The 134,749-nt window shown below is 39.1% G+C and overlaps 1 protein-coding gene across 1 annotated transcript; it reads right to left on the bottom strand.

The window, feature by feature from the left end:
• Window positions 30,518–123,453, bottom strand: MUSK (muscle associated receptor tyrosine kinase). Its single transcript, XM_018052584.1, has 15 exons — window positions 123,274–123,453; window positions 110,128–110,254; window positions 105,593–105,744; window positions 100,566–100,693; window positions 98,986–99,127; window positions 80,334–80,363; window positions 70,106–70,230; window positions 64,005–64,164; window positions 53,657–53,663; window positions 45,889–46,152; window positions 40,806–40,981; window positions 35,358–35,559; window positions 34,660–34,851; window positions 33,097–33,245; window positions 30,518–31,821 (listed from the first exon to the last, which is right to left on the bottom strand). Exons 1-15 carry the CDS (start codon window positions 123,350–123,352, stop codon window positions 31,139–31,141), a joined length of 2,616 nt encoding a protein of 871 aa, XP_017908073.1. The 5' UTR covers window positions 123,353–123,453; the 3' UTR covers window positions 30,518–31,138.

Here is a 134,749-nt window from a genome sequence, read left to right as displayed (position 1 = left end):
AGTGAAGTTGCTCAGTTATGTCCGACTCTTCAGTGACCCCATGGACTGCAGCCCACCAGGCTCCTCTGCCCATGGGATTTTTCCAGGCAAGAGTACTGGAGTGGGGTGCCATTGCCTTCTCCCAAAATGTGTGTACCAGAGGCTAACTCAGTTGTTAAAATATTGAAATACAGTAACACACCCCCCACCCTTATCCAAAAAGGATATATTCCAGGACCCCCAGTGGCTCCCTGAAACTGTGATAGTACAAAACCCTACATCTGCTTTATTTTTTCTGTACACACACACACACCCCTATGATAAAATTTAAATTTAAAAATTAGGCACAGTAAGAGATTAACAACAATAATAAAATAGAACAAATATAACAATATACTGTGATAAAAGTTACGTGAGTACTATCCCAGCATCAAAGTCTTTTCCAGTGAGTCAACTCTTCTCATGAGGTGGCCAAAGTACTGGAGCTTCAGCTTTAGCATCATTCCTTCCAAAGAAATCCCAGGGCTGATCTCCTTCAGAATGGACTGGGTGGATCTCCTTGCAGTCCAAGGGAGTCTCAAGAGTCTTCTCCAATACCACAGTTCAAAAGCATCAATTCTTTGGCACTCAGCCTTCTTCACAGTCCAACTCTCACACCCATACATGACCACAGGAAAAACCATAGCCTTGACTAGACGGACCTTAGTCGGCAAAGTAATGTCTCTGCTTTTGAATATGCTATCTAGGTTGGTTATAACTTTTCTTCCAAGGAGTAAGTGTCTTTTAATTTCATGGCTGCAGTCACCATCTGCAGTGATTTTGGAGCCCCCCCCAAAAAAAGTCTGACACTGTTTCCAATGTTTCCCCATCTATTTGCCAGGAAGTGATGGGACCAGATGCCATGATCTTCGTTTTCTGAATGTGGAGCTTTAAGCCAACTTTTTCACTCTCATCTTTCACTTTCATCAAGAGGCTTTTTAGTTCCTCTTCACTTTCTGCCATAAGGGTGGTGTCATCTGCATATCTGAGGTTATTGATATTTCTCCCAGCAATCTTGATTCCAGCCTGTGTTTCTTCCAGTCCAGCGTTTCTCATGATGTACTCTGCATATAAGTTAAATAAGTATGGTGACAAAAGACAGGCTTGACATACTCCTTTTCCTATTTGAAATCACCCTGTTGTTCCATGTCCAGTTCTAACTGTTGCTTCCTGACCTGCATACAGATTTCTCAAAAGGCAGGTCAGGTGGTCTGGTATTCCCATCTCTTTCAGAATTTTCCACAATTTATTGTGATCCACACAGTCAAAAGCTTTGGCATAGTCAATAAAGCAGAAATAGATGTTTTTCTGGAACTCTCTTGCTTTTTCGATGATCCAGCGGATGTTGGCAATTTGATCTCTGGTTCCTCTGCCTTTTCTAAAACCAGCTTGAAGTTGATAACTTTTATATATATACTTGATTAAGCATTTTACAGCTTCTCTTTGGCATATTTGACTTGCCAGCATCATTACTTTTGCACTATGGGGTCACAGTTAAGTAAAATCAGAGTTACTTGAACACAAACTCTGCCAAGACATTCTATCTGATAACCAAGGCAGTGAATAGGCGGGATTCACTGGACAAAAGGATGAATCATGTTTTGGGTGGGACAGAGCAGAGTGATGTGAGATTTCATGATGTGAGATTTCATCACTCAGAACATCTTGAAATTTGAAAGTCATGAATTATTTCTGAAATTTTCCATTTAATAATTTAAGACTGCAATGATGGGGTAACTAAAATTAAGGAAAGTGAACCACAGGTAGGGAGTGGCTACTGTACTTGAGGAATTCTCTGGATCTTCCTGAGATCAACTAAGTAAAGTGTCATTCGTCTAGGAAGAGGGTGGCCTCCAGGTATGCTGTGGATGGTGATCTCCCTAATTTGTCTAATATGGCCCGTATCAGTTGGGAAATATTTTGACTATCACTGCTAATAACCAGTCTTCTTTTCAGTTTTTATTTCTGCCAACTCATTCACTCATTTTAAAATTCATTTAGTTAAGAAATCCTTACTGATAACCTGCTAAATGCAAGACACTGCTGTGGATACTAGAGAAACGCTAGTGAGGAAGATGGACAAGGTCCTTGATCTGATGGCATTTTCATTCAAGTAGAACAGTCAACATGAACACAAAGATATAGACAAGGTCATTTAGTATGATGGGTCCTCTTTGAATAGTACCTTTAGTGATGTGTAAAATTTCCCAGGAGGATATCCATCAGGTGGAGTTGTCAGGAAAAGCCTTCCTAAGGAGGAGTATTAGCTGAGACTTGAATGGGCAATTCTTCAAATGTCGGCTGAGCCTGATAGTATGACCAAGAGTTGGCAGGCTACCAGCATGAAGCCCTGCCCATGCAGCTCTCTCATACACCCAGAAGCCTAACTTACACATTTCTATGCCAATGGTATAAATGGAAGAAAGGGAATACATGTCTCTCAAGATTCTTCCTATGTCGCTTGCTAGCATCCTTGGCTAAGGGAATGCCCCTGGACAAACCCAGAGACAAACAGGGAAAGTCATCATGATATTAAATAAGTGAGAGATGAAGAAATGAGATGATTAATTCATAAACTGGTTCATTAATTCAATTATTCAACCATATATTTTTTTCTGTTAACTTTTCTCTTTTAGCTAAAATATTTTTAAAACCCCATTATTTTTCTCTCCTTTTCTATAGCAACTGTTCTTATAGTTGTTAGTTTTCATTCCAATTCCAAAGAAGGGTAATACCAAAGAATGGTCAAACTACTGCACAATTAAACTCATTTCACATGCTAGTAAGGTAATGCTCAAACTCCTTCAAGCTAGGCTTCAACAGTACATGAACCAAGAAATTCCTGATGTACAAGCTGCATTTAGAAAAGGCAGAAGAAAACCAGAGATCAAATTGCCAACATCCATTGGATCATAGAAAAAAGCAAGAGAGTTCCAGAAAAACTCCTACTTTTTCATTGACTATGCTAAAGCCTTTGACTCTGTGGATCAGAACAAACTGTGGAAAATTCTTAAAGAGATGGGAATACCAGACCACCTTACCTGCCTCCTGTGAAACCTGTGTGCCGGTCAAGAAGCAACAGTTAGAAGCGGACATGGAACAATGGACTGGTTCCAAACTGGGAAGGAGTACATCAAGACTGTATATTGTCACCCTGCTTATTTAGCTTATATATACAGGATACATTACCTGAAATGCAGATCTGGGTGAAGCACAAGCTGGAATCAAGATTCTTAAGAGAAATATCAGTAACCTCAGATATGCAGATGACACCACCCTAATGGCAGAAAGCAAAGAGGAACTGAAGAACCTCTTGATGAAGGTGAGAGTGAGTGAGTGAGTGAGTGAAAGTCACTCAGTCGTGTCTGACTCTTTGTGACCCCATGGACTATACAAATCCATGGGATTCTCTAGGCCAGAATACTGGAGTGGATAGCCTTTTCCTTCTGCAGGGGATCTTCCCAACCCAGGGATCAAACCCAGGTCTCCCTCATTGCAGGTGGATTCTTTACCAACTGAGCCACAAGGGAAGCCCAAAGGTGAGAGAAGAGAGTGAAAAAGGTGGCTTAAGTCTCAATATTCAAAAGACTAAGATCATGACATCCAATCCTATCACTTCATGGCAAATAGAGGGGTAACAGTGGAAACAGTGACAGGCTTTATTTTCTTGGGCTCCAAAACCCCTGCAGATGGTAACTGAAGCCATGAAATTAAGAGACACTTGCTCCTTGTAAGAAAGGCTATGACAAACCTAGACAGCATATTAAAAAGCAGAGACATTACTTTGCTGATAAAACTCCATATAGTCAAAGCTATGGTATTTCCAGTAGTTATGTACAGATGTGAGAGTTAGACTATAAAGAAGGCTGAGTCCTGAAGAACTGATGCTTTTCAACTGTGATGTTGGAGAAGATTCTTGAGAGTCCCTTGGACTGCAAGGAGAACAAACCAGTCAACCCTAAAGGAAATCAACCTTAAATATTCACTGGAAGGACTGATGCTGAAGGTGAAGCTCCAGTACTTTGGCCACCTGATTTGAAGAGCCACCTCATTGGAAAAGACCCTGATGCTGGGAAAGACTGAGGATAGGAGGAGAAGGGGATGACAGAGGATGAGATGAGTGGATGGCATCATCGACTCAATAGCTATGAGTCTGAGCAAACTCCAGGATATAGTGGAGTACAGGGAAGCCTGGTGTGCTGCAGTCCATGGGATTGAAAAGAGCTGGACATGACAGAGGGACTGAAAAACAACACCTCAGTATCATCTCAAACTTTTAGCAGAAAACAAATTACAGTGTATTTTTTCTTAGATTTTTCTCAATTATGTGAAAAATGACTTCTTCCTCAAGGGTCATTATTATATTTTGGTAATTTGCTCATCTTCAGTTCAGTTCAGTTGCTCAGTTGTGTCTGACTCTTTGCAACCCTATGGACTGCAGCACGCCGGGCTTCCCTGTCCATCACCAACTCCTGGAGCTTACTCAGACTCATGTCCATCAAGTTAGTGATGCCATCCAACCATCTCATCCTCTGTTGTCCCCTTCTCCAGCCTTTAATCTTTCCCAGCATCAGGATCTTTTCCAATGATTTGGCTCTTCATATCTGGTGACCAAGCTATTGGAGTTTCAAATTCAGCATTGGTCTTTCCAATGAATATTCAGGACTGATTTCCTTTAGGATGGACTGGTTGGATTTCCTTGCTGTCCAAGGGACTCCCAAGAGTCTTCTCCAGCAAAACAGTTCAAAAGCATCAGTTCTTTGGTGCTCAGCTTTCTTTATAGTCCAACTCTAACATCCATACATGACTACTGGAAAAGCCATAGCTTTGACTAGATGGACCTTTGTCAACAAAGTAACGTCTCTGCTTTTTAATATGCTGTCTGCTGCTACAGCTAAGTCGCTTCAGTTGTGTCGGACTCTGTGTGACCCCATAGATGGCAGCCCATCAGGCTCCCCCATCCCTGGGATTCTCCAGGCAAGAACACTGGACTGGGTTGCCATTTCCTTCTCCAATGCATGAGAGTGGAAAGTGAAAGTGAAGTCGCTCAGTCATGTCCAACTCTTTGCGACCCCATGGACTGCAGCCCACCAGGCTCCTCTGTCCATGGGATTTTTCCAGGTGAGAGTACTGGAGTGGGGTGTCATTGCCTTCTCCAAATATGCTGTCTAGGTTGGTCATAGCTTTTCTTCCAAGGAGTAAGCATCTTTTTACATGGCTGCAGTCACCATCTGCAGTGATTTTGGAGCCCCCCCCCCAAATAAAATCTGTCACTGTTTCCATGTTTCCCCTTCCATTTGCCATGAAGTGATGGGACTGGATGCCATGATCTTAGTTTTTTGAGTGTGGAGATGGTGAGACACATCCATGTGTTTCCTCTTCCCATTTTGAACTGGAAGATCATGGAAACCTTGAAAAGCCCACGATAAACCCCTTCCAAATAAAGATTACCAAACATTAAAATTTCAAGTTGAGGAATATAAGTAAATCAATTAATTCATCCTTCAGTATCCATGGCTCCAGGACCTCCACAGACACCAAAATCTGAGGATACTCAAGTCCCTTATGTAAAATGGCTGGTCCAGTCAGCCCTGTGTATCCATGGATACAAAACCCACAGATATGGAGGGCTGACTGTATTAACATTGTCCATTTTCTACTACTTATAGCAACTTATTCAATTTCTCCTTTACAACATCAACAAAAATGATATTAATTTTAAAGACTTCTTTTCCAAAGGCACGTACTTATCAAATTCACTCCCTGTTGCCTTTTGGTGCTAACTATTTCAAGACCAAATGGCCCCTAGTAATTGCAGGTTTAATTTAACTTTAACGGAATAGTCTTTCCCTTACTCTTCCATAGCCCTTAGCAGCATCTTTAATCTAGCTGGGAAAGATTCATTTAGACATGAATGAGGATTGTTTTGAAATCTCTCTGCTGAAGAAAAAAGAAAACCTCAGGTAAAGTAGACCCTTCAGTCCTCCCACCCCCCTCCCACGTGCCCCCAGCAAAGATATTTCCTGCAGATAAACTTTTCTCCAGCCAAGGCTTCTGCCCAAGAGATTCCAGGCTCACAAGTGCTTCAGGCAAACTACCCATCTTGCAGGGCTGGTCCGCAGCCAGGGCCTGTCCAGCAATACAAAGCTCTGGTTTAGTTGTGTCCATCTTGGAGGTTTAAGGTTTAGGGAGGGTGAACAATTCTTTCATCCCTTTGCCTTAGTTTTGATAGGAGGCTTCTCACTGTGCCCTGGCTTGAAATAAAATGAAAAGAAACTCTTGATTATATATACACAATGTCATTGTCAATGGTTCTAAACACATGCAAAATAGCATGCCTGTTTTTTCCAGAACTTTGGAAAACTTATTGCTGGCTGGAATTTTGTTTGACCATCGAATCATGAAAGGCATATAATCATAATTCCTAGAATGTAAACAAAACATGTTTGGGCTTGTTTTGGAATCTGTTAATTTCAATGAACCAGTCCGTGCTGATGGAGGAAAAGAACATATATTAAAACAGTTAGGCCTTCCATTAACATTGTCATTGTAATACCCTGTGGACAATCTTGTACTACGAATTTCTCCCAACATTGTTCATTTGTACTATTTCTAATTTAACTACTTTATTCAGTTGAAATTTTTTTCCCTTTGATTTACAATTGGTATGAGGTAGAGTGTTTCTGATGGGGCCGAATGGCTTGGACCATCTTCTCTGGTTTTATACGATAATATATAACCAGTTGGCATAACTCAGTGGTCACTAGTCCAGGGGACAAGCTTTCTTTGGGGACCAGCAAGGATCCAGGAGCACAGCATGCAACCTTGGACCCCCTTTGCTTGCTTTCATGAGGTCAGCAAATCTCTTTGCCATTTGCTTGAATACCATCCTGAAGAGGGAGGGAGGTTGGGTAAAGTCATCTGACGGTGATGTCAAAAGACGGCCTCTGTGCGCTGGTGCTAAATTGAATTCTGGGTACAGAATTTGGGGAGAAGTAGAAAAGAATAGCTTTATTGTTTTGCCAGGCAAAGGGGTCTGATGCCCTCAAAATTGTGTGTCCCAACCTGGGGGGGAATTGGTGAGGAGTTTTAGAGTGATAGTTCAAGGGCAGGGATGCTTATAAGGATCAGGATGTGTGCAGGGCCTGCATTCCTTTAATCTGGTCTCAGGGGGCTCCTGATGAGTTTCTGTGGTTCTTGAGGTCATCAAACTGTGAACTTCTCTCTGGAATGAGAAATGCTTGATCAGGTGTTGCTACTGCTAAGTCACTTCAGTCGTGTCCGACTCTGTGCGACCCCATAGACGGCAGCCCACCAGGCTCCCCCATCCCTGGGATGCTCCAGGCAAGAACACTGGAGTGGGTTGCCATTTCCTTCTCCAATGCATGAACGTGAAAAGTGAAAGGGAAGTCGCTCAGTTGTATCTGACTCTTAGCGACCCCATGGACTGCAGCCCACCAGGCTCCTTCGTTCACAGGATTTTCCAGGCAAGAGTACTGGAGTGGGGTGCCATTGATCTTCCATTTGTTGGGAGTTTTAGTTCTTCAGAGGAGTTCACAGATACGGTTATGTGTGTCCTAGAGGTTGAACCAGGACCCTGCCCCAAGGCTGCACTAGCGTTTCTTTTTTTTTTATGCTTATTATTTTTTTTGCTTTATTTTTGGCGGGGCTGGGTCTTCATTGCGCATGGGCTTCTCTCTAGTTGTGGCAAGTGGGAGCTATTCTTTCATTGTAGTGCATGAGCTTCTCACTGCAGCGGCTCCTCTTGCTGTGGGGCCCAGGCTCCAGAGCTGTGGTGCTCGGGTTTAGTCGCCCTGCGGCCTGTGGGATCTCCCCAGATCAGGGATCAAACCTGTGTCTTCTGCACTGGCAGACAGTTTCTTTACCACTGAACCTCCAGGGAAGCCCTGCACTATTGTTTTGTTTTGTTTTAATCTAATAAAAATATTTTATTTATTATTTTAATTTCGGAGAATAATTGGCACAGGGAACACAATATTCTGGGATACGCTTTTTTTCTATATGTATGTGTATAACTGAATCACTTTGCTGTATCCCTGAAGCTACCACAACATTGTAAATCAGCTGTGCACTGTTTCTTCAAAAAAAAATTAATTTATTTTAGCTGGAGGCTAATTACTTTACAATATTGTGAGTTTTGCTATACATTGACGTGAATCAGCTATGGGCGCACGTGTGCACCCCCTTCCTGAACTCCTCTCCCACCTCCCTCCCCATCACATCCCTCTGTGTTGTCTCAGAACACAGGCTTTGAGTGCCCTGCTTCATGCATCAAACTTGCCCAGGTCCCCTCCTCCCTTGTCTCTGCATCCCCTCCATTCCTGATTAGCAACTAATTAGACTCTGCTCTTTAGACCTCTGGGAAGGTCCTGGAAGCTGAAGCTTATTCCCTACAATAAGAAATGGGGGACACAGAAAGGCTTCCATGCCCAGGAGCCATGTAGGCTCCTGCTTGGTTTCACAAACTAAAGAATTTCATATGAGGTGCCTACATTCCTAAAGGGCTATCTAAATAATGTTATTTCACCAGGTGTACTATGGTAAACTAAACCATAGGTTTCCCGTCTATGCAGCTGGTGGGAATACTCGAGAAAGTAACAAAGAATCTATATTTTATCTATTTTCTCTGCACCATGGTGTAAACAAATCTGCTATTCTGATTGTGTATTTATTAACCTATTTCTCCAGCTTGGGAAGCAAATATATTCCCATTTCTTATTTTTCCAATTATTAATTCAAACCCCCATAGATTCTTCCTCTTGAGTTCTCTCCCCTTAGATCCTCAATGGTCAAGGACCCTAAGCAGAAGGGGCCAGCTCTGTCTTAACGTCCCAGAGGAGGCAGGGAACTGGGGGGATGGACTGGTCCATCAGTGCTGCTGCAGGTGCTGCTGTTGGAGATGTGGCCTGCATGTCCACTGGTGCAGAGGTGTCTCTGCTGGTCCAAACACGACTCTGTGCTTGGGCAAGTGTTTGAATTAGCAAACCTTTATGTGTGTCACTGATACAGAACTGCTTCCTTCTTCAGCCTCATGCTGTACAGAACCAGCCTCCCCTACCAAATTTCATAGCTCTATGAGGAGGTCTGATACCATCCCCAACTTCCCTTCCCTCCTGGTGGGGGTGGCGGTGACTCTATTATTCTTTCCTGATGGCAGAACTTGGTCAGATCATTACAATCCATCCCAAACAAGTTCTCCTAACTTTGAATGTCAGGCGTAAGGAGTTGAGTATCTTCCAGGACACCCCTGGCTTCCACACAATTAGTTCATCTTGCCTGTGGGGTGTGTTAAGGTTGTTGTTCCGTTGCTAAGTCGCATCCAACTCTTTCTCATTCCATGGACTGCAACACGCCAGGCCTCCCCTGTCCTTCAGTATCTCCCAGAGTTTGCTCAGATTCATGTCCATTGAGTTGGTGATGCTATCTAACCATATCTTCTTGGAAAAGCAAATTCAAAAGACAAAAATTTCTCTTTGCCCTTCAAATGTGAAATCAATGACCTCACTCTCTATTTGTTTAACTAAGAAGGACCCCTCAAATAATATCTCATGTTTCTGCTGTTTGAAATCTATCCCAAGAATATAGGCACATATATTCAATACAATAAATTTTTATAGTGTTGTCTAAAATAATGTAAATATGTAATAAGTCAAATATCCTACATGATTGTTGAGGTACTACTTTACATTTTCTTTTTGCTGCTAGAAAACTTAAAGATATTTGAGATGGCTTTTCCCTCTAAAATTTGTTCCTAGTCTAAAAACCATCATTTCCTTTGCCACAGATATTTTCTCAGTGCCTAAAGCCTGAGCTGCTTGTACAGTCTTTCTTCTTAGCCCTTGAGAAAGCCTAAAATAATTGGAGAGATTAGGTGTAAGAAATCAACAACATAAAGGACAAGACTCTCCAAGGCTGAGAAGGGGACCAAAGTCTTTGGTTTCTAATTGTGATGGAGACCCACTCTCTAGATGTCCTGGTGAGACAGCAAGACCCCTAGGGCGAATAGTTGCTTAGAGCAACTAAGAACATTGAGCTGGAGGCACAGAGTTCCTGGAATGATTCTATGATGATTGGAATAGATATAATTAATACATGCTAATAATGCTAATTATAGTATTATGTATTAATGCCGTTACGCACATGGCACACAATTAGAATTCTGGAACTCTTTGGAACTCCCTTCTAGAATGTGATAGTATGGGAAGAACTGAACTCTGAACCATCATCTCTTTTTCTTTCCCATCCTGGAGTCTGCCCAGCACATGATGTATCTCATGCACACATCAGTGTTAATATTTTCAGAGGAGCTGCCCCTTGGCACATATACCAGAACTGTCCAGTTTGGATTAGAGGAACTGAGAAAATGGGTTGTGCCAGCTCTGAAATTCTAGGGTGTCTGATACCTGGAACATGGTTTAAAAGGAGGGAAATTTGACTCTAGTGAGGCATGTCTCCTTGGCAACTCAGACTCCTTACCCCACGAGAAAGGTCATGTCCAGAGAAGGACCAGAGTGGGGCCCAAGTCAGGGCCCCCTCTAGTCCAAGAAAAAATTGGTGCTGATCATGTTGAGTGAGACTGGCTGGTGCCATTTGATAGATTACATTGTTTAGTGCCAAGCTTGGAATTTTCCTTGCTGAGCAAGTTCTTTTGTGGTATTTGCGAAATATTGTCAAATCTGTTCTGAGAGCTTTCCCAAGTGTGAGTGAAGCTGTGAAATCCTTGACAACAGGAAGAGTTATAGTTTACTAAACTTGAACTGGGATACTTCCCCTTTTGTATTTCCAGCACGTAGAGGCGTAGACTCCAGACATTATATATATCAGAGCTACAGAAAAATTTCTCAATTTCTTCTTAAAATGCTGACAACACAGTTTGCATCCAGGACAGAAATTGGGGACATGTGATGATTTGTAAATAATGAGGAAGGTAGAAGATTCTCTCACTACTTCTTCTCATTTCTCTTTCCTTGTCTCTTATTGGCAATTGTGATAATTTGAGGACTCCAAAAGCCTGGGGGAATGTACCCTTCCATGACTAGGAATCAGTGGAAGCGTTCTTGTAGGAAAGAAGTCCAATGAATGGGCTAAATATATGCTATTAGTATTGCATAGAGAAAATGTGCAGTAGGCAGTTTCTATCTCATTCATTTGGTAGCCAGCTAAGGTTGAATTTGGAACATTCATTCTTTCTCCTCAAGTTCAGCTGGTGCTTCAGCAAGAAGGGAGGGCTGGATCCTGAACCATCTTAAAAGATAGATTGTGTTACCAGGATTTATGTCACACCCACTAGCAGTATGAGGGGAAGTGTTCAACATAAAAGGTTAATGTGTCATGATACTTAAACAAGATTGCATCCGCCACTTCCCAGTGTGCCCAGGGGCAGCTTCTAGCCCAACGCTGATCAAAGCACAGGTTTAAGAGTACATTACCTTTATCACTGGGTAGGCCAACCTCTTGGGCTTCCCTGATAGCTCAGTTGCTAAAAAAATCTGCCTACAATGCAGGAGACCCCGGTTCAATTCCTGAGTCGGGAAGATCTGCTGGAGAAGGGATAGGCTACACACTCCAGCATTCCTGGGCTTCCCTTGTGGCTCAGCTGGTAAAGAATCTGCCTGCAATGTGGGAGACCTGGGTTCCGTCCCTGGGTTGGGAAGATCCCCTGGAGAAGGGAAAGGCTACCCACACCAGTATTCTGGCCTGGAGAATTCAGTCCATGGGGTCACAAAGAGTTGGACACGACTGAGCAACTTTCACTCACTTCACAGGACAACCTCTGGGATATATTTCATGCTCCACAGCTCCCAGTGAGGTCAAGCTGAGTCACACTTTAGCTGAAACCACCCCATTTGCCCAGTTCCTTTGCTGCCCAATTCTGCTTCCTTCCCTCCCTAAGGACTCCCTCCCTGCCCCCCACCCTGGCCCAAACATTTCCTTAAAAAATCAGTGGCATGGGAATCCTCATTGTCGGTGTGACTATTATGGAACCTGACCTAAAACAGTGGCCTAGAAGTGGTACAAGGAAGCATCTCTAGGGATGGGAATCTAGAGTTGCACCACTTGCTAATGGTGTTGAGATCTCCATCACTTGGGGTAGGTGTTCTATACACCAGGGGGGCTCCAGTCTCTGGGATTTACTGTCTGATAACCTGAGGTGGAGCTGATGTAATAATAATAAAGTGCACAATAAATCTAATGCACTTGAATCATCCTGAAACCATCCTCTGCCACCCAGTCCATGGAAAAAAGGTTGGGGACCACTGGTACAAACAGCCCTTGGAATGCTATTATATATATAGTTAATACATTTATAATATATATATAATTAGTACATTTATAATATATATAGTTAATATATTTATAATATATATGTATAGTTAATATATTTTAATACATATATATAGTTAATACATTTATTTGTGATGTATGCACAAATTCTCTACCTTCATTGTGCTTACAGCTATTTAAAATGATCACCTTTATGTCTTTCTTTTCACATTTACTGTTTTCCATTACGATGGAAACTACCACCTCCGAGACCTTGCCCATTTATTTGTTTCCCCAGCATCTACAACAGTGCCTAGCATTTAGTAGCCAATCAGTGACTCTTAGTCATATGAATGAAATAACAAATTAGTGGGTGGGTTGAAGGAGGAAGGAATGGCTGGAGATTTGTTATTAGGTGTGGTGGTCAAAATATTTACTTATAGGGCCCAGGTACTGACAATAGAAAGATCACCATTCATACCGCCTGAATTACCCCCTTTGCAAGGTGATAACACTTTAGTTAGTAGATCTAGGGAAATAGCCACAAGGGGTTAGCCAAGGAGAATGCTTCCCATGTCTACTCCCTCCTTCTTTTATTTCCTATGTTCTGTTATCTGTCAGCGTGACTCCATCTGCTTTCTGTCTTCCAGAAATGTATCAAAATCTATAGTCCACTGAGACCCCAGGCGGTGAGGCAAAGACATGTGTTCCATCTCCCATCTTGAGCAGGAAGCCCATGCAAACATTGAAAATCCCACAATAACTGCACTTCATATAATTATTAATATGCTAGGGCTTCAGTCTGCCATTTTGTTTGTTACTTTCTGTTCTATTTTTTCTTTCTCTTTTCTTTTCTCACTTCCTGTGGGTTACTTGAACCATTTTTAGAATTCCATTTTGATTTACCAGCAGTGTTTTTAAGTATATCACTTCATATAATTTGGTTAGTGGTTGCTCCAGATATTCCATTATATGTTTGTATGTAACCTGTCACAGTCTATTGGGGTTGACATTCTACCAGTTCAAATGAAGCATAGAAACTTTGCCTCCCTTCACATTCTTCTAACCTCCCCAGTTTATAGTTTACTTGCCTTAAATGCTTCCTCTGCACACATTTAGTATCCAGTGGGGATAAAAGTCTTAGTTCCTGACTTGAGCCAGATTTTTCCAATGCTACTTCTGCAGGGTTTGAGCCCCTCATTATGGATGGGTGAGAGTGGAAATATAGGCCCCATTTCAGCCTTTGCTGGCCTGGATAGGAAAGGACTATATTTTTTCTGTGGTATAGAGGAAGACTACCGCAATTATTGTTTCGAAGTTCTCTGTCTTAGCCTGCCCTTTTTCCTGGCTATAGAGAGCAGGCTTTAGTTAGGGCCTTTAGGGGTGTATGTGCATTGGTGCTTCTGGGTTTCCAGCTTCTTCAGCTCCAAATCTGAGATATTTGAAGCCAGATGAAAATCTAGGAGACTCACCACTGTGTCATTCCTTCTTCTGAACTGATCTGCCTACTTTTCTCCACTTTTCATAGTCTTACCTTTGTTTCCCATGTGACGTTCAAGGTTTTTAGTTGTATGTAGTGAGTGGAATAGGGAAAAGCATACTTCCTCCATTTTTCCAGAAATGAAAGCCTGCTGTATAGATGTTTATAACCTCTAGATGCTGATTCATGTGAATATATTATTATTAAAAATAATCCAATAAAAATAATGATGCAATAGAAACAGTTAAAAGTAGCTTGGCTCTTTAGATAAGACATGTAATGAATGAAAATCGTTTATCCTATCCCAGAGGAAAATGATATGAAATTAATACAATGAGAGTAAAGATAATGAATATAAAGTTACGCATTCTAACAGATTCCAGAAAACCTAGAACAGATGAAAGACAATCAGTTGGAAAGAAAAAGAAGTGCATACTTGACAATTTACAAAATGACCAAAAAAACAGTTGATAAGAATACATGAAAAAAATTTGCAGTGTCTCTAGGAATTAAATAAATAATGTTAAAGCAAGGAAATAAAGTTTTTCCCTTATCAAAATGGATAAAAGGTACCCTGTATAAGAAGGTATTACTTACATGTGTTGCTATTGGTTATGTGAATTGTTGCAAGATTTCTGGACTCAGGGGTGGATTGGCAGGTGGACTCTTTACCACTGAACCACCAGGGAAACCGTTGTATTCTTTGGAAACAGTAAAAAGAGATGTAAAAAGGTATGTGCAGTGATTTAGCTATACTTCATGCTGCTGCTGCTGCTGCTGCTGCTGCTGCTAAGTCGCTTCAGTCGTGTCCGACTCTTTGCGACCCCATAGACGGCAGCCCACCAGGCTCCCCCGTCCCTGGGATTCTCCAGCCAAGAACACTGGAGTGGGTTGCCATTTCCTTCTCCAACGCATGAAAATGAAAAGCGAAAGTGAAGTCACTCAGTCGTGTCCGACGCTTTATTTCATGGAAGCTATACATTTACCTATGATTCATGGCAGCTTCCTATGTAATAGTAAATACAAGACACATATTAGCAAATTCTTGGTAGGATTTCCTACGTATCAGGCACTTTTCTAAGCGTTGTCCATTTTTAACCTATTTAATTCTTCAGCAAGCTATGAACTAGATCTTACTTTATCAATGAGGAAAGTTGAGGCATAGAAGGATGAAGTTAGTTGCTGGGATTTGAGTCAGTGCCTGAGTCTGTCTTTTGCTGCCATGTCTACTGTCTGCCTAGATAACACTTGTGAGTGTGTTCAGTCGCTCAGTCATGCCAGACTCTTTGGGACCCCATGAACTGCAGCCAGCCAGGCTCCTCTGTCCAACGAATTTTCCAGGCAGGAATACGGGAGTGGCCATTTCCTACGCTAGGGCATCTTCCCGACCCAGAGATCGAACCTGGGTCTCTTGTGTCTCCTGCATTGGCGGGCAGATTCTTTGCCACTGTGGGCTACCTGGGAAGCCCAGATAACACAACATGTATATAATGGTTTATTATACAACCATTAAAATAATGTTCATATTTAAAATATAAAAATATTTTCCCAATTTGTCATAAAATGGCAAAACTGGCAGGCTACTACAGAATACAAGGCAATCTTCAGGAAAAAAAAAGTCTACATGGATTTTTAAAATGAAGAATCTAAGTGTAAAAGATTCATGTCAAAGGGTTAATCATTTTAACTTTCGAGCTGTGATATATTAGAGTCATTTTATTGATTGTGCTGTAGATATAATGATGTACCTAGTCATGATAAGTTCTGGGCAAGTGCTAGCTAAATTCACATGTACTGCAACGAGAAAGGAGGCTTTTCAGAAGAAAAACTGAAGTCTCTCCAAGGTTTTGAGAAAATTGGCTGAGTAGAGGCATGCTTCCTTCCAAAACTGTCTTGTGTTTGAGAATCGAAAACGATGATTTCATCAAGCTTTGGAAAACTGATCTCATAACTGGACACTGAATTTTTCAGCCATAGAGACTGAGGTAAAGGAGTTTTTCCTAAAAAAAATTAGAGGCTTCTTATTAAAACTTAAAAATTATAGTTTCTCAGGCATTTCTTGGTCTTTTTTTTTTTACCATCTTAAACATTGAACTTACCTGTGGATCTTTGCTTACTCAATGTCACCCCTCGGCAGACCTTTCTTCTTCAGTTATTTTATCCCTCATTGCCTGTCACTGCTGAGCTGAGCTGGCAACTGGACGGAGAAGGCAATGGCAACCCACTCCAGTACTCTTGCCGGGAAGGTCGCATGGATGGAGGAGCCTGGTAGCCTGCAGTCCACGGGATCGCTAGGAGTTGGACACAACTTCACTTTCACTTTCATGCATTGGAGAAGGAAATGGAAACCCACCCCAGTATTCTTGCCTGGAGAATCCCAGGGACGGGAGAGCCGGGTGGGCTGCCGTCTGAGGCTGTACAGAGTCGGACACGACTGAAGCGACTTAGCAGTAGTAGCAGTAGCAGCTGAGAGTTTGGGGGATAGACTGAAAGCACAGTGATTCTGACTTCAGGGTACCATAGCAAAGTGACATGAGCAGAATACTGTGGACAGAGTGATCCTGACATCTTTCTTCTCTCCTGAGGAAGGCGACTTAAATGAGTGAAGATAAAATGAATGAGACGTGGCACTCCATAGACTTTCTTCGGTCAGTCAGTTCAGTTGCTCAGTCATGTCCAACTCTTTCTGGCTCCATGGACAGAAGAAAACCAGGCTTCCTTGTCCATCACCAACTCCTGGAGCTTGCTCAAACTCATGTCCATTGAGTCAGTGATGCCATCCAACCCTCTCATCTTTTGTCATCCCCTTCTCCTGCCCTCAATCTTTCCCAGCATCAGGGTCTTTTCACTGAGTCAGTTCTTCACATCAGGTGGCCAAAGTATTGGAGTTTCAGTTCAACATCAGTCCTTCCAATGAATATTCAAGACTGTTTTCCATCAGGATGGACTGGTTGGATCTCCTTGCAGTCCAAGAGACTCTCAAGAGAGTTCTCCAACACCACAGTTCAAAAGCACCAATTCTTCAGTGTTCAGCTTTCATTATGGTCCAGCTCTCACATCCATACATGGCTACTGGAAAAACCATAGCTTTGGCTAGATGGATTTTTGTTAACAAAGTAATATCTCTGCTTTTTAATATGCTGTCTAAGTTGTCTAAGCTTCTCTTCCTTAAAGCTGGACTTCCTTTTTAGTCTTTAAGCTAGACTTCTTTAAGATCCTTAAATATTGGATTGGCCTAAAAGTTCATTCATTTTTTCCATGAGATGTTATGGAAAAATCTGAATGAACTTTTGGGCCAACCCGGTATAATACATACCAATATTTTAAAAAACCAAAATAGCAAAAGCAGAGTTGGCTCTAAATCATATGTTTGGTTCATCCTTGAGTAAAACATCAAAAGAAATAATAACGAGCATCATACAAACCACTTGGGCACTAACATGGCTAAAAAAGAAATGCAGAAAGCAGTGTCATGCCTACACTTCTAATTTTAATCACAGCTCTAAATAGTTAAGAGCACACCCAGAAAATAACTGTGTGTTTCAGCCTGGAGTGTTTTGTGGTTAGCATCTCTCTGACATAACTTCAGGCAGTGCAGGTGGCTCCCCTTAAGGGCACTGCTCTAAATGTGGAATATACTTTCCAGAGCCTGTGGTTTGAAAGGGGGGGAGCAGCGGCTACTTGCATAATTACAGGTATGAGGATGAAGTGTATAAGAAAAAGTATCTCTTTTGGATTGCTTAGAAGTTTTAATTAAGAAGGACCCCATAAGGAAGACATGTAAAGGCTGAGAAGTCATCGTTATTTCTCTCTACTTTAATTTTGTTTTATATTCAGATAACATAATATTTTAGAAGGCAAGGCAGACATCTAGACACACATCTTTGTAAGAAATGCACTGGCAAAGACTTTAAAAATGTAAAAATTTTTAAACTTTATTATTTAAAAAAATTTTTTTATTGAAGTATAGTTGACTTACGATGTTGTGTTAGTTTCAGGTGTACAGCAAAGTGATTCAGTTACACACGCACATCTATTCTTTCTCAGATCATTTCCCTTATATGTTATTACAAAATGTTGGGCATATATCCCTGTGCTCAAAAGCAGGTCCTTGTGGTTATCTGTTTTACATGTGCCTATGTTAATCTCAAACTACTAGTTTATCCTTCCCTACCTTTCCCCTTCGGAAACCGTAAGTTTGTTTTCTGTCTGTGCGTCTATTTCTGTTTTGTAAATAAGTTCATATGTATCATTCTTTTTAGATTCCACATATAAGTGATATTATGTATTTGTCTTTCTCTGACGTACTTCACTTGATATCATACGCTCTAGGTCCATCTCTGTTGGTGCAAATGGCATTCACTCTTTTCTTTATGGCTGAATGGCAAAGACTTCATTAAAAAGCAGACCCTCTGAGCCTATGAGTCTTTCCTGCTGATGTAGATTTCAACCATATCTCAATGCTGTGATGACTCTCGTGACTGAAAGTCACTAACTGAGTGGCGCCATTGTTTCTGTGCTGATCAGGACCCAAGTAAAAGTTTATGTGTGCATATATCTTGATATCTGTGCCACTTAAACTTGGTGTCTGTGCTACTCAAATAGATCTAAAACAAGTAAAAGAGTGATGACCTGAAATACATTTGCTGTGAAGATTTGAATCCACAAGGAAGGGCAAATTGTCCCCACAATAAGGAAGATTTTGCTTAAGTGGTGAAATGAGCACAGCATCAAGTTCTTCCCTCCCTAGTTCTCCTAGCATGACAAATAGACCATGTTTTTAAAAAAATGCAAGCATGCACATCAGCACTGCAAATCAGGAATGAGAAACCGCTCCCTGCAAAAAAAAAAAAAAAAAGAAAGAAAAACTGGTAAATTTCTAAAGCTGCAGTAGAAATGGGAGAGGGTATTGGAAGATACTGAAATGCTTCCTTGAGAATAAAGTACCAAGTCTGCTGCAGTGCCTGGACACGAAGTGTGCTCTCATTTAGGAGAGGCTCTGAGACTCCTTGATATGAGAGGAAACACCAAGCTGTGAGGCACTTTTCACATTTGATTGTAGATCACACACAGAAACAGGCCAGAGAGCCAGGCTCTGGGGGGTGAATTTGAAGCTCTCATCTATAATAGTTTGTTAGAAGCATGAGTATGAAACTGGGGAGAGGGGTTTGAGCTAACGCTAAAATATTTGGCACATGGGTGGTATTTATAGCCATGAATGAGACGACTGGATGTGATCATTAAGGGAGACAATACATAAAAGAGAGATCCACCCCAAGGACTGAACTATGGCATGGTCCAATCTTAAGAGGCTGAGAGAAGGAGGGGACACAGAATCGATGAAGATTGAGAAGGCGTGAGCAGGTCATTCCTAAACTGCAACTATTCCAGAGAGGCTTCTTGATCAAAATGGTAGGCTGACTGAACTCCCTCTTTTTCTTTCCTTTCACTGATGTGAAAGTAACTGTGTGTGAATGAGAGTAAATCTATAAACATGCCCAAACCAATCTAAGTCCCATCATGTTGACAAATATTTGGACAGCAGAGGGTATCTAATGTTCTTATTCATGAATAACACAGGAAACCATCAACTGCAGCCTGCAGCACACAGGGGCCAGCTGTTAGGGAAGATGAGGAGTGACCTCACATGAATAATGACTCTAGGCTCCAAGTCAGCAGATGCAGTGGGCAGGGATGTGCTCTGGGTTGTCAATCCGAGTGATCACCTCGAGGCTTGGATATAGAATAGGTGGATGGAGAGGCTTCTCTACCAGCTGGAGCCGCAAGAAATTGCTCTCTGAATAGACTGGAAAATTTGCCTGAGAAGGGCACTTGTGTGTTGAATCTAGATACAGAGGCAGAGTAGAATACAAGGAAATCTTAGACTCTCATCAGTTCAGTTTAGTTCAGTCACTCAGTCGTGTCTGACTCCTTGTGAACCCCATGAATCGCAGCACGACAGGCCTCCCTGTCCATCACCAACTCCCGGAGTTCACTCAGACTCATGTCCATCGAGTCGGTGATGTCATCCAGCCATCTCATCCTCTGTCGTCCCCTTCTCCTCTTGCCCCTAATCCCTTCCAGCATCAGGGTCTTTTCCAGTGAGTCAACTCTTCGCATGAGGTGGCCAAAGTATTGGAGTTTCAGCTTCAGCATCAGTTCCTCCAATGAGCACCCAGGACTGATCTCCTTCAGAATGGACTGGTTGGATCTCCTTGCAGTCCAAGGGACTCTCAAGAGTCTTCTCCAACACCACAGTTCAAAAGCTTCAATTCTTTGGCACTCAGCCTTCTTCACAGTCCAACTCTCGCATCCATACATGACCACAGGAAAAACCATAGCCTTGACTAGATTCTCATAGGGGATGAAAAAGTGAAGGAATAATGGCCCTCTCCAGAAATGAAATACACTTAAGTACTGTATCCTCAGAGTAGAGGTTTTTTTTTTTTTAATTTTTAATCACTTTGGGGATTGTGGAAGTTCTAACTCAGCTTGCCTATGCCCTCCTCGTGAACCACATTCGCAGAGCCCACAGGGAGCCATCCTGTTAAAGAGAGGCCATGCTGTGTAAACATTCCAATGAAATTGCAGAGGAACTATACTCCTGCCACCAATATGAGTCCAAACAATCTTCATTTGCAATGGTGTATGTTAAATTAACCATCACCATACTTTCATGGAAAATAAAAATGTGAGAAGGAAGGAGAAGAAAGAGAAAGACAAAAATAATTTAAAGAACAGAAGAGAACATAAAATATTGTGATATTTTAAATTATATTTCATCCATGAAATAGAAGAGATAAAGTGTTAATGGATATTAAAATATTTTATTAATTACCACTATTTGTGTGGCAATGTTTAAGCATTACATAATCACACTGTTGTAGGTGTTTTGTTTTTTTTCCCTATGCTTAGAATCAACCTACAGTCAATACTCAAATCTTTATTCATTGCAGAAAAAAGTACAAACATTAAAGATCCTGACAGCATAGAAAGAGCTGGACAGCCTAGAAACACATGATAGAACATGGAGGAGAGGGAAAACGTGGTAGAAGGAAGTGTGGAAGCTTTGATTGTATCTTCCATAGTCCAGAGTCAATGGGTAAGCTTTGTTTAAGTGTATTTTTAAAATACTTATTTTATTGACGTATAGTTGATTTACAACATGTTAATTTCTGCTGTGCAGCAAAGTGATTCAATTATACACATACACAGTCTCTTTCATATCTTTACGGTTTATCACAGGATATTGAATATAGGCTCCCTGCGCTATCCTGTAGGACCTTGTGATCTTCCCAGTCTCTATAGAGCAATTTGCATCTGCCAATTCCAAACTCCCAGTCCAACCTCCTTACCCCCTTTCTGGCAACCATAAGTCTGTTCTCTATCTCTATGAATCAATTTCTGTTTTGTAGATATGTGCATTCATGTCCCATTTTAGATTTCACGTAAAAGTGATATAGGGTATTTTTCTCTGACTTACATCACTTAGTATGATAATCTCTAGGTGTATCCATGTTGCTTCCATGGCATTATTTTATATCCATTTTATATAAATATATATACACATACACACACATATATAAAGAAGCTATGGTGTGTGTACACACACACACACACACACACACACACACACACCATATCTTCTCTCTCCATGTGTCTGTTGATGGACATTTTGGTTGTTTCCATGTCTTGCTTTTGCAAATAGTGCAACAGTGAACATAGGCGTGCATGTGTCTTCACTTTATAGTTTCTCCAAATACATGCTCAGGAGTAAGATTGCACAATCATATAGCAACTCTCTTTTCAGTTTTTAAAGAACCTCCATATGTTTTCCATTATGATTGCACCAATTTACATTCCCATCAACAATGTGAGAGGGTTCCTTTTCTCCACATTCTCCCAAACATTTGTTAACTGTAGACTTTTTAATGATTGCCATTCTGACGGATGTGAGTGGTGCTTCATTGTACTTTTGATTTGCATTTCTCTGATAATTAGCGATGTCGGACATCTTTTCATGTGCCTGTTGGCCATCTGTATGTCTTCTTTGGCAAAATATCTATTTAGGTGTTTTGCCCATTTTTTTGATTTTCCTTTTTATTGAGTTGTGTGAGCTGTGTACATAGTTCTGAAATTAAGCCATTGTCAGTTATATAATTTGCAAATGTTTTCTCCCAGTCAGTAAGTTGTTGCTTTGTTTTGTTTACGGTTTCCTTTGCTGTACAAAAGATTGTAAGTTCAATTAGGTCCTGTTTATTTATTTTTGATTTCATGTCTACTGTCTTGGGGAACTGATGTTTAAGTGTATTTTTTAAAGTTATCATGATAAATAATTTAATTAGAAGCTAAGTAACAATTTAGAAAATTGAGAGGTGTCTTAATAAAAGTGCTCTAACCTGCTCATTTTTCGTGAAGGGAAGTATTACATACCTTTTTTAACTGATGAATTCAGAAAGAGATTTAAGCTTATTTGTTAGAATTGCTGTGGTCATTGTCAGCAGAACCGAAACTAGAAAGGGGTAAAGTAGTTTTTACTTAAGCTGGAACTAGAGATTTGGAAGAGGTGACTTATTTATTTGTATACTTCTTGGGGGGGTTTAAAAGACCCTGTGTATGTATTGCTTTTATTAATAAGTAATAGTTATTTTTAATAAACTTACAAAGATCTAGAAGAAGAAACTCCTAAGTTTTGGAAACTATCATAATCAATGAAACTAAGCCATGATGTGTGGGGCCACCCAAGACGGACGGGTCATGGTGGAGAATTCTGACAGAGCGTGGTCCACTGGAGAAGGGAATAGAAAACCACTTCAGTATTCTTGCCCTGAGAACCCCATGAACAGTATGAAAAGGCAAAAAGATAGGACACTGAAAGATGAACTCCCCAGGTCAGTAGGTGCCCAGTTTGCTACTGGAGATCAGTGGAGAAATATCTCCAGAAAGAATGGAGGGATGGAGCCAAAGCAAAAACAACACTCAGTTGTGGATGTGACTGGTGATAGAAGCAAGGTTCGATGCTGTACAGAGCAATATTGCATAGGAACCTGGAATGTTAGGTTCATATCAAGGCAAATTGGAAGTGGTCAAACAGGTCAAACCGCAAGAGTGAACATCAATATTCTAGGAATCAACAAACTAAAATGGACTGGAGTGGGTGAATTTAACTCAGCAGGCCATTACATCTACTACTGTGGACAGGAATCTCTTAGAAGAAATGGACTAGCCATCATAGTCAACAAAAGAGCCGAAATGCAGTACTTGGATGCAATCTCAAAAACAACAGAATGATCTCTGTTCATTTCCAAGGCAAACCATTCAATATCATGGTATTCCAGTCTATGCCCCGAACAGTAACGGTGAAGAAGCTGAAGTTGAACGGTTCTATGAAGATCTACAAGACCTTTTAGAACTAACACCAAAAAAAGATGTCCTTTTCATTATAGGGGACTGGAAAGCAAAAGTAGGAAGTCAAGAAACACCTAGGGAAACAGGCTAATTTGGGCTTGGAATACGGAATGAAGCAGGGCAAAGTTTTGCCAAGAGAATGCACTGGTCATAGCAAACACCCTCTTTCAACAACACAAGAGAAGACTCTACACATGGACGTCACCAAATGGCCAACATCAAAATCAGATTGATTATATTCTTTGCAGCCAAAGATGGAGAAGCTCTATACAGTCAGCAAAAACAAAACCGTTAGCTGACTGTGGCTAACATCATGAAGTCCTTGTCACCAAATACAGACTTAATAGAAGAAAGTGGGGAAAACCACTAGACCATTCAGGTATAACCTAAATCAAATCTCTTCTGATTATACAGTAGAAGTGAGAAATAGATTTAAGGGACTAGATCTAATAGACAGAGTGCCTGATGAACTATGGGCAGAGGTTTGTGACATTGTATAGGAGGCAGGGATCAAGACCATCCCCAAGTAAAAGAAATGCAAAAAAGCAAAATGGCTGTTGGAGGAGGCTTACAAATAGCTGTAAAAGAAGAGAAGCAAAAAGCAAAGGAGAAAAGGAAAGATATACCCATTTGAATGCAGAGTTCCAAAGAATACCAAGGAGAGATAAGAAAGTCTTTCTCAATGATCACTGCAAAGAAATAGAGGAAAACAATAGAATGGGAAAGACTAGAGATCTCTTCAAGAAAATTAGAGATACCAAGGGAACATTTCATGCAAAGATGGGCTCGGGACCTGACAGAAGCAGAAGATATTAAGAAAAGGTGGCAAGAATATACAGAAGAACTGTGCAAAAAAGATCTTCACGACCAAGATAATCATGATGGTATGATCACTCATCTAGAGCCAGACATCCTGGAATGTGAAGTCAAGTGGGCCTTAGGAAGCATCACTATGAACAAAGCTAGAGGTGATGGAATTCCAGTAGAGCTGTTTCAAATCCTGAAAGATGATGGTGTGAAAATGCTGCACTCAATAATGCCAGAAAATTTGGAAAACTCAGCAGTGGCCACAGGACTGGAAAAGGTCAGTTTTCATTCCAATCCCAAAGAAAGGCAATGCCAAAGAATGTTCAAACTACCACACAGTTGCACTCATCTCACATGCTAGCAAAGTAATGCTCAAAATTCTCCAAGCCAGGCTTCAGCAATACATGAACTGTGAACTTCCAGATGTTCAATCTGGTTTTAGAAAAGGCAGAGGAACCAGAGATCAAATTGCCAACATCCGCTGGATCATCGAAAAAGCAAGAGAGTTCCAGAGAAACATCTATTTCTGCTTTATTGACTATGCCAAAGCTTTTGACTGTGTGGATCACAATAAACTGTGGAAAATTCTGAAAGAGATGGGAATATCAGACCACCTGACTTACCTCTTGAGAAATCTGTATGCAGGTCAGGAAGCAACAATCATAACTGGACATGGAACAACAGACTGGTTCCAAATAGGAAAAGGAGTACGTCAAGGCTGTATATTGTCACCCTGCTTATTTAACTTATATGCAGAGTACATCATGAGAAATGCTGGGCCGGATGAAGCACAAGCTGGAATCAAGATTACTGGGAGAAATATCAATACCCTCAGATACACAGATGACACCACCCTCACGGCTGAAGGTGAAGAAGAACTAAAGAGCCTCTTGATGAAAGTGAAAGAGGAGAGTGAAAAAGTTGGCTTAAAGCTCCACATTCAGAAAACAAAGATCATGGCATCCGGTCCCATGACTTCATGGCAAATAGATGGGGAAACAGTGGAAACAATGTCAGACTTTATTTTTTGGGGCTCCAAAATCACTGCAGATGGTGACTGCAGCCATGAAATTAAAAAATGCTTGCTACTTGGAAGAAAAGTTATGACCAACCTAGACAGGATATTAAAAAGCAGAGACATTACTTTGCCAACAAAGGTCCATCTATTCAAAGCTATGGTTTTTCCAGTAGTCATGCATGGATGTGAGAGTTGGACTATAAAGAAAGCTGAGCGCCGAAGAATGGATTCTTTAGAACTGAGTTGTTGGAGAAGAGTCTTGAGAGTCCCTTGGACAGCAAGGAGATCCAACCAGTCCATCCTAAAGGAGATCAGTCCTGGGTGTTCATTGGAAGGATTGATGTTGAGGCTGAAACTCCAATACTTTGGCCACCTGATGCGAAGAGCTGACTCATTTGAAAAGACCCTGATGGCTGGGAAAGATTGAGGGCAGGAGGAGATGGGGATGACAGATGATGAGATAGTTGGATGGCATCACTGACTCAGTGGACATGGGTTTGGATAAACTCCAGGAGTTGGTGATGGACAGGGAGGCCTGGCGTGCTGTGCTTCACAGGGTTGCAAAGAGTCAGGCATGACGAGTGACTGAACTGAACTAAACTGAACTGATAATACTTTTACCAAGCTCTAACAGAGAAAAAAATGATAAACTTTTAATTCCATGAATTTATAAATATTGATGCAAGTAAATGTTAATAAATCAGATTTGGTAGTAAATCAAAAGACTGATATGACACCCAAAGAGAGTTTATTCCCAGAACATAACAATATTTCAACATTAGAAAATCAATTCTTACATTTCTACATAGTAACTGATTAAGGAAAAAGCCACAGTCATCTCAATAGACTGAAAATTCAACATTCCTTCCTGATTAATAAAATCTTTTACTATCTTAAAAGACAAACAGAAGTGTCCATTTTTAACATGATAAAGGTGGTTGAAACATGTATGACAAAATTTAATTCCTTAATATATACAATGTTTTTATAAAGTAGCAGGAAAGAAATCTACCCGATAGAAAAATAACAGTAGGAGGCAAATCACAGAGTAAATCAAATATCCTCAAAACACTGAAAAAATATTCAATCTTATCTTATTTAAAGAAATGTAAGCATAAGCTACAAAAAATAAAAAAGAACACCTTCAACTATTATACCAGAAATTATTAAAATGCTCATGCTCAGTATTGTTGAAATTGAAAGAAAAAGACTCTGTTATCTAGCTGGAAGATTGTATATTGATAATTCAAGAAGGTAGTTGGTCAGTGTACTAAAAGCTTTGAAAGTATATCCTTTGATCTAGAAATTCTATTTGTAGGAGTTATATATAAAGAAATCACTTGAGCTGGATGCTCACAAAATTTAACTATAGGATTATAAAAATACTGTATTTTATAATGAAAAACAGAAACGAACCAAATGTCCAGTCTTGGAATAATAGTTAAGTAAGTTGTAACTTCATATAACAGAATATTATTTCATCACTAGAAATGATGTGATACATGAATATTTGTTGATATTGAAGATGTTTGATACACTCTGGTAAAAACAAAGCTTTAACCAATACAACAGTCTGATCTTGTTTTCATTTAAAATGGTTATCTGTCTATATCTCTCTCATCTACTCATCTACCTTCTTACCTATATGAAAAAGACTGGAACAATATTTATCATGAGTTAATGTTAGTTACCACTAGTGGTGTTTTTTCATTTTCTTTATTTGTATATTATTGCTTTTTTTTTTCAAAAAAATAAATATGCTTTTTCAATAATAAAGCAAATGCTATTTTAAAATAAAAGTTATATACATATTTTTCTGTTTTGTGCAAAGTATAACAAAGGTTTACTATTTATTAAATAAAAATAAATATTTGGGATCGCATGTACGCCCGTGGTGGATTCATGTCAATGTATGGCAAAACCAATACAGTATTATAAAGTAAAATAAACTAAAAATAAAAAGTTTAAAAAAAAGTAAATAAAATGACTTAAAATCAATCAGAAAATGAACTATGCCATAGAAGAATGACTGACTTATAGATGATTCCCAAAATAAGAGCTATAAAATGACCTAGAAACAAGGAAAGTGCAATCTCATTAGTAATTTAAAAATAAAAATGAGATCATCTTTATTTATAATCAAGTAGACAAAAGCCTTCTAAAATACAGAGAATTAATTCTCTGTGTATGACAGCATATGTTTAGGGCTATGACATCCCCTGTACAATGCAGAGATGGGAACAGTGTTTCTAGAGAATATGACAACACATAGCAAAAGCCTTAATTTTGCGCATGCCATTTGGCTTGGATATTCTCTTTCTCAGAATTTCTGTAAGCAAATAATTATGGCATGTGCAGATGAGGGTGACCAATGCAGTATTGTTTGTAATAGTGAAAACTGGAAAAAACTCTAATGTTTTCAGTTCAAAAACCCAAATGTTTTAAAAACAGGAAAATAGCTAAGTTATGGTACATCCAAAGAAAGGAATATTATTCAGAAATTAAATTGTACTCTTAGAAACACAGTGAATGACATAGAACAGGTTTATAATATCCTGCAGACTGAAAGGAGGGCCCCTTTCCTGCTCAATTGTGATACCAGCAAATGCATTCTTTTGGCGCTACGCGCAGTCCCCAGAACTCGTCACATTTAATATTCTGCCACTTAATATCACTTGCAGGTGCTTTACTGATGCTGGTCCTGTCTGTTGATGACAACAGCCCTGTAAATGTCTCTCCTGATCTCTCTTTTTTAAATTTATACACTGATTTTACAATGGAAAAAGAAATCTGTATTTACAAAAGAAAACAATACTGGTAAATACTGGGCCCTTGTCCCTGAGATACAGAACCTTGGGACAAGCACCAAGGAAATAAGACAGTGATCTTGACATAGTCTAAAAATGCATTTAGAGGTCACAAAATATGCACATTCCATCAGTTGGATTTTTTTAAATAAAAGTAACAATGCTAAAATATACATTTTGTTATTCAGTGAAAAGAATGGGGTAGAAAATCGGTAGTAGAAGGGATATCCTGTATGCTTTGAAACCAGATGCAAATTATAAGTCACCTCCACAGAGCTGAGTTTCAGTTGTTTCCTCTGGAATCATTAGAAGCACCTTGGTTGTGGTGACTGAGAATTCAACCTCTTGTCACAACCTAGGCTCCGCTGCTCTGTGTGATCAGGCCAGTTACACAACCTCTCTGTGCCTGTGTCCTCACCTAAAAAAGGGCATAATGATACTACAGCATCACAGGGATGTTGTGTTTTAAGTTAATACATTTACTTTAATTGAAATAAATACATATATTTAGAGGCCTTAGAATATATGTGATAAGTACTCAAGAAATGCTAGCTGATAGTATTACTACAATTATTATCATGAGGTTTCTTATTGCTATTTTAGTTTTCAGTTCCTTTAAATATTTAATAAAATTGGATGGGTTCTATTATAGTTACTTGCTTGTCCACTTATTCATTCACTATATCTACCGATATATATATGATTATTTTTGCTTTGAGATCTTGTACACCAGCGGCTAAAGGGCACACAGACAGAGAATCTGTGGGGCTGTAGAAGGCATGAGGAAGAGATGGGAAAGTAAGGGCGGTTACCCTGCAGTAGGGTGGGAAGCAAAGCAAACTCAGTGGCAGACAACAGAACAGGCCGGTGGAAACCCAGCTCTGAAGCACAACACGACCTCGGCTGCACCAGCCCCATGAGGTCCTCCAAGTAACTCTCATTACCCTGACTCTGCTTTCCTTTTGTTTTAAATTTATTTTTATTTCTTTCATTTGGCTGTGCCATGTCTCAGCTGCAGCAAGTGGGCCTTTTAGTTGTGGCATGTGGGATCCAGTTCCCTGACCAGGGATTGAACCCGGGGCCGCTGCGATTGGGAGCTCAGAGTCTTAGCCACTGGACCAGCAGGGAAGTCCCCCTGCTTTTCAATAGAGTAGCTTTTCTGATTGGCCTGACTTCATGGCTTTTCTTTTGTAATAAACTCTGTCAGCTGAGGAAAAAGATGTCTTTGAAGTTTTCAGAGCCTATATGTCACACATGTCACGCCATGGATGTCTGTAGGAAAGTTCCAGACTTGATGGTGGTCCACTCCAAGTTTTCTGCTTTGCTGGCCTCTTGGCCTTCTGTCTTACACTCATATTGCAACCTCATTCCTCATCTAGCTCCTTGGATGACTGTCTCAAATCACGACTTGAATCGAAGGCACTTCTCAAGGTCTCAGTCCTAACTCCTGGCTTCCTTATTTGTAAATCAGAATTGTGAGTCATTGTATTGTGAGTCAGTTTGTATGGTCATAGCCCAGGGAATCTTATCTGGCCTGAAATGGGAGAAAGATGAGAGAAGAGATAGCAATAGAGTTTGAACAGTGGGTGGTCGCTTCGAAGGGGAGGTGGTGTGTGCAGGAGGGCTTTAGAAAGTAAAACTGATAGAATTTTCTTTGGTGAAAGAGAGGGGAAAACTGAGTTTCTGTCTTGGTTGCCTGCGGTGACTATGAACAAGGCATTGCAGATTTTCTAGCAAAGATGACAAAGTTGTTTGTAGGTGCAATTGGAGATATCAGGTAGAGCCCTCTGGAGGACAGCCGGAGAATCTACTTTCAAGAATTCAGACCATTTCTCCGCTGTCCTTACTACCATTTAGGTTGAATGAAAGTAAACTGGCCATAGAGTAGACTGCTATTTTCTCTTTCCCGTTTATTTGCTTTTCAGGAGAATCTGTGTTATATAGTATAAGGAAGAAACTCATATCATCCATGTGGCCTCAGATAAAGATATATTGTATGGACTCCAGTGGGAAATCTTGTGCACCAAGAATCTGAGTTTCAGAGAGTTTTGTTTTGTCTTGCTTTTTTCTTTTTAAGAATCATAAGATGTACCAAGACAAGTGAATAGTCAATGCAGAAAGTTGGTGAATAGCCATATGTTAATCCTGCTACCTATCAAATTGGTTTCTAGAAGGGAAAAAAAAAATGTCAGGATGAACTAAATCAGTTTGAAATAACTCAGTCACAAGACCATCTTGTGAATTCCCATGTTATAAACTGTGCAATAGTCTGTGGCAATAAAATTAATGAGTTACAACTTTGAAATGGGTAATTTCAAAAGCAGGTACAGAAGAAAATAGTAATAGTAATATACTTTGCAAAAGGTATATATGTAACAGTCCACAGTGTTACTTAGAAAGTTACTATTTCTGCCAAGGTTTTTGTTGTATAGGTGAAATAAGAGGAAAAAATAGCCAAATAACCAAAAACAAAGCAAGTCCTAAACAAAGAAAGATGAGACAAAGAAAAAGGTACCAATAAAATTTTCAAAAAAAAAAGGTAAATAGACACAAAAGACATTTTCAGAAAAAAAAAAAAACCTGTAAGAATAAAGCAAGCAGATTAAATTCATGACACATGTGCACAAAGGAAAACTTCTAAAGAAGAAACAAAGAAAAAGAGAACTAAAAATCACAATAAGAATATAACCTTGCTGATTATCACTTTATTCCTTGGAAACCCTCTATCAATAAAGTAAACCACAACTTTGTCGAATACAAACAAATATAAAAGTGTGTATTAAACTCAAGAAAGAAATTGAATAAAAAACCAACACCCATCTTTGGGTGAGGGGACAATGAATGCTTTTTCCTTCTTTGGAGTTTTCTGTGCTTGAACTAAATTTCTTACAGGAAGATACACTACTTTCCTAATGGACAGGAATGAACTCTATTAAAAATGAAGCTCTCAACCGCAGTTCATATTAAAATTTAATACAGCAGAGGCTTATTCTGCTGCCAGCTAATTCAGGAACTGAACAGGGTGGCATTCTTTCCGGTACAATATGTAACACAAGCTTTCCCCGTGAGGAAGAGTAGTTACCTCCGGTTATCTGGCACGTTTTCTCGCCTGCCTTTCCCTTCACCCAGTTTCTACCCAATCCAGGAGTTCTTCCCAGTCTTTTTTTTTTTTTTTTTCTGAGAAATAAGCAGCATGGTACCCATGTCTGCCACTATTCTTTGCTATTTGGGTCTCCTGGGGGCTTGGGCGTTGCACTACTCTGGGTCCCAGGGTCTGAGAAGAGACTGGAGAGTTCTCTTCGCCCATCGTGGACCTCAGACACCCCCACTGCCCTCCGCCCGCTCACACATGCGTTCCAGGATTCGGTGGATGCTGCTGAAACTGGGTCTATCTGCAGGCACCTTGCTCCAACACAGACGCATGAGATTGTACAGTTCCAGGGGGCAGTTCTCCGGGCAGGAGAGGATGTTACCATCCCGCACGTAGTAGATGACCTCCTCGTGGGCCATCCCGTAGTAGGGCTGCAGGCCGTAGGAGAAGATCTCCCAAAGGACCACCCCATAGGCCCACACGTCAGACTCCGTGGTGTAGCGGTTGTAGAAGATGGACTCGGGGGGCATCCAACGGATGGGGATGGCGTCGTTTTCATTGGCTTTGTAGTAGTCCGCCGAGTAGATGTTTCTAGAGAGGCCGAAGTCGGCGATTTTCACCACCATGTTCTCACCCACCAGGCAGTTCCTGGTGGCCAAATCGCGGTGGACGAACTTGCGCTCGGAGAGGTAGGCCATGCCCGCGGCCACCTGCCTGGCGATGCACAGCTGCTCCGCGCAGGAGAGGGCCGGGGGGCCGGGGCTGGAGGCCTGTGACCCGGGGGACAGGTCGCTGGGACTGAGGCCGCGTCCGGGGTGTGGGGCCATGCTGCGGAGGAACTCATTGAGGTCCCCGTAGGCCATGTATTCAAAGAGCAAGCACATGGGCTTCCCCACCGCGCACACTCCTGCAACCAAAATAGGCCCCTTGTTAGAGGTTGCGTTTCTTAAGTACACATTGGAAAACATTGTCCAAAAGCAAATGACCAGATCAGAAGTGGGGCCTTGGTTTTCTATTGACAGCATCATAGTCGAACCCTGACCCCCTTTCTTTGTATAAACATCTACTTCTCTTTTAAGATTCAGTTGATTTATCCCTCCTCTGAGGGGGCCTCTGTGCCTGACCTTTCCTGGATCAGATTTTCCTTCCATTATTATTTATGCTTAGTCCTGCATCCTACTTACCAGCCTGTTATAATTATCCATTCAGCTGAGGTTTTTTTCCCCCAACATTTTATCCCTTTAAAAATAGAGATTATGTCTTAAGTCTTCTTTCAATTCCACACACCTACCACGTTTCTGGCGAGCAAGTATTCCATAAATATTAAGCAAATGAATTTATGAATAGATGTTTTCTTTGAGTATGTAATACAATTGCTCTGTTTTTCTGCTTCCTTTCTGAAGGAGGATGATAAGGAAACTATTTTGTGAAATTTGAAAAAAGGGGAAAAAACAGTCAAAGATCTCAGATGAAATGTTCAGGTTACCGCAGTTAAACATTTAGGTAAATTTACAAACATTTATTTTCCAGAAAGAAGAAAATGTTAATATAAATAGAACCTTAGATTTAGTACCAAAAAGTTCAGTTCAGTTCAGTTGCTCAGTCGTGTCCGACTCTTTGCGTACCAGAAAGGCATTTGTACCAGAAAGGCATTTGTTAATTCTAAAATCTTTCTGTATTTGAGAGGGAAACTGGACAACTTGAAATATTAGGTCAGATGGTCACAATTTCACACCAGCATACAAATAGATTATTAACTCCATGATTTTTTCAGGCAAAAATTAGAAGTGTCTGTTCAAAAAGGAAAGGAAATGAGAATACTGTTATCTTGGCTTGCTTCTTTTGGGGTTAGCTTTTAATTCTAGGGACTTTAGCAATTGGTATATTTATATGAACTATATAAAATAAATGAACAATTAAAATATAAAATTGGTAAAAGAAAGTTAATGAAGTGACAAAACACTCCTCAGAAAATTTTTAAAACTCTAATCTTTTGAACTTAGGTGATTTAAGGAAATATTCTACTCCCTGGTACAGAAAATATTCTATAGGGAGGAACAGAGACATCTCTCTGATCAAGGAATGAAAGAAAAAACAGAAGTGAAGTTTAAAGGAGAAAAAACTTGCAAGTCTCTATTTTCTGATGCATACATTTCTCCACTTGTACCTAAGAGTTCCATACCTAAGAGTTTCACAATATTAGGATTATCAAATTCTGCCATGAGGGCTGCCTCCCTCTGAAAATCTGCTTGCATATCTGCTGAGGCTTCTTCTTTGAGCATCTTCACTGCCACCATTGTGAAAGGTTCGTAGGGAAGTAAGCCTGGAGCCCTGAGAAATACATTTATTGAGCAAGAAATCAAAGATCAGGAGTATTCCACATAGTCACATGATAACTACCCATGTTTGTACACATCTCCCCCACTCATGCAGCCTTTCCCAAAGCCATGGAACCAAAGAAAGATGACAACGGCAGGTCACACTTAAAACTTGATTCCAATTAAAAATCACTAGTGTTATTTTCAACACAGATTAAGGTTGAAGATGCATTATTTATAAATAACAGGAAATCAGAAGTGCCCAGATGATGATTACCGTTGTAATCCCTTAATCTCTGTCTAGAATCTAAATTCCTAGAAGGCAGGAACCGTGACTTTTTCATCTTTATATTTAAAGGCCTAAAAGTGTCCCTTTCAACTTTTTGCATTCATGCTAAGTAGTTTCAGTTGTGTCCAACTTTTTGTGACCCAATGGGCTGTAGCCCTCCAGGCTCCTCTGTCCATGGGATTCTTCAGGCAAGAACACTGGAGTGGGTTGCCATGCCCTCCTCCAGGGGATCTTCCTGACCCAAGGATTGAACCGGCGTCTCTTTCATCTCCTGCATTGGCAGGCAGGTTCTTTATCACTACTACCACCTGGGGAGCCCTTCATTTTTTTTTTTTTTTTTTGGGTTCCCAATAAATATTTGCATGAGATTTTCATTAATCATGTAACCTCCATACTAGGGCCACTATATGTAGAGATAATGCTGTGTCCTGCCCAAGAGCAACAGGCCAAAGTGACAATCGGTGATTAAAACCAAGTCTACATTCTGTGGCCAAGCTGTGTGTCTGTGGAGCTACATGAAGAGAAGTTATGTTATTCCAGCTCATACAAAGACATTAACTGGGCTAGCATTGGCCCTAATACATACTCCTTTCTTGAGCACATTGTTATCTTCCATTTTTACATTACTTTTTTCCCTTTTCTGTCTTGCCATTCTGTGAACATCTATTTAATATCTACGCATGTCAGGCTCTGAGTTCTTAAACTGAAACATTAGTTCAAAGAAAATTTTAAATGAAGACTGTAGCAATTTAAAATGGGAGATTTTAGAAATAATACTAAAAGCAATGCAAGAAATTGATTTAAAATGTCTGACAAAATTCTCTTCTGAAAAATATTCAATTTTGCAAATTGCTTATCATCAGAACACTTTATAAAGATTCTCTCCATAAATACAACCCTATTTTCCAGCAAAGAGGGAAAATTATCAAGACTCAAACTACAGTACCCAAAACAATAAGGTGAATGATGTGAAGATTTAGCTAATTTGATAATAAATATTATGCATAATTACATAGACATCAAGTTTATGGCCTGGTAACTATTCAGTATATGTGCTGCCGAAGCGAGCACACTGGTTAACTATTCAGACACAAGGTGTTTTAGTGGATAGATTTTTTTTTAAAGTGAGCAACTTTACCTTGCTTGAAAGACCCTTCCAAATGCTCCCTCTCCGATATCTCTCACATATTCAATGTTATTCCTGGGATACTCCAGACTGAGCAATTTGGGATTCAAAAGGAGTGGCATCCTCTGGTACATGGGGTTGGGGTGAAGTCTGTCTAGCAAGAGCTCAGAAGGAAGAGTAGTGAGGGTTACTGCTGCCGATTCTCTGCAGGTAAGACAGATAAGATCAATAATGAGCTGAGGACCAGGTGAGAGCTTTGTACCCAGGTTCAACAGAGACATAGGAGTTTAGGAGGAAACATAAGAAATTATGCTAAGTTTATGAAAGATCCTTCTGTTTTAGAGCAACAAAGAATTTTGGATTGGAGTCTAAAGACAGTTTTTTTTTCTTTAGGAATTTTGTCACCATCCAATCTGGTAGTGGCAGTGGGGCTGAGGGAGCTAATGGGGAGCAGGAACAACCATAGTCTTCCAAATTGTGGTTTAGATTCTATCTTCTGCAAGAAACTAATCTTAGGACAAGGAATCCTATGCAAAAAGTCATTGACATTTTTAAAGATTGTGATGGGGGTGCTTAACTTTAAAACAAGGCAATGGGTGTCATAAAGAGACTGTATATATCCTTCCTCCCATCTCTAGCTTCCTCCCATCTCCAGTGAAATAAATAAAAATTTTAAAGTGTTAAGTGATTAGCTTAAACTAGAAACTCACCTTTTCTTATTTTTCCATTGTTTTCGTCTTCGGCAGCAATAAAGAGTAGTTATGGTAAGAAGCACAAATATGGCAAAGCTGGACATGATGGAGATGATTACAGTCATAGAGTACGTAGGTGAGACAGAGAAGGAGGGCGAGGAGGAGGAAGGCGCATTTGGAATGTCCACACTTGGCTTTGAGGACGTCATTGGCGGGAATGCTGTAAGTCAACAACAGTGTTTTCATTCATTCTTAAACTTTTAAGAAGCAACTTTTGTATTCAAGTGATCAGTAAACTAAATTTAAGACCATGTATTTATGTATCAGGTTCTCCCTTGTTTTATATCTATAAAGTGCAATTTGTAAGAATCCAGTGAGGTCCAGTTGTAAGTAAATCCTGCTTATGTGTGTTAGCCACTCAGTCGTGGCCAACTCTTTGTGACCCTTCAGACTGTAGCCCACCTGACTCTTCTGTCCTTGGGATTCTCCAGGCAAGAATACTGGAGTGGGTTGCCATTACCTTCTCCAAGGGATCTCCTCAACCTAGGGATCAAACCTGGGTCTCCTGCTTTGCAGGCAGATTTTTTTACTGTCTGAGTTATCCAGCTTATAGACTCTTAGAATTTTAAAGATGAGACACAGAAAGAACATGTTTTTTTCCAAGACAAATGCAGATCCTGAGCTAGTGTTCTTTACACACATCATATTGTTTAAGACCTGACAACAATCATGGAAATTGTTATTAAATAAAATATTTTTATGAAATTAAAGTTAGAATTGTCTGAAGCTGAGCTTTTATACATGTGTATTGTTGATTTACAAAAACAAATGGAAGAATGTGGAAAATGGAAATAGTAGGACACACTGAGAAAGCTGGTTCATCTAACAATCAAACTCATTTCAAACCCCTTTTAAAAAGGTCAGTGCAATATACAAATAAGGTAAAATCTGTATTACTGCTGGAAACCAAAACTATGTGTGTTAGTCACTCAGTCGTGTCCAACTCTTTGTGACCCTATGGACTGTACCCAACCCCCTTCCCCTCCCCCCCCCCCACCCAGTCTCCTCTGTCCATGGAATTCTCCAGGCAAGAACACTGGAGTGGGTTGCTATTCCCCTTCTCCAGTGAATCTTCCCCACCTAGGGATTGAACCTGGGTCTCCTGATCATTGCAGGCAAATTCTTTACCATCTGAGCCACTGGGAAAACCCCTGATGTCATACTAAATCTCACTAAATCTCTTTTCTATCTGAGCCACCAGGGAAACCAAAAGATGTCATACTAAATCTCTCTGTTCATGGGGTGCAAAGTCCATTGTATATCTATTAAAACCACACTATCATTAAATGGATTACACTATCATATAAATGGATTTAAAATTATATTTTAAAATTATATTTTAAATCTGTTTATTTGATTGAGTAAAGACAACATGGATAGAAAATATTTTAATAATTAAAAAGAATGTCTTAATAGTAAAGAATGAACTTTGTATCCTAAAAAGAGAGATAAACTTTATTTTTAAATATTTGTGGGATACCAATAGACATAATCTTTTTTGTCAGGTTATAATTACTAAGATTATGAATCTAAGTAAATTTCAAAAGAAGAAATTATGCAGATCTATTCTTTGATCAAAATGCAATCAATAGTAGATTAAATAAAATCCAATAGGACATTTAAAAAAAGAAAAAAATTGATAACCTTTTAATCAAAGAGTAGAAATTAGCCATAGTTACAGATTACAAAATAACTTCCTAGTAGTGTTTATGAGATTTGGCCAAAGATGTGCTCAGTGATAAACTTATAGCATTATCTCCTTCCATTAGATTAAAAGAATGAAAGTGAATGAGCTGAACATCTAATTCAAGACATTGGAAAAGAAACAAAATCGACAGAAAGCAAAGAAAAAGAGGTGATAAAGTAACAGCCATGTACAAGCAGAAATTAATAAGTTAGAATACACAACAGAAATGATAGACTTAAAAATAGGTCAATAGTCTTATAAATATTTATAAAGTAGTCCAATCAGTGGCATTTTAATTTTAAAAGAAAAAGAAAGGCACAAACATACAAAATTAGGAATGATAAAGTCATTTTAACAATAGATTCAAAGATCAATAAATATGAAGTAATATATAACTATGGAGTTACATTTTTAAAATCTTGAGGGAAATGATAGGAACATATTAATTCCCAAATTGAAGAATGAAAAAATCTGAAAATAGTCATAAATTTAAGTCATTATAGTATTATGATTACATTCTCTCAGTCTTAGAAGGGATACAGTTTTATAATATATTCCAGTAAGAGAAAAACCTTTCAGGTTGTTTCAGAAAGTTATAATACTAATATCACAACCTGACAATGTTAGCACTGGAGAAAAGTGCAGACATAGATTATAGAACATAGATTTAAAAGATCCTAAATGAAATATTAACAATTAACTGCAATATAGTAAAACACACACACACAATGATTTCATAGAAGGAGCTATATTAATATAACACATCACAAAGTCAAAGGAAAAATTTTATTGCTGTCAGTGCTTGAAGCCATTTGAAATAGGATACTTGTAAAAGCAGAGATGATAAGGGATGCCCATGTATGACTTTTTAGTCTAGTTGTGGACACAGTGATTTTTCCCTGAGCACCAACAGCCAAGTAAGTGGGTTTTAAAGCTTATGGAGACCGAGTTCGGTCACCCCTGTGACTCCAGCAGGCACCTAGAACTAGAGGAAACTCAGCACAGCAATAAAATAAAATAAATAAAGTATCTGTGCAGGACCAATGATAGCATTTCTCATCAAGCGTCACAGCAGTGATGGAAATTACAAGACTTCCCAGGTTCCTCTGTGATGGTTTGAAAGCTGCTCTGACTTTCTTTGGACTGAGACATTCAAAGATTTAAAAAATCAATCCAAGATGAGTGGGAGTGAAGTGTGAGTGAAAGTCGCTCAGTCGTGTCTGACTCTTTGCAACCCCATGGACTATACAGTCCATGGAATTCTCCAGGCCAAAATACTGGAGTGGGTAGCCTTTCCTCCTCCAGGAGATCTTCCCAACCCAGGGATCGAACCCAGGTCTCCCACACTGCAGGCACATTCTTTGCCAGCTGAGCCACCAGATGAGTGGGAAGGGGGATTTAAATTGGAGAGTGAACCTTTCTGCTAATAAAAAAGCAGAAACAATCATTGAGAGAGGGGACTATTATTGTTTCTGCATTTCACCAGAGCCATTCATACTGTATTTAACATGTGAAGGAATGTAATGAAATTTATGAAATTGGTGGTGTAACCTTATTAGTATATAAAAGGGTAATTTTTTATCAGTACTATCAGAAAATGGAATTAATTACATAGTGAGAATAAGCCATGATGATTTAGTAAGATTTATTTTCAAGATGAAAAATTGGCATAGGTTCAACAAGAATTTTATGCATTTAATTGTTTATGGGTTTAATTGTTTCTTCTTTCAGGAGAGTTTTACTTTCTCAGTTCTTGTTTATTGTTTCTGATCGATTTGCCCTCATCTTCCCTAGAGCAATATCAATTATCTCGTTGGGTCCACCTTATCAATTTGAGTCTCCAGGTTCTTTCCTTTTAATCTTTTTCTTCTCTCATCAATTTTCTCTCTTTATCCTTTGCCTTTGAACATCAGAGGAGTCTTATTCACTCATTCATCCACATATTAAAGGACTTATTAAATGAATATTGATTGTTAAGTGTCAAGGACACTGTGGTGGACATGACCACTCTCTATGTTAAAAGTACTTAGCTGGGAAGCAATTAGAAAACAGATAATTACAATAAAATATAAAGAGTATTACAAGAGTGGTGAGTACAAGGATGCTTGTGAGAATCCAGGGGTAGCCCAAGTCCAGGTTTCGGCATTCTGGCTAGGTTTTCTAGAGTAACTTTTAAGTTAAATATTACGAGTGAGTAGGTGTAACTGGTCAAAGGTATATGTGTGGGTGTGACCGTGGGGAAGTGGGTAGGGGGAGTCAGGAGAGATAGTATTGCACAAAAAAGGAATAGCATGTGCCAGAGCCGGAATCTAGCAGTCCCCCTGCTTTTCTAAAAGGGTACCTACAAGTTTCATTGTTGAGTTGGGGAAGGTCTATAGATACGACTGCAGAATTCTTTCCTAGAGATTTTGAGATGACTCCTTTAAAACCATTTGATTTGACCCTGTAAACTATATACTGAAAACTAGCTGTTTTTAAAAAAAACACCTATCTTCCAAAAGAAGGACCAGTTGTCACAAAGAAAGAGCATGAATTGGCTCGATGAAGAGAGACTGTACTTTAAGAGAAACTGTACTTCTGTCCTAGACATCGTGAAATATGGATGTAAATACATGTGCGCAAATCCACTTATATACATATAAGGTTTCAAGGGCACAAAACACTTTTTTCCTCTATAAAAAATTATGCGATATAAAAATCATGAATGTGAAATCAAAGGGTGATCATTTAAATTGGCTTATTTTATGGCCATAGAAGGGACAACGCTGCTCAATAACTTTGGGATGGAAATAGGATTTATACCATTCACTAAATATGGTGCTCTTCATGGCCTAATTAGGAGCTATAAACTGGGATCTCCAATGATCTGCCTTCATGTTCTACCCTGGATGAGTATAGTGAAAAGCCTTTAAGAGAGAGACTGTGCTTTGTCCTAGACATCATGGAATATGGGTGTAAATATGCATGCATGAATCCAGTTACATACACATAAGGTTCAAGGGCACAAACAAAAATACTTACTTGTTAGGTTTTCTTTTTTATAATCTGAAGGGGAAAGGATAAAAATTTGTTTTAGGAACATCCCGATAGCTCCTATGTTCTGTGAGAGAGTGCTAAGAAATACAAGTTCCCTTTCAGCTTTTTAATATACAACGGGAAAACATTTTTTGCATTCAAATGTGAAAGGATTGCGTCTTTGGAATGAATCCAGCTGTTAGGGCTAACCACACAGTTCCTTACAAATGAAGTTCATTAAAGCAACATGCAGCCATTCAGCTTTGTTTCGTGAGATCAGCATTTTCAAACATGTGGCTTATTTTTGCATGCTGAAAAATCTGCTTCCTTGGCCAAGAAAGAGGACTTTATTTCTTTATTCCACTTCTCTGACAAAATATGAGATGTTTCTTAGCCATTGCTCTGCACATTCCAAAAAATGTTACAAGCTGTCATCAGATCTGCTCATGAAGTAAGGTAAGATCTTCAACAGCTCTGAACAGTACTCTTTAATTTCTTTTAGAACAAATGGAATAAATCCTTATGCTGGTAACTGGTGCCATTAGGATAGCAGTAGGATTCTGTTATTAGGTATGGAAAGAAGGCAGAACTCAAAAAAAAATTTAGAAATGCCTAGAAATGATAGGAGATTTAAATTCACACCTTAGTTTCCTCAAAATAGTAAATTTCTCTGAACCTCCAACATCTCAAGAGAACTCTGTTACCTAAGTATGGCAGTCTGGTACAGGCCATTGGGTCCCAGTGCATGCTGGGGAGTTTGTTGCAGTCTGGCATGGAGAACAGAAGCATCCCGGATCTGTAGAGTCCCCTGTGGGTCTTTTCTTCCACCACCAGCCATTCTTTTGCACAGAAGAGCTCCTTTACTGCCAAGCAGTATTCTCTAAAATGATTTAAGGAGAACAAAATTTAATGAATCATAGCACGCTGAAGCCAAATTGGAGCCTAAATCCTGTATTTTCAAAGCATCATTGTAGTACACTGTCTGTTCTTGCAAAAGTGTCCTTGTATAGATCCTTTTGTAAATAACATGAGACTTAATGAAATATATAGTATATTATCCTGTGAGATGAAATACTATCTTGTTTATAAAACATCACTAATGCTACTGGAGGAAAGAACTTTCAAGTTCAAAAGGTAAAAAGATTAGAAATCCCCGGTATGCTTTCTCTCAACTTCATATTAAAATCACTACAAAAGTTCAGAAACAAGTTATACAGAATTTTAAAAGCACACACACTAAAGTCATGGATCATTGTCAAGCAGTCTCCAGCCCAAGAGATTTTTCTATAATCTCAGGGCTGATGGGCAGGGCTTGAGGAACACAGTCAGTGTCTCTGTGTGCTTTGTTCTTTAAAACAGAGCAGCATCACCTTCCTGGTTAGTTATAGAAGAGCTTGGGGGTCCATGCCCTGCCCTAGCCTGGAGAAGCTGAGGTCCTGCCCCATTGCCGTCTGTGCTTCCATCTGAGAGAGCTAGAGTGACGTCCGTGTGCAAGTGAAGCTGTAACTGTCATCTCTGTGTTTTGCTATGAGTGGACACTCTGAAGAAGGAAATGACTCCCCAGTATTCTTGCCTGGAGAATTATATGGACAGAGGAGCCTGGTGGGCTGCAGTCCATGGGATCTCAGAGACGACTAGGAGACTAACACGCACACATGAGTGAAGAGGCTGCAGAAAGACTAGGTAAACTAGTTGGATTATATAGAATCTTGTGGATTAATATTTGTTCAAGTTTATCTTATAGAAAATAAGATAGACTATACAGGAGCAACCAGGTTAGTTCCAAATTAAGATATTTGGGCTGCATAAGAAGAGGATATTAAAGATAAAAGAAATTAAGGACAATAGCAGTGTTACTCATTCAATATTTGAAGTATAGAGTAGGAGTGTGTGTCCATACATGTGTATGTGTACCTACATACACGTATGTGTTTTTTAACACTCAGGCCTACACTCGCACTTTTCCAGGCAACCACTTACCAATATGGACCGAATGAACATATGTAAAATGACTGGGCTGTGTATACAGATGTGATGGGATACAGTGAGGGTCATGAGTATAGCAATGAGATGTAGATTCTTAGTATGTCTGCAAGGGAAGGGGAAGCAATGGGGCTTTCAGTCTCCTGAGAAGCTGAAGAACTGTAGAAACCTTGCTTGGCTTGCTTCTAACTATGCTTGGTTCCATCCTTGAGTCACGTAAGTGCATCTTTTTGTGTTCAGATGTTATGATTAAACTGTGCAAAAGCAACATGGGACATATGAGAAAACTAGCCCCACATTATGTAGAGAAAGCAAATACCTGGGGAAGTTATTTTTTATTTTAAGTTAAAAACACACTAGAGAATTAAAAAAAATTTTTTTTGTTTTCATTGACATGAAGGCTTCCACTGAAGCATGGCCTTTACAGAAGAGTTTTTCACAGGGGAAAAAAATCAAAATGAAGAGGAAAGTAGACTGAAAACTGGGTTAAGTTAAACATGGCGGTGACTGAAGAAAATAAAGACTACAAAAAAGTGACAACTTTGTTTCACTGAAACGTGAAATCTCCATTGGAAAAGAAATGGCTTGGCAAGATATTGAACAAATGATAGAGGAAAACTTTAGAAATTCTAACTGAATGCAGAAAAAAAGAATGAAAGATAAAAATGGTGGGGAAAGCGATAAGGAGAGCGAGAGTCAAGCACGAAATTCAAAGTACGAATTGACAATGTATCCCAACAAGAAACTAGAGCACATAAAAAAGAAAAATGTTCAGAGATACACTATAAGAAAACATTCTTAAAAAGGATATAAATCTGATGAGGAAAATATATTAACCGTTATTTTTATATTACTTGTAGGAAAGAAATCTACTCCCAGGTGAGTTTTACAAGTATTTTGAATCTCAAGAATTAAAGAAATAATCTTGCTACTATCTGGCAAGAGAAAAATATTCCCCACAAAGGAACAAAATTCAGGATTGCCTTATATCGTCTTCACTATAGCACAGCCCCCACAACTGGTCAGTATGCATGAATGTTAAGGGAAACTGAAGGTAGCACAGACTTAAGTACCAGTCAAACACACAGTATGTAAGATTATAAAAAATAATTTTTCACGTGTAATGTGTAACACCTCTATTCTAGCTGAACAAGAGGTGAATCAAAGTTGAGAACTTAACAACAACAGGATTTTTCTATGGAACAAATGACTGAGATCAGGGATAAATAACACAGAGAACTCTTCAGGCACTTGCTGTATACATGACTATGCAATTATGTAAAAGCTAAGAATATCCCCAAAATGCAAATACAACATAATTGACTAACACTAACCTGGTTTATAATTCCACAAAAAGTTTCAAAAAGCAAGTACGGAGGATTCAGTACCGTTGCCCTAACTAATTAGGACTACCCATGGCATTCCGTTTTCAGGTTTACCTTTGGCACTTCCTAAATATAACTTCTGGCACTTCTGGTGCACTTCTCCCCTTTCCTGTGACGCTTAATACCTTCTAAGGTAATATATACATTGTTTATTTATCACATATCTTGCTCTCTGACTTCTGCTGCTGCAATAGACAGCCCATGGACAAATGCCCTAGAATAGTGCTTAGAGCCCAGTAGGAGCTCAATAAATGTTTACTGAATAAATGAAATTCCTTATCATCCATTGAAAGAGGCTCAAATGATCAAGTTATTGTTTATGATTAGAAAACCATGATGAATAGTATGTGTTTAAAAGTCTTACACATAAGTAGTAGTAAAATGTAATGTGGTTGGAGACTTCTGAACCACCTTGAAATATCAAGGCAAACAGAAACTATTATAAAAGATATAATTCAAGTGCAAGGAGACAAAATGAGAATATCTGAAGAGCAAACTTACTAGTTTTCTACAGCGAGCCCAATTTTAATCCTAATGTTGTTGGTACAAAAAGCAGAAGTTACCGGACTGCAGGAAATTTTTCTTAGAATTAAACAGTTATTGTGGAAGGGTTTATTGCATTGAATCAAACAGGCAAAACTCATTTAACAGCAGAAAGGATCGGACAACTTAATTACTCATGACACTAACACCTATATAATCTATATGAATTTTGTACCTTAAAAGCAGACACCAAGCCTCTTTAAATGTCTAATTTTTAAACAATTATTGATTATATTTGAGAGAAAAAACAATAACGTGAAAATTTCTAGACTTATTTTTTGACCCCAATATTAATAAATTGTTTATAAGGATTAAAAAATTGAAACAAGTTTCAGATTTAAAATACTTGTTTAAATAGCAACTGGAATTAGGAAAAAACATTTAATGGCTCACAGATTTAAGAGATAATTACGCTATTCTAATAAATTTGACATCTCAATGAAAGAGATTTTTTTTCTGAAAAAGAACAAATTTTTTTTTTCTAAAAAAAATGTAAGTTATATTCAATCCTGAGAAAGGACATCTGTGGCCTAAGCATGTAAACTGGTCTAGGGCGTAAATGTTGAAAAGTTACTCAATAAGTTTATTTTGTTCTAGCGTACGAAGGACACTTCAATTTAATTCTGGTTGTTCCCCAAGAGATATCTAGATGTCATATCTGATGAAAACATACTCTTAACTGAAGAAATAACAAATTGTATTAGTCTTAAAATGTCTCCAAACCTTCAAAATCTGCAGTAAGTTGAAGAAGGAGCACTGTGTTTTAATAACCTCTCCATAGTCCTTGTATGCTAAATAGAGTACTTAAAAACTATTGCAGTATTTAGATAGTTCCTGGTTTCATTGAAACAGATGGAAATGTTCTACGTTGATAGTCTTCCTGTTTCCTTGACAAGTAAACAGCATCTATCCAGTTTCTAATATATGCCATCGATGCAGTTTATCTTTTATTCTTGTCAACTCTATCTTGCAAATGAGGAAACTGAATTTAGCCCAGCTGATATACATCTAGAAAATAGTACAAACACTGTTTGAACTTTGTTCTAGTTAGCTCAAAATTCATATCGATTCCTATCTTTGCTATATAAAATGTAAATAGAGGCAAAGATAGTTCTGTTGAATTTGAATTTATAAATTTCAGTGCTTAAAGGGTATGGGGGATTTAAAGAAATAAAATACTTATAACTACTTCCACCCCTCCCATGAGACAAGAGTGTCAGTACTTAGATTAGAATATTAGGTGGAATGTATCTTGATATTCTGAAATGCTCACCAAGATCTCATGTTTATTGACAAATAATGTTGAAACACTTTATAGTCTTTATTTTCTCTATCTTGGTTTACCAATGAAATCCATGTTAGTTTGGGATTTTGGTTTTTACTCCCTAGAACGTAGGGATAGCTATGAATATGAAAATGATGTAAACAATAACAAATATCATAGAATATTATACCTTTTATGATATTTTCTAGCTCAGTGTTAAAGCATTAGTTGCTCAGTTGTGTCCATCTCTTTGTGACCCCATGGACTGTAGCCCGCCAAGCTCCTATGTCCATGGAATTCTCCAGGCAAGAATACTGGAGTGGGTTGCCATTCCCTTCTCCAGGGGATCTTCCTGATCCAGCGATCAAATCCAGGTCTCCTGCATTGCAGGTGGATTCTTTACCATCTGAGTCACCAGGGAAGTCCCATGTATAATAATGTATCATCCATCAGGGATTTACAGGGTAAGAATTTTGTCCAATTAATTACCTTGTAGTCTGGACAAACGCCAGTTTTTGCCTTTACTCCTGTACATTACAACTTCCTCTTTTGAAAACTTTCCCTGTTTGCAGACAAACAGAATTTCCCCATTCATTTATTTGTTAATTTTACCTGCAAATGGGTATAGGAGTAGGTACCACTCCAGGGTTGCATTCTTGGAAGATGTGGTTACACAGCAAAGCTTCAGCAGCTGGCCGGCAGAATGGGCTCACTGCTTTCAGTTCATTCCAGGCAGTATGAACCAGTAGTTCTTGGGCCTCCTCAGGGTCTGCGTAGGAGTTGTTGAAGAAAACAAGAGCGTCTTTTGCCAGGACAGCATTGCACACCTCCCCTCTGTACTGGGCGCAGTAGCCTTTGTTATCTTTCTGTGGCTTGCTGAAAGAAGCAGTGAACAACATTCTGGATCACATGCTGTTTCTGAGCATTTAATCTGCCTTTTTGTTTATTTTCCATTTCCACATCTGCATCACAGAAATAGAAGATGTACTGGCAAATTTGTTGAAATGTTCCATCTGAATATTGTCATTTCCAGCAGCAATTATATTACCTCTGGCTACTCCAGAGGTTATGATGAAGATCCAAATTGATAACCATGTGGAAAGCTTTGGAAACTCTCAAGGCCAGAATGTGTGGGAGTATTTTTTATTATTTCCATCATAAATAAAATATGACTCCACATTTCTTACAAATAAGCTGACGTAGCAACAAATACATCTACAAAACACATCCATCATGATGATTAATAAGTGACTGTGTGTAGTAATTGGTCTGATCCCAAAACTTGCAGCTTTATGAACATGAGAAGTGAAGAGTGAAAGTCACTTAGTTGTGTCTGACTCTTTGTGGCCCCATGGACTGTACCCTGCCACACTCCTCTGTCCATGGGATTCTCCAGGCAAGAATACTGGAGAAGGTTGTCATTCCCTTCTCCAGGGGATCTTCCCAACCCAGGGTATGAACCCAGATCTCCTGCATTGCAGGCAGACTCTACCAACTGAGCCTCAAGGGAAGCAAAGCGATAGTTGCTCAGTCATGTCTGACTCTTTGTGACCCCCTGGACTCTAGTCCTCCAGGCTCCTCTGTCCATTGAATTCTCCCTTAGTTTATTTAAATGTTATGATAGGTAAGCATTTTAATTTTGTGGCACACATCTTCAATATTCAGATCCTACCACCCACACATCTTCCAAACATTCCATTAAAGAATAAGAAGAAAGACACACAGGGAGGAGAAAGCACTGGACTCTCAGATAAGAGTCTCTATGACTCTCAGAGGAGCTAAGTAGCATCTTCAATTTTGCCATTTTCTCACCAAATGTCTTAGGGAAAGTCATCTGGTCACTTAAGATGCCATATTCTGTAAAGTGATGTAAATAATTATCCTGGACCCAGGTTATTATGTATTTATTCATGGGTAATAAAAGTACTGGCATAAAAATAAGATTAAAAACTTATCTGTTATAATGATTGAAGAGGACACTAAGGAAAATGAAAATACTGCTGATGCTTTCTCCACATATCTACTCTTCCCTTAATGCAGTGCTGAGAATTATAGCTCCTATACACCCTTATGGAGGACAGTGAAGAGGAACTAAAAAGCCTCTTGATGAAAGTGAAAGAGGAGAGTGAAAAATTTGGCTTAAAAGTCAACATTCAGAAAACAAAGATCTTGGCATCCGATCCCATCACTTCATGGAAAATAGATGGGGAAACAGTAGAAACAGTGTCAGACTTTATTTTTTGGGCTCCAAAATCACTGCAGATGGTGACTGCAGCCATGAAATTAAAAGATGCTTACTCCTTGGAAGAAAAATTATGACCAACCTAGATAGCATATTCAAAAGCAGAGACATTACTTTGCCAACAAAGGTCCGTCTAGTCAAGGCTATGGTTTTTCCAGTGGTCATGTATGCATGTGAGAGTTGGACTGCGAAGAAAGCTGAGTGCCGAAGAATTAATGCTTTTGAACTGTGGTGTTGGAGAAGACTCTTGAGAGTCCCTTGGACTGCAAGGAGATCCAACCAGTCCATTCTGAAGGAGATCAGCCCTGGGATTTCTTTGGAAGGAATGATGCTGAAGCTGAAACTCCAGTAGTTTGGCCACTTCATGCGAAGAGTTGACTCATTGGAAAAGACTCTGATGGTGGGAGGGATTGAGGGCAGGAGGAGAAGGGGATGACAGAGGATGAGATGGCTGGATGGCATCACGGACTCGATGGACATGAGTCTGCGTGAACTCTGGGAGTTGGTGATGGACAGGGAGGCCTGGCGTGCTGCGATTCATGGGGTCGCAAAGAGTCAGACACGGCTGAGCGACTGAACTGAACTGAACTGATACTCACTTGACAAATATTTATTGAGCACTTATTACGTGCAGGCACTGTAATGGTCTCAACATGTCTTTATGCCTTCCATCAGATGTGTTGTTAACAGTGATGCGAATTCAAGTTGCTTTCTCATTTAGATTTGTACATCTGTTGGAATTTAGCATTTCATTATCTTTATATAAAGGATTTCAAGAAAAGAAAATTAAACAACTGGAATTTATTTAATTGAAGCGTTTTAACTGCTAACAGATCTCATCTGAATTTGAAAAATTGATTTGAAATTATCATCGATTTGTCTTTGAAGCAAATCTATTAAATGAGATACAACTCATTCAGGTAAAGCAATGAACTTCCATGAAATATTATATTTTAAAATAATGTTTTCTAATATAGAATCATTTTCTAATTCATATTAGCATTTTACTAATTAGTTAACATGAATTTTATTGTATTACTTGTAGTTTATTGGGGGTTTTAAAAATGAAGGTTTTGAATAAGGGAACACAAAACTCCCAAGAAAACCTGGGCCCTATAAGGTTGAGAAAACACCAGAAATAGCTCATGACTCAACTTCTGAGAAACCCAAGGTAAGGATTTCCTAAGGAAACCTAAGAAAGTTCAAGAGAAGTAAGCATACTGTGCTTTAAGAAACTGAATAATAATACCTAATAACTGGGAGTAACTCAAACTGTTTTACAAAATGTCATACATATTAATAATCCTTCCTTAAAAAGAGAGGAAGGGTGACTATTTTCACTTAAAAAAAATGTATCATGTAAAAGTTAAATATTTATTTCTCCTGGTCTGTCTGAGTTGAGAATTAATCATCTGTGTTTCATTGTCATATGATAACTATTGAATAACACTTCTTTATTTTTCCATTAATATTTTTAAATGAAAAGTTCATGATTTTGTTCTTTAATTACATAAGCAAAACCATTTTTTTGAAAAAAACATTGGAAACTAAGAAAAATTACACAAAGGAAAAGTTAATGAAAGTAGCCTTAGAGATAAGGGTTATTAATAATGAATTAACCAATTCTTTTCTCTGAATTTCTGCTGCTTTTCTTTTAAAAAGCCCTAGAAAAATCTTTAGAACAACCTCAGTGTGAATTAATAGCACTGAGTCCTCATTGATTTTTGAGCACTAGCTACAAAATGCAAAAGGAAAAAAGAAAAGAAAAAGCAGAATAGGCATTTAATAGAAGGGAGAAGATCTTGGTTTTAATTTTGGTTTGTCTTCATACCAGCTTGACGATAACCAGCTTGTGAAAACCGTTTGCATCCTGGGAAAAACCATACAAAGTGTGTGTTCTTGCTAATTTTCTGTGTCTTGCTGATGTTTTGTGAGCATTAAAGACAGCTTTCATAGATTATCGTTGCTTTATTAGCCCACAAGACAAGGGATATTTAGCATCAAGTATATGTGTGTGTGTGTGTGTGTGTGTGTGTGTATGTATACTATGTAATATATCTCCCTTATTTTGGCAACTTATAAACCTCAAATTTTATGTGATGATCAAATTTCTGAGGGCAGATATGGAAGCCAATTGGACCATTGTTTTCCCCTCAACCTCCTAACCTTATCACTTAAAAATTTCTTTTAAGGAGCTCACAGCAAAACCTAGGAAAAAGATGAATGCAAAAAATTTCCATTGGTGCCTTCTGCCTTTTGCAAGTGATGAGTCCCCTTTCTGTCCAGCTGAAGTCATGTTTGTCCACATGTAGCTCTTGAGACTGCAGATGGAGCGACAGCAGAGGCAGCTGGTCCTGTTGCCCATTCAGCAATGGGACAGAGGTTGCAGGGATCTGTTCACAGAGTGCTGGTCATTTCGGAATAATCTGCCAAACTTCCTCCAAAACTTCTAGTTAATATGGCACTTGCAGTCAGTCCCTCTCTCGCCTCCTGACAAACTAAACCTGACTGACCTCTCTTTCTGTATAGTTTCTTTTTTGGAGTCAGCAACTGATGTTTGATCCCAGCCTTTCTAGTTTCTCTTGTAACAGGCACCTCTCCTTGAGCAAATGAAATATTTGAAGGATTCTTACTGCATTTTTGCTTTTATTTTCTCTCTGCTTTAGCATGTGTGACTCCCTTTCAGTAGAATACAGTTGACCCTTGAGCAATACAGGTTTGAATTACTTGGATCCACTTATACACAGTTCTTTTCAATAAATACTACAGTCCTATATCATCCCGTGCGTGGTTAGTTGAATCCAAGGATGCAAAATGTGGATATGGAGGAACCACATAGACATAGGGTAGGCTATAAGATACTGATTGGTACCCCTAACCACTGACTTATTCAAGGGTCCACTGTTTTAAAATGTGATGTTCCAGTTTCTATGAGAGAGACATCTGCTCCCATTGAATACATTATCCAATGGCACATTCAGATGACCAGCCGTGCCATGGTTGGTGGGGACAACCCCACTACCTCGGTGGAAATGCCGCACCTTCTTTTCCTGCCGTCCCATGTGAGAACTGTACCTCTCCTTCGATGGTGACACATCTTTGTTATATAGCAACTGCCCAGCCTCTCATTGTATTTATGCAATGGTCAAGGCTCTGCATCACCCTCAGTCTCCAAAGCAAACTGGCATTGTTTTTATCCTTTCATGTCTAATGCCTTTGTGTATGATTGTGTGGCTCAGAGGTAAAGAATCTGCCTGCAATGCAGGAGGTGCAGGAGACGCAAATTGGGTCCCTGGGTCAGGAAGATCCCTTGGAAGAGGGCATGACAACCCACTCCAGTATTCCTCCATGGATTGAGGAGCCTGGCATGCTACAGTCCATAGCGTGGTGAAGAGCTGGACACTTAGCACACATGCACGCACATTCTCTAAGATAGGGGTCAGCAAATAGAACCCACAGGACAAACTTGGCGCTCTGCCCCTTTTTATATCACCTGTGCGTTAAAAATGGTATTTATATTTTTGAATGGTCGAAGAAATCAAAAGAAGTGAAAATTATATGAAATTCAAATTTCAGTATCCAGAAGTTATGTTTTATTGGAACACAGCCCAGTTCATCCATTTCCAATTGTCTTTGGTTGCTTTTGTGCTGCCATAGCAGAGCTGAGTAGTTGCAACAGTAACTGTATGGCCCACAAATCCCTATACTTCCTGTCTTGTCCTTTGCAGAAAACCAAAGTTCCTTGTGTTATCACAAGTGAAAAATGGTATGGGAGTTTCTTTAGTTAGCATTTATTTGACTATAATCAGTTAAAAATTTTCATTTGCATTTAGTTCTATGTGAATGATTTCTGTCCTTGAGCGCGTAGGGTTTGTGCATGCTTCCATTATTATGTGGTTCTGTAATTTGTATAGGTGTGTGTGTGTATGTGTGCATGCGTGCTTAATCACTCAGTCATGTCCAACTCTTTGCAAAGTTCCTTGATTGTAGCCCACCTGGGTCTTCTGTCCATGTGATTTTCTGGGCTAGAGTACTGGAGTGGGTTGCCATTTGCTTCCCCAGAGGATCTTCCAGACCCAGTGTGTGTATGTATATGTCTCCTAGTAAAATGTCAATTCCTTGGGTGCAAAGAATACATAAAATTTCTTTTGTTTCTCCACTTTCCAATATAGCGCCAGAATTAGAGTTAGTGTTTTGTTTTGGTTTTAACAGCGTAATCGTATTTCTTTATATTTGGCTGCATCAGGTGTTCTTTGTGGCGTGCGGGATCTCCATTGCATCATGTGCAATCTTTCACCGCAGTGCATGAAACTCTCTAGTTGTGTCACGTGGGTTCCAGAGCACATGGGCTCAGTAGTTGCAGCATGTGGGTTGAATTGCTCTGTGGCACGTAGGATCTTAGTTCTCCATCCAGAAATCAAACCTGCGTCCCCTGCATTGCAAGGTGGTTTTTTAACCACTGGACCCCCAGGGAAGTTTCTTAGAGTGAGTGGCTTAAAGATGCATAGAGAAGACAGGCGTGCTAAAGGGATGAATGAATGAAAGATGCCATCTCTTCTACCGGTGACCTGCATTTCAATTTACATTTTTCCATGTATATGCCACATATCTCTTCAGTAACTATTCAGCTTCTCTATTGTATCCTTCAGGTCAGTATGCTGTCTCTTAGAACTGTGATAGCCACCTAATTCTCAAATAGGTGAAGCCACCTAATTCTCAAATACCTGATAATTTTACTTATCAGGTAAATAAATACATCAAAGCTATATGAATTGGAAGAAAGATTGAGAACACACTAAATTTTCTTAGGCTATGAATTATTATTTATGCTATGAATGATTTCATTCCATGGAATTACAATCAATGGCTTGAGTTGTAGGTCCTGTCTAATGTGTTAAATGGGTTAGCATTATAGTTATGAATCTGTGTTTTTGACTCTGACTATCTACTTTGGCCACCTCATGTGAAGAGTTGACTCAGTGGAAAAGACTCTGGTGCTTGGAGGGATTGAGGGCAGGAGGAGAAGGGGACGACCGAGGACGAGATGGCTGGATGACATCACGAACTCAATGAACGTGAGTCTGAGTGAACTCTGGGAGTAGGTGATGGACAGGGAGGCCTGGCGTGCCGCGATTCATGGGGTCGCAAAGAGTAGGACACGACTGAGCGACTGAACTGATCTGAGCTCAGATTGAGGTTTTGTAGTTAACTATGTGGTCTGGACAGCTCTTTGTGCCTCAGGTGCCTCATATAAAGAAAGAGGATGGTAGTTCTTGTCCCATAAAGTTGCTGAAATATGAATATGAGAAAAGTGGTGTTTAAAATGTCTGCAGAACTTAACTATTATTATTATTTTAATTAACCATTTTGATGGGGGCTTCCAGGTTGCACGATGGTAAAGAATCCACCTGCCAATGCAGGAGACTCAAGAGACACAGGTTCCATCCCTGGACTGGGAAGATCCACTGAGGTAGGAGATGGCAATTTGCTCCAGTATTCTTTCCTGAAAAATTCCATGGACAGAGGAGCCTTGTGGGCTACCATCCATGGAGTAGAGTACAAGCCGAAGAGTAGGACATCACTGAGCAATTGAGTACACACTACCATTCTGAATCTTGATTTCATCATTTGTAAAATTAGGTTTAAATAGATACCACACATCATAGAATTTTTATGAAAGTCAATTTATGCAAATAAAACATTGTAAATTTCAGAATGTTATAAGGTGTTACTTTCTTATATGCAGGATAAAGCTATGAGGGAGCATTTGGGAGTCAATGCTGTTTCTCTTTTCCAAGCCTATCATTTACTTGATGTATGAGTCACTTATAGTCTCCAATTCCAAGTAACTCTCTTAATTTCTTTTCCATACAGTAAGGATAATAATAGTACCTATTTCATAGGGATGTCCCAAGGATAAATTTTTTTTAATGTATGTAGAACTCTTAGCATAGTGCCTGATACGTAGTAAGTACTCAATAGATAGTACCTATCGTCATCATCACCTTTTTGTGAAAGTATTTAAAGGATTAGAAATTAGAGAGTTTCTGAAAGATTATAGTGCTCAACAAATAATAGATAATAAATGGCATGTCAAACAAAGCAAAACAAAACATTGGTGTAATAACAATACCTTACCTCCATTCTAGTACCAGGAAAGGAAGTTTCCACAGGAAAGCAAAGTAAAGGAGAAAAGAAACAAAGGTTAGTACATTTTCATCTCAAGGCTTGTAAGAGATAATTTTGATACCTCTAAGTTTCTGAAAAGTTTTCTGCATCTGCAGGAGGCCAGATCCTATATTAACAGGCATATTTGGAGAAGGAAAGTAAGAAAATGTTAAATGTCTCTAGGAACTGAATTCTTTTTAAGATGAGTCAACCATGGCATCATTAGCCTAGGCAGCATCATAGTCCAATTTTCCCTCTGTTTGCCACCCAGGGACTTTTCAACAAGAAAGCAAGGAGTGGAGGGCTGAACAGGAAAAGGAAAGAGGGGATGGGTGGTGGAGCCATTATTTTCACAGACCCACTGGCCTCACGTGGTCATACAGGGTCTCACACTCAGAAGGGCTCCATGCTTAGTTTAGTGTTCTGCTGTGATCATCTTGAAACACTTAATAATTTTCTAACAAGGGGCCCCACATTTTCTGGGTAGAACAGATGGAAGAAACATGAGGAAATTCTTAAAGAGAAAATGGTATATAATTCAGAACGGGTAAAGACAGAATCTAATAGCAGCTGGACAAGGAAACTTGCTGAAACATGAAAAGACCAAGGTTCTGAATATGAAAAAGCCCTCAATTTAAGAAGAGAGGATTCTGTACCATGAAGATGAACCAACACCAAAGGGAACCCAGCCATGGAAGCTGGGAAGAGATATCAAACTTACATAGGCTTCTGTTTCAATGGCAAGTGAGAGGACAAAAAAATCAAAGTTGTTTAAAGATGCTCAGTCTTTTCAAGAATATTAAGAGAATCAAAGGATGATTCACAAGACCTCCATGTGTTTTATACAGAGATTTCTCCAGTCACATTTTCTTTGGTCAGGGGTGGGGGGAATGGGGAGCAGGAAAGGGCTTCAAGAACCTTGCAATTATAAGCAAGTGCTTTTATCTCAAAACTAGTTATTTTTAAGATTCTAAAAATTTCCAACAGTCATCAATATTTGTAGTATCCTTTCAATTATCTGGAAAAGCCAATAAAACTTTGGCTCTCTTCTCAGACATACAGCCAATCTAATATGAAAAAGCTGCGTGATTATAAAAAGAATGCTTACCTCTTGGTACTAGCTGTGGGACAGCTGGTAGCAATTTAGTGCAGCTACTGGCTGTTATTCATTTATTCTTTTCTCTTTTATTAAAAACCAAAGCAAACACCTTTAATCAGTTGGAAACCAGATGAAACCACCATGAAATGCTGAGGGATGGGGTCTGTTTTGTTGATAAGATCACTCTCTGCCTATGGTGGGTGGAGCACTGGGTGGGAGAGGAAGTTGTGTGCTCCTGCTACGTTAGCCCAGGTCTCACAATTGTGGAGAACATTGCAAGGGACCCAACAGTGTGACTATGAGACGTGACAGAGAATGTGAAACATGGTGGTGTATTCAATTAGCTATGGTTATTATGAAACAGAGTCCAAAGTTATATTTTCTCTGTAATAATGTGAAACATCAGCTCAAAAAATAGAAAATAAAAATATGAAATGAATGGATAAAAATGTCATATATATATATACATACATACATACATACATACATACATGTATAATGGAATAATACTCAGCCATAAAAAAGACTGTAACAATGCCATTTTGCAGCAACATGGATGAACCTAGAGATTATTATATTAACTGAATTAAGTCAGATAAAGACAAATATCATATGATACTTATATGTGGAATATAAACTCTGATACAAATGAACTTATTTACAGAACAGAAATAGAATCTTTTGCACGTGGTTACCTTGTTTCCCAATACCATTCATGGAAAAGACTATCTTTTCCCCATTGTATATTCTTGGGTTTTTTGTCATAAATTAATGGACAAATATATGTGCCAACTCACATATATGTGTGAGTTTATTTCTGGGATCTTGATTCATTTCCATTTGTCTAGGTGTCTGTTTTTATGCCAGTTCTATACTGTTCTGGTTACTATAGTTTTGTAATATAGTTTGAAACCAGGAAGTGTGTTGCCTTCCGTTTGTTCTTCTTTCTTACAATTACTTAACTATTGGGGATCTTTTTTGATTCCATACAATTTTAGAATTGTTTGTTCTATTTTTGTGAAAAATGTCATAGGAATTTTAATAGGAGTATATGAAATCTGAGTGAACTCTGGGAGTTGGTGATGGACAGGGAGGCCTGGCGTGCTTCGATTCATGGGGTTGCAAAGAGTCGGATACGACTGAGCGACTGAACTGAACTGAATTGATATGAAATCCACAGATAGCTTTGGGTGGTGTAGACCTTTTAACAATATTAATTCTTCTGATCTATGGACACAGGATGTTATGTTAAGTCACTTTAGTTGTGTCCAACTCTTTACGACCCCATGGACTATAACTTGTCAGGCTCCTTTGTCCTTGGGATTCTCCAGGCAAGAATACTGGAGTGAGTTGCCATTTTCCTCCTCAAGGGGAATACAGGATATCTTCGATTTATTTGTATATTTAATTTCTGTCATCAGTGCCTTGTAATTTTCAGTGTACAGATCTTTCTCTTCCTAAGTTAAACTTATTACTAAGTACTTTTTTTTTGTTGTTTTGGTGCTATTGTAAATGGGATACTTTTCTTTATTTCTTCTTCAGATATTAGTGTATAAAAAAACAACTGATTTCCATATGTTGATTTTATATGTAGAACTTACTTAATTCATTGATTAGTTCTAACAGATTTTGGTGGAGTTTTTAGGATTTTCTATATATAAGACTGGGTCCTCTGCAAACAGGGACAATTTTACTTCTTCCCTTCCAATTTGGATGCCTTTTATTTCTTTTAATTGCCTGATTGCTTGGGCTAGGACTTCCAGTACGATGCTGAATACAAATGGTGAGAATGGGCACTCCTGTCATGTTCCTGATCTTAGAGGAAAAGTGTGTAATATTTTGCTATTGAGTATGATATTGGCTGTGGGTTTGTTATATATGGCACTTACTGGGTTGGAGTGCATTCCTTATATCCGATTTGCTGAGAGTTCTTATTTTTAATGTATGTTGAATTTTGTTAAAAGCTTTTTCTGCATCTACTGAGAGGATCATATTTTTATCCTTAAAAGTATGGATATATGTACATATATATGTACATACATATATATATATATAATGGAATAATAGCCATAAAAAAGACTGAAATAGTGCCATTTTGAAGCAACATGGATGAACCTAGAGATTATCACACTAACTGAATTAAGTCAGATAAGGGCAAATATTAACTGATTTGTGTATGTTGAACCATTCTTGCATCCCAGAGATAAATCCCACTTGATCATGAAGCATGATTCTGTTAATGTGCTGTTGAATTTGGTTTGCTAGGATTTTATTGAGAATTTTTGCAACTGTATCCATCAGGGATATTGATCTTTGGTTTTCTTGTATTGCCCTTCTCTGGCATTGGTATCAGGGTAATAAAGACTGCTGTTAAGGCTTCTTTAAATGTTTGATAGAATTAATACCTGTGTCTATTTTGATGGCCTTTGGCTCTTCCAGGACTATGCTCATTACAGGGATCATGGGCTGTCTTGCTGGTCTCTGTCACAGGGCTGAGGGTTCTGAGGACAAAGCGCAGACATCTTGCCAATAACATGGCATCCTGGTGAGTTTAAATGGCAACTTGAGCCTTTTGAGGTTGTGACTGAAGGGGAAATGGAACTTCCTGGTTCATAGGGAGAGGATCCAAAAGTTCTTCTGGCTCCTTTTGATGACTAGCAGCAAATGTAAATGAGTCAGAAAAAGTATATCAAGTTTCCCAAATAATGCATATGAATCTGGGCATATGCATGGAAGAGTTGGGGGACAATGAAGGATGATCTTTATTTTTATTATTGTTGTTTTCTTTCAAACACTAGAAATATCATTAGACATAATCCTGAGCCCTAGAACAGATTTTTCCATTTCCAGTTTTCCTGCTGGGATAAGTAAATAAACAGATGGAGTAAAAGCTTCAAAGTGAAACCTAGAGAATGTGACAAAAAGTACCGTTGACTGCAAAACACCAGGGGAGGATGGGGTGGCTGAAAAGGGAGAAAGGAGAGTTTGCGGTAAGGAAGCATTGCCAGAGTGTCAAGGGGAAGCATCAGGCTCTGGACCTCAGAGGCTAATGGAGAAAAGAAAGAAAGAAAGTGAAGTCACTCAGTCGTGTCCGACTCTTTGAGACCCCATAGACTGTAGCCTACCAGGGTTCTCTGTCCATGGGATTTTCCAGGCAAGAATACTAGATGGGTTGCATTTTCCTTCTCCAAGGGATCTTCCCAACCCAGGGATTGAACCCGGGCCTCCCTCACTGAGGGCAACGCTTTACCATCTGAGCCACCAGGGAAGCACTAATGAGGCTAATGGAGAGAGATGCCAAAAACAGAAACGGAGAAAGCAGAAGTCATGACTGAGCCCTGAGAGATCTGGGAAGCATAAGACCATGCTTTGACGTAATTCTGAATTAATGTGGTTCCGTGCATCCCTTTTACACCACAGTGGCTTACTTTCCTGGAATATTGGTTCCCTATTGCCTGAAATAGGAAGCACCCTACAGTTGAGCTGTAGTTTCCTAAATAATGACAAGGGGACACTTATGAGGCATCTAGCAACTTTGACTGAAAAGAACAGGTTCAGTTCAGTTCAGTTGTTCAGTCATGTCTGACTCTTTGCAACCCCATGGATGGACTGCAGCATGCCAGGCCTCATTGTCCATCACCACATCTCAGAGTTTACCAAACTCATGTCCACTGAGTCAGTGATGCCATCCCACCATCTCATCCTCTGTCATCCCCTTATTCTCCTGCCCTCAATCTTTCCCAGCATCAGGGTCCTTTCAAATGAGCTCTTCACATCAGGTGGCCAAAGTATTGGAATTTCAGCTTCAACATCAGTCCTTCCAATGAACATTCAAGACTGATCTACTTTAGGATGGACTGGTTGGATCTCCTTGCAGTCCAAGGGACTCTCAAGAGTCTTCTCCAACACCACACTTCAAAAGCATCAATTCTTTGGTGCTCAGCTTTCTTTATAGTCCAACTCTCACATCCATACATGACCACTGGAAAAACCATAGTCTCGACTAGATGGGCTTTTGTTGGCAAAGTAATGTCTCTGCTTTTGAATATACTATCTAGGTTGGTCATAACTTTTCTTCCAAGAAGTAAGCGTCTTTTAATTTCATGGCTGCAATCACCATCTGCAGTGATTTTGGAGCCTGGAAAAATAAAGTCTGACATTATTTCCACTGTTTCCCCATCTATTTGCCATGAAGTGATGGGACCGGATGCCATGATCTTAGCTTTCTGAATGTGGAGCTTTAAGCCAACTTTTCACTCTTCTCTTTCACTTTCATCAAGAGGCTCTTTAGTTCTTCTTTACTTTCTGCCATAAGGGTGGTGTCATCTGCATATCTGAGGGTATTGATATTTCTCCCAGCAATCTTGATTCCAGCTTGTGCTTCATCCAGTCCAGCGTTTCTCATGATGTACTTTGCATAGAAGTTAAATAAGCAGAGTGACAATATACATCCTTGACATACTCCTTTTTCTGTTTGGAACCAGTCTGTTGTTCCATGCCCAGTTCAAACTGTTACTTCCTGACCTGCATACAGATTTCTCAAGAGGCAGGTCAGGTGGTCTGGTATTCCCATCTCTTTCAGAATTTTCCACAGTTTATTGTGGTCCACACAGTCAAAGGCTTTGGCATAGTCAATAAAGCAGAAATAGATGTTTTTCTGGAACTTTCTTGCTTTTTTGATGATCCAGCAGATGTTGGCAATTTGATCTCTGGTTCCCCTGTCTTTTCTAAAACCAGCTTGAACATCTGGAATTTCACGGTTCATGTATTGTTGAATCTTAGCTTGGAGAATTTTGAGCATTACTTTACTAGTGTGTGAGAGGAGTGCAATTGTGCGGTAGTTTGAGCATTCTTTGGCATTGCCTTTCTTTGGGATTGGAATGAAAACTGACCTTTTCCAGTCCTGTGGCCACTGCTGAGTTTTCCAAATTCGCTGACATATTGAGTGCAGCACTTTCACAGCATCATCTTTCAGGGTTTGAAATAGCTCCACTGGAATTCCATGACCTCCACTAGCTTTGTTCGTAGTGATGCTTTCTAAGGCCCACTTGACTTCACATTCCAGGATGTCTGGCTCTAGGTGAGTGATCACACCATCATGATTATCTGGGTCGTGAAGATCTTTTTTGTACAGTTCTGTGTATTCTTGCCACCTCTTCTTAATATCTTCTGCTTCTGTTAGGTCCATACCATTTCTGTCCTTTATTGAGCCCATCTTTGCATGAAATGTTCCCTTGGTATCTCTAATTTTCTTGAAGAGATCTGTAGTCTTTCCCATTCTGTTGTTTTCCTCTATTTCTTTGCACTGATCACTGAGGAAGGCTTTCTTATCTCTTCTTGCTATTCTTTGGAACTCTGCATTCAGATACTTGTATCTTTCGTTTTGTCCTTGGCTTTTCCCCTCTCTTCTTTTCACAGCTATTTGTAAGGCCTCCTTGGACAGCCATTTTGCTTTTTTGCATTTCTTTTCCATGGGGATGGTCTTGATCCCTGTCTCCTGTACAATGTCACGAACCTCAGTCCATAGTTCATCAGGCACTCTATCTATCAGATCTAGGCCCTTAAATCTATTTCTCACTTCCACTGTATAATCATAAGGGATTTGATTTAGGTCATACCTGAAATGGTCTAGTGGTTTTCCCTACTTTCTTCAATTTAAGTCTGAGTTTGGCAATAAGGAGTTCTTGATCTGAGCCATAGTCAGCTCCCAGTCTTGTTTTTGCTGACTGTATAGAGCTTCTCCATCTTTGGCTGTGAATAATATAATCAATCTGATTTTGGTGTTGACCATGTGGTGATGTCCTATGAACAGGTTAAGGAGAGAAAAATGACAGGCTTCTCATGGGGTTCAGATGTCCTATTCCATCGCATTCATGAGATACCCTTTTTAAATGTGCATGAGGAAATTTTAGGAAAAGTAGAGGAGCTTGAAGTCTCATAGTAAGTGTGATGCAACAGGAAAAACAGATCGGGGATGAACGAATGGGTCTTGTGGCTTTTTATGAATTAGCTGTGTAAGGGAGTGTTATTCAAAAACGGTACCTCATACTTTCCAAACCCATTGACTAAAGTCAAATCATTGCTGGTTTCATTCTACATGACATTGCAGAAGGGGGAAATAGGTGAATTAAGGTACACATTTTATAGGTTCCTCTCTCTGGACCAAAATTCTAGAAGACAGATATATTGATAAATTACCCAAAGATAAAGCAGGGGTTTTTCCTACTTAGCTGGGACTCCAGAAACAGAGAATCTTATAAGGGCCCTTTAACCTGACATGAGATCAGCCACATTAATGCAGAAATGGTAGTATGACACAGTTGGGTAGACAGCAGGACTGAGTTAGTGGTCTACTCTTCTTTGGATTTTTTTATAACATGAAAGTGATTCAGAAGTTGGTACAGGCCCCAAGAAGGATAAGGAAGGAGCTGACTTGGAGTTTAGCATGTATGGCATTGCAGAGACAGCCAAGGTGACCAAGGGGCAAAGGTGGCATAATAGACTCTAGAGAGGGAATTGATGAAGGATTTGACCAAGATGTAGAGGATTGTACTGCTACAGGAAGAGCCTGAGTGGGGCTGAGCCAGACAGGGAGGTCCTCTGGGTTCCCACCAAGCCAAGAGATGAGCTCACTAGTTCTACAGCTGTAGACTTTACCAAAGACTAGGGTGGTCCAGAGGACACCACTGCATAAATCCAAGACTCCTTCTCTCTTTCCATGTAAGGAAGAGATAAAAGTAGGAAGAGGAAGAGACGTGGCGGGGAATTGATCTTTGAATGCCTGAATAATGACCAGAAATGAAATTAGCATCTTCATATCAGCAACACTTATTTTCTCCTCTAACCAGTGGATGTGTAGGTTAAGCTAGATTAGATCAGTTTATTTTCTTGGATTTGAGTATTCATATGTAATTATTTCTCCCTCTCTCTGCACATACACATATTATCAACATATGGATATAGTTATATAAATATATATTTACTAAACACTGGCTCCTGATCAATTATCAAACAAAACATAAGATAGTGAGACTAGAATCATTCCAAGTAATTTGAAGGCATCAAAAATGTAATCATTTAATTATCTCTTGAACCTTCTCATGTTCTTTTGTTTTATCTGTTATTGTTTGTCCTAGACATTTTCCTGAAAATCTCAGACACATCTAAACTCCTTGTACCACATTCAGACACTTTTAAACCTTATCTTTTCTCTCCTGACCTGCCATCTACCTAATAGGTTGCATGCATCTCTCCTCTTCTCTGTTTACTAATTGTTGCTGTTGTCCAGAATTTCATAACTTTTCCAGACTCCTGGAATAACCTAACCATGCCATGCCCCCTCATCTTTTGACACCTGACATCTGTTGATTTGATAAAGAATATATCTGACTGTATTCACTTGTCTCCTCTAAAAAAATTAAATGACTTCCCATTGATTAAAGAGTCCAGTCAGCCTACTCAGGCGTTTCATAATCCAGCTAGATCTCACATTTCAAACCTTTCTTCCTCTCCTCCACCTCATCTCAGTCTCCATCATGACTTGCTATTTTTTGGACTCACTTCAACCTTGTCATCTCTAACTCAAATGGTACCTCTTTTCGAAGGATTCCCTTAAACTCTCTTTTTTCCTGCTGTTGTGCTTTGCGCTTCTGCCTAGAGAATAGTCTGTGCCGTGATGTCTGTGACTGATAGTCTTCCTTTTTAGATTGAGAGTCCCTGGAAGACTTGGACTCCACTGTTGATGATCCCATTCATGAATTAAGTCGCATCCTTTACCTAATGCAATGGACTGAGCCTAGTGTATTTAATAAATGCACATAAGAGTGCTTCATAGACAACAAGTGGTATGTGAAGAGTAATCAGTTTATTATTATTTATTAAAGTGAGTTGAATTTACTTTTAAGAATCTCACCCTTCTCTGGGAATATGACTTCCCATCAGTGGAAATTCTTGAATAATTGATGTGATATCTCAAGATACAGATATATTCTTGGAGGAGAAGGTGGAAGGAATCTGGTTTTGAAATCTCTTTCCTTCATGGGTATGCCTCAGAGGGCCAGCCTTGTCCAATGCTCCCTATGTATTTCTCTGTGTCCTTATTCACCTCATGCTGAAAATCACAAGCATTACTAGAAATTCCTTCATCAGGGAAGATCAAAGAAGTGGCACTGTAATAAGAAATATCAGGCTCTGGGAAACTGGCTCTGGATACAGGTTCTACCAGTGCTTACCTTACATGTGAGGCCAAGCATCTCTCCGCTGACCCTTGGACGGTAGGCATGCTATGAATATTATCATGCCTGGCATTTCCTGATACAGGGATTATTTCCATCTCTAGGAATTCCACAGATGTTCTCAGAAGCCTTTGGGACATGTAAGTTTTAAAAATAAACCTTTATAACTCAACACAAATATTCTAGAAATCCATGTGTCAGCCCTTTTCCTTGAAAATATCTGTGGATCCTGCTATCACTTGCATGAAACAAGAAGGGGAAAAGCCACAAGGTAGATAATATATTTATAAGTAAAAATGCCCTAAAATATAGCCAATGGGAAATTGGCACAAGCATGTTAAATATCTGCCAACTTACTCTTTGAGAGCCTTGGAAAGCTTGATTAACCCCCAGAAAGAAAGAGGAGGAAGAGAAAAAAGAGGAGGGGAAGGAAAGAGAAAGGGAGGGAAGGAAGAAGGAAGAATGCAGGGAAGGAAAGAAGTAGGGAAGGAGGGAGAGAGGGAAGAATAAAAAAAGAAAGGGAAGAAAAGAACATGAAAGAGAAAGATATGGAAAGAAATGAACTCCTGGAAGCTGTTTCATATCACTTAGGCAGGCATTTAAGAATTTGATTTTTGAAGCAATGAATTTCCCAAAATCAATTATTTTGGTCAACCTTTGGAGTTGTCCCTATGGAGGAAGAAATATCCCAAATGGGCCTGGAGTAAGAAATTAAAAAAAAAAAAAAAAAAGATGTTCCCTAGTGAAGGATGTTGTGGAATAGTACCAACTCTCTTCTCCTCAGTCAGTCAGTTCAGTCGCTCAGTCATGTCCAACTCTTGGCGACCCCATGGACTGCAGCACTCTAGGCTTCCCTATCCATCACCAACTCCCAGAGCTTGCTCAAACTCATGTCCATTGAGTCAGAGATGCCATCAAACCATCTCATCCTCTGTTGTCCCCTTGTCCTCTCCTGAAAGAGTGCAGTTGCAAACAGCCATCCTACCTGCTATACTGATGGTGGCTGCAGCCTTTGCAGTACTGAATTTCTCTCCGTGCTTGTTAGTAGCTATGCACGTGTAGAGTCCTGGCTTGGTGATAAACAGCTGCAGTCTTGAGTCAATTACTCGGTCTTTCACACTTTCTTGAATAGACCCAGAAGAAACCTGGTGGAGTCAGGGGGAAAAAGAAGATAGAATTAGGTCAATAATTTCTAATATGCTATATAAAGTAGACTGGAAAGAAAAAGGATTAGGATCAAAAGGCCTGTGGTAGATTGCGAAAATTGCCAACAACTTTTGTCTCCCAACGCCCATGACCTTACAATGTGACTTTGTTCCTCTTCCTTTCCGAGGTTGCTTCTTTCTTCATGCTTTGAGTCTTGATTGGCTTGTGACAATCAAGCCAATCTGTGTCTTTTCAAAAGACACAGAGACTTGCAAAGTTCTTGCACACTGTGGCTTGCTTTCTTGTTTCTCTTAGAACCTGTGACCTCCTGTGAACAAGCCAGAGTGGGCCTGATAGAGGATGAGGCACTTATGGCCCAGTTATCCTCACTGATCCACCTGGCAGCCAATAATAACCCCCAGATATATGAGTAAGGCCATTCTAAACCCACTAGCTCCTAGTCAACCTGCCAATCACAAGATCAGGCAGTCCTAGCCCAAATCAGCAAAACCACCCAGTCGAGCCACGGACTCGTGAGCATTAATAAATGGCTCTTGTTTTAAGTGATCAGGCTCTAGGACATCTGTGGTGTGACAGTAGATAACACAAGCTAGAAAAAAGATACCCTGTGTGTATCTTCCAAGATACGTCTCTATGTCTTAAAGTTAGAGACAGTCAATTACGAGAGGTAATAGAGTTTTGGACTCATTTTCATAATTCTTTTCCAGGTTCCCCCCTAAATGCACAATAAATAGTGGATGGTTAACAAGAAAAAAAAAAAAAAGGTTGTGAAGTCAGTCCTGTTTCTGCATCATGTCCCATATCAGAAAATCAAATATCCTTGAAGAGCCAGGCTACCAATGCCGTATTATAGCATATTTGACAGGTTAATGTACCCAAGTGCTCTTTAGTCATCAGCATGCCAGCTCTGAGAAAGACAGCTCCCAGTACATCCTTTTGGGTTGCAGAGTTCCAATTTACATGCTAGTTTGTCTGACCCCCAAAGTCTGTGCTTTTAATCTTTATGTTTTCCTGCCTTGCCTAGTCCTAAAACTGAATAGTCATTAGAAAAGAAGAGTAGTAACAACAAAACCTCAAATCAATCATGAACAAAATAAACGTCTGACTTAAATGTCATTGTTAAGGTGGTGACATTTCTTAAACTGGTGATTCTTTCTTCACTGCTTTGTTAAGCACTCTACCATTTTTTCCTTTTTTTTTTTTTCCATTATCGTTGCTTATCTGAGGGGGAAATTGCTAATTTGAGAGAAGTGTTATGGACTGACAATCAGGAATCAGCTAATGGTTTACCTTGAGCAGGAGTAGAAGTGCCTTGGTGACCTTGAAAAAGATCTTTCTGTCTAGTAGTAGAGGATGAAACTAGGAGTAAGAAACTTGGAGCCAAGATATTTTACTGTTTCACCTGAGCGAGGATTCACATTTAGATCAGCAAGGGGGAGGGAAGCCCCGAGGTAAGACCAGTTTCCCATGCTTCGGCTGCCAGGTAGCTGGGTCGCCCCAGAAGCAAGCACTCTCTGTCGCAATTAGGCAGTAAAAGTTTGTCCAGTTAGCTCCTGTCTTTTTATTCTTTATCTTGCACTATGAGTCTCCGTTCTTTTAGAAACACTGGTTTATGTGAGCATCAGTTTACCTTAACTGGGGAAACTTCCCAGGTCAGATCAAGTATTGTGGCATTTTCCCCAGATAAGCAGCCTGGACTCTATGAGAAATTGACAAGGCAGAGAAAAAAAAATCTTTGAGAGGCACACATGCAGCTGGGAATTCAAACCGAATGCATTATTATTATATTTATCAGAGGTGCAAGTTCCTATGGATTTGAGTGTCCCAGTTAGATGGAAAGGACTGAACAATTTGAAACACAATTTGAAAAAATTATTGGGGTATAGTTGATTTACAACGTTGTGTTAGTTTCAGGTGTACAGGAAAGTGATTCTGTTATACATATTCATAGATCCATTTTTTTTTCCAGATTCTTTCCCATAAAGGTTATTACAGAATATTGAGTAGAGTTCCCTGGGCTCTATAGTAGATCTTTGTTGGCGAAATAAAATTGTGGACTCTCCACAGGTTTTAATACAAAGCAACAGTGAGAAAAAAGCTAAAGAGCACAAACCTCTGTCAGTTAGTATGTTTTATGCTTTGAGGATATTTTGTTTACAAATATAATCCCTTCCCAGTTTATACATGTGAAATCTGTAGAACAGTTACCTTTCTCCTTTGCAAGTTTGCTGCTTCTTTTAAGAAGTAGATCTGTACTGCCGACGCCTAGGAGACAACTCAGAAATGAGTAATCCCCTAAATGCTGACTAAACTTGCACTATTTTCATGTTCACACCTAAGAAAGTCACTCCTCAAGGTCACTGAAAACATTCTTGGGAGGAAAGAGAAATGAGTTTTAAGTCACCTGACCCCCATCCTCCTGGACATCATCCAGGTGCTGACATAGTCCAGCGGGTAGACCATCAAGTCCCAAGGCTCACTGCCTGGTGATGATGTGGTTCCTAAGTGCTTTTCCTCCTGTTTCCAGAGGCCTGGCTTGATTCAGTTTGTGACTCATGCACAGCAGGCCTTGTTAGTCATCATTTGAATTTGTTTTTCTTTCCTCATGGAGCAATCTGACCAACAGTTTAGTATTTTTGATGACCTAAAATTCAGAACACCCCTTTGCCCTGCGTTTTGATTATTTGGCCTTTCAGATTTAAAAGCTCAAAAGAATGAGTTCAGATTATGCCTGGGAGCTTTAAGCAAGGTATGCTGAGGCAAATTGGAGGACTTCATTGAGGTGACTTTATTTGGTATTACAATAAATATGTTTTTCCCCCAAGTCACCCAGGCATACTGACCTGAAAGCGCTGGATAAACAGTTCTCTGTTGTATGTGTAGGGGTGAGACTATGACCTCAGATGAGGCCATCAAACAGGAACTCTATTAAAGAGGCATATTAGTTCACACCTGATAAAATGTATGTAAAAGCCTTCTGAAGGAGACAACATAGGTGGAATACTTTTTACATATCATTAGTAGTGCTGTTTGGAGAGAATTTGTCCCCAGTTATGGATCCTATAACTTTACCATAATTTGACCTCTGAATGGTATTCTGGCTTCTATGACCTTGTCATGCAGCAAATAATCCCAGTTGGCTAGGACTATCTCAGGGAACTTTAGGATGTGACCTAGCGTGGTCCATGTCTAGGGAGTTGTAATAATGTCTGTTTATGCATCATAGAAAAAGGAACAGGTTGACTGAGAAAATTTCCCATTCTGTTTCTAATCAACATCGCCATGAATATTGACCTCTTTCAATCTGGCTGCTGAGATATTCCACATAATATATTCCACTTGATATATGTAATTATCTTGGGTTTACACAGTAAGAGAAGATGTTTCCATGGCTCATGTCCTTTAAACCAAAAAAACTGCCTCTTAAAAATATGTATAAAATATAAGTGAATGAATTTAAGGAAATTCAAAAACCAGAATCTTCAATACAGATTTGGCTGTTCATTTTGAAAACTCTTCTAATAAATTAAAATGATTGAACTTTTAACATGTTTTAGGAGTTATAAATATATCTTTTGGACAAAGCAAGAGAGATGTGCAAATTTTTTATTTGAATGCCAAAATAATAGAGTTGGATTTAACTTCAAGTAAATCTGGTTATCAAAATATGAGGATATTTTCTTTTAGAAAAGTAATCTCTGCTGTAGCCATACCAAAGTATTATTTCCAACGTTGTAAAACAAAAGGGATATTACTGCTCACTCTGAGTTCATCTAAGACTACAAATTTTCATGAAAAATGAATGATATCTCCATAGGAAGAAAGCAAAAGAATTTTTTACCACTTTGGGGCAATTTCCTTGCCTTTCTCTTGTTCTTTGGCTGTAAGCATTCAGGGTTTTAGTTTACTGGCATGTTCATGTATGGGGATGAAGGCACATTCACATCTTTTAAAGTACTTATTGTACTTTAGTACTTTAGTGTGTTAGTGAAGTTAGTTCACTGCCTTATAGTCAGTTAAAGGGCACAGTTCAAATCCTGTCTTATTCTGTGCCAAATTGCTCCTGGCTCTGCATTTGTCTTAATCCTGCCCACCCAAAATGATCCCAGGTCTGTGGACTCTCCCCTGTTCTCAATAGACTTCTCTGGTTGGCTACTTGTCTGACATTAAATGCCTAAAATTGCCTCCATTTCCTGTGATTTGCATCAACACAGGGCAGTCATCTCAGTTTCTAGTTGGACTTGGATAGTAGCACCAAGAACAAAACTTGGCTGTAAGAGCAAACCCTCTCTGACCATGAGAACTGCAGATGTCCTTTTGCTTTCTTTCTGGAAGAAGGTCACTGTTCATTTATTTTATTCCTTAGAATCTCCGGCAAAGAATCTATTTTGCTTTCTGTGTTTTTGTGAATCACATCTTGAAAGATGAAGTTGGAGTCTCAGTAAGACCAAAACTAACTCAAACCATCTGGCTTTTAAAAATTACTCCTCAACTCCAACAGAGAATAATCATATATCTTCCAGTTCTAAACTCATGCAAGCCTTTTAAAGAGTGTCTTAGTAAAGTCGTAGCGTCAGTTCCCAAGTGTTCTTAGGGCATCTCTTTATACTACTTTGAAAGGCTTAAGACAGCTCCTATAGCTTCATGGAAAAGCCACAAAATGTACTGTCAAATAAGATTTGATTTGTAAATGATACCTGAAGTTTAATTAGAGAGCTAAAGAAGAACAAGATTACAAGTTACTTTAACAAGTTTAAGCCAATCAAAGATTGGTAGTAGCCCTTGGTCCCTAGCAGAAACAAACAAAAACTCTCTGGAGAAAAGAACCTTTATCTAGACCTCAAATTAACCTCTGACATTTTTTTATTTTCTCAAAACAATGAACAGGTAGTCAAAGATAACTAGGCACACAAGGAAACGAAACACAATGAAAGAAAGTCAGCAGTAAAACAGACAACAGAAACAGACCTACAGAGGCATTCCATTCCACCCAAATACAGTCAAATGTATCCATGACCTAAGTAAGCCTGTAGGATCACTACCCACACTGACCTACTTGCTGTTCCTCTGACATACCAGGTGTACCCTTATCTCAGACACTTTGCCTGGTTGTAATCCCCCTGTTATGTACATAGCCTCCTCCTTCAGCTCTTTGCTTAAATATCTTCATCTTAATAAGGCTTCTCTGACCACTTTATTGAAAACAGAATCTTCCTCCTGAGGTTGTAATTTCTCACTTTCCTGCTTAATTTTTCTCCGTGACATTGGACACTATTCACACAGAGTATAGATTCTACTGTGTGCTTATTTTATTGTTTGTTTTTTTTTCCCATGTTAGTGTAAGAAACTTGAGGATAGGAAACTTTACTTGTTCTGGGTGAGCCTGTATGTACAATGTCTAGAATAATGCCTGATGCCCAGGAGATACTCAATATTTGTATAATGAGTAAATGAATGCTTTTATGGAAAGTGCTTAGAACAGGGCCTAGTCATAGCAATCACATACTATATATTAGCTACTATTACCAGTATTAGAAATGAAAATAAAATGTTGCACTGACAGACATGTATTCTAATTGTGGATTGCTTTTCATCAAATTAGGCTCCAGCAGTGGACTAATCCTTCAGCTGATTATTTTTGTGTGGGAAGGAATTATTACCACTTCCCTTTTACACAAAAGTGTAAAGAATAAATTTGGTTTTATACTATTCCCTATGATATAAGGAAAGAAGTAAACCTATGAGGTTCAGTTTCTAGGCAGTGACTTCTAGAATGAAAATATTGGAAGATTTTGAAAAATGGAGATGCAGGTGAGACCAATGACAGAGATCATGGTAACTCTACAAATATGTGCTCTGCCCTCAAATTCACCACCAGTGGGTCTTCCCCAGACAAGTCCCCGTACAGATGGCACTCACAGAATTTCCATTTTCAATCCAGGTGATGGTGGGGACAGGGATGCCTGTGGCTGTACAGCGGAGGGTCACAAAGGAGCCAAACGTGACATTGTGGGATTCAGGAGCCCGCAGGATTCTGGCAAAAACTGTTAGGAAAAGAGAAGCGGTGAGCGACTCTCCCACTGGGAATGGTCAAGCTGGGGTAGTCTTAAAGAAATGCAAATCAGATCATGATCTCCTGTGAAGGATCCTCCACATTCCTTCTATCTTAAGGATAATACCAAATGCTGTGCCCTGGCTTCTCAGCCATTTATGCTGTGACCCTATGCTTCTCACCACTCCAGGATACACCAAGCTTGTTCCCAACTTAGATGATGCCCATGCCATCCCTCAGCCTAGAGCATCTTGTGGTAGTTTTCTTATATCGTCTAAGTCTCCATTTAAGTGATACTTTCAGAGAAAGGCCCTCCTTGACTGCCCAATGTAAAGTCTAACCTTTCTCCCATTCACTTTTCCATCATCCTGTTTCATTGTCTTTATAGACCTTACCACGATCTGAAGTTATTTATTCTTATCTATTGTCTGTCTCCCTGCAGTAGATTGTGAGTCATCAGCAACCAAAAACCTTGCCTGTTTTGTTCAGTACCTAGGAGAGTGCCTACCAAAGTAATAATATTTAGTTGAATTAATGCTTTACATCTTCAACTACATCATGGTAGAATGACAGATAAAATCTGTTAAACTTTTACGAGAGTGAGATGAGCATGCAGGGTCAAAGAGAAAAGGAATATTTTAGACAAAGATGCTCAGGATAATGAGTAATTTTATTCTTTTCTAAGGCTGAATGCCCACTTACTAGATAAGAGGAAGTTCTTTAGATGTGAAAAGAAATTTTACCTTTGATTAAAGAGTGGAAATGAGGTTCAGAATGTACAATAAATTGAAGGATACTTAGAATCACAGAATCACTAATCTTAAGAGAGACTTCAGAAATCAGCTAATTTCTGCTCTTATTAAATAGATGTAGAAATAAAATCCCAGTTAATTTGTTTCCCCAAAGTAATAAAACTAATGGGTAAGAAACCTGAACTCAAGTCTTCTGACTTCAAATCCAGTGTTCTCTAGATCATTATGTAATCTTTTTAATTACCCGTTGATTGCAAGTATAAGTTTTTTTTGCTCTGGCCTTTTGTTTTCTAGGACTTAAGTACAAAACATAATATTAGACTATGAAATTCCCATTAATACAATACTTTGATGCTTAGTTCTTCTAAACTTATAGAATTTGTGGATTTTGGATTCTAAAGGAAGGTACAGAAGAGACAGTAAATACTAAACAGAAGATGTACAGGACAAAGAAAGGTCAAATTCAACTGTATTAAAAGTTGGTCTGATTTTTTAATAGCTCTTTAGAAGGGTTGCATAATTCAAAGAGATACAGGAGGACATAATTTGTTTGACAATTGTATGCTTTTTGCAGGTTCTGATTTCAGATTTGCCTGCTCAGGTTAACTCGCTTTCCTATCTTTTGATATGGAGGACTCTACGAGATGAAATCTAAAAGAGCATGCTAGAAATACAAACATTGAACCCAAAAAGCCAGGAGAAAGAGAAAGCAAGGAAGGCGCCAACCTCATCGCAAAAGTGCCAACTTTGGCACCTTCCATTCGCAGGTGCCAACTTCAATCAAAAAATAAAAAAGAGTGGATTTACTGTTTAAAATGAAGCTGAATCTTTCCCTTGTGCCCCATGTAAAAATGAAATTGAACCTGATTTTAAGTACAGGAGTCTAATTACCAATATACAAAAGAATAGAGCGTTGAGGAACATGTCATACAACATTATGAGAGGACTTCCCTGGTGGTTCAGTGGTTAGGACTTGGTATTCCCAATACAGGGGGCACAGATTCCATCCCTGCTGGTCGAGGAGGATCCTGCAAATCACATGCCATGTGACACAACCATAAATAAATAAAGTAAATAGAAAGAGTATTTAGTTCTCTTAAAAAAGCCATGATGAAGATACAATTCAATCATATCCCAAATATGGACAGTTGAACAGGGCAAGATATTCTGTTTCCCCCCAAAACAAATAACATTGGAGAGGAAAAAAAAGAAAATGAGGGGACTATTATAGATTGAGAAAGATTTAAGAGGCATAGCCCTGAGTGTAATGTGTGGATTCTTGTTTGGATTCTTATTCAACAGATCAGATATAAAAAGACATTTTAGAGACAACTAGATAGAAATTGCGCAATCCCGGTAGTAAATGGTATTAAGAAATGTGTGCTAACTGGGGATGGATGGTAATGTGACTGTGTTAAAAGTCCTTAAAGTACATGTGTGCTGATTGAATTTATATCTGAGATTTGCTTTAAAGCAAACCAGCAGCCGTAAAATGGTACTTGGTTAGATAAAATGCTAGACTATTGATCACTGTTGCTGTTGGATAATGGTACTGTGAGAGTTTACTGTATTACTGTGTCTACTTTTTTTACAAGATTAAAAAGATTTTAACATTAAAATTTTTTTAAGCTGCAGTGGAGCCTACCCCACAGCTCCAGAGAAACATGTCAGGGGACACATACTTCTTCTGCCACTGAAATAGTTAAGTTACTAGAAAACCTAAAACCTGAAGAAGGGTAGGGTTCTGAGGAGAAACACTGGACACAGATCTCAGTCCTGAGAGTTCAGAAGTAACTGCAACAGTTTTTCTCTTTTAATTGGAGGATAATTGCTTTACAGTGTTGTGGTGCTCTCTGCCGCACATCAACACGAATCAGTTAAAATTTTTTATATATATATACCCCTCCCTCCTGGGGCTTCCCAAGTGGCTCAGTGGTAAAGAATCCACTTGCCAATGCAGGAGCCACAGTGAGTTCAATCCCTGAATCAGGAAGATTCCCTGGAGGAGGACATGGCAACCCATTCCAGTATTCTTGCCTGGAAAATTCCATGGACAGAGGAGCTTCACTTCACTTCAGTTCAGTCGCTCAGTCGTGTCCGACTCTGCAACCCCATGAATCACAGCACGCCAGGCCTCCCTGTCCATCACCAGCTCCTGGTGTTCACTCAAACTCATGTGCATCGAGTCAATGATGCCATCCTGCCATCTCATCCTCTGTTGTCCCCTTCTCCTCCTGCCCCCAATCCCTCCCAGCATCAGGGTCTTTTCCCATGAGTCAACTCTTCACATGAGGTGGCCAAAGTACTGGGGTTTGAGCTTTAGCATCATTCCTTCCAAAGAAATCCCAGGGCTGATCTCCTTCAGAATGGACTGGGTGGATCTCCTTGCAGTCCAAGGGACTCTCAAGAGTCTTCTCCAACACCACAGTTCAAACGCATCAATTCTTCTGGACTCAGCTTTCTTCACAGTCCAACTCTCACATCCATACATGACCCCTGGAAAAACTATAGCCTTGACTAGACAGACCTTTGTTGGCAAAGTAATGTCTCTGCTCTTTAATATGCTATCTAGGTTGGTCAGAGCTTTCCTTCCAAGGAGTAAGCGTCTTTTAATTTCATGGCTGCAATCACCATCTGCAGTGATTTTGGAGCCCCCAAAAATAAAGTCTGACACTGTTTCCACTGTTTCCCCATCTATTTCCCATGAAGTGATGGGACTGGATGCCATAATCTTACTTTTCTGAATGTTGAGCTTTAAGCTAGCTTTTGCACTCTCCTCTTTCACTTTCATCAAGAGGCTTTTGAGTTCCTCTTCACTTTCTGCCATAAGGGTGGTGTCATCTACATATCTGAGGTTGTTGATTCCCAGCAATCTTGATTGCAGCTTGGGCTTCTTCCAGCTCAGTGTTTCTCATGATGTACTCTGCATATAAGTTAAATAAGCAGGGTGACAATATACAGCCTTGACGGACTCCTTTTCCTATTTGGAACCAGTCTGTTGTTTCATGTCCAGTTCTCACTGTTGCTTCCTGACCTGCATATAGGTTTCTCAAGAGGCAGGTCAGAGGAGCTTGGCAGACTATAACCCATGGGGTCACAAAGAGTCAGGCAAGACTGAGTGACTGAGCACACACATGGCCCCCGCCCTCTTGAGTCTTCCTTCCCCGCTGTACCACCCCTCTCAGTTGTCACAGAGCACAGGGCTGGGCTTCCTGTGTTGTGCAGCAGCTTCCTGCTTGCCATCTGTTTTACATGTGATCATGTATGTACGTCAGCGCTACTTTCTCAATCTGTCTTAGCCTCCCCTTCCCCTGCTGTATCCACTAGCCCATTCTCTGTATCTGAGTCTCCATCTCTTTTCTATAAATAGGTTCATTGGTACTATTTTTCTAGATTCCATATATATGAGTTAATATATGATATTTATTTTTCTCTGTCTAACTTACTTCACTCTGTATAACAGGGTCTCGTTTCATCTACCTCACTACAACTGACTCAAATGTGTTTCTTTTTATGGCTGAGTAATATCCAACCAATCCATTCTGAAGGAGATTAGCCCTGGGATTTGTTTGGAAGGAATGATGCTAAAGCTGAAACTCCAGTACTTTGGCCACCTCATGAGAAGAGTTGACTCATTGGAAAAGACTTTGATGCAGAGAGGGATTGAGGGCAGGAGGAGAAGGGGACGACAGAGGATGAGATGGCTGGATGGCATCACTGACTTGATGGATGTGAATCTGAGTGAACTCTGGGAGTTGGTGATGGACAGGGAGGCCTGGCGTGCTACGATTCATGGGGTCTCAAAGAGATGGACACGACTGAGCGACTGAACTGACTGAACTGAATATTCTGGGGTGTGTGTGTGTGTGTGTGTGTGTGTGTGTGTGTGTGTGTGTGTGTGTACAACTTCTTTATTCATCTGTTGATGGGCACCTAGCTTGCTTACATGCCCTGGCTATTGTAAATAGTGCTGCAGTGAACACTGGAGTACTTGTATCTTTTTGAATTGTGGTTTTCTCAGGATATAGGCCCAATAACCACACCAGTTTTAGATCAGAGCTCTGTGGCAGATGATTACAAGTTAAAACAAAATGTAGGCTTGAATTTTTTTTTTTACTGGGTTTCCCTTGTAGCTCAGTTGGTAAAGAATCTGCCTGCGGTGCAGGAGACCCAGGTTCGATTCCTGGGTTGGGAAGATCCCCTGGAGAAGGAAATGGCAACCCACTCCAGTATCCTTGCCTGGAAAATCTCATGGACAGAGGGCTGCAGTCCATGGGGTCGCAAAAAGTCGGGCACGACTTAGCGACTAACTCTAAGGCTTGAAATTTTTTTTTTTTTTTTTTTTAACTAGCAGGCAGTATTTACAACCTGAAAAATTCCATAGCAAGAAAAATAGCAGTCATCATGGTGGTCAGTGGGGTTAGTTTCAAGAGCGAGTCACCTGTATATTCTCCCAGGGCCCCATGCTTAGAGGGCCCCATGCTTGGCTTATTTTTCTTCTGCCTATGTCTTTAAAAATTGTAAGTGATTTTTGAATGAAGGGCCCTGTATTGCCGTTTGCAACCAGTCCACAAATTATGGAGCCAGTTCTGAGAGCCTGGTAGTCAGGGCTAAAAATGCTTGCTTAAAATCGGGAGTGAAGGCTGCGCTTCTGCTGGAACTCCAGAAAAACAAGGCTCTAAGGTGAAATGGGAAATTAAAATTGTAAATATGCTAGATCAGTTTATAGGAAGTGTCAATCAAGACTAGATGACAGAGGCTATACTCACGAGAAGGTCCAAATATCTCAAGAGCACAAGCCACCTGGGAGGCAGTGTACATTGCCTTAAGAGTGACAAAAGCAGTACTCCATCTGACCACCTGGTTGAGATTTCTCCCAACTTGGTCCTAATTCACAGGCTGTGGACCCCTGGCAACTAATACAGAGTGACGGGCATCTGAACAAGAGTCCACCCAGGGATTCTCTTCCTTTCTGATGTTTTCACAAAGATAATAAAGACTTAGATTGCACAGCATAATTGAGTCCACATTTATCATTTGGCTGAAATAGCTCTTGTAGAGCTTAGGGCTATACTTGTGTGTCCAGAATTTTGTGAGGGTGAGACTACTGTGATGATCATTTTATAGGTCCCATTGTCTCTGAGAATCTGGAAAGAAAAAAGGCAGGATCCTTGAGAGGTTAAGAGTAGGATTATTTCAATTCCATGAATTCTGGAAAAGTGTGGCCAGCAGCTCTAAAGATGACACTAGTCAGTGTACCCTTGAACCTGAGTGAGAAGCTTCTGGCTGAAGATGAGAAGCGTAAGAAACTGGAAAAGTATGAAATTTAGATTTTTTTCTGCTTTAATTTTCAAAGGCAATCATTTTCATGTGGGACTTTAAGTTCTTCCTGGAAATTTAGTAATAAGGGAAGGTTTATTTATTTATTTATTTTGTAATTTATGGCTTTTGCTTTTATTTTTGGCTGGCATTACATTATTTGGAATATCATTCAGGCTCATTGCAAAACCTCTGATGACCTATATTGCACAACACAGCTAAGAATTATGTGAGATGGTAAGTGAAACAGTCCATTATCATTCTAGAGGTCAACATAGCCTTGGAGTTCATTTAATTATTGTGCTGCCTTGCCCCATATCAGAAACTTCTGGTCCAGTGAGGCACAGGAGGGTACAGAAAAGATCACTGCTGGCACTGCACGTGGCTTCATGAATGTAGGGTTGTGTTGACAAGCTGTTGGTCTCCTTCTCCAGAGACAGATAAACCCTTGGTTGACCATGGGTTTCATTGTTGAGCCTTGTGGGATAAGAGGAGGGGAAAAGGCCAGGAAGTAAAGGAAAGCTGGTCTCTCCTGTACTCCCACCTTCTTGCCAAAAGATAAAACAGAGTGAAAGTGAAGTCGCTCAGTCATGTCCAACTCTTTGCGACCCTATGGACTGTAGCCTACAAGGCTCCTCCATGCATGGGATTTTCCAAGCAAGAATGCTGGAGTGGGTTGCCATTTCCTTCTCCAAGGGATCTTCCCAACCCTGAGATCCAACCCCGGTCTCCCGCATTTCAGTGAGACGCTTTACCATCTGAGCTACCAAGGAAGCCCATGGCAGTCGCTCAGTCGTGTCCGACTCTTTGAGACCCCATGGACTATGGAATTCTCCAGGCCAGAATACTGGAGTGGGTAACCTTTTTCTTCTCCAGGGGATCTTCCTAACCCAGGGATTGAACCCAGGTCTCCCGCATTGCACGTGGATTCTTTACCAGCTGAGCCACGAGGGAAACCCAAGAATACTGGAGCAGGTAGCCTGTCCCTTCTCCAGCGAATCTTCCCAACCTAGGGGTTGAACCAGGGTCTTCTGTATGGCAGGCGGATTCTTTACCAACTGAGCTATCAGGGAAGCCCATATAAAACAGAAACTTGCCTCTTTTTTCAGTATTGAAGGATAGCTGTCACTTTTCTTCCAAGTTTCCCTCTCTCAAAGAAGATGGCAAACAGCTTTTGGGTTTTGACCCAACTGTCTTCTTCTCATAATGTTTTCTTGGCCCATCACCCTTACACCACATCATAATTTGTTTTGTTTTTTACAGTTTTTTTTTTTTTAGTTTAAAAAACTTTTTTTTAATTGATTGATGATTGGTTTACAATATTGCTTTGATTTCTGTCATATATCAACATGAGCTAACCATGGGTTTACATATATCCCCTCCCTCTTGAGTCTCCCTCCCACCTCCTGCCCATTCCCATCCCTCTAGGTTATTACAGAGCCCCAGTTTGAGTTCCCTGAGACATATAACACATTCCCCCAAGCTGTCTCTTTACATATGTTAATGTATATGGGTCCATGCTACTCTCTCCATTTATCTCACCCTCTCCCTCTTCTCCCCAACCCTTGTCCATAAGTCTGTTCTCTGTGTCTGCATCTCAATTGCATAATTTCTGTTTTGGCTGTCTCTTCTCGCGGAATGTAAGCATCAGAAGAGCGGAGCTTGCTTTATTCATTAACACAGGCTGATTGATAGTTAGATATTTGATTGACTGATTCACTGAGCAATCGATCCTGAACCCTGTATGGTACATGGCAAGCACTCAATAGATATTTGTTGCATGAATGAATAAATGAGTGATTCCTCTGATTAGTGATATTGGAAAAAAGGACTTGTCTACGTGATGAATATCTCCATCCTTTTTGGGCCATCTTTCTCCCAGCTATCCAGTGAACAAGAAGGGTATGGGGTTAATGTCCCATAGATAAGTTCCCCAGGTCGGGTTTCTCCATCCTACAACTCCAGGTAAAATGTGGAGGCTGTGGGGAGGAATCGGAAGTTACATGAATCTAATTTTTGGATGAAAGGAGAGAAAGCTTTCTTTTTCAACCTAGCTTTATCAGCAATAAAGCTGATATTTTTATACCCATCAGTATTTGTTACCAGTTCCAAGCAGAAAAGGTAATGGGACAGGGAAAGAAATTTCACCACATTTATCAAATATAAAAAACAAAAAGCCAGTTGCCATTAAAAATAAGTGTCAAACTGCTCCATGGATAACAATACACCTGTAATAATAAAGTTAAACACAGTTCAATAATAAACTCCCATTGCTTCAGCAGTAACCACAAACTGAAAATTCATTTTAAATCATCCATTTTAAAAGTAATGTGATAGGTTTCATATCAAATAAATGTTCCCTGAATATCCCTATTTCACCTTTTCTTTGCATGAAAGACAATATAAAAGTGCTTTGTTACATAAACAAGCTGTTTAGTAGAAAGGGCATGGAATTACTTGGTCGTCTGAAAAATGTTGATAATTGTTTTGATATGGATTTTTAAAGAAAAAATTATTCAACTCTTCTTTCTAATGATAGTCTTATTGTCATCCTCCCATTCACTGTGAGCTCTTTCCCATTTGCTTTCCTGTGGGCAAGCATATTACTGTTCATCCGCAACATGTAAAATAGACATGGCAATCTATTTATCCTTGGGTTTTCTTTCATGGTGTCTAGTCCTGAGTTTTGGGCTTTATATTCTCTGGGATAAGTTTACTTTAATAACTTCAGGTTGAGAATCCTGTATTCAAAATGGGACTTAAGCAGCCAATGATTCCAAGTCCTTTATAACATAACCATATTGTATTCTTATTTCCTTTATCTCTGTCTCTTCTTTTCCTCCCTCCCTCTACCCTGCTCCCTCTTTCTTGTTCCATTTTTCAAAATACTTTCAGCTATATAATAAATTTTGTCATTGGTTGTCATTTTAAGGGGTAATCTGAATTTGTAATAAGGAGATGGAACATTATTCACTCTGAAATTTCACTGGTGGTGTAATGGAAAGCCTAACAGGCAGGGGACCCAAATTAAATCTTGAAATTAATAAGCAGTTTGGCTTGAAATGAATTGCCTCTCTTTTCTTGGAAAGGGAATAGGACCAGAAGAATATTTAAGGCCCTTGTAAATTGTATTTCTGAGCAATTACTTCAAAGGATGTAATGAGCTTGCATGGATTTGCATTTTTTTCCCATTCCTTTCTTTCTTTCTTATTTTCTAGCCTCTCTTAAAGAGATCTTTTGTTACTTGATTCAAACCAGCACTGAGAAGAGTAAATTGAAAACAAACAAAAACTGGAACTAAAAATAAACAAAAAATCCCTCAGAATCATACAGATGCAGGTGAAATGATTTTATCTAGATTTAGTTATAAGCAGCATGATGTTTAAATAGGAAAACATCTCAGATACCTTATTTGAAATACTTAGATAAGAAGGGGCTGTTTCAAAGAATACCAGCCTAGGGTTTGTTCCTAAAGCCAAACTGTATTATATGAGAACTTGTGAATTTCATCCAAAATACACAAAAGTTAGAACAGTTTGATTGATTTGGTTTGGTTTGGAGCAGTTATGTAATACTTGTCCTCTTGAAGTAATAACAATAAAAATCTCAGCTGGCACCTTGACATTTTTACAAGTCTCCAAAGACCGTAACACCCTCACCTCCTGGCCCCCCACCCCCAAGGCTTTTGGTCAGAGGAACTTTCCATTCTAGTCTGTGTGACATTTATATTCTCAGGCTGATTTATGTCATTTCATTTTGTTTGCATTTTCAGAGTCTAGGATACAGAGTTTATTTCTATTCATTCAAGGTTTTCTTAATACACGTAAATCCTCAATAACTATATTATATATAAAGCAGCCCATCTCATAACACTGTTAAATGCTGAATTAATATTCCCCATACATTGTTTGTTATTTCCTAATAAAATCATGGCACTCAGAGTTGTTTGTAAGGTCAGAGAAATAAACAGTTGAATAGAACCATACGTTTATAAAAGAAGCAGTGCAGAAAGAAAAAAAAATACCTTTAGTATCTTGCTCAGGTTCACTCTCTTCTGTTATTAGGAACAAGACAGACAAACACACAAACAAAAACAACACATCATGAAAAGGAAAATCTTTGAGCACAGAAATGTTACTGTGCAAGATGAATTAGGACCTGCTTGTTTCTTATTTCAATAAGAAACAAATGCAATCAAGGGAAACCACTGACCTTTTAAAAGCGAGCTATCAAATGACATAAACTTTCAAACTATTGCTTTTAGTCGGGCAGCACCACACAGAAAATGAACTACAGCATACCCAGCAACATAGCTCATTCATGCATTTTAATTTCATCGTTGACAACTGCCCTTTCTTTCAAGGCAACAAACTGCCTACTATTCTGATAATAGTAGTGCTGATTGTGTTTCTCCCTGTTAGTATGGCTTCTCCTCTTATGAGGCCCTGCTGTGAAGGCAGTGATGTTGAATCTGGGATCTCAGCTATCATTTCTATGGCAATAGACTCCTGTTGTGGTAAACAGAGGATTAGGGGGTTTCTGCAGAACAGAGCCTACAACCAAGAGAGATTCCTCTGTATTGATTCCCAGAGGCTGCCCAGAGAGCAGAGAGGAGCTCATCATTATCTTGCAGGGAAAAAGAACAGTAAAGCAAGCTACAAAGAAAAATATAAAAGTGTCTAAATTGGGTGTATGGAACTGAGAATTTTTCAATTTTTAAAAATCCTAGAAAAGAGACATCCACTAAATTAATTGTTCCAAAATGTTTAATATAACCGAATCAGAGACTGATCCCACATGAAGTTTTATCTTTCTATTGTGAAAATGTATTTTGTGTCAATTTAGACCTTTTCTTTTAAAAAATTGATGTGTAGTTAGAATAGACCTTTCTTTGATTTAGTGATAAGCCAAGTGCAATATTTGTTTATAGTATAAAATAGCTATGCTCTTGTTAATCTACTTTTAGAAATAAGAATACATTGGTATAGTTCCTTACAGATTATGGGTATTTTCACACACATTGTACATTATCTCATTTAACACCAGCCGTTTCCCTGTGATGATACATACCTGATATTATTCAGCCCATTTTTCAGACAAGGAATTGGAAACACACAGATTTGCTGCAGATGCAGAGCCAGAAATGCCTCTCCAGCTTTCAGACACAAAGTTTTCTGTTCTACCTAGCATCACAGTGAGAAAGCCTCATTTTTATATTTAATGCCCAATACTCTAAAATTTAGGAGAACTTATTTATAACTTCCCAGTTAGATTGTACTCTTTCTGTCAAGTCCATGACATGTTCTCATTTTATTTTAGTTTTTAAATATCAAGGTCATATTGGATAAAAATGAGATTTTTCCGTACTAAAAACTGGTCCATCTGGACACTAGAAAACTGCAGAGAATCCCTGCTTGGAACAAAGACCTTAATCAGAAGAAATAAGTGAAGGTCCATAGTTAGACCAAATTGGGCCTGAAAAATTATACCTGAATGTCTTTGGGCTGAGCGTGTCTTTAGAGTTCCTTATCACAATTGTACTTATTTCCAAGCCTGCGGGGCGTAGGGGTGGGGGGCGGGGAACAACTATTTTTTTGGAACCAGCAAAATAACTATGGGTGCCTGAGCTGGGCATGGGACTTCGATGGCAATGTCAAAAATCTGTGTTATTTGGCTGCTGTGTCTCCAAAATTCTGCTCCACTGAAGTTGAAGGGCCTCAGTAGTTTTGAGAACCTTATTTACTCATCTCGTATACTACTCTTTTTAGGGTTCTAGAGGAATTGCAGGTAAATCCTCAGCCTCCTTGTAATTTTACACTAACGGTCTTTTACTGGACTGGACTATATTTTGAAGTAGACTCTGCGGGCAATGCTGATTTTTCCTTTGCTGCTTTTCACTTTGTTGTTGTTATTGTTATTGTTATTATGACTCATTTTGCTTGATTTGTTTGGAATTGGAAGCAGTCAAACGAATGCACCCATTTCCTCCACTGCAGATATATAGAACCAATTCAGGGGATCAAAGAAGCTCTAAGATTTGCCATTTTCCTAAAAGGAAGTCTGGAAGTCCCACCAGAAATTAAACTTTCGTATATCGACTCTCAAAATTTCTCTTTACACACAAAATTCAAATACGTATCTCATGTGTTGTTGTTCTGGTCGTGTCCGACTCTTTTGTGACCCCATGGACTGTAGCCTGCCAGGCTCCTCTGTCCATGGCATTTCCGAGGCAAGAATATTGGAGTAAGTTGCCATTTCCTTCTCCAGGGGTTCTTCCCAACCCAGGGATAGAATCTGTGTCCCCTGCACTGCGGGCAGATTCTTTATGTATTATATATGCTATGTATTAATATATACACATATGTACACACATTCACACACATGCATAAACAGTTGAGGTTACTTTAAGTTAGAGAAATTGCATGCTATTCAAGTTTGCATACAGTCACACAGTGTATGAGATTATTTGTTATTTCGAGGTCAAACTGTAGTCCTGGTTTTGCTGTGTATACTGCTTGCCTACCCTACCGCCATCCCTCTTGACTTCTGAACCGACTGTTTGACCTCTTATCAATTTTACATATATTCTGTTTCATGGTCTTTATGTCTACTTAATTGATAAACTCTCTTTTAATCACTTAATGTGTAATGCATCGGTCTTGTCTTCCAATGTGATTTGTAATCTTTGTGGGGTGGAGGAGGGAGCAACAGAGCATGCTTTATTTTTGTTGTATCATTTCCCCCCCTAAAGTCTAGCATAGCCTCTTGTGGAAATACTTTGAAAAAAGTGTTGGATAGTCATTCATTTTCCTTCTCTGCTTCCTTGGGATTGTTCAGTAGAACATATAGAATGGAGACTCTGAGATTTCTCATATTGGAATAATCTGAGATATAATCAACATCCAAGTTAAACAGTATATCCATCATTTTCTTGAATAGTTTGATTTATGGAGAACTTAGTTCCAACCCATTTTAAACAGCTGTGTTTAAAAAACAGGTACATGTATATATCCTGAATCAAACCAAAATCAGTCTCCTTATAATTACTACCCACAAGACCCAGTTCCTACTTCTACCTACTGGGCAGAAATGAAAATAAAATCCATCACATGTTTTCATTTTTCCAACATGCTAACCCCAGTTTACCATCCTGACTTCTCAATTTTGAACTGCTTAGCTTCCCTTCTTTTCTTAAGTTATCCTCTTATCCGTGGTACCTGAAACTAAAACTAACACACCTAGAGTCTCACAAATTCAGTGAATAGTTAGACTCTTTCTAAATACTCTGCCTCTATGAATACAAATTTGCACAAGTTTTTGTTTGCATTTCATATAATGATGCAGTTAGGTCATTGATTCCACTAAAAGTCATGAGTATCCAATACTCATTTTTATATTTGCTCTTATTAAAGTCTGTCTCCTCAGTTTTGACTGTATATCTGTGTGACTATGACTTGATTCTAAAGAGGTAAATAAGTTTTTCCTACTCAATTTATTGTATTAGTTGATGGAGAAGAAAGCTGGAGGACGGGGGTGGAATGTCTTGGTATATGGGAGGAGGGAAAGCCATCAAAATTCTCTAGTGGAGATAAAAGGAATACATTTAGTAAATTAATACAGGTTGCGTAGATCTTACAGAAAGAAAGAAATGAAACCAGAAGAGAAACAGGCGCACGTGTGAGATGATTTCCATCCTTCCGACTGCAAGAATGAGGAAAGTCAAGGAATAACAGGAATTTGGCCACCTAGACTTGAAGTCTCAATGGAGGGTGAAATAGTACATTATTTGCTTTTTGTAGCATGACATTTATAATTTTCTTCTTGGGCAATATCCTAAGAAAATCTCTGACCATCTGGTACTATAAGAATACCGTTCTAGGACTTTTTCTAAGAACATAATCAGAAATTGGGAAATCAAAATAATATCTCCTTTCCGTTGTGTACAGTACCCCTTATGGGAAACCAGGCGGGAGGCTCTGAGTTTGGGTCCTCCCTCTACTGCTTACTAGCTGTTCGATCTGTGCGACGCTGGACTTCAGTGTCTTCTTGCAGAAAATGCAGAACCTGTTAACCCCTAACTTGTAGGATTATGGAGAAGATTAAGTAAAATGATCTGTCCAAGGAAGTGAATATAGCAACTGACACATAGCTAGAAAGTATTGAAGGCTGACTTTGAAGCCATCTCCTCTTGCTCTTCCTCCCTCCCTCTTTCCCTCCCTCCTTCCCTCCCTTCCTTCCTGTTTCTATCTCTATGGTGTCTTCCTGACTGACGACAGCTGTTCTTCCAACTGACTTCAAAGGTAGAAGGCTATTTCATCTTATTTTAAATTTCGGTCTTCCTTAGCAGGCAGCGTCCCATATATTGTAGGTATTAAAAGCATGAACTTAAATCCTTTCCTCAATTGTCTGAGAAGAATCACTCTAGAAAGAGAAATTCATTCTTCAGATCCTATTTTAAAACATAGATGCTAATCAATATTAGACTATTTGAATCTATTCTTAAATAGGTTAGATGTCTCATCTAGCATCGTATTTTCAGAATTATGGAGTCGGAGATGCCTGTTAGTAGAGAGCCACCACAGAGAACAAGAAAGATCATTTTAACTTTTAATTTTTTTACTTAAAGAAAAGTGGCTCAAGGGTGGTTGAAAAGTAATCATAGTGAGACTCTGGGGTACTTTGTTTCTGAACAGATTCTTCTTTTGTCTTCCAATCATTAAAAGAAAGTTTGACGATAGTAATGATAAACCTAAGTAAATACCTGATTTTCCTTTCCTGACTTCTTGATGGCTAAAGCAAAGAAACTTGATCCTGGTGTGCTGCCACTGTTTACATGTCTGTCCCCTTTGAAGCTGAGTAATGCATAAAGAGGTCTATCCACTGTGGCTCCATCTCTGAAGGAATTAGAGCACAAGCTCCTTTAAAAAAACATCCACAGTACCCTCACAAACAGTGACTCCCACCTCTAATCAGGCTGGCCTGCCTCTGTGACATTCCTATTCTCTAAAGTGGCTTGGGTCGGGAACATTTCTGTGGCCTTTGAGATAATAACATTTTCTTAGCTTGTAAATATGGATGGTGAATAATGACTGTGAGTAAGACGTGTTTACCAAGGAAATCAGGCAAGAGCCACACAAAGTCCACTTGTTTTGATTTCAGTCCTAGATGTAACGAGAGCAGCTATTAGGACTAGTTTTGTTAAAATGGTCCTGAAAAAGGTATTACAAGGTTAACCGTAAGCCAAGAAAAAAGTTGAATCTCGGCTCTGATTCCCTTTTTTCATTCTTAAAATAATTATTTTTTGGTTTTAATGGGAGGAGATGCTAAACTGCTTAATGATGAGGACAGAAGCCTTTTTGAGTTTACCCTTTCCAAATGTTTTTATTTGGGAATAAATTTAGAGTTACAGAAGAGTTGTAAAGGAAGTGAAAGAAAGTCCCCAGGTACTCTTCAGGCAGTTTCCTCAACTGTTAACATCTTACACAGTGTGTGCACACTCAGTTGTGTCTGACTCTTCGCGACCCCGTGGACTGTAGCCCACCAGGCTTTTCTGTCCATGAAATTTTCCAGGCAAGAATTCTGGAGTGGAGTGCCATTTCCTACTCTAGAGGATCTTTCCAACCGGGGGAGTGAACCCATATCTCTTGTATCTCCTGTACTGGCAGGCAGGTTCTTTGCCACTGGCACCACCTGGGAAGCCCCATTAACATCTTACGTAACCACAGTGTATGTATCAAAATCTTAGTTTACTTTTAAATAACACTTTGACCTAATATTATGAAAAGGAAGATACCTGAACTCTGACAGCAGGCACAGAAGCTGAAGTTTAATAAGAACCAGAATTTTCAAAACATTTATTTATTTATTAGCTAGCCAGAAATTTTAAATGGGAAAAGAAACAGTAGTTATAACCTTAATCTTAAGTGACACCATAATATCCCGGTTGTCTCAAGTGGCTCGGTTTGGGAACATTTTGGTAGGCTTTGAAATGGAATTCTGGAAACCCCAATAGGGCCATAGGACCATCCAAACTGTAAGTTCCCACACCAATGAGATGGTAGATATGGAACCATTTTAAAATTATGTCCAACAAAAGATGAAAGAGTATCAACTCAAATAGCTTGTGAGTCAAACTGTAGCTCGTTCTGGTTTTCATAGCACCGCTGGTAGGTACCAACCAAACTCTCTAGACCACCTTCGACTTCCTAGTTCGGAGTCGGTGTCAGCCTGTGCTTGCATGATAAATCTGCATTTTTTCCTCTCTCACTGACACATGGTATGTAGCATGAGCTGCTGTTCATCAATCAAAGATGGACCTCACCTCTCAAAGCTTTCCCTGACTTCTCACTGTCTCTGCTGTCCTATGTGTATATCTTGCCCAAACTTCTATTGTTGCAAGTATATTGAACTCTAATTATTGTAAGTCTTTGCTTGCATGCCTAGCTTTCTCACTAAATTTGGACACTTTTCAAGAAGTGAACCTTGTCTTATTTATCTCTGTATCCTTGGGCTGTGTGTTTAGTCGCTCAGTTGTGTCTGACTCTTTGTGACCCCATGGACTGTAGCCTGCCAGGCTTCTCTGTCCATGAGGATTCTCCAGACAAGTATACTGGAGTGGGTTGCCATGCCCTCCTCCAGAGGATCTTCCCAACCCAGGGATCGAACCCAGGTTTCATGAAGTGTGGTTCATAGACTACCTATGTGAGGATCATCTGGGAGGTTATTAAAAGGCCTTAAGAGAGACCCATCAGGTCTGAATCTCTGGGGAATGCAACCTAGAGCTGTGTCTTTTAATAAAATCTGTGGTTGCTTCTCATGTGCACTGATGCTTGAAAACCACTACCTTCAAGAGTTCCGTCAGTCCATCAACTTAGTTATTTCCATCTCTTTCCATAGAGGTTTTTGAAGTGAGCATAATCGATGATGTGACAGTACCTTAAATAACAACACGTTTGTCTCAAGAAGAGGAGACCTCTTGTTGGTTTAGTGGAACAAATATTATGACAAAGCTTCAAACTGTATTCTGAAAAACATGCAAGGTGGGGCAAAAAATAAAGTATACAGTTCTCACCACAGGAAGGAGAGCAAAATGCCAGTTTCTCAAGAGAGACCATTTATTTTCTCCCCAGGTAGAAAAAATTTTTAAAGCAGTTTCTCACTTAAGATGTTTTTCAGAGCAGTTAGTGACAGAATGATCAATATTTTCAAGAAGGTTTTTGGCAAACAGCTATTTCTATAGTGAGCAAAATATGATGTAAGCTTGGGATATTGCACTGAGCCTGCCTTGACTTTCATGTTGTTACACTATTTGGTAAGGGACATGCTGATTCTATATAGCCTCTTTCCAGTTTGCTGGTAAAGGCATATCTTCATATGGCACCTTAGATAAGCATCCTTATGTCATTTGTCACAATAGGGCTAAACCAAAGTTATTAATCTCTAACAAGTATCAAGAATGCAGGGACAAAGCATTGCTGATTGAGAGGAGATTTATATTCTTTGGAAGCAAGAGAAGCAGTTGGTAATGTTGACATTCTATTTGTGAAACTTGAGAAGACTAACCAGCAATATTTTCTGGATAGAAGTCATCCAGCTTCATAACAATGTAAACAACAGACAACAATACCAATAGCAGTCAGTATTTATCAAAGAGCTGGTAGACACATACAGTATCTACATGGTATCCCAGCTCCTTTTAAGAACCCTACACTCCAAGTCATATTGCACCCATTTCACAAAGAGGAAATAGACTCAAAGAGGTGACATAAATTACCCAGCCTCACATAACTAGTAAGTGGCAGTCAGAATTAACACTCTGGTCTATCTGATGCTAAAGCATGTCAATGCTCCAGAATTCTCATCTATGTAACATAAACATAGAGAAAGAAAAGACTCAAGAGTGGGGTTATGAAAGATGTCCTGGTTTAGGGTGTAAGCCATCCTTGTTCTTGGCTAACTTGGGTAAAGTAATAAAGTAAGCATTTTTCTGGTCTCAAGTTTCATTAACTGAAAATTAAGGGATTGAGCTATGACTTCTAGGGCCCCTTTCAGGTTTTAAAGTGTTTGGTTACTCTTCTAATGAAACCAAAGTTAATAAAACATCAACTCTATTTTAAGTAAAAATTTAGTTTTTGCAATTGAACTTGATTGCTTCTGCCTCAAAGATGAAGATGGCGTGTGAAATAAAGAGCTGTCAATGTCTTCCCAAGTGTCTAAGTCATTGCTTTTGTTGTGCCAAAGTTTCATTAGTCCTAGAACTACATTGATGACTATTATTTGAGTGATTACTCTGTGCCAACCACTCTTGTGAGAGCTTTAAATGTAGTATTTGAGTTTATCCTTTTGCAACTTACGAGATAGGACATAGTGTTCACCTTATTTTACGGGTAGGGTACCTGAGGCACTGTGAAAGGAAGTAACCTACCTGAAGTTACACAAGGGTAAATGCTGGAGCCAGGATATGAACTTAAGCAGCTGCTCTAGACTCGAGTCCAGACAGTTTTCTACAACCTAGAGCCCATGTTATTAGCCAGTATACTAAGCTCCTTAACTTTTCAATTTCATTTCAGACAATATACTGTCAACATTATATCAATTCTATCATCTTAAACAACTGAAGAAAAATCTTTGAAGCACATTTCTTCAGAGCAATTGAAGAGAATCTAACTGTTCTTTACCTTGAAGTATTATATGTTCAGTGCATAATAATACAACTTTTTTATCCTTAGAGAACATTACTGACAACTCTTCAAATAAAGGACCATGTTACCATTGTTTGTTGAAAGCACTACGGAACTTTTCAGATGAGAATACAGCATAATCTCCCCTAAAGTGGGAATCAGTGGGTCAAACCCTCTTCTGAGAGCATGCACCACATTAATCATGCAGATTTAATTTTCCCTATGATAGCCCCGAGGAATATCAAAGGTTTATGCCTCTTTCTTTTCTTTGGTTTTTAAATACACAGTGTAATCATGACAGCAAATCAAGCCTGTTAGTGGCATCAAACAGATAGAACTGATGCCGGGAACAGGGCCACTGCAAATTTTATTAAAACTGCAATCATTGAGAGCACAACACACATTGGGGGTTTAGATACCTCTCTCTGTGGCGTTTGTCATATTAAGAGCTGCAGCATAAACAAAGGAAAAAGGCAATCAAATGTGTGTAAACATTACATGTTCACTTCCACTTTTCTAGATGCAGTAAGGAAATCTGATCTCTGGCAAAGAAGATGGACAGAAGTCTAACATTTCTGAAAACAGTTCTGATCTTTTAGATCTCTTGACATTTGCCTTGGGGTCATCCTATGTACATATGTATTTGTTTGGTCTTTTAGAATTCTACTTATTTTAGGTACTGTGTATGTCTGCAAAAAATCAACAACAGAAGCTTCCCACAGAGCAAGTTATTCCTAAGGATATACGGTGAAGCTTTTCAGACTGCAGAGAAAGGGACAGACAGCAGCAATAAGGCACCCTGACCAGTGTTGGGAACTCTTGCATGGGAGCCAATTAAATTTGCCAGGTGGCTCACCTTTCCTCCTTACTCCCCAAAATGCCTCTCCCAGGTGTGGAGACATGGGTCTATTTTTGAGGCCTCCTGCAAACAAGGAGTTGTTTAAACATTAGAGGAGCCTACAATAACCCTAGACCTAGATGGGTTCTGTTCTCTTCTAGATCTGCTCCGGGCCCTCATCCGCAGCTTTGTACTGGTGCCGAGTACCCTCTTCCCACTGGTGGTCACTGACTGAAAACCCTTGGTTTTAGCCTCTCTCCTGCCCAATCTTTTCCTTAATGGCTTAAAGCTCCAAGGGAAAATGAAGTAGTAATAGAAAATGCCATCACCAGGGAGCCCAATCCATTCCAATATCCATCTATTTTAACTGGGATCTCAAATCTTTTACACTTAACCAGTTTCTACACACAAAGTTTGATTTGTCTGAATGTTATATTCACAGAATGCATAAGATCAGTGCTCATCTCCAAATAAGTAAATCATTTCATAATAATTAAATTGAAGGATATAAAGGAAGTCTAAGGGAAATATGTAAGAATGTAAGGGGAATATAAGAAAATTAGCTATTTGTAATTTTTAAAATAGATCATTCCTAATGATTAAAAAAATCTCAAGACAATAATCAATCTGTCTATAAAAAGACTAATTACATTATCATCTTAAACGTATTTAATTTCTGTGATGTTTATGAAACACATTTTTTAAAGGAAGAATATCCCTCAGGTCAAAATCAGGAAACTAAAATAAGACTGGTGCTTCAGAGGTCATTCATAGCCTCCCTTGATGGCAGCCTCTCCTTGATAACTCCAGCTCTATCACTCAAATCATCATACTTCAAGGTGGCATCGCTCTGCCACTAAGTACTCGGGAGTACTGAGTGCTCTGGAGTACTCGGGAGTACTGAGTATTTGGGAGTACTCAGGGGAAAACTGTTTTAGTTAAAGACATGTAGGAGAAATGATATGAATCATTCTTTGGATGCTCACATGCCTAAGACAGAACATGAAGTAGGTTGGAAAGGGAGACAAGGCTGTCTCTTGACTTAGAAGGTAATTATTTCTACAGGGCCCTGAGAAGTTACCTTGTCCATTTTCAATCAAACAAAACTAATGCAGTAAGAATCCTTGTTCAGAGGTGGCAAGTGGGGGATGAGGCTACATGGAATTATGCTGCTGAAAAAGATATTTTTACCTCTGTGAGGAACTAATTAAAAGTTGTGATCTCAACAGAAGCAATATTTGAAGTTAAATATGAGGAAATCTTTCTGGGAAATATGATTGATTTATCTTTGTTCTATAATTGTATATGCATTCTCATATTTGGAGACAGCTAAGAGGAACCTTTTTAGCTAAAGGGCAGAAGCCACAAATGAAGTAGGATTGCCTCTAAGCTGGGTGAGACAAATCTCAATTCCTGATATATTGAAATGCATGATAAAGAAACAAGAAATTAGCCAATGCTTGTTGTAAAAAACCAATGACTGGGAATTCACTCCAGATATGGTAAAAAAAATTTAAAATGAGCACTTAGAAAATGGAACTTTCTATGAAACATGATATGTTTCATATTTCTCTGGCCCTCATCTATCCTGCCATGAGGCCTGTCCTAAAGCCCGTTGTCACAGAGGTACCTGAGAGAGGGGTTAACGTTTCCAGTGGAAGAGCCTCCCGAGTTGTGAGGTTGACATCTCTTTTCTGCCTTCCAGGTGAATATGGGATCTGGGAAACCAAAGACTTCCCTACCAAGGGCAAGTCAACATACCTATATAGTTCTCACCCAAGAGTACTTCACTTTTCTATGGAAACTTACCTTTACTTTACCTATGAATCAATAACACCTAACCAAGTGTAGAGGATGTTCACTGAGAAATCAGAACCCAAATGGAATTTTAGTTGGGATCCTCCAAGCCACTATAGAATCATAAACTTTAGGTTTCTGCTCATAAGTAAGACAGTAGAGTCAAACAAGAAGAGAATTCGCTGCAGCTGCCACTCTCTGAAACTTTTCCCTTCCCATTCCATCTAATTGACTCCCTTACTTTCTCAACTTACTGTCTTTATGGATTAATTCCTCCCGTGAGGAAATGGCAGTTTCCATGGTCTGTTTATTATGACCCCACCCTGAACAGTCTTTGGTTCAATACCCCAGTGTAGTGAATATATAATCAGTTGCCTTTGACAAAACTTTTTCCATCCCTGAATTTGTTCTAAAGCAGAATGGAGCAACAGAACTACAAAAATAGTATATCAAACCAATGAACAGAAAGGTTGATGTCACTTGATTAAAATAGTATATTTGGAAGAAGTAATTTTTTCCAAAGCATAAGTACAAGCTTTCATTCTTTCTAATTATAAAGGTCTCTGTATAAAAGTTCAGAAAGTCTAAAGCTATAGAAAGTGTATGATGGAAGGTAACCACCCCTCATGTAATTCTGTACAGAGATGATGACAGTTAACAATCTGCTACTTCTAGTCCAATGTATGAAAGTGAAAGTCGCTCAGTAGTGTCTGAATCTTTGTAACCCCAGGGAGTGTACAGTCCATGGAATTCTTCAGGCCAGAATACTGGAGTGGGTAGCCATTCCCTTCTCCAGGGATTCTTCCCAACCCTGGGATCGAACTCGGGTTTCCCACATTGCAAGCAGATTCTTTACCAGCTGACCACCAGGGAAGCCGAACGTATAATATATAACATACTGTTCTTTGACTTACTTTTTTAACTTATGAGCACATTAATATTTCTAATGGGTTAATATTTCTAAAGAAATAAGATAGTGCCTTGTATATGGTTGCAAAGAGTCGGACAAGACTGAGCAACTTTCATTCTCTTTTTCACTGTACACAGTAAGCACTATATAAGTATTAATTGTTATAAAGATAGCCGATAATTATATCATGCTTTCTGTGTGCCAGTAATAATTCATGTAGTCACTACAACAACATAAGAGGTAGGTGCTATTTTTACCCCTGTTTTAGAGTGAGGAAACTGAAATTCAGAGAAAGGAAACATACCCAAATTACATATATGGTGGATAGTTATAGAAGTTACTACTATAGATTGATCTCATCCTTTTTAATGGTCCACACGAATTTCATCACATAATGTCAGCCTCTTATTGATGCAAATTTAAATTATATTTTAAAATATGCTATTATAAACAACTTTGTGATAAACTTACTTTGGGTAGTAGTTTGTAGTTTGTTGCTCAGTCGTGTCCGACTCTTTGCGACCCCATGGACTGTAGCCTACCAGGCTCCTCCCTCCATGGGATTTTCCAGGCAAGAGTACTGGAGTGGGTTGCCATTTCCTTCTCCAGGGGATCTTCCTGACCCAGGGATCGAACCCAAGTCTCCCACATTCCAGGCAGACGCTTTAGCCTCTGAGCCACCAGGGTAATATACCATTATCCATCCACTGAATTTTAACTTTAGTCTTTATATTTTTCACTTGTTAAAATTATATTTAATTCTTTATCAGACTTGCCTTTCTTCTTCCTAATGTATTTTTCTTTTTTGTTGTTCCTCCTTTTGTGTGTTTCATTTTAACATATTCATTTGAGAGTATTTATTATATTGTGTTGTTAATTGGATTTCCTGGGGCTTAAATCTCTTTACATATTGTGTTAGCTACCTCTTACTCAAGGCAAGTGGTTTCCTGTGGATGTGATAATTTTGCATTGTGAATGCACCCTCAGTGTGGCATTATCTAAACCCTAACCTGTGTAAAGTGTTTTGTTTTTCAGCTTTTTTTGTTGTTAAATTTTTGACTTGAGACTAATTTTTCCCTTGAAATTATAGTTTATTTACAATATTGTATAAGTTCAAGATGCACAGCAAAGTGATTCAGTTATTTTTTCAGATTAAATTCTATTAGAGGTTAAAGATATCGAATGTAGTTCCCCTATGCAATACAGTGAATCCTGTTGCTTACCTATTTTATGTAGTTTGTTAATCCCATACTCCTAATTTGTCCCTCCCTCCCTCCTTCTCCCCCCCTTTTTTTAACAATAAGTTTGTTTTCTGTGTCAGTGAATCTGTTTCTGTTTGTATGTAGATTCATTTGTATTATATTTTAGATTTCACATATGACTCATATAGTGTTTGTCTTTGTCTGACTTAACCTCACTAAGTATAACATTCTCTAGATCCATGTGACTGCAAATGACAATTATTTCATTCTCTTTTATAGTCAGGTAATATTCCGGTACATATATAGCACATTTTCTTAAGCCAATTATTTGGGGACTTGGGTTGCTTCTATGTCTTGGCTATTGTAAACAGTGCTGCTATGAATGTTGGGGTGCGTCTTTTCACACTGGAGTTTTCATTTTTTCTGGATACATGCCTTGGAGTGGAATTGCTGGATCATATAATAGTTCTGTTTTTAGTTTTTTAAAGGAAACTCCATACTCTTTCTCCATAATAGCTGCACCAATTTACAGTTCCCTCAAAAGTATAGTAGCGTTCACTTTTCTCCATACCTACTCTAGACTTAATTATTTGTAAACATTCTGATAATAGACATTCTGACCAATGTGAGGTGGTACCTCATTGTGGTTTTGATTTGCATTTCTTTATTCATTAGCAATGTTGAGCATCTTTTCATGTGCCTGTGGGCCATCTCTATGTTTTCTTTGGAAGACCTAGGACTAGTTTTTATGTTAATTTCTCTAGCTGGGGATTTCTTAACTGGCTGTGCTGGCAGCATGAATTCAAAATCAAGTATAATTGAGATATAGTCCTGAGTGTTGGATATTCATTCATAAGAAAACTTCTCTTTTCTTCCAATGGAGAGATAGACAAGCCTCTGTATTGCCTTTCTTTGCTGATGGGTAGAGTTTTGCTGACATACCTTTTAACTTTTATGGTTCTCAGCTTTATACAAGGGTATCAATGCCAGCTTCCACTTCACAGGGGCAAAAGACTTTGATTTCTGTCCCTTTAACAGTCTTAAAAACTGACCTTACACATTAAAGAAATGGGCACCTGTCTTATTACATGGAGGACAAGGTCCAACCGCCCCATAATCTTACTGCTCTGCTTTTCAAATTTCTATTCATTCCTGACTTCAGAAAATTGACATTGTTTCCTTATGAGTTATACAACTAAGCTGGCATTTCTGAATGTTTGTAGTAGGAAGATTTTCATGTTATCTTGTCTATCATGTTGCTGGAACTCTGTGTTTGAATCCAGGTTTGTGTATTTAGTACATAAAGTGAGTCATCATTTCAAGCATTCTCTCACAATATTCTCAACTTTCTTGCCCTCTTTTCTTTCCTGGCAAAGCTCCAATGCTTATATCTTGCCTTTGGATTTGGCTTTCTACTTTTTCCTACTCATACTGCTGTGCAACCCTGCAGGAAAAACCCAGAATGAAGCAAATTGCTGCCAGTCTGTATTCCTAGTCCTGTTCTCTGCTGAAACCTTCATGTTGCCCAGCAAGCTTAGTTTTCCTGTGACTCATCTCCCCCATTACCCACAGCTATTTAAAAACCTCCTCATCCCTTTGCCCCCCTTTATAGGAGTATTTTCAGAAGATAATCTTACTTCCTACTTCCTACAGGAAACAGAACCCATCAGAACAGAGCTTTCTCAAATTCCATATACCTAATTTATGAACTCATTTATACCGGAATACACCCCCTTTCTCCTTTCTCCCTATTACAAGGAAGAAAGTTTCTTTTTCCTGTCTAAGCACAATAATCGTGTAATTTACCATTGAAGCCAGGATATTTTTGAAAGTAAAAGAGAGACTCTATTAATAATTATTCTAGGATGACAGGTGTAAACCAGAACAGGGTAAACTGGGTCATGTGGTCACCCCCATAAAATGTTTGTTGCTGCATTCGTCTCTTTTACCTTCTCCAGTACCACAGCCCCTTGAAAATTCAGCCTCTCTACTGTATATTCAGATTTTTCTTCTCTCTGGGTTCCGTCTCATTAATATTTTAACATTGCCAATTAAAAAAAAAACACATTTCAATCTTTTTTAAAAGAGAAATTATGCAAAACCACACTACCTGTGTGCCAATGAGGCCTCCAACTACTGCTCACTTTTTGGACTCTTCTCTTTATTGGGAAAAAATAGATCTACATCTACCCTCCCTCTTCTTCAACTCCCATTTGCCTTCATTCACAGACTTCTGGCTTCTTCCCCCATCCTCATTCTGATCCTAATCTTGACGATGTCACACATGATTCTCCTGTTATTTAACAGAACAGACTGTACTTGGCATTACGTAGGTGCCTCTGTCTGTGCAGCCTTGAGTGAGTTAGTTACCCTGTGTGTTCCTCGGTTTCCTAAAATGGTACAATGATAGGCCCTTCCTCACTCACTGTTAGTGAAAATTAAATAAAATAATCCCTGTAAAGCATTTAGTGTTTTAAAATGTTAAACATCGCATTGTTCATCCTTTTAGAAAGATATCCATGTTTGGTCATGGTTAAACTGGATTGTTCCATCAGTAATTTTGCATGTCACTCTTTGAACCTTTTAAGGCAAGGCAGAAAGGTACAATCTTTTTTAATAGGATAGCAAAGAGCCTGTTTTGTTTTGTTTTGATTTATTTGACTGCGCTTGGTCTTAGTTGCTGCATGTGCAATCTAGTTCCCTGACCAAGGATCAAACCCAGGCCCTTGCATGGGGAGCACAGTCTTAACTTCTGAACAACGAGGGAAGTCCCCTAAAATATCTTTACATTGCCATTCCAGTAATCCAACAGCCTGAGGATGGCAGTCTAGACAGGGAACTTCACGTGTCCAAGGGTATTTCTTTCACCTTTATTATGGCTGCTAAGGTTTAGTGAACACACTGTACCAAATCTGTATAAACTGGTAAGATTAACCTCATTAGATGCTCACGACAGCAGACAAACCCTGTCTTTTCCTGGTATACCTATCTGCCATAAATGTAGCCCAACATCAAATAGCTCTTACAGGGCTCTCGTTCTGATTTGCTTAAACTAATTTGCAGCATTACTGACACAATACGTAACAAATGCTCATCTGTCCTGAGTGACCCTGCTTTATCTTCAGCCCTCACGGTCGCCAAGACAGCAGGCATTTGCAGGCATATTGGGATTCTTCCAGTGACTTCTTAGTTGCCTTTTTACTTGCTCTGAGTTGTTGGTTTAATTGACCCTTTTTTTAAATAGGTTGTGTCTGTGTTATATCTTGTGGACATGCCTCAACTGTTTCTTTAAGCGGAAGCCAACCTCACAGAGCTTCAAAAGCCCAAACAGATTTGTGGCAATATTTACGTTCTAAAAGTAATAATTTTAGTTGATGGTATTTACTAAATACGTAGTATATACCAGCAGTTGTGTTAAGCATGTCACATGTTTTCATGTATATTGACTACTTTAATAGGGACTAGAATGAAGTAGAAATAGACATGTGTGCTAAAATGAGCTTATTACATCCTGGTAAAGTACCTTTAAATGATATTATGAGCTTTCAGTACTAGCAGCTTGAATAAAATGTCTTTCATATACTAATTGTTAACACAATGAACATGACCGTTTAAATGTTAGGAAGGAGAGCATTCAGTTTTACTGATTGATAGGCATGATACAAAACTAAATGGCAAGGCAAGACTAAGCTGTGTAATTGAACTCCAACTAATGAAATATGTGATAATTTTCTCTAGGCCCAAACTAAGGCAAATTGTTCCATTATCTTTGAAGACAGTAACCTAAACAATCAATGTTTTATGTCATGAATCAGAGGGCTCATATTTCATGCCTTGAAGAGAAAAATCTTCATGATATTATTTATAAATGGCTAACATTTGTTCTGTATCCCTCCACACATAGTTCAAGGAAACACTGAATCCAGGCAGACATTCATTGTGTCTGAAAGTGTGACCAAATGTGTTTGCATGTTTATTTAATTTTCACTCAGTGAGTTACATCAGGTGGTGGTTACATTCTGAGCTTTAAATAGCATTGATCATTTAAAAGATATTAAAGTCTAGCAGCTGTGCTAAAAATATATCCTTTTTATGTCTGACAACCACAATTTCCTCCAATTTCATTTCTTCCCATGAACAGTTAATAGAAGTAAGATCATTAAAGCTGTGAGAATATCTAGCTAGGCAATAAAGATAATCTTACAGGAGCTAATAGAAAACTGTGATTGAGAAGGAAGAAATGTAGGAAAGGGTCAGTTTTGGCTCAAGAGAAAGGTGACATCAAAGTAAGCTAGGGGAAACTATGAAACCTTTCCCAATTGAAATATAATTTGTGTCAATGTGTGATAATCACGTTATTGATCAGATAACAGTAAAGCAGAAAAAGAACTGATAATTCTTACAGTCAACATTTGTTGAATGTTTATAAAGGGCCAGACACTGCGCTAAATACAACCAGTAACTTATCTCACTGAATACTCAGAATGAACCCCACTTTGCAGATAAGAAAATTGGGAACCAGAGAGGTTAATTCTAAGGCTTAAAACAGGAAAAGGTGGAAAAAGTTTTGCACTCAGGTTCCTCACCTAGTATAGGCATGCTGAAAGTTTCTCTTTTTAAGCAAAACTGATATAATTTCAGGTTAAGAGGGAGCTGATGACCAAATGGATAGAATCCCTAGCTCATTCTGGATTCTGATTTCTCAGTGAAGATCTTTCACAACCAGCTGTTGAATTCATTGACTTCAAGGAACATTTTAAAAAGTGTAAAATATCTTGACAGTATAACTCATAGAAGTAGGACCATATGGAGTTATACATTTTGAGTCAGTATTTTTATTTTTCTTAACCTTTGTGACAGAACGGAGTCTGGAAAGAAGTTACATTTTTCTTTTGATACATTTTAAAGACACATCTTTTATGCTGAGAAAGATGAGTGTCTTCAAATTGATAAGCAAGGGAGAGTTGTCCAGGCCAGGAAGATATTCTGAAATGGTATCCTACTGTTTTGGTAATATAGTCTGTTTCAGTCAATTGATGGGATATAGATGAAATATGACCTACTAAACAAATGAACTTTTTTCCCCTCCTTTCAATTTTTGAGTGTTGACTTGATGGCCTAATAGCTGGAATAACTGAGGGCGCTAAACTCCCTACTGCCTGTCTGTCTTGCAAGATGAAGTACAGCCTTCACAGTAGAGCATGAGGCCTTCTGCTAACACTGTCATGAGGAGAAACAAAGCTTCTTACCCTCCACTTCCAGCTTCACCAGTTTGGAGTATGCTGTCCCAAGGCTGTTTTTTGCCACACATCGATAATGTCCTGCGTCTTCCTTTTGTACATTATGAATCCTTAAGCTCCCAGATTCAAGAACCGCAGTCCGGGAATTTTCCTGCCAGAGATAGGTACATGAATTTTGCATGAACATGAGTCTGTTAAGGATACATTTGCTATATTTCATCAAGTCATCATTTTCACTCATCAGAAATATTATTTTAACATTTATTTGACATTTATTATGGATAACATAGAATAATAAATGAGAAGGTATAAGATTCCCTTATAAAAATAAATTTCAATAACAATACCATAAGATATAGTTATTTTTATTTTCTTTCAATACACGAGGACCCCATAACTAATTGGATGTCCTAAATCAACAAGCCTTATTTTAGATTTTGGTATCTAAATATGTCACACCCAAGTTTGTTTGATTAAAAGCATTGCTCTTAATAAGCGTACTTACTGCCTATATGGGATCCTTTTAAAAGTTGGAAAACTCCACAGAAAATACAAAGACTGGTCTTTATAATTAAAATATTATATCTATATTCTCTTTGGGAATCTAAATTCAGTAGTATATATAGAGCCACTCCTTCTTTTAGTGTAGAAAATATAACAAAAGGAAAGCCAGAAAATTATATACATTATCATAAAAATGAAAATTATTTGTTTTGTTTTAAATAAAACAAAGCTAATTGATATTATGTTGTATTTCAATGCATTGATAGAGATCAACACCTATGTATCCCCCATGGAATACTCTGAGTATAGTAATATGAAAAACATATTGTCTGTGACCTCACTGAGTTCATAGTAGGTTATGCAAGGATGGAAAGAGACAATGATGATGCAGAATAGTAATTTATCAATAAATGTAGGTACATACAAAAGCAGTACAAAATAAGGATGTGAATAATGTATTTCAAGTTTGTCTACTGTATATGATTGAGGTCATTGTCAAGGTCACCAGTCTTGAGTCTTAATGCTCTAACTTCACTCTAGAATATTCTCATTCCTTTTCTTCCAAATCTCATTTCTTTCTCTCTCCTTCTAGAAGCCATTTGTCAGGTCTAAAACTTGAAGCTTAGTTCCTTTTCTAAAAAAAAAATCTCTTGAGTCTCAAAGATTCAATGTTAAAAGAAAAAATAAATGATTCAAGTACCAACCAACTGACCAGCCAACAAAGAAGACTCTAGCTTAGCTTTGCTCTGCTTCTTTTATCATCCTTAACACTACTGGTCCCTATCTCTTTTCCCTCCTCTCAGCCCCAACTGGATGCCTTACAGTTTGCATATATATATATATATATACACACACACACACACACACATACATATATATATATATATATATATATATAGGTTTGGTTACAGTATTGTACATGGAAAATATTTAGACATGGTTCAAATATTTAGGTTTGGTTAAAATGTTGTACATGGAAAATATTTTATACTAAAAGTTTTTAAGTGTGTGACTGAAAATTTGCAAAGGATTGTTGTATTTGAAAATATGTTGTGTATATGTGTTTTAACATAATCATCACTTACCCTGAGAGCACTGTCCCCCTTGATCCATGACACTGATGGTTTGGGGTTGCCCATTGTAGTACATGGTAGAACTGCCTTTAATCCTTCTATTATTTTTACATTTATGGGAGGACGAGTTATTTTAGGTTCTAAAGGAAAATAAAGGAAAAAATTAAAAAGGCAATTTGGATTTACTAAACTTAGAATCTCTAACTTTATGCTTAATTCTTAATATCTATTAAAAATATTCTTAGATGTATTATAATACAGAACTCACCAAGTGCTGAGCCATGTTTTTAGTGGATATCAAGCAGAAATAATCTTTTTAAATTTAGATTACCTCTGTTTCATCTTATTTGAAAAAAATCAATTCATAAACATATTAGCATGAAATTATCATAGTGGTCTGCACTTTTCCCAGAGAGATGTTATGGGGAGGGAGGTGGGAGGGGGGTTCATGTTTGGGAACGCATGTAAGAATTCAAGATTTTAAAATTTAAAAAATAAAAAACTATAATAAAAAATAAATAAATAAAAAAATAAAATAAAATGAGCAAAGGACACGAGCAGACATTTCTCCAAAGAAGACATACAAAGGGCCAACAGCACATACAAATATGCTCAACACCAAAAAAAAAAAAAAAGTTAATAAAAAGTTGATTCAAATAAGCTGTTGCTGTAACAACTCACATTAATTCATAGCAATAGACGTGAAAACATAAAAATAAAGGTTTGATATGTTTACATTTGTATACAATTCTGAGTTATGACCTACTGTCCCTTTAGTTTCCATCTTAATTTGACCATTAAATTTGATGATTAAAAATTAGATACATTTGTCCTCTAGAAAATAAATCAGATATTACTATATTTATAATCAGAGAAATTCTGTAATACAATTCAGAGTAACTCGACTCTGCAGAGCAAACTTGTATGTACAGTGAAACACTCCTAAATTAATTTTTTCAGAAGAAATAGTTTATGTGAGTTAACTTTTAGTCTCCAATACTGAGCTTTCAAAGGAAGAAGATATTAAATCTAATGTATAGAAGAATTGACAAGTTCAGGATGCCAGTTATTTTACTATGTGAAACATTCATAAAATAGTAAAAATTAAATTTATTTCCTTAGGGATTTTATGTTACAGATATCAAATAGAGAGCTATCAAATAGAGTCTGTCTAGCAGGATAGACTACTGAGAAATGGATGCATTTTACTTCTTTCAGGTCACGTGCCATAATCAATGTGTTGCTTTGACATAGAAGAGTAGGAAATAAGGATTTTTTTCCTTTTCTACTTCAACTGTGTGTGTGTGTTTGCGTGTGTTGAGTGTTGAGGGGACATGGTTTGGTTGGATTTTTAATCTAGTTATTGATTGCCATTTACAGGTGGTATGATCCTGCATTCTGGCAAAAGTATATAACAAGCTTTAAACATATTTTAGGAAAATATCATCTTTGTTACTTTGCCTGCTATGTAAAGCATACAATGCTTCTTCTTATCAATGACAATGAATATGCACATTTAGATAATGACTAGGCACCTTGATTGTGGGCAGAGTTGTCATACAGCTACTGATCAAAGCTTAGCTTGGGAGCTGATATGCCTGTGACATAATCAAAGACGTACATTCATTCCTTTCACTGGGCTCCCTGAACTGATCCCTGTGGCAGACCCACCCGAGTCACAGATAACGTCTTAGGCAGAAAACCTTTGTTTAAAGCGAATAACTACTATCTCCCTCAGTGAAAAAGTTATCTTTGCCATCTGTTGACGAGAGGTCAGGAGAACCTTTGTGAGAACTGATGATGAAGTAGGCTAGGAATGAATTGAGTACTGATGTGGAGTGATGGATTCCCCACTCTAAGGGAGCATGATTCAGGTGGAGCCATGGGTATTGACTAATCAGAACTGGTTATTCTGTTGAAGTTGGATGCTGGAAGTGTTCTGCTATGCCAAAATTGAGCCTTTCGTTGTTGGACCATAAAGAATCTGGGGGCAGGAGCCCCTAAGGAGGTCCTAGGTAGTAGGACTAGCAATAGGGTAGGGACCTTGAGGGTCACAGGAAACAGCTCCTTTAGCAAGCAGTATAGAAGCATTCCGAAATAACAATTGGGATGGCCACACCAGCGTGTAAAGAAGAGAAAGAGAAAGAATAGGAGAGAAGAAGAAAAGGGGGGTTAGGATGGAACCCAAATCAAGAACATTTACTGCCAGAATGAACAATATGCGGAGGAAAAGTAGTACCGCAAAGCAGTCAAATCCTTAAGCATGCTCTGTCTTTGGAATCACACTTTCATTCATCAGCAAAATAGACCCTTCTTTCTTACTTGGTATTCTTTCTGCCCCACATACTGAGAGAAAGCCTATTTTGGGGTACATCCTGACCTACTTACTCTCAGAATCTCCAGAACAGCTTTTCCCATGATGTCCTCACTACTTACCTATTACAGTTAATCTCGGACATCATTTCTAGGTGTGATGAACATAAAAGATTAACAGGCATCTGAGAAAGACCGCGAGCATGAAGGAAAAGAACCAAAATAAAATCAAAACGTAGCATGAAGAAAACAGAAGCAAAGCAGGGGGAAAAATGGCTTTTAAAAATGTATAAATAGTATCCTTAGATAAGTGAATATTGCACCATGCAACACATAGAGTTGGCTATGAAAAACAGAGCAATCAGGGAAGAAAGAACACCTGGAAGTTAAAAATATGGGTTTTTAGGTCAAAGTATTTAAAGATAGCATCAGAATAGCAGAATATATTGAAGACCAAATACATGAAATAGAAGGAAAAGTCAAGCAAATCTCCTAGAACGTAGAATATCAAGATAGGTGTGTAGAAAATATGAGGATAAACTTGGAGTTATAAAAAACTGAAAAAAGAAGCCTAATATTGGTTGATTAAAAGTTTAAGAATGAGATCAATGAAGAGGAAGAAAATAGAAAAAAGGTGTAGCTCACTTGGGGGAAAAAAAAAAAAACCCTTTGGTTTTTAGAGCAAAATGGCTCACCTAAGACTACGTAGAAATAACAAAACACAAGCCTGTTGTATGTTTGTCAGTTTGAAACATTAAGAATTCAAGAATTAGAAAAATCCAAAAAACTTAGGATAAATGTAGGATTTATGTGTAAACAAATGAGAAAGATTTCTTATCTTCAACCTAAAATGTCATATGGCAATGAATAATTGTCTATTAAAACCTAAAGGAAAACCTTTTAAAACTCCCTTCTGTACTGAGACAAATTATTTACTCAAGATTGGGGGCAAAATAAAGACTTTCAGCCATGCAAACATTCATAAAATACATCTCATGTGTTCACACTGAAAAGAAGCAGCAAGTGACTTCCTCCGGTAAAACAATAATAACAAAACTGAAAGATAAAAGATGAAATAAATAGTGATGAAAATCAACAACAAAAATTCACAATAAAGGTCACAGGTGAACTGGATTCCACCATCCTTTGTATGGTGCTAATATGTATATTTCTGTGATTTTTCCCATCAATAGTGTGATGTCAGAGAGGAGAAAATAAAGGTTATGTCATTATGTGGTTGAGAGTTTACAAGCATCAGGTGTTGGGGCACAAGAGTTCATGAGATTTAAGGATGCCAGTAAGGTCTGCGGAGCAGGCAATGGCAACCCACTCCAGTACTCTTGCCTGGAAAATCCCGTGGACGAAGGAGCCTGATAGGCTGCAGTCCATGGGGTCGCTGAGGATCAGTACAACTGAGCGACTTCACTTTCACTTTTCACTTTCATGCATTGGAGAAGGAAATGGCAACCCACTCCAGTGTTCTTGCCTGGAGAATCCCAGGGACGGCGGAGCCTGGTGGGCTGCCGTCTATGAGGTTGAACAGAGTCGGACACGACTGAAGCGACTTAGCAGTAAGATCTGCATGATGACGCCACACCAGGTAGGAGAGAGAACAGAGTGAAGGGAGAACTGAATGAAGTGTCCACTGGGGGGTCAGTGAAACAGAGAGCAGAGAGGAGCAGGAGCATGACCATGATGGTGACGGTTTGGAGTGGGAAGAAGGGCACGATGGAGCTGGACTCTGTTCTTAGCTGAGAAAGAGACTGATAAAGTTTGTCCCTTCTGTTTGGAGGCAAGTCCTGAGTGTGAGAAACCACTTCTCTCATCAGACAGAGCTGGAAATAGAAATGTCCATGTTCAGGATGTGACCTAATGGGGTTTAATATTTGAAATACAGTCTATTTCCTGGGGTACCAAGATCATAGATTGGATAGACTGAAAAAGAGTTAAGGTTAACATCACAGGACTTGCAAAGGTCAAGAGACTATAGGATGAAGTGAATAGTGGTTCTGTTTCATGGCTGATAAAATCCCTTAGGATAATGGCAGGAGTAGGAGTGGATAGAAAGATAATAAATCTGGAATCAAAATCTTTGAGAAATATGGGAGAGGACCTTAAAGTGAGTAGATAAGGGATAGAGTTAGAGAGATTGGTCAAAATGGTGTAAGCCTTCATGAAAGGAAAAGTTATGAACAGAAATACAAAATATAATGGCTTAAAAGTAGCAATGAACCCCCAGTACCTGCTAGTCTTGTTAACTTGAAGTGGGTAAGAAATAAACAGCTTCCCTTTAAACAGAAAAGTCATTCAAGTTTAAAAAGTCACTCAAAAAAATAAAGTTTGAAATAAGGCAAAAGGGTAGAATAAGTGTCTGCAAAGAGGTTAGAGATTAAAAGGGTGTCTGGCTGTAATGAAACTGTTTTAAATTAAAGGTATAGGGTAAAGATTTTAAAGAGGAGTTCCTGGTGAAAGATTTCATGGTGGTGCAAATAAAGAGTCATAAAAAAGGCTAGAAAATGGGAGAAGGCAGAAAATGATGAGGCTTGCCTGTAGGCTGGTGGGTGATGGCAGGAATAAAAAGTGTGGAACTGTCTCAAGGTTGTGATGTGAACTTGAACTTGTCTGGCTGCCCAACCTCCAGATATGCAGGAGGCTCTGTTTACTCTCTGCTTCAAAGTGTACCAAGTCAGCTTAGAAATCAATGGATGATTCTCTTTCCCACTCACTCATCTTCACTTGTAGAGCTCCACAGCTCTCGGCAGCTCCTCCCACACCATTGTTGGCAATGCAGCAATAAATGCCATCATCACTGTCTTCCACGCTCAGGATGGTGAGGAGCTGACCATTCTCCCGAATGCTGTACCGGGTATCAAATAGCCTGTGGGTCACAGACAATTATGGCAGGTTAGGGCCCCATCTGTGATTTTTTTTTTTACTATGATTATATGATCCAGCAGATGATTTACCAGTGGATGAAGCAGATTAAAGGGAAGAGGAAACTTGAATAAGTTCTGAGTAAAAGAATAAGCTTATTTGGGAGTAGAAAGCTAACATTTTTTAATCTTTCCTAGGCTGCAGTAATCAAAGCAGTGCTGAGTCCTTCAAAAATAATTTTGAAAGGTGATGTCTATTTATAGGATCCACCCAACATAAAATTTACTTTATTTAGGAAAGTATATCATTACCCAAGATATGAGTCCTCTCCCATATTTACTGGGAGTAGCAGCTAGATAATGAACACACAAACACACACACACATGTGACTTGCAGAAAGGGATTAACAGATACACGCTACTATATATAAAATTGATAAACAACAAGGACCTGTTGTATAGCACAAGGAAATATATTCAATATATTATAATAACCTATAATGGAAAAGAATCTAAAAGATTATACGAACACACACACACACGCACACACACACACAGAATCACTTTGCCATACACCTGAAACTAACACAACATTGTAAATCAACTATGTGTGTGCTGTGCTCAGTTGCTCAGTCCTGTCCAACTCTTTGCGACCCCCTGGACAATAGCCCACCAGGCTCCTCTGTCCATGGAGTTTTCCAGGCAAGAATTCTGGAGCAGGTTGCCATTTCCTGCTCTGGGGGATCTTCCTGACCCAGGGATTGAACCTGCATCTCTTGTGTCTCCTGCATTGGCAGGAAGATTCTTTACCACTGTGCCACCTGGTAAGTCCCAAGTCAACTATACTTCAATTTAAAAAATGGAAAAAAAGGGAAGGGTTAAAAAAAAAAAAATATATATATATATATATATATTGAATTAACTAACAGTTGACTAAGTATTTGTTCATTTATTAATCAAATGTTTGTTGAGTGCCTAGCAAGTGCCAGGCACAATTCTAGTTCTGTGGGATACATAGGGAGCAAAAGAGGCTCAAACCGTAAAAATTATGTTTTACATATATTATCTCACTAAATGGCATGCAACCTGATCATTAAGAAGGGAATTAGGACAATGGAAAGAAATATGAGGGGAAATGTCAACCTAAAAGTGAGTTTTATGACCAAATAAAAATGCTTTATGCAACAAGTATATATTAAGCAGAGTAAACCCCCCCTCAAAGATCCATGTCTTAATCCCCAGAACCTGTTAATATGTTACCTTACATGGCAAAAGGGCTTTTGCAGATGTCAAGAATCTTAAAATGGAGTATCATGAATTATCCAGATGGGCCCTATGTAATCATGCATGCTTGCATGCTATATCGCTTCAGTCGTGTCTGACTCTTTGCAACCTATCGACCAGGAGTGCAGCCTGCCAGGCTTCTCTGTGCGTGGGATTCTCCAGGCAAGAAAACTGGAGTGGGTGGCCATGGTCAAGCCCACATCTCTTACGTCTCCTGCACTTGCAGGCGGATTCTTAAGCACTCGTGCCACCTAACAGTGAGGGTCCTTAAAAGATGAGAGAGGGAAGCAGGAGGATCAGAGAACAAGATGTGATGAGACTGGAGTTATGCAGTTGCTGGCTTTCAAAATGGAGCAAAGGGCCAAGAAATGCAGGCAAGGAATCAGATTTTCCTCTGGTGCCTCCAGAAAGAATGCAGCCCTGTCAACACCTTGATTTTAGCCCAAAGAGCCCGATTTCAGACTTCTGAACTCCAAAACCGTGAGATAATAAATTTGTGTTGTGTCAAACCACTAATTTTATGGTAATTTGTTACAGTAGAAATGGGAAAAAATAATATAACCTGAAAACAAAAAATGTGAAGGAAATGGATTCTTGATTTTGAATTCGATGGATGGTCCCCATCACGCACTGATCTTAAAGAGGGAAAAGAGATATAGTAATTTTCGGTCTATGTGACTAAGGATGATATAATCACTGGGTGGTTCATTAAATCACATTAAATAACTGGGGATAGCCATGATACTAACTCTCATGTAATTTTTGCTTTGCTTTTGTTTTTTGCTATGTTTAAGTTTGCATGGAAAATGTGAATATTGGAATGTTTTGCAGATGTGCTTGTGGACTAAGAGTCCAGCCCCTCTGTGAAATAGAAACTTTCAAGATTTATAATCTGTCGTATCATTGCTGCTTAAAGTATATAAACTGCTTGTAGATTGTGAGGGACATAGTATTTATAATTTTCAAAATATAAATTATTTTCCTCTTTCTTATTGAAGTATAGTTGATTTACAGTATTATAATAGTTTCAGGTGTATATAGCCTAGCGATTCAGTATGTTTACAGATTATACTCCATTAAAAGTTATTACAAGATAGTGGCTATAGTTCCCTGTGCTCCGCAGTATATCCTGTTGCTCGTTTACTTTCTACATAGCAGTCCCAAGTGGCGCTAGTGCGAAGAAGCTGCCTGCCAATGCAGGAGCTGAAAGAGGTGCAGGTTGGATCCCTGGGTCAGGAAGATCCCCTGGAGAAGAAAATGGCAAACTACTCCAGTAATCTTGCCTGGAGAATCTCATGGACAGAGGAGCATGGTGGGCTGCAGTCCGTGGAGTTGCAAAGAGCTGGACATGACCGAAGCGACAGTATCCAGACACACACACACACACACACACACACGTATCTCGTAATCCCGTACCCCTAATTTGCACTCCCCTTCCCTTTCCCCTTTGGTAACCATTAGTTTATTTTCTATGTGAGTCTCTTTCTGTTTTGCACATACATTCATTTGTATTACTTTTAAGATTCCGTCTGTGGGTGGTAGCATACAGTCTTTGCTGTTCTCTGACTTACTTCATTAAGCATAATATTCTCTTAAGTCCATACACCCTGGTGCAAATGACAGAATTTCATTCTTTTTTATGGCTGAGCAAGCTTCCATTGTAAATATATACCACATCTTCTTTACCTGTTCACCTGTTATGGACACTTGGGTTTCCTCCATGTCTTGGCTATTGGAAATAGTACTGCTATGAATTTGGGGTGCATGTACTTTTTCAAATTAGTGTTTTCCTTTTTTTCTGGATTATACCCTGGAGTAGAATGACTAGATCATACAGTATGTGTATTATTAGCTTTTTGAGACGCCTCCATACTGTTTTCCAGAGAGGCCACACCGACTTGCATTCTCATCCATAGTGTGTAAGGATTTCGTTTTCTCCACATCCTCTCCAACATTTGTTATTTGTAGACTTTTTGATGATAGTTGACCCAACTGGTGTGATGTGATATATCATTGTTGTTTCTCTAATAACTAGTGATGTTGAGCATCATTTTTTGTGCCTGTTGGCTGTCTGTATGTCTTTGTGAAGGATGTCTATTCAGCTCTTTTGCCCATTTTTTGAGTGGGTTTTTTGTTTTTATTTTTGGATATTGAATTGTAGGAGCAGTCTATGTATTTTGGATATTAACTCCTTATTGGTTATATAATTTGCAAATGTTTTCTCCCATTCTGTAGGTTGTCTTTTTGTTTCATTGGGTATTTTAAATTGATTTAATAAACTGTATTTCAAGCATCTTAATTTGGTTTATAAGCCTTCCTATTCCAGGATTTCTGAGATAGCTTGCCTTATAGAGTTACTTGAAGTCTTCCATAGCCAAGGGTAATTTTCCACATTACAGCACATATAATAGGAGGAAATACAAAATTTCAGTTAGAGTTTAGTGAAAACAAACACATAATTTTTCCCCATCCAAGTTCATGGACCCCAGCCTATGGAGCAGTTAAACACTCTAGCCCTAACTCAAGGTATGTGGCCTTCTAGAAAGCTCATGGTTCTCTTTGTTACAGATATTTTGGAGTATTTTTGGTCAGATAGCTATTGTAATGAGGAAAGGATAGTATAACCTTTATATGCCCAGTAGAAATTTTACTGTTTGAGAGGTTACCTCACTATACACATCAGGAGTCCTTTCTAACTTTCAAAAGAAAAAGTAATGGTTACCTAGAGGTCAGATTCCTAGACAACATGCATGACTTGACTGGGATATTGAAAGTACAGGAAATGAGGCTGGTCCCTATTAACTCCCCAGAATGTTCTGGAACATGTACCCCCAGAGTTAGGATACCATGGTGTTCTCTAATTACTGTGAAATTTCCTCTAGGACCTAACCTGACTCTGCCATATCAGTTAAATCACTTTACATTGGACAACTCCCTTAACCTCACTGATGTTCAGATCTTACATTTATGAAATGTGGGAGTTACATTTTAAATATTCTAGAAGGTGAACTTTAGTACTGCCAAGAGCTGTGATTGCATTTACGACAAAGGTAAATCCCAAGGCAGCCTTGGTCATTCTTGGTGAAAAAAGGCAGAATACTTACTTAATGAGAATTTTATTTCTGGTCCAGGAAATTTCAGGCTGGGGGTAGGATTCCACTGCACACATGAAAGTAGCAACTTCTTCAACTAAGGCGTCCACTGTTTCAAGAGGAGTGGTGATGACAGGGGCTGAAAGGAGAGGAGAAGTGAAAGGAGAGCATTCTGCAGTGCTGCTTCCTAACCCTTCTGTACGCAGTCAGGTTTCCCTTGTGGCTCAGCTGGAAAAGAATCCACCTGCAATGCAGGAGACCTGGATTCAATCCCTGGGTTGGGAAGATCCACTGGAGAAGGGAATGGCTGCCCACTCCAGTATTCTAACCTGGTGAACTCCCTGGTCTGTATAGCCCACAGGATCACAAACAGTCACGACTGAGCGAATTTCACTTTCACTGTAAGCAGTCAGAAGCCACAATGGACCTGAATAAGAATGATGTTGCCCCGTAGCAAAAATTTGCCAAAAGGGAGGAAGAATTTTATACAGAGGATTTTGTTGCTGCTCTCAAACTAAGCATTTGAGAATCGAAAGAGGAGGCTCTCAGGAGAGTTGGGCTTAGAATTTATTATATATGAGTGGAGGCAGAGCCTGGAAGCCCAGAGTTAATATAATTTAGGAAAAAATATATAAAATTATGTATACAAAATATCTATTGCCTCTCTCACATCAATCAACTGGAAGAAAAGTGTCACTGATGGGAAGTTAGTGTGAAAAGAGGAAGCCATCTTAACAATTCCTGTTTAAAAATCGTTTTTCTCAAATTTCAATGAAATACGTTGATGTATATTATTCATATTGTATTTTATTCAATAGAATACAATATGAACACTTTGCTAGAGACCATTGGAGGTCTTCAAAGGGAGCTCTTACAAATGAGAGGCTTTGAAGCTGAAGCTTCATTGGATTTATAGAGGATCCACATAGCTACAAACAGATTAAGAAAAGACTCAGTAATATAAAGGCAAATAATCCAAAATAACCCAAACAAAAAAAAATGAGCAAAGAAGCTGAATCAACCTGTCTCCAAAGAATATATACAGATGGACAACAAGCACATAAAAAGGTACTCAACATTATTAGCCTTTAAGGAAATGCAAATCAAAACCACTCTAAGATACTACTTCACATACTGTAGAATGGTTATAAATCAAAAAATACATAACAATAGATGTTGGCAAGGATGTGGAAAAATTAGAACCTGTGCGCACTGTTGGTGGGAAAGTAAATTGGCACAGCCACTTGTGTAAAGCAGGATGGTGGTTGCTCAAATAATTAAGCAGAGAATTAATATGTGTGTTAGTCACTCAGTTGTGTTTGACTCTTTGTGACCCCATGGACTGTAGCCCACCAGGCTCCTCTGTTCATGGAATTAATATATGATCCAGAAATTTCACTTCTGGGTATACATATGTCCAAAATAATTGAAAGCAATGACTCAAATAGATGGGGCTTCCCAGGTGGCACTAGTGGTAAAGAATGTAGGCGATGTTAAAAGATGAGGGTTCAGTCCCTGGGTCAGGAAGATCCCCTGGAGGTGGAAATAGCAACCCACTCCAGTATTCTTGCCTGGAGAAAACCATGGACAGAGGAACCTGGCAGGCTACAGTCCTTTTAGGGTTGCACAGAGATGGACACGACTGAAGTGACTTAGCACGCATGCACTCAAATAGATATTTATACACTGATGCTCAGGTGGTGCTAGTGATAAAGAACCTGCCTGCCAGTGCTGGAGACATGAGACGCAGGTTGATCCCTGAGGCGGGAAGATCCCCTGAAGGAGGGCATGGCAACCCACTCCAGTATCCATGCCTGGAGAATCCCATGGACAGAGAAGCCTGGCAGGCTACACTCCATAGGGTCACAAAGAGTCAGACATGACTGAAGTGACTTAGCATACATGCAGAGGGCGAAAACTCCACGAAATAAGAGCAACCTGGCACACTGGGCATAGAAAATGCATGCCTAGTGGCTGTATCAATTTACATTCTCAGCAACAGTGCAAGAGGGTTCCCTTTTCTCCACATCCTCTCCAGCATTTATTGTTTGATTTTTTTGACAGTGGCCGTTCTGACTCATGTGAGGTGGTACATCATTGTAGGGGAAAAAAATTCATTCAGTTTCTAAATGAAACTTATCTTCTCAGTAAACTCAGAGCCTGAAGGTCCCATTTAACCCATATCTCTTTTGTGAATGTAAATTTTTTCACAAGGTCCAGTTCAAGTATCGTCTCCTCCCAATCTCCCTGACTTGCTAGATAGAACCAAATACCATTTTCTTCAACCTTGGGTCATCCTATTTATGTCACTCTTCTAGCACTTGCCACACACATGCTCTTAGAATGATGTGTTTATGTTTCTGTCCCATGCTAAGTTATAAAAACCTTGACCTTTGGGTCAGGAACCATGTCTCAGACCTCTCTCTATCCGGAGGGCTAGCACATTGACTAATGTATTGTTTAAATGAACCAAACTCTATTTCTGAGACCTTTATAAACGGCATAAATTTTCTTTAAAGATTGAGAAGAGAATAACTGAAAGAAGAGGGAAGAATTTTTAGGTGAGATGACATCTTTTATGTTTTATATCTAGGCTTTGAGGCCCACCCTTTCCTCCAACGTTGCACTAAAAAAACTGTTAAAATATAAAGAATGCAGTACAAAGAAATAAGAATGAAAAGTATTAATAGTTAAGAGACATAAAGATGGACAAAAATTAATAAACTTCTAATAGAAGTCCAGAAAAATAAAATAGAAGAAATAGCATAGAAGCAAAATGTAAAGGGGTAAATTGCTGATTATTTTTCAAACTTGAAAAATAAAGTAGAATATTCAGGTTGAAAGTTTCCATCAAGCATCAAGCCAGATAAAGAAAAATTAATTCATTCTTAGATCCACTATATTAAAACTGTAGAAAATTAAAGATAAAGAAAATCTTAAACCTTACTAGAAAGAAAAGATTAATTACTTTAAGAAGAATGCCAGTTAGGCTCACTTGGTATTATTTGGCAAAAACTGATACCAAAAGGCATTGGAGTAATAGTTTAAAAAGGTTGAAAAAAAAATCACTGCTAGCCTGGAATTCTATAGCCAACTTAGATAATCATTTTTTAAAATGAAGACAAAATAAACATGCAGACAAATATTTACCACTGAAACCTTCTCTGAAACAGTTACCAAAAGTATATAATCTCTGTAAGAAGTAACTTACAAAAGAAAGGGGCCAGGGACAAGAAACTATAGTTAGCATTTGTTGTTGTTCAATCATTAAGTCATGTCTGACTCTTTTGCGACCCTATGGACTGTAATCTGCCAGGCTCCTCTATCCATAGGATTTTCCAGGCAAGAATACTGGAGCAGGTTGCCATTTCCTTTTTCAGGGGTCTTTCTGACCCAGGGATCAAACCTGCATCTCCTGGATTGGCAGGAGGATTATTTACAACTGAGCCACTATAGTAAGCATGCTGCTGCTGCTGCTGCTAAGTCGCTTCAGTTGTGCCCAACTCTGTGCAACCCCATAGACGGCAGCCCATCAGGCTCCCCCATCCCTGGGATTCTCCAGGCAAGAACACTGGAGTGGGTTGCCATTTCCTTCTCCAATGCATGAAAGTGAAAAGTGAAAGTGAAGTCTCTTAGTCATGTCCGACTCTTAGTGAACCCATGGACTGCAGCCCACCAGGCTCCTCCATCCAAGGGATTTTCCAGGCAAGAGTACTGGAGTGGGTTGCCATTGCCTTCTCCACATAGTAAGCATAGATGGTGGTAAAATGTAACTGCAATTTTAGATATTGTGGAATATATTTTTTAAAAGCTCAATAATTTTTATATTAAAAAAAAGTGGAGCTAGAATTCTAGGTAAACAATTATAAGATGAAAATATAGGGAAGAAATTCATCAGATTGTTAAAACACTCTAAGTTCTTTTCTGTAAGCAGGAAGATAACAAATACTGAATAACTACAAACGTGGGAAGATAACATAAAGTTAGAGGCATACTGTTAAAATTTCATTATTCTTACCATCAAAATAATAGATTAAAAATCAAAATTTCCAAAGCAACAGGAGAACAAAAGGAACTAAAACTGTATCAATTAAAAAAAAATGAAGAAGCAGAAAAGGAGGATAAATGAGTCAAGAACAGGTGTGGTTAACAGAAGATACAAATTAATTTGTAATAAACATGCCCAGATACATCCGAAATCACAGTAAACACCCATGGTATGAACTGATCTGTAGAAAGACAGATACGTGATTAAAACCCACAAAAGACATATCTAATTATTTTAAAACAAATGTTGCAAATAAAGAGAATGGAAAATATATATGAAGTAAACACTACTCAAAGTGATAAAGCAGTAGAGTAATAGTACTAATATAAGAAGAACTTCAATATAAAGTGATAAGCGTTTGAAGAGTGAAGAAAGACTTCTTAATGATAAAAGAAACAGTCCATCAACAAGATAACAATCAGGACATTTAATTATTTAAAAATACAGACTCAGGACTTCTGGTAGTCCAGTGGTTAAAGAATCCGCCTTGCAATGCGGGGGATGCAGGTTCAATCCTTGGTCCAGGAACTAAGATCCCACATGCTGCTGGGCAGCTGAAGCCCGTGCGCACCACAATTACACTGAGCCTGCAACACCACAGCTATAGAGTCCACGGGCTGCAATGAAACGTCCCAAGTGCCGCAGCTAAGACCCAACACAGCCAAATTAAATAAATAAGTAATTTAATAAATATAGACTCAATATAAACCACTCAAACTTAAATTAGTATTACCAGGAGATATTATAATGAAGTAATAGGCTCCAATGGAGAAGGCAATGGCACCCAGGCTCCAGTGGAGAAGGCAATGGCACCCAACTCTTGCCTGGAAAATCCCATGGATGGAGGAGCCTGGTAGGCTGCAGTCCATGGGGTCGCAAAGAGTCGGACACGACTGAGCAGGTTCACTTTTCACTTTCCTGCATTGGAGAAGGAAATGGCAACCCACTCCAGTGTTCTTGCCTGGAGAATCCCAGGGATGGGGAAGCCTAGTGGGCCGCCATCTATGGGGTCACACAGAGTCAGACATGAGTGAAGTGACTTAGCAGCAATAGGCTCCGAAAATTTTAAAGAAAATTATACACACCTACACACATAGGAGAGAATGGAAAAATGGATGAATTCCAAGATGTTATTATCATTTTTCTCCTAGTTGTGAGCATTATGTATAATTTTTTATCTTTGTCTTGCTGTATCTTACAGCAAAATATTATAAGACATATTATATATTAAAATATATAAAATTAATATATATTATTGGGCTTCCCTGGTGGCTCAATAATAAAAACCCAACTGTCAGTGCAGGAGATGCAGACTCAAATCCCTGGGTCAGGAAGATCCCCTGGAGAAGGAAATGGCAACCCACTCCAGTATGGGATATTCTCTTGCCTGGGAAATTCCATGAACAGAGGAGCCTGGCTAAAGTCCTTGGGGTCACAAAGAGGTGAACATGACTGAGCATGGAGATGAATATATATTATCTTCATAATAAAAATTATAGGACATAATCAGAATGCCACAGAAATGTTAATTTTCCAATGCAATGGAAGCAAATTTGTAATTGATAAAAGTTTTAGAAAGTCAACCTCTTAAAAAAAGGTAGATTTTTCTAAACAACTGATGAACAAATAAGTGATCAATTGCATAATCACATACATAGTGATTAAAAACATCATATGATAATAAGGTTGTAGGTAATGATGTACCTGAAGGATAATGGATAATATTGAATGCTTTCATTGTTTAAAAAGAAAGACAGACTACTGAGGAATTGCTTCCCTGGTGGCTCAGTGGTAAAGAACCCACCTGCCAGTACAGGAGATGTGAGTTTGATCCCTAGGTGAAGAAGATCCCAGGGAGAAGGAAATGGCAACCCACTCCAGTATTCTTGCCTGGGAAATCCCACAGACAGAAGAGCCTGGCAGATTACCATCTATGGGGTTGCAAAAGAGTCAGGCATGACTTAGTGACTAAACAACAACAACAAAACAGGAATTAGACAGTGAGAAGCTCTAGCCCAGGGATTGAATCCAAATCCCTGCTCCATCACTTCCCATCTCCACTGGGTCACTTAACTAGTTGCCTTGGCCTCTTTAGCTGTAGACAGAGATAACGATAAAACCATTGCATCAGCTTGACATCAAGAGCTTCTTGATGAAAGAGGAGAGTCAAAAAGTTGACTTAAAACTCAGCATTCAGAAAACTAAGATCATGGCATCCAGCCCCATCACTTCATGGCAAATAGGTGGGGAAACAATGGAAACAGTGACAGACTTTATTTTCTTGGGCTCCAAAATCACTGCAGATGGCAACTGCAGCTGTGAAATTAAAAGACGCTTGCTCCTTGGAAGAAAAGCTAAGACAAACCTAGACAGCATATTAAAAAGCAAAGACATTACTTTGCCAACAAAGGTCTGTCTAGTCAAGGCTATGGTTTTTCCAGCAGTCATGTATGGATGTGAGAGTTGGACTATAAAGAAAGCTGAGCACTGAAGAACTGACGCTTTTGAAGTGTGGTGTTGGAGGACTCTTGAGAGTCCCTTGGACTGCAAGGAGATCAAACCAATCAATCCTTAAGGAAATCAACCCTGAATATTCACTGGAAGTACTAATGCTGAAGCTGAAACTCCAATACTTTGGCCACCTGATGTGAAGAACTGCTCGTTTGAAAAGACCCTGATGCTGGGAAAGATTGGAGGTTGGAGGAGAAGGGATCAACAGAGGATGAGATGGTTGGATGGCATCACTGACTCAATAGACATGAATTTGAGCAAGCTCTAGGAGTTGATGATGGACAGGGAAGCCTGGTGTGCTGCAGTCCATGGGGTCACAAAAGAGTCGGACATGACTGAGCGACTGAACTGACCAAAGCTTGACATGATGATTACATACAGTAAATAAATGTACATCATGCATTTAACATTGTTCTTGGCCCCTAGAGAGTAGTCCATGTTATTTTATTCCATAATTTAGAGACAGAAACCTGAACTATTGAGTTACTCTCCTGGTTTCTGTGGCTCAGTGGGTAGAGAATCCACATACAATGCAGGAGACACAAGAGATACAGGTTTGATCCCTGCATCAGGAAGATCCCTTGGAGGAGGAAATGCTAACCCACTCCAGTACTCTTGCCTGAAAAATCCCATGGACAGAGAAGCCTGATGGGCTACAGTCCAAAGGGTAGCAAAGAGTCAGACATGACCGAGCAACTAAGCATCCCCCCAAGAAAATCTCAAAATGGAAAGGTAATAGATGAATTTCACTGCACAAAACAGAATAATTGTACTCCTAACTGTGCAGAAGTGGAAAAAGAGGCTCACAGCTTCTGTGGTCTGCTGGAACTGGCTTATACTGGCTTGCAAGTGTCACGTGTTAATTTTTCAGAAATTTAACAAGGCAATTGAATAGAGCCATTATTTAAAACTAAATTATATAAATTTACGTTTAAAGTAACTATGTTAAAAACAAAGAAGTAATACTCAACATTTATCACTTCCTGATCATTTTACTGCATTTTTCTATTATCCATGTTATTGGGGTTATTTACATCTAATATCTGTAGAAGTTACATACACAGCTGTGCTACTGTACATCTCCCAACCCAGTCTTTGTTCGCACCTTGAAGTTGGCTATGATTGAAGCATTTGCACTACAGCAATCAACAAAGGCAACCTATCAGGGCCTTTTTTTTCCTCAGAGAGGCACTAACCCAGAAGCATATTCTACATTATCAATATCTTCAAATCTTACCATTTACAATGACTGTATAAATAGCATCCTGTTTATATAACAGTTCCTGGTAGGCAGCAGAATTGTATAAACAATCTTATTATATCTATTTTTTAGGGTATTCATGTGTTAATAGTCTGAAAGTATGGGTGACTTTCTCTCTTAGACTTTTGCATATCTTGTGTTTTCAGTTATCATTCTTAGTGCCATGTATTATTTTTACTAAAACCCCCAAACTTGATTCATTAGTTTCTTCTCATTCAATATGTGGATCCAGAAGTGACAGAGGAAGCAGATATACTATTGATATTATCTTTCCAAGGAGGTGGCACAAACTCTGTTGAGGTCAGTTAAAATCAAAGAAATAAATCTTGGAATGTCTTGACAAGCTGAAACATGGAGAAATATATGAGTTATCACTAAGAACAGCTTCCCTTAGTGTTCAGTGGCATGATGGTTTTATGTGAGGTTTGATTGTGTTTTTAAATAAGGTTAACATCTAAAATTAAGAACCTGCCATCAGCCACGAGTTATACTTTTCATTCATGATCTTATTTATTTATCACAATAAGCATAAAGGCAGATACTATTATTATTCTCATTTGCAGTTGAGGAATGAAGGCTATGCAAGGTTCAGTAACTTATCTAAACAAAATAACAGCAGGAAGTGATAGAACTGAATTTCATGGGCAAGGTTGATTTAAAATTCTTATCTTTTAACTCTAAGCTATACCATGTCTTCAGTGTAGTACTAGTTACTTACAGACAAGGGAAAAAATAAGACTGACATTAATATCAATTTCTATAAGCAAAATATTGTTGGTTAAGCCTACCTTGCCCACAGTCCAAAATTATCCAAACTAATCGCTTTTAAATTTTTACTGACACAATCACATAGTTGTATTTAATGATATTTATAGAATCAGCAGACTGTCTCTGCTTTCTTTATACTGTCCAGCTTTCATCTCAGCCAGGGCCTATTTAAACTGGGACACTATTTCTCCCCTCTTTCCAAGGACCACATGAACAACAAATACATAAAAATGAACACAGTGCTTTTCTGTAAGCAAAGAGTAACTGAACTCGAATACCGGCTGCTGGATGAGACAGTTGTAATGTTATCCTTTTATGGACTGTAACACACAGTCGTTGCCATACCAACTTCAGATTGACCATTTGTGGATTGATATAACCAAATAACTGAGTAAACAGTCAGGTGTATTTGCTCCTTTCTGTTCTGGTAAAATTAGGGCTCAGACTTGGAACATATTCATGCTTTTCTAGCATCATGAATACAGTATTGTTTTTTCAGTAAGAGAAAACACATGGGTATTAGAAAATTTTCAAATCCCGCACAGAAAGAGGATATTCAGTATTGCTCATCATTTGTCATATCTTAGAGAAAACACATACTTCTGGTGATGTAATCAAATATGTTATTGTTTTATTACGAAGTCTCCGAAACTTATATAAGGTTCATTGATAATCTCAGTAGTTACTGTGCTGTGTTTAGTCACTTATTAATGGCATATCATTAATTCTTTGTCACAGAACATACTCTTGGTCTTTGCTTTCAGAAATGACACTGAGGACAGGAAAGTAGGAATTCTGGGTCAGTCTGTTAGAATTTCTGAAATGACCTCTCCTAGGGGCATCCCTTCGGTATGAAGGCATGATTTCATAGGGACTCATCTGAAATGTGCCAGTTCCCCAGGAGGGGTCATTTCACCAGTCGTTGACAGTCCTCAGCCTAGGGTATAACATTGTAAGCTGAACACTGGTAGGTACTTCATCCTAGGAGAAAACTGAGGCTCACAGTGAGGGCGTCTTTTCCTGAAAGAGACACCAAAAGGCATTGGGGACTAGAAAAAGGAAGTTGATCTTAACATTCCTTTCAAGGCCTGAAGTATCCTCTTCACTTTCTGCATTTTTTGGCTTAGACTGCATGCTTTGTTGCCATATCATCTCAGCTCCCTTACCCTCTAGTCCTTTAGCTGCACTGACCCTGGAAAGTACCAGTCTTGAACTAATCCAACCAGCTGTCCTCACTGCTCCTGTGTTCACAAAGTTATTGTTGAATAAAGTAATACAAGGGTGAAGATCAGGACCACTTATGGGGGTGCAGTCCCCAGCCCCAGCATGGACATGTGGTCCTGCTACATTCTCTCATCCCTCACGTCTCTCCTCTCTCTGAATGGGATCACTTCCTTTAGGGCCTCTATTCATCCTTCACCTATCACTTTCCCCCAATAACTGCATGTCCTATTTCACCGAGAAGTTGCCTACTTCACCACTGGATTTGTGGTAAAAATTTTGCCGTTTCTGCAATTTGTTCTTTAAAGTCAATAATATTTAAAGCACCTGTTGTTTCCCCAAATATGGAATGAGTTACTCTTTCAGTGTTTGTCAGTATAAAACATTCATCCAGTACTCGGTGTCCCGGATTTCAGTGACAGCTATGCCCGTTCTGACTTAGTCATATGTCGAATCTGTGAATCCTATCCCTGTGTACATATGATTTAGAAGAAATTACTAACACATATCTAAAGATAAATCACTTAAGACTCAAGAACTTCTAGGTATGATAGTAATGGGATAATTTCAAGAGTGGAGTTTGGACAGGAGTTCTTTGTGCATAGAACAGATTCAAAGTTGTTTCATGAACTCCCATACTCCTACAGAAAATCCCACTCTACACTTAGTACTTCCTGATAAAGTGTTAAATATTTTTGAAAAATGTGGTTAAGGCAACTGTTCAGTGAAATGTTGGCTATTTTCATACATGACTGTTTATAAAATCCTCCTCCTTGTGGTTTGATCGAAAGTATCACCAGAAAAAATGATTCAGAAAGACAGTGAACTTTCCCTTTGTCTTTGATCATTAGGAATCTAAATTAAACTAAAACTATAATAATAATAAGCTATTCTACAAAGTTGGTTATTAATTTTCTTGAAGAAATCATATGCTGATGATTGGAAAAGAATCCACAGAATACTCTTGCACTATTTTAACTGTGTCAGTTTACTTTATGATATATTATAGTGCAGATGTCTTGATTCATTCACAATAAAGGACTTAGGAAAAGGGGGTACCACCTAAAAAACCTCTTCGCATTATTGCCTTCTGCCAAGAATAGAGAAAACAATAGATATCTACACAAATTTGTGTAGCATAATTTCATTACTGTTAATAGTACTAAAATAATCACATATTAATGTGTTCTTTGTACCAACATATTCCATGCACTTCAACATGTAAAATATTAAGGATTGCATTTTCATGATAGTGTTTATTCTCAGAACTGGTAAGTGTAGTTAATAAATGTTTGCTCTTCCAGGCCTGGTGTTTTGGCCTGGGCTGATGTTAAACCCATATTAATTTAGTTTTTTCAATAATACTCAAATACTCTTTTTGAGTAGGATAGGCAAAAATACTGCTTTAATTTTTTGAGTTTACAATCTAATTAAAGCAGTAAATAAACTATAAACAAATAAACAAAGTTAGGGTAACAGTCTGGCTATTTTATTTAGAGCTCAGGATTTTGGCTTTGTTACATTTATGCCACTATATTTTGTGACTTTTCAAAATAGAAACAGTGTGCTTTACCTATAAAGTTTGAAAACTACAAATCATCTCTTTCTAGATAGAAATTAGGAGGTTGGGTTTGGTTTTTCTCACGCATGGGATTCTAATTTGAATTAGAAAATCAATTGTTGTGTTCCTTGTAAGACTGGATTTCAGTACATTTTAGCATCTAACCATGTCATTTATATGTAACTTTATGGTTTAGAATAGCACAAATAAATTTACAACAATCCATAAGTCCAAACATCCAGGTACTGCCCTTCCGGACATCCGTTGTATGATCAGGAAGCATTAAAATAATCTGAAGCCAATGTTAAGTCTTTCTGGCTATTATTAGCTATTTGAAAAGATATAGATTCTTTTTTATCTGGAGGTACCTTAAAGTATTAGTTGACAAAAGTTTAAATGCACTGAAAGATACCCTTTTGTGCAGATAAAATAGAAAAAGAAAGCAATGAAACAACATAAATCTATGAAATCAGACTGTTGGTGAAGAAAGCTCTGTCTTCTTAGTATGTGAATTTTGACCTTGTGGTTCCAAAAATTCTAGTGAACCACAAAATCTACGCTATGTTTTCCAACTAACATACAGTATGACTACCTTCGCTTATCTACACAATACAAACCCATTCAGTTCTTTGGTAAAGTAATATGAAGGGAAAATAATTCATTTGAATGTGTCATAAATTCACAGAACTCTCTTTACTCTACTGTAATGTGTTTAATTCCCTAGTGGCTCAATGGTAAAGAATCTCCCTACCAATGCAAGAGACGAGGGTTCCGTCCTTGGGTTGGGAAGATGCCCTGGAGAAGGAAACAGCAACCCACTCCAGTATTCTTGCCTGGAGAAGCCCACGGACAGAGGAGCCTGACGGGCTACAGTTCATGGGTTCGCAAAAGAGTTGGACATGACTGGGCTGCTAAACAACAGTCCATTTAATCAGAAAACTTCGTAATGTTCCTCCATTTGCTTTCTCATGTCTTTGTAAAAAGACTTCAATGAAGCCCTCAGTCACTTTGCAGATCACCTATTTTCCTGTCTTTCTTCCTGATTTGAAATACACTAGTCTCAGTTTCATAATACGCTGGCCAGAAACTGTGGACATTCTTGCTACTGCAACAGGTGTTTGTCAGTTTCTTAAGTTGCTTTCCTTTCCCCTGAGGTGGTGTTATTTCCGGTACATTCCAAAGCCTCTGAAAAAAAAACTTTTCACGGTCTCTTGCCAAACCAAATCATGACTGCAGCCTCCTATGGAGAACCCGTTGTTCTTCAGACTTTTATAGGCAACTTGTGTGCGTCTTTCTCTAATTTTTCTTTGGGAGGAACTCAAATATTGATTAAGAGTTTTGCAAAGCTGAAACTGAAAATGGAAGCGATTTCTGTTCAGAAGCAAACACTCTGGATGTCTGGGAGTGGGACTGATACATTCCTGGCAAACCTGATGTAAAAAGGTTTTCATCATCCATTTAGACCACCCTGAAGTTTGACATACACATAAACAAACTGACCTCAATAACTTGCAGTTTACCTGTTAATGTTTCCCTTACAAGTGAGGACTCTGTATGCACTGAATGGCTAAACTTTTTATTGTCGAGCTTAAGCAGGGGATGGATAGCAGTAGAATGGAGACCATCCATCAATTGCTTATTTATATAGCTTTCTCCCTCTCCATATACTGCACCCCCACTTCACCAAGTAAAACCCAAGCCTGCCCTCATGAATCAGTCATGATAGGAACACACGCATGCACGTTAGAACGGCCACAGGCAACAGGAGACAAGAGTGCTGAAACCAACCTTTTGGAAGTTTCTCAGTCCCGCTGAAGGCAACCAAAGTAAGAATATGTACCAGTGGAATGTTGACGAACTCTCTCATGATTAATCCAGGCTCAGGCAGCAGAAAGTTCTTTCTGGACAACGCAAGGAAAATGCCTCCACCGTTTACATTTTAAAGCATAGTTTGTTCCAAAAGGGTCGTCTGCTAATGACTGTTTGTGTCAGCAGCTCCACTGGCTCTAAGTATAATCAGGAATTCTCAGACTTAGCTGTAATGATAGACACGGCCAGCTGGTGAGTATCCCCTTAGGCCAGTAATGCAAGTGTAGGGCTGGAGGAACAAGGGAAAGAAAATCCCTCTAGAATCCCTTTTAAGACAGTAGCAGAAGGACAATACCAGATGCCTTTTGTAACCATCATTGTATTCCCTGAGGTATAGTTTCGCTGATCTTCTGAGTCAGCTCATCATCTCTCCTGCGCTTATCTCAGAACTCTGGATGTATCTGAGCATGATTCCTCCCCAACTCTCACTCCCCCACCTGCATCCATCCCATAATTAATTCCTACAGATTGTACCAACCTGATATGCCTTGATTTCCTCCCCTCCTTTGATTCGCACTGTTCTCAGCCTATCCCAGCCTCCCTTTCAGACGTTCGTCTGCTTGGAACGATGGTGGTCACCTCCTATCCGTTCTCTCTGCCTTGTGTCTCACTGTCCTCTCCGGCTACCCTGGTGACTCAGAGGGTAAAGAGTCCGCCTGCAATGCAGGAGACCCGGGTTTGATCTCTGGGTTGGGAAGATCCCCTGGAGAAGGGCATGGCTACCCACTCCAGTACTCTTGCCTGGAGAATTCCATAGACAGAAGAGCCTCATGGGCTATAGTCCATGGGGTCACAAAGAGTCGGACACAACTGAGTGACTAACACTTTAACTAATCTCTTTTTAGAACACCTGTCCTACTCAAAAGTCTTCAGTGGCTCTTCATCACATAAAAAAAATTCAAATCTCTCTAATATAACAAAAGAAGGCCTGATGGACCCTGCCTATCTCTTTAGCCTCTGTTACAATCCCTGTCTCTGTTTTAACATGTAGCAACCTACTGATGATTCACTGAATACAGCTTTCAAGCCTCCATGAATTGTTCCTACTGTTTCGTCCTCTTGGAGTGCTTTCTCCTCCTCTCCATCTGGTTCCCACCTATCTCAACTTGATCACCATCTCCTGGGAGCTATTCCAGATTAAAACACCCACATCTTCCCAGAGTTGCCTTAGGTTTGCCTCCTCCAGGCTTCTCTGTTCTATTGTGCATTTCTCTCTCATTGCACTTATCACATGGTTTTAGGAGTTTTTCTGCTTGTGTTGGTGTCTCTCTTATTCTTTGGTCTCATGAGTCCACTGAGTCAGCAGTCATGAGCTGTCAGTTGCAGAAGATTCTTCCAAAACATTCTCCTAGGCAAATGGCCTTTTCCCACGGAACAGTATGTCTTGGAGACTTTTACATGGTTGATATATAGCACTATCTCATTGCTTCTGTTGGCTATGTAGATTTCCAAATCATGAATGTATAATGGTATATTTAACCACACCTCAGGCTCAGACAGTAAAGAATCTGTCTGCAATGGGGGAGACCTGGGTTCAGTCCCTGGATTGGGAAGATCCCTTGGAGAAGGGAACGGCTACCCACTCCAGTCTTCTTGCCTGGAGAATTCCATGGAAATAGGAGTCTAGCAGGCTACAGCCCATGGCGTTGCAGAGTCTGACACAACTGAGCGACTTTCACTTTCAGCAATGTATAAGAGAATCCATTTCCCCACAATCTCATCAACACTTACTGTTGAATGTTTACGTTTAAGTAGAATAAAAAGGGTATGGTGTTGTTTTAGTTTACTTGTGTTCCACTCTTACTGTTGGTAATGAGAATTTTTCATATATTTGTTTTTCATTTTCCTCTTCTGTGACTTTTGTCTATTTTCCTCTTTAGTCATTTTTTTTCTTATTAATTTGTAGGACTTTTAAAAAATACTCTGAAGGAAATAATTTGTATTATTGATCCATTGCATATTTTGCAAATATTTTCTGTGTAGAATAGCTCTACTACCTAGATATAGTGATTGCTTCAGAAATGGGCTTACACCTCAAGCTGGCACGTAGCTTAAGGTCTCCCTCTTATTTTACTGGACGTAATACAAAATAAGCTCCTTCTTTTTAGATCACCACCTGTGAGGACTAGGTAAACCAAGGCTATTGGAGGCTTCCTGCTTCATTAATAGGAAATAATATGCAAGGTCAGATGTAGCCACTGATTTTCCTTGTTTTTGGAGTTAATAAATTCCTTTATTCTTTTTGGCTTGGCTAGTATGAATTTGATTCCTTAAATTTTGACTGAAATGATCCTGATGTAATTTTTAATAGAAGAGATATAAATTTGATGTGGTTTCTGTTCTGAGAATATCCTGTGAATGCCATGTATCTCATGGGAAACTTTGACATTAGCTGAATGAGCACTTTTTAACTTTAATTTGAAATTTAAGAATCAGCAGGATGAAAAGACCTCAGCCATTCCCACAAGCAGCACTAGGGAGAGCACAGATTTCTGGAGGTTTGGATGACTGTAGATTTGCGAGCTTAAAGTTAAACTCAGGATCACCACCAGCCATTAAGAAAGGCAAGTCCAAGGTGAGCAACTTAGGGGACTTCTTTCTTCAAATGTCCTGGAGGAGGATTTGGGAATGAGCGCTCTTCATTCTCTTTCCCTTTTCCCTAAAATACAGAGCAAGCTTTGATGGTGCTCATTCTGATCCAGTAGGAATTGCATTCTCTAGACATGTGACCGTACTTCAAATTCCACCACGACCTGAGCCTGAAGGTGACGATAATACCGTGTGAAACTAGGGGGAGACCAACTCTGTTGAGGGAAAGCCAGAATGTGTGGATGAGGGCTGGTTTAAGATGAATCAATCTATTTCTGTTTTGTACAGAAGTGCAACTTGTTTCATTTTTACAGATTCCACCTATAAGCAATATCATATGATATTGGCCTTTGGCTTACTTCATTTAGTATGATGATCTCTAGGTCTCTCCATGTTGCTGAAAATGGCATTATTTCATTCTTTTGATGGCTAAGAAATATTCCATGGTATAAATATACCACATCTAAAAAATGATACAAATGAACGTATATACACAATAGAAATATATCCACAGACATAGAAAGCAAATTTATGGTTACCAAAGGGAAGTGGGGGAAGGATAAATTAGGAGTTGGGACTGACGTATGGAAACTATTCTATGTAGAATGGATAAACAATGGGGACTTACTGTATAGCACGGGGAGTTACACTCAATATTTTGTGATAACCTATAAGGTAAAAGAATCTTAAAAAAATATGTGTGTGTGTATCGAACTGAATCACTTTTCTGAATACCTAACCTAACACAACATTGTGTCAACTATCCTTCAATTAAAAAGTTAGAAAAAACAAACAAAAAAAAGTAAAATTAATCTGTTAGATAATCAGTTTGCTAAGAGAATCCCATGAAGAGTGTGGCTTAGAGGTGAACACTGCTTCAGACCCCCAAAATGTTGTAGTTGGAGTCTGTCAGCTAATTATGGTCCATGCAGCAGTTTCTTGGACCCTGGATGCAGAATGGCCTTCCATCCTACAATACAGGCAAACCTATTCCTTATAAAGTAGGCTCGTTCAGCCACAGAGAGTGGAGATGGGGTGGCAGTCAGTTATTTGACTGCTTTTTGGAGCATGTGGAGAGACTATGGGGCTGGTGGTGAGTCTTCCCTTTCATAAAATGCACTCAGCCACCAAAAAATTTGCCTTCCCACCGCTGCTATCTCTGCTTCTTCATCTCAAGGGCTGGCCGAGACACCAAGTAGCACCATGCTGAGCCATATCTTGAACTTGACACTGGAATTCAACCATACAACAGCTGATGAAACTGGCCTCATTCCTGCTAGAATCAACACATCACCAAGTTAGTGCTCCTGGTCTGCACCCTGCTCTCATACATCTGGTGACGTTGGCAAGGAGCCCCTTCTAAGGATCACAGAGGGCAATGACCTAGTCTTCTGCCTCACTGGTCAACAGTGGGTCGGAAATGCTATGTGGATTGCTCTTTCTAGAAAACTCCTGGGAAGTCAAAGAGTTCTGTGTTCACAAATGAATGTAATGTCTGATTAATTATCAAGATGGAAGTTAGAGGTACATCAATGTGTTGGAAACCCATACCTTATAAAATTGGGAAGGACTCTTAAAATGATTGTTCAGTGAATGAAGGGATTATATTGACTACCTACTATAGACTGAACATTTGGCAGAAATCAATGGAGCAAGAAAATATGTCTGGTGATGGAGTTAATATTATATGATTGCATCAGTAATTAGTTCAGTTCAGTCGCTCAGTCGTGTCTGACTCTGCGACCCCATGGACTGCAGCATGCCAGGCCTCCCTATCCATCACCAACTCATGGAATTTACTCAAACTCATGTCCATTGAATCAGTGATGCCATCCAACCATCTCATCCTCTGTTGTCCCCTTCTCCTCCTGCCTTCAATCTTTCCCAGCATCAGGGTCTTTTCACATGAGTCAGTTCTTCCCATCAGGTGGCCAAAGTATTGGAGGTTCAGCTTCAGCATCAGTCCTTCCAGTGAACATTCAGGACTGATTTCCTTTAGGATGGACTAAAGGAAATAATTAACTAAATAATAATCTAGAGAGATACGTTATGCTGTGAAATTCTAAAAGAATTGAGCCTGATAGTCTGAGAGCTTGAGAAATGCTTCTCTGAGAAAGTACTAAGGAGGCTAAATCTTGCAGAATAAGTAGAAGCCAGATAACTAAACTAGGGAGGTCTGGGAGTGGACCATAATATTTAGTGGGTGAAGAATATGGAAATGACCCGGAACATGAAGGAACATGGTGATGTGATGGAAATGAAAGAGGGTCAGCATGTTTAGAGTATAGAGTTAGGGTAGAACCTACAGAGGCAGGTAGACAAAGTCATTCAGGATCTTTTATGTTTCAGCAAGGCCTTCATTCTAGGAGCAGGAAATGTCATGGGAATGTAGACCACACTTAAAGCTATAAAATGAATCAGCTGATGCTAAGGGGAGAGTGTAGATGAAGAGGAAGCCCCAGAATTGAGCCATGAAATAGCCAACCCTTTAAAAGTCAGTAGAAGATAAAGAGTTAGAGAAAAAGACTGGCAAGGAGCACTAGTGAGACAGGAAAAAAAAAAAAAAAAAGATGAGTGTAAACAAAGGGAAGGAAAGGGAAGAGAGCATTTCGAGGAAAGCCTACTTTCCAAGAGTGTTCAGAATGCTACTAAGAGGTCAAGTAAGAAAGGCTTCCATTGAATTTAGCAGCATAGATGTATTTTATGATATTGATGAAGGGTAATCTCTGGGATCTGGGGAATGAGGTAAGAAATCAGAGTAGTATACAGTGATTGAGAAATGAATAAGAGGTGTGAAAAATGAGACAGTATGTGAATATGATTCTCTCAAGACGAGTGATGTTGAAAGGGTAGAGAAAGTAAAGCAACTGGAGGGAGAGGTTGGATGAAGACAGAATTTTTACTTTTCATTTATTTTGAAGGTGTGCTGTGAAGTATCTTGTAGAGAGAAAGAGGTTAGTTAAAGACACAGGCTAGAAAAGAGATAATAGACAAATCAAGGTCTCAAGAAAGGCAGGTGTGATAGGATCTTGTAATAGAAGATGATGAGGAAGGGGTGTGTGTGTTAGTTGCTCAGTCGTGTCTGACTCTTTGTGACCCCATGGACTGTAGCCCAGACTCTTGTGTCCATGGGATTCTCCAGGCAAGAATACTGGAGTGGGTTGCCATGCCTTTCTCCAGGAAGGGGTAAATATGGAAATTTACAGGCAGGAATGACAAAGAAGTTACTGAGCCCTCATCTGATGACTTCTATCATATCTATCAAATAGATGAGGTTGTGAGTGAAGTCGCTCAGTCACGTCCGACTCTTTGTGACCCCGTGGACTGTAGCCCACTAGGCTCCTCCGCCCATGGGATTCTTCAGGCAAGAATACTGGAGTGGGTTGCCATTTCCTTCTCCAGGGGATCTTCCTGACCCAGGGATCAAACCCAGGTCTCTTGCATTGCAGGCAGATGCTTTAACCCCCGGTTAAAGAAGATTTAAAACAGTTATTCTGGAGAAGGGAGCACACAATGAGGTTGTTCATATAGAGTTGTACTGATTCTCATATACGCTGGTGTAATTATTTTCTCTAGCACGTCTCAGCTTTCTGCATAACAGATGTTGAATGGTTTAGGTTTATTTTGGGGATGGGAGGAGGAAAGTGTATCTGTCAGTGATATATTAACCCAGGGAAGCAGCATTCCAGGAGACAGAATGAAGTATTATAATAGGCAGCAAGTGGAGGTACTGAGTGCGCATCCATGCATGCTGTGTTGTTTCGGTTATGGCTGACCCTTTGCAACGATATGGACTGTAACCTGCCAGGCTCCTCTGACCTTGGGATCCTCCAGGCAAGAACACTAGAGTAGGTTGCCATGCCCTTCCTCAGGGCATCTTCCCGACCCAGAGATTGAACCTGCGTCTCTTATGTCTTTTGCATTGGCAGGCGGGTTCTTAACCACTAGCACCACCTGAGAAGCCCCATAATGAGTATAGACATGATCAGTAAACAAGTGGTGATACTTTGCATAACAAAGAAAGTAGGAAATGGACAATGGGGACAAGCAATGAAAAGGGAGGTATTCAAGAATGTAGGTAGGTAGGTTTAAACAAGTTCACCTTGGGAACTTAGCCCATGACCTTGGGCCATTTTGCTTTATGTGTAGTTAAGCTCATTTTTTAGAGCAGAGACCAGCTCTGAAGCTGTTACTATTCACATGATGGACAAAGGTTTTAACAGTGTGGATGGAGAGGAAAGGATAGATTTAGGACAAATATGGAAAGGAGAATCAGATGGATTTGTTCATTAAGACAGATTTCCAACTTGAAATAACTGAGTGAATATAGAAAATGGAGTATTTGATTATATACTAGTAGACACGACTGAAGCCACTTAGCAGCAGCAGCAGCAGCAGACATCTCAAGAAGAAATGTAAAAAGGCAAAATGGTTGTCTGAAGAGGCCATACAAATAGCTGAGAAAAGAAGTGAAAGGCAGAGGAGAAAAGGAAAGATATACCCATCTGAATGCAGAGGTCCCAAGAATAGCAAGGAGAGATAAGAAAGCCTACCTAAGTGATCAGTGCAAAGAAATAGAGGGAAAAAATAGAATGGGAAAGACTAGAGGTCTCTTCAAGAAAATTAGAGATACCAAGGGAATATTTCATGCAGAGATCGTCTCAATAAAGGACAGAAATGGTATGGACCTAACAGAAGCAGAAGCTATTAAGAAGAGGTGGCAAGAATACACAGAACTATATAAAAAAAGATCTTAATGACCCAGATAATCACGATGGTGTGCTAACTCACCTTGAGTCAGACATCCTGGAGTGTGAAGTCAAGTGGGCCTTAGGAAGCATCACTACGAACAAAGCTAGTGGAGTGATGGAACTCCAGCTGAGCTATTTCAAATCCTAAAAGATGATGATGTGAAAGTGCTGCACTCAATATGCCAGCAAATTTGGAAAACTCAGCAGTGGCCGCAGGACTGGAAAAGGTCAGTTTTCATTCCGATCCCAAAGAAAGGCAATGCCAAAGAATGTTCAAACTACCACACAATTGCACTCATCTCACACGCTAGCAAAGTAATGCTCAAAATTCTCCAAATTAGCCTTCAACAGTATGTGAACTGAGAGCTTCCAGATGTTCAAGTTGGATTTAGGAAAGGCAGAGGAACCAGAGATCAAATTACTAACATCTGGATCATAAAAAAGGCAAAGAGAATTCCCGAAAAATATCTACTTCTGCTTCATTGACTAGCTAAAGCCTTTGACTGTGTTGATCACAACAAACTGTGGAAAATTCTTAATGAAATGCTAATTCCAGACCACCTTACCTGCCTCCTGAGAAACCTGCATGCAGGTCAAGAAGAAACGCTTAGAACCAGATATGAAACAATGGACTGCTTCAAACTGGGAAAGGTGTACGTCAAGGCTGTATATTGTCACCCACCCTGCTTATTTAACTTCTATTGCAGAGTACATCATGCAAAATGCCAGACTGGATGAAGCAGAAGCTGGAATCAAGATTTCCAGGAGAAGTATCAATAACCTCACATATGTAGATGACACCACCTTTATGGCAGAAAGTGAAGAACTAAAGAGCTTCTTGATGAAAGTAAAAGAGGAGACTGAAAAAGCTAACTTAAAACTCAACATTCAAAAAACTAAAAGATCATGGCATCTTGTCTTATCATTTCATGGCAAATAGATGGGGAAACAATGGAAACAGTGACAGACTTTATTTTCTTGGACTCCAAAATCACTGCAGTTGGTGACTGCAGCCATGAAATTAAAGGACGCTTGCTCCTTGAAGCAAAGCTATGACCAGCCTAAACAGCATATTAAAAGCCTGAGACATTACCTTGTCAACAAAGGTCTGTATAGTCAAAGCTATGGTTTTTCCAGTAGTCATGTATGGATATGAGAGTTGGACCATAAAGAAGGCTGAGCACCAAAGTATTGATGCTTTGAACTGGAGAAGTTGAACTTTTTTTTTTTAACTTTTGAAGTCGGAGAAGACCATTGAGAGTTCCTTGGACACCAAGGAGTTCAAACCACTCAATCCTCAAGGAAATCAACCCTAAATATTCATTGGAAGGACTGATGCTGAAGCGGAATCTCCAATTCTTTGACCACCTGATGTGAAGAGCTGACTCATTGGAAAAGACCCTGATGCTGGGAAAGATTGAAGGCAGGAGGAGAAGGGGACAACAGAGAATGAGATGGTTGGATGGTATTACTGATTTGATGGACGTGAGTTTGAGCAAGCTCAGGAGATGGTGATGGACAGGGAAGCCTGGCATGTCACAGTCCATGGGTTCACAAAGAGTTGGATACAACTAGCAACTGAACAACAAGGCAATGTATATCTTATATATCTTGGGATGCTTGTCTGAGTCCCAAAATAAAACAGGTGGCCCACTCAAACAGAATAAAGGAATATGTACAAAGGTGTAAAATGTTGGGAAACCACAAGTATTAGTGTGGAAACTGTAAACCACTAACAGGTAGTTGCCCTTTGCCATCTCTAGGCCTTAGGGCTTAAGAGGCATGAAAAACAGGTACTGGAACCTAAGAGGCAGAGATGCCTGTGTTGAGAGAAATCTTCTAATAGGAGTGAAGACCTTTGGTTGAGGGATTCAGCCAGCTCATGAGGGTGCCTTTGATTTTTGTTAAATTCTTGCCATCAGCCAAAACCAACAGGAAGTAGGAGGGCAAGAAAGCCCACTGGTAGAATCCAAAGAAGTTGGTTTCCACAGACACAGAGCAGGGGAGAAATGGATCTAGAGAATAAATGGAAGGACAGTCAGGTGGCCTCTTGAGGAAACCCAGCTTTTCCTGGAACACAAATGGAATAACCAGTAAGTGAAGTATGATGCTATTCCCTTTGTTGCAACAGTTTCTTTTTTGAATCAATCATCATGTCACACTTTCACCCACCTCTCTACTTGTTCCCGAAGATTGATTATACTGCTTCTATATCAAATACCCTAGGTCCATTTGAAATACATTTTCTGTACCCCAGTGTGTTACAGGAGTTTTCCAGATTATGGATCTACTTCTCTAGCTTTTCTAGACTATGGAACAAAAGTATTCTCTGGGGCTTCTAGCCTGTTCATATTCTGAATTTAGCACTTCTTCTTGGTTCATCTAATCCCTCTGGCAGCATCAAGAGATCAGTCTGAAAATCTATGGAAAACTCTAATATGGCGACAGTTCAAGGACTCTAAAGTTTCTATATATGAGTTAAGTGGCATTGGGAGAAGTCTTCCACCCTGCCTACTGGGAATGCCAATTTCATCAGCTACCTGCTAGAGAAATGTATGGAGCTGCTGTTACTCTTCAGGTTTTGTCTACCTTGCTTGCCTCAGTCTTCTGCCATAGGCTGGTCAACCCCTTAATCCTGCTGCCAGTGGGATTCTCGAGTACTTTAAGTAATTGTCTACTGCACGCCTATTGAAATGGCCAAAATCTGGTGAGGATGTAGGGCAACAGGAACTTACATCCACTGCTGATGGGAATGCAAAATGGTACAGCCGTTTTGGAAGACTTTGTGTGGTTTCTTGAAAAACTAAACATACTCTGACCGTATGACCCAGCAGTTTCACTCCTTGGTATTTGCCCAAAGGAGCTGAAAACTTATGTCCACACAAAAATTTGCACACAGGTGTTTGTGGTTCATTGTCCAGTCACTAAATTGTGTCCAACTCTGTGACCCCATGAACTGCAGCACATCAGGCTTCCCTGTCCTTCACCATCTCCTGGAGTTTTCTCAAACTCATGTCCATTGAGTTGATGATGCCATCCAATCGTCTCATCCTCTGTTGCCCACCCCCCCACCCCCCTGCCTCCTCCTGCCCTCCATCTTTCCCAGCATCAAGGTCTTTTCCACACAGGTGTTTATAGCAGTTCTATTCATAATTGCCAAATCTCAGAAGCAATCAGGTTGTTCTTCAGTAGGTGAATGGATAAACAGTGGTATATCTAGATGATAGAATGTTATTCAGTGCTAAAAAGAAATGAGGTATCAAGTCATGAAAAGACATAGAGGAAACTTAAATGCATATTGCTAAGAAAAAGAAGTCAATCTTAAAAGGCTACATAATGTATGATTCCAACTATATGACATTCTAGGAAAGACATACTTTGGTGATAGTAAAAAGATCAGTGGTTTTGAGGGGCAGGGAAAGGAGGGAAGGGATGAATAAGCAGAGCAACAAGAAATTTTGGAGTGGTGAAGATTATCCATATAATATCATCATGATGGACATATATATTATCAGACATCTGTTCATTTAATGTACAGCATGAAGATTGAACCCTAAGGTAAGCTATGAACTTTGGATGATTATGATGTGTCAATATAGGTTCATCCTTTTTCCAGAAAAAAATTATTTATTTAGTTTTGACTGCTTAGGGTCTTTGTTGCTGCATACAGGCTTCCTCTAGTTGTGGTGAGCAGAGGCTACTCTTCATTGCAGTGCATGGGCCTCTCATTGTAGTGGAGCATGGGCCCTAGAGTGCGCAAGCTTCAGTAATGGCAGCACATGGGCTCTGGAGCTCGGGCTCAGTATTGCAGCACATAGCCTTATTTGTGCCTTGGCATGTAGAATCTTCCTGGACCAGGGAATGAACCTGTATCCCCTGCATTGGTAGGCAGATTCTTATCTACTGCACCACCAGGGAAGTCCTAGAAACTACTCTGAAAATACCAAGTCTTAAAAAAAAAAAAAAAGAATTTATGTAAAGAGTCAAGTACAAGACTATTGTGTTTTGAGTAAACTGATAAATATTAAAAGATGATAACTGTAAATGTCCTTTTA

The sequence above is a fragment of the Capra hircus genome, chromosome 8 (genome assembly GCF_001704415.2).
Source record: "Capra hircus breed San Clemente chromosome 8, ASM170441v1, whole genome shotgun sequence".
NCBI lineage: Eukaryota > Metazoa > Chordata > Mammalia > Artiodactyla > Bovidae > Capra > Capra hircus.
Note: the sequence above shows the minus strand (reverse complement) of the source record. Positions and strands in the feature narration are given on the sequence as shown.

Bases quoted from the DNA above. Each gene is read 5' to 3' on its own strand.
- MUSK (XM_018052584.1), bottom strand. From the start codon at position 123,352: ATGAGAGAGTTCGTCAACATTCCACTGGTACATATTCTTACTTTGGTT. The intron at 33,246-34,659 runs GTAAAGTTGCTC...TGTATTTCTCAG, and splicing joins GGAAGGGTCTTTCAAGCAAG to GGCTCCAGGCTTACTTCCCT. The intron at 31,822-33,096 runs GTATGGAACTCT...TTTTGGTTGCAG, and splicing joins TAATATTGTGAAACTCTTAG to GAGTGTGCGCGGTGGGGAAG.